The sequence below is a fragment of the Condylostylus longicornis genome, unplaced genomic scaffold (assembly GCF_029603195.1).
Source record: "Condylostylus longicornis isolate FDR11 unplaced genomic scaffold, ASM2960319v2 ptg000092l, whole genome shotgun sequence".
NCBI lineage: Eukaryota > Metazoa > Arthropoda > Insecta > Diptera > Dolichopodidae > Condylostylus > Condylostylus longicornis.
This window is the reverse complement of record NW_026578060.1, coordinates 2,112,743-2,256,921: the sequence shown is the minus strand read 5'-3', so window position 1 is coordinate 2,256,921 and position 144,179 is coordinate 2,112,743.

Here is a 144,179-nt window from a genome sequence, read left to right as displayed (position 1 = left end):
AAATATGTTCAGGTGGATTATAGTACTAGACGGATAGAAGTTTCGAAATTTTCTTTTTCTTAAATAAGTTCTTATCCAGTTTTAATGCACAATTTTAATCCAGTTTTAATAACAATAAAAATTTATTATATTTCAAAAATTTATATTTTTTATTTAAAATAATAAAAAAAAAATAAATTCGGCTCTTTAAGTTATTTCTTCTTTAGACGTCAGCGAAATTGAGTTAACCCTTAATGTTGAATGTAATTTATTTAATATAAACAACCGACATAGTTGTTTATATTGCACAACATAATAGTTCTATTAAAAGTAACAGAATAATACGTACGAAAAGAATATAAGCGGATTTCTAAGAGTGACTTTACTTTGGAGTACGAAGCTTCAAATAGGCATTTTACTGATTTTGCACTTTAAACTATTCGCATTAACGCTGTTTTATAACACTCAACACTATGAAATTACATTTAATCTCTTCTTCTTATCATCTTTTTTAAAAAATCAATTTCTTTAAAATTTTAACTAGTTTTATTTTACGGTTATAAGCGCAAATTTATAATCTGTTAATCGTTTATAACCCTCCCTGTAAGCGTGTTTTACGATATTATAAGTATGTATGTAAATATATTTCAAATTAATTCACAATGCCATTGAAAAAAAAATTATATTACATGCGTAGTAAATAAATATAAACAAGTAAAAACGTTTCAGTCGGCATAAACCGACCGAATGATACCCTGCGCCTGGGCAATCTCAGTATAAAATTTGATTTAGAAATACCAAGCTTTAATTGTTGTATACCAAGTACTCGAACCTGTCAAACCACTCTATAGAAACTGCCCGGATATCTCTGATTTATAATTGAACATATGACTGCCAAGGTTCATGAATCTAGCTTTATTATTTTTCCGAATATTTAAAATTAGCTTTTGGAGTTGGTTGTTTTGGAGTTTTTTGGAGAACGGGTTGGCTGCCCGAACCCGTTCGGAACATATGTAGGGTATAATTGGACACATCTTTGCAAAATTTGATATTAATATCATTGTTGGTGTTTGAAATATTTATAAAAAAAACAGTTTGTATTATATGGCAGCTTCAAGAACCCGTTCTCCGAATTGATCTAAGTAGCAGCCGTCCATGTCAGAAAAGAAACAAGTTGTAAAATTCGTTTACAAGTTATTCCCATTATTCGTCTTTGAGTTATCGTACGATCGGACTGACGAACAGACGGCTAAATCATCGCAGAATTTTACGCTGAGCGAGGATGTATATGCATGTCTATATTGGAGACAACTCCTTCAAGTGGTTACAAACTCCATAATAAATTGAATATACCCTGGTGCAGGGTATAAAAGTCTTTTCAAGGTAAGGCCTTTAAATAAAATTTTACACGTACATATTTACAAAAATATGGATTTCGTATGTTAATCAAGTAATAAAATATCATGATCATAAAATAGGTTTAAGTAAAAGGACATTTTTAAACAAAATTGTTTGCATATACATATATAAAAAAATACAATCCTATAATATAAATTATAAGGTGGCTCAGCCCGTTTCAAAGCATCTCAAAGTTCGGCTGAACCGATTTTGATTAAATTTTATATGTGTGTTTATTTTGACTATGGCCCGAATTGATCAACTTTTGGGATATATCAGACCTCGCAAACTGGACCTTTTTGGGGGCCAATTTAACATTTTTCCGCATATAAAGAGGAATAATTAACCAATTTCCTTGAAATTTAATATTTAAATTTGGGGTGTTAAAACAATTAACCATTGATTTTTTTTTTGAAAAAATCAAGGCTCGGAAATCGAAAGTAGTTCAAATTTACAATATTGTTACGATAATTACGATATTTTAATTTTATAATATTGTATATAACCAGTTTCTTAGTAAGTGTTTAAAAGGCATTTACATTGCGGTCGGTTATGTGCTGATCACAAAATAAACTATTTATTAGTGTCTAAAAGCTGCTAAAATTTCAGAGCTCTACAAGAAGAAGAAAAATGATATTAAAAATTAAAAAAACTGATTTTTCCCAGAGAAATAATTTTCTAGTAAAGATCTATTTTGCAAAAACTCAGCTTTCTCTTTTAAAGGAGCGGAAGTTCTGTGAAAAGACACATGAATAGACCGGCAGACAAAAGGAAACTGACAAACACTTGTTGTAAAAATGCTAAGCAAATAATCTGCAGTAGTTTCCGTTTCAGTTCACTTTTGTGTTTAAAAGAATATTTTCGGAATCACAATTTCTTGCACAATATTGCAATTTTTAGAGAATTTTCTTTATGTAACTGAAAATGGTCTGCCCTGTATAATAAAAAAAGTGATTGTGTAATAAATATAAAAAAGAGCTCTGTCGGATTTATTTGCAATTGACAAATATAAAATTAAAACAATTATTTTTAATGGGCTATAATTATATTGGCATTTCAAAGAGGAAAAATAACAAAAGCTTGAGAAGGAAAACAAGGACAATATAACAAATACACTTAATACAGGTAATAACTATATATTATATATATATTATGATGTGTGTATATACTTAAAATGCGTTGTGGTAAAAAGGCCATAGGCTTGAGGTTTCTACTTTTTTATTGAATTTGAGAATTTAATTAAATATTTATGTCGTACCTGAATAATAAACACGATAAAATTTTAAAACTGTGTATAAAATTATCAGAATGTGTTTTATATCTAGGACTTTTTTTATTGCATCATTATTATTTTTCACAATATTTCCATTAAATATTTAAAGAGGGTCATGCACCATACATCCAAACATGTCCACTTATTTAATCATTTATTATTTGAATAATTCAAGTTTTAATATTATTTGAAAAGTAAATATAGATTTTTAGGTATTTAATACAATGGCAATGGTATTACTATGTAAGTATATGATTGCGGTTATACCTCAACCAAAACCATGCATAAAAATTAAAATTATATTATTAAAATGGTATAAAAGTACGGAAATTTAATCGGGTGGTAACGAATTGTTTTATAAACTATTTAAATTCTATTTAAATAAAATATATTTTTTTTTCAAACATAAAACATTTAAGAGAATTGTGAGTGCAATTATTAAAAAATTTTATGTTAAGTTATAATTTTTTCTTAATCTCAAGTACTTTTTTATTATAAGAAATTGAATTCTCTGCATTTTGTTCCTTTTTTTGGTACAACACTTTAGTATAAGAAATATTTTGACTTATTTTACCTATTTGCGGGTATATATCTACTCTATATAAATTTCATTTTAATCTAATGATGAACTACATATTATTTTAATTTAATTAATGATAAATTTTATTTTTTTAAATTTTTTTGCAAAATGCTACTTTGCAATTCTGGAATGCAACTGAAAAAGTGGCCGTAGTAGGAGTCCTTGCAGCACAACAATTGTGAGCAGAGAAATGAAAATAAGCACCTCCCAACATATTCATATTTTTGTCTCAGACTTTTTTTGCTCGTATATCAAAATTATACGATCACAATTGCTAACTTTCATTATTGATGAAAATAGCTTGGATATTTTCATCAATAATGACGCTAAAGCTCCTATCGGAAATTCAACATTTTTGTACTACGTTCGTATTCTAAGAACAAAAGAAAATTACATGCAGGCTAATATGCCAGCGGTAGTTTAGTCCTTATCAGAAATGATGCTGAGATTTTCTTTAAATATTACATATTAAATCAAATGATTAAACACCATATCCGATTGCTTGAACTAGTAAGTGTAAAGAATTTCACAATATTATAGAGAATTAAATCAGAAATCTTCGCAGATGCTTAAATATTTACAATAAATTCAGAGCTATTAATAATATAAGTGCATACATATAATATGTAATACTAATGTAATTGATCTCAATGTTCTGAAATCTTTAACACAATTTTATTTTGTAAATTTTTTTTTGAACTTAATACCTTATTGCTAACGTATTTAAAAAAAAATAATTAATTTTACTTATTTAAATGTGTCTGTATTTTTTGGCACTTTAAATTTTAAATGTTGTTGTTTTACAACCCTATTAAATTCGAAGTAAACAGAATTCACGCTTTTTTATATTAATTTTAATATTTATTCATTAATCAAATCAATGTCTACCAAAATTTCACTCCTAATATTTCCAAAATTAACTTTCATTAATTTAAATTTCACATAATTAAATTATATACATATGTACAAAACATGTGTACGTATATAGTAGCTTTTCATTGTGCTTGTGATTTGCACAGGCGACAGAAAACTCTATATAAAAACTTTAAAATTACAACAAAAATAGAGGCAAAATCACAAATTCGAGAAATAAAAAAAATAAGAATCTAAAAGACGATTCATTCACGTTTTAAATGGTATATAATTAAATCTATTTACCTTCAGGCCTTGTTAAAATTCAAGTAATAATAAATCAGTAAGGATTAAAAAAATAAAAAGTAAGCAATCTTAATTGAAACAAAAAATAAATCTCATTTAAAATGCTAGATAAATCTGCAACTCAAAGATTTTTAAAAACATGAAATCTTAGCAAAAATTACTTATCAGAAATTAATTTTATAGCCTTATTTCTTTCTAAAATTCGTTATATGGCTAAAATACTTTCATTGTAATAAAACTAATCGAATCACAAATATTATTATTTAAGCAGCTTTTTATATCATTGATGGTTTATCTTTCCTTTATCTTTCGCCAGCGTAACTTTATTACTTATCAAAAAGTTCTTTTTAAATAAATTTACGAAAATTTTATGATAAATCTTTTTGAATATAAATCATAAGGTTGAAAGCAAGTCCTTTTATTAAATATTTAAGAATTGAACTTAATAACTTCCTGGGTCATTCATATACATACTTTAATATTTTCATATTTAAGTACATACAGTTTTACTTAAATAGTCTTACTAATTGACCTAAGAATGTTCAAAAACTTTAAGCATGAAAAAAGGTTTTTCTTAAAAGTTTTGATTTTTGTTTCATAAATTTTTGTAACCAATTTTTCAACATCTTTTGTAATATTACTTTTACTTCATTGCTATTTCAGAGCAAGTTCAAGTGTGAATGCATTTTTGGCGAAATATCAATTCGATAGTTTTTTTTTCTTATTTTTATTTTGGGTGCTCTATAAAAAAGTTGACAGATACCTAAAAATATTTTTTATGTAAAATTCATGTTGTTTCTTATAATCAAAATTATTTTCAAAAAAAGTTTGTATTGTCAATTTTTAAGTTTGCGCTTTGCATAATATGTGAATTGACAAGATTAATTTGACAATCGAAAAAAAATGTACCTACAGATGTCAAAATCGAAAATATTAATACGTTGCGTAAGCGTGTAGCTGATTCGGCTCACAGGTATAAGAACATTTTGACACAAGCACTTTCCGTTATGTGTTTATTTAGTCAGATGCCTTATTTTTTGTTTGATGTTAATGATAACGCCAAATTGCTGCGCTAAAGCTCTTCGTAATACTTTTTTTGAGACAAAATGCTACTGAAAAACAAGTTGAAAGTAACAACACTGATCTCTATATGAACAGAGAACTTTGTTTAAATATTCTTATTAGTACATTCATCAGTATGTATGTTTATATGTAGGAATATAATTTGTATATTTCATTTTAACAAAATGTTAATACGTTAAAATATTCATATATTTTATATCGTGTATGGTTGCCTTTCTATCGTATTTAAGCAAAAAAAACGTTAAAATGATTTATTGGACAGCACAATTGTGTAACGAATTTTCATAAATTAATAGATATGTAATATAAGTATATAAGTACATACATATGCATATACATATGTACGCACGTACATATTATGTATGGTCTTATGTTTGGATACTTATATAACATTATAACATGAACATACATATACACTTCTTGTATATACATGTTCTTATATGTTATATAAGAATATGTATTGAAAATTCAGTTAATTTTTTTTTTTCTTAATGAATTTTTTGTTGGAGTAAAAAAGTATTTGGCAACTTATGCCATTGCTAATTGCTGGGAATGAAAATATTTAATGAAAATATATTTTACATTATTCTAAAAGCAAGTGTAATTGCAAGCCGATAACAAGAAGCGATAAATGATGATAATAATAATTTGACTGCTGAAAAAAGTGATATGATACATAGACGTTGCTCTCTTCTTCTTGTTTCGATGTATAGATACCTTATAAGTAGTGACTTGAAAAAATTTTAAATTTTTTCAAATTATTCAGTTAACTTAAAACTCAACACACTTGGGACTTGTCATTGTTGATTACTGCTAGGCACTTTTTCACGTTTTAAAACCTCATAAACATCATAGTTAAGATATATAAAATACAATATATGTACCTATATAAAGTTGTCAAATATTAAGACTACGTTATTGATATCGAAAATATAGTATGTAGTATTTTCAGTTGAGTTCAGCTTAATTTTTGTTTAAATTCATCATAATTATATTATAACAATCTGTATAACAAATAAAAAATAACAATTTTAAAGGTAAACTCAAGAAAAAACTTTTAGTTAATTATATAAATTACAAAATAAACAATTCATTTTAGTTTTACATTCAAATTTCTTCCTTTTAAAATCAAGTAACTAATTCATTACCATATTATTCATTTAAATGTTTATTAATTAAGTAACAAAGTTTAATTTAACAAGTTATGTACCTAAACAGTGAATTTACAAAACATTGTTTTTGTTCAAAACAAAACATTGAATAAAATTATATGATGTATTCGATACAGTTTCATTATTGCAGTCGCGATTGCGGCTAAGCAACATAAACAAATAAAATTAGAGCAGGTTGACTCTATTGTAAATAAAATTAAAAATAAGATGATGATAAAATTAAAATTAATAAATATAAGTTGCATTAAAAGTTCGTATATTATAGAAAAATGAGAAACAAAATAATTTAAAGCACGAAAATGCAAAATTAAATCATATTTACGAACAAATTTTTAAGTAATAATGATTATAAGTTAAAAGTCATGGAACTGAAAGAAATGAATCCAAAACATACTGAAATCTATGAGACGGAACAAAAGCCAACCTTCTATTATTCATTCTGAGTTTATGAACTGAAGAATATCTGTAATTTAAAGTAACCCTAAAAAATTCCTTAAATACTTTAAAACAAAATAGCCTACCTCAATGGAAGTATTTTCAACCAACTAAATAAATTAAAACGACTAAATTTACAATTTTTATTTTAAACTAATCTAGTTACACATTTTTGTTGTCTCAGCAGTGGCTTTAGAAAACAATCTTGTGTTCCACCCCAATTCACGACTCCATATTGCAACTTCAAATAAAACAAAGCATAATAAATTGAACTCAAAAGTTTTTATGAATAAAATTTCAACAAAGCATCCTCAATGGAAAGCCCACTTCTAAACCACTAATATATTGCTAAAAAATTTACTCCGATCCAAAGAATGTAACATTTCTTTTTTTAATCATTTTTTCAAAAATTTTAGACAACGGTGAAAGCTTTGAAATTGGCCTATAATTCCCAATGTTTTATTTGTCACCCTTTTTATAAAGTGGAACAACCTCAGACATTTTTAATAAATCTGGAAATAAAGCATCATCTATACATTAGTTAAAAATAAAAGAAAGAGTGTCGACTAAGTTAAAAGTTACTCTCTTCCATAAAAAATTAGAGCTATAATTGTCCGACCCACCTATAACTCTATAAAGTTCATGTGATATTGAGATGATTGGCGCAAAGTAACAGCTATTAACCTGATGAACGTCATCAACCGAATCACAAATCTCAGTCAACTAAAATCACGCATAGCAAAACTATTCATATCAGAAAATTTATTATTAAATTCATTCGTAATTACCTTTATATCATTAACAATAACATCATTTAAATTCAATGAGATATGTATGTATGTACGTACATATGTACATATTAGAACATAAATTGGGAAACTTAAACCAAGTTTTGTGATTTTTACTCCATCCATTTTTATTTGAAATAAAAACATATCTTTAATACCTGTCTTAAATTCGTAACTAAATACATACATATGTACGTATACATATATTTGTATTTAGTACGTTTCATTGTATACGTATATTTGGAAAAAACAAGGCATCGTGATATCTTTAAAATAAGTACATACATATGCGTTTATAAATATACACACAGCCCATAACGCAAGTATAAATATCACCTGTTTTACCTGTAAAGCATTTATTTTTCTCTTTTTACTGTTGTTGTTTTCCTTCTATTTTGGAATTAATTTTTTTGTAGCAAAAGTAAATTGCGTAATAAGTGTAAGAACGATAAAAAAAATCTGATGTGATCAGCACATAAACGACCGCAATGTGTATTGTCTAGTTAAGTGCAAGTGTTACAGAATATTATAAAAATGTCTGTTAAATACTTCTTTCCAATTTTTAGGACATTAGTGAGCTTATAGTTAACATACCGAGAAAAATGTAAATTTGGCTCTTAGTAGAGTTTCGCTTTGTTTTACCCGAATTCCCTGAAATGCTCGCCAGTTAGTTTCGGTAACAACCAGAACTCAAATTTCATATTTCAAGAAATTCCATCAATTCGTTCCGTAGATATGGTGAAAAATGTAAAATCGGCACGCAGATCAGTTTTCTACATATAAATTTTTTTTAATAGATCTTTCCAAAAAATTTATATGTTCATTCTTTTAGTACGAAGAATTTAAATATTAAATTTCAATGAAATCGGTCGATTATTTCTCTTTATAAACGCAAAAATGTATATTTGGCCCGTAGTGAACGTCCAGTTGCTGATTTCTTTCAAAAGTTAGAAATTTTTCTCGAGGCCTGATATATCCCAAAAGTTGATCAATCCGTGTCATGGTGAAAATAAACTTACATATAAAATTTCATCAAAATCGGTTCAGCAGAACTTGTTAAAAATAGTTATTTACTTAAAAAATAGTTTATTTACACTTCCCTACTATGGAGAAGTGCATTCCCACCGAAAACTCGATATGCAAAATTTGTTACCATCACATAACCTACCTATTGTATACACAATACGGTCGGTAAAAATATGAGTAAAGAATATAAAAAAAACGATTCTAGTTTACATATACATATAAGATTTAATATGAAAAACCGGTTTGCAAATTTAGGTAAGAAGTTGTTATGTTATAATGTGATTTTGTTCTTGTTTAATTTTATTTTGCTTCTTATTTTTAAATCTTGTTTAACAGGGTAAGTTATAAATATACCAAAATAGACTATAAGTACGTACATATACTTATGTATATGGTTTTAATGTGGCCAGATATCTCGAATTTTTAATAAAATTGGAAACATTGATAACAGTGTTCCCACTCGGTAAAAACAAAATGTATCCAATTTCGAGACAAAAGTGTATCCAGCCTCTTGAAGTAGAATTATTATACTAACTCGTCTTATTTTATACAAAGAAACTCCTAAATAATATTAATTTGTTCTTCTTATTCAACACATGCAATTCACTTTATTCAACACATGCAATTTCAATTGCGTTTTAAAAGTTAAGGTCAGAAAATATACATTATGTTCTGTAGCTGTTGGACTATGCGGTAAAACCGATTCACCATAAAAACTCACAAATTTTATTTAGTCACGAAATAACTTTTGATAAAGAGATAAAGCTATTCGCGATTTAATATTGGTAGCACTTTAAAAGTTTTGTAACATTTATCATCCATATTTCAGCAAAATATTAAAATGTAGCCAATTTCGACGTTTTAGCAGATTTGAGTATCTTTGTATCCAAGCTAAATTTTTAAACAAAAATGTATCTAAATGGATACAATTGCACCCAAGTGGCAACGCTGATTCATAAACAATTAGTGAAAGTGAAATAGGAAAAGAGAGCGAAAGGAAAATACAAAGGTGTGTAAAAGGGTTTTAATAATAACGTACTATGCGCAATTGAAAAGAGTTCTGTAAAAATCAGGTTAAATGTTAAAAAAATATTTGTATAATTAATTGAGAATATTGAGAGATTGTTCTCTACAAAACTGACTAGATATGTGATTATAAATCAAGAAAGTCGATGTACTTCTCAAACTGGTAAAGTAAAAAGTAATTAAAAATAAACTTTTTTAAAATATTTTCGCAATAGACCACACGATGTCCATGAATAGGGTACGTGTTTCACTTATTACTATTTGCTATCTGGTCAGTTTATCAAAAATGGTGTGTGAGATTTTTTCGCATGAATAATGTGAATTCTAATGTGTTCATATCTACACATGTATGTATAGAAAGAGACTAATAATACCCACTCTTGAGGAGTACTCTGTTCACATTATAGCTGCTAGCTAACCTATCCTAAACTTGGATGTGGTATTTATTCGCGTTAAATGTGCATATTATGTATATATTATATTGTTTTTTTCTCTTATGTTTCTTGTTGGATTCTCAGCAGATTTATTGTTTTAATAATAGAAAGGAAATATCCATACATATATTGGTGGTGTAGATTTATAGGCTTGTTTACGATCCTTAATATCAAAAATATAAAGAAAATGAAAAAAAATTATAAAATATATAGGTATAAAACAAAAAAAAATATAAATAAATAAATAAAAGAATAAAATTGAAGGTGTAAATTATCTCAAAATCTTAAATAGAATATTTTTATTTTCAAGATACCTATAAAAAAATATCAACAATAGTAGTAACAATAACAATGCAAAAAAAAGAACTAACAAGAAAAAAAATAGAGTAAGCATCTTTGTTTAGCAGCCTAGAGTTTTCCGTAGTATAAGGACTTTATTTGTTTATTAAAGTCAAAAGGTTTTACAAGCTCTTTAATTTAAATTAATTAACAAACATACAAAACATATAGATTTGAAAAAGCACCATGCAACTGTAAAACAAAATTAAGAACTGGTTGTTAAGAGCCGCTTGTAGCTGCCTTAGCTGAATTTTAAATGACATAATGTGTAAGCTTAGTACTAAAATCTAATGTGTTAGATAAATTTTGTGTACACCTTCTTATAAAAATTGAAAAACGAGTTTTCTATTAAAATTGTAAAATTTTAAACTTTGCAAGTCAGTTTAAAAACAAGTCAATTGCAAGTCAATTTAAAAACGAAATGTCAAAAGTTATTCGTGCCATCAAATTCGTACCCATGTTTTATATGTTAAGTTATTTTGCTGTTTCAGTAAGTACATAATATACATTATGGGGGGGGGGGGAAACACTCCTTCTTCAGGAAGCCAAGGAGCTTCTGGAAGATTATGACCAGAAGTGATTTAAGAAAATGGGTAAGAGCCAGGTGAGAATCCTCACCGGCGTCTAGTCGGATCACTGCAGACTTCGACCTCAGTCGGCTAGGCCTAGGAGGTGAGGATGCTTGCAGATTTTGTGGGCGGATGAGGAGACCTCGGCGCACCTTCTGGTGGAGTGTGATCCTCTTGCTCATAAGAGAGGAGATGTGCTGAGGAGCTTTGCTCTTATGACGTCGGAGTTACGGTTTTCGGTCCTCACAAGTTGCTGGAGTTCATCAGGAGGGTGGGTCTCGAGCGGACATGCCCTTCAAGTAACAATTTTCAAGAGTAATGCCCTAAAAAATTGATCAAAACTATCATAAAACTCTCATACCACACTCTAATACTCTCATAGTTTTTTTTTCTTTTTTTGTTTTTATGTTTCAACTCTAAAAAAATTCTTATATTAGACTTAGCACTTGTAGTGTTAAAAATTCTGCTACTCACATAGCAAAACTACTTTCAGCAAGCCATAAAAAATTTTAATTCTCATAAAGTATTTTTTATAGGGATGTTCACTCTTATAGAATTTTGTTCTTAAAAGAATTTCTTTATACATAAGTCTAATTATTACTCACGGCCACTTTAGTATTGTCATTTTTCCTTATCTAAATTTTAACCCTAATGAGACTGAGAATTCTTTTTTTTGGAAAGAACTCCGAAAAATATGTATTGTATAGAAATTATTAAATTAAAGTTAATGAAATGCAAAATTATAGTTTTATTTGAATATAATAAAGCTTTAGTTGGAATTTATGCACATTAATATATCTATTTTTTACCTTATACGTGGTCGTGGTGCACTGTTGCCCAATTTACATTAATCTACAATGCCAAACGAAATTCTAAGATTCTACAAATTATTCTTTTAATTTTTGCTTTTGACAAAAACTTAGTTATCCTTTGTTAAAAGAAAAATAAATGAAATATCAGTACATATGTATGTATGTAGGCCTTACATGTTGATTTTGTTTTACCGATAAATCTAGTAGTTTTTGTTGGTTAATTACGTTAGAAGGGTCGATTACTGTTTTAAACTACGTACAAATCGGAGTGCAAACTCTTTTATTAAGCTGTTAATGAACTAAAAAAATTTTATGTAGTCACCGGTAAACCTAATAATAATTCAAATCTAAGCTAGAAAAGATTTAGTTAAATCTTTACTTAAGCATTGAATTAAATCTAATAAATAATTCAAATGAGACTATTAATATACGAGAAAAAAGCTAACGCAATATGAAAATAGAATGAAATTAGTCACTGTTCTGAAATAAATTTCAACGTAATCAATTTTTAATGCATGCTCTTGGAAAAATCAAATATGATACTTTTCTTTAAAGCCTAGGTATATTTTTTAATTTTTCTTCAATTGGTGATCGTTAAATATACGTACACTTACGTGTAATTTTTTAATCATGAAAAATTTGTTAAAGTAAATGGAGAACCATATCCAACCAATATAAATTAAATATTTTGGTTCGATAGTTTATAGTTACATTAATTTTTATCAATTAAAACGTGAAATTAACGGAACCATATTCCGTTTAATGAGTGGAATTTTGCTTTCCATTTAGTTTTGTTTTTTATTTTGGTGCTTGCATTTTATATTTTACTAATTTACTTTGTTGTACAATTTTGTTCGCTCTCCAAAATAGTTTAACCATCTCGCCCTTTTCCTGTATTGCAAAGACAATAAATTTCCCCTTGAAAATATTTCTGTCCTCACTCCTTTGTATGCTTTGAACGTTACAACAAGTCAATGAAAACAATCTAGACAATGAACACAATCTAGAGTAAAACTCATTATAAAAGTTCACATATATACACAAAGATTTTTCATCAGTTAAATTGCCTAGCTCTAATTTTATATCCTTAAATATGGCACAAGAAAAAGAAAAAAAAGATATAAAAATAAAATTTATCGTTTGAAAAAAGGATACACAAAAATTGTGTCCTATTTCTAGTAAAGCTAGAGCCAAAACTTTGAAATAACAAAAAGTATACAATTTTTTTGTTTACATCAGCATTATTACAATTATATAAAGGCTGACCAATCAAACCAACTCCAAACCATAAATTTCCTAAAATATAGTTCCGTAGTTCAAAATCATCAGTATTGAAGTTTAAGTGAGATGAAGAATAACAAACTAGAAAGAACTGAAGAAGAGTGTTTGATTTTCTTCTGTAAATAAAAAGATGTGCACACTTGAAGTAAAGAGAAAAAAACAAAGCATTAAAAGAAAGAATGAATTTAGAGAAAAAAATTGACAAAGAAAACAATTGAAAAGAAATGAACTATTTCTATACTTTTTAACAAAACCAAACAGCTGTCGAGTCAATACGGATTGCCACAGAGCGTAAGACTTAGAAATCTGAATTTTCCATTTTCTCATCAAAAGTTTATCTAGTTTCAAATTTTACACAACAAGTCTGAATTTATTCTGGACCTCCTCTACCATTGAGATTATTTAAATAATTTATCAGAAATGTACACATATATATATATATTTTTACATATACATATCTTCAAAAATATATATGTACTTATTTATGAAACAGCTTGGGAACGTTGAATTAATAATGTAAGCATTAGGTACATAAATATGGTAAGATCTAGAGATAAGTGGAGTTACTTCAATTTTTATTGCTTTACGTTCAGAATCATTTAACATTATAATTGAATCAAGGATGAATGAAAGGACAAAAGTAAAATTACTCATCCACAAATACATTCGCATGCAAATAGCATCAGAATTAACAGAAAAACCAACTATACAAAAATAATATGTATTGTATGAAAAGATAAATGGCTATTATATGCTGCGGCATTACCATTGATGATGATCATCTACATCATGATTATCATCACTATAATTGATATCCAAAATAAGAAAGTTTATATTGATGTCGCTGCTTTTACTTCATAAAGTGTTATCCTATTCCTATATACATATATAAAAATGTAATCAAAATGATGTGAAGTTGCCACACTTATGTAGGTATAGGTACATTATTATGTGTTCACATGTACTTGTATAGACAGACACACACATCTTTGTAGTTTTCAGGTCCTTGATTATAAACTTGTATTTTTAAATTGGTTTTTTTTTGCGTTTGTTCTGCCCGCACCGTGTTCATCATCGTAGAAAATAATTGTGTTATAAGAATGAGAGATGAACTAAAGAATAAAGATAAAATGAAATAAGATTTTCTTTCGCTTTCTATTTTTTTTTTACATTTTTTTCCAAACCCCTTAAGGCAATTTTCAACTTTTTCATTTCTAAAATTTAACAAAAAAAAAGATTTTTTTTTTCTTTATTCAAATTACCATTTGAATTTGAATACTGTAATATTTGTCAAGAATAAGCTTTTCTATATATTTTAACTTAATCCAATGTATTTTGTTTTTTAATATAAGTTTAACATTATTTGGCCTTTATACCTTTACATTGTAATGGAATTTATGTGAGTTTTTCGTAAAAATTAATAAAAAAAGTTGATAAGTAAAACTAACCTATGATGGGCACAGCATTAAACGATATTGTATAATAAAGAATTTTAATAAACTTAAATAAAATTACGGCATCTGTTTAGAATTATTATAAAAACTTAGAGAAAATTTTGTTTTTCCTCTAAATAAATGAAACTATCCTTATTTAGAAGAAAATTTCAGAATTTTAAGTCATAACAGTTCCTATACAATGAATAAAGCAAAGTTTTCAAAGTTAATGAAGAGAACTGAAAAACTTAATAACGATATAAATTTTAGGATAAATCTAATTCAGATTTGAATGTATAGGACAATAAATTTTCAGTACTTATGACGTAATTATGCATTTATAAAATGATTAAAACTTAAAAAGAATATAATAGGATGAAGTACTTTTATATCTAAATTACAAGGTGTTACATGAAATGCTTTACTTTAAAACCCAATGGAGAAATTCCTCCAAAATTTTTTAAATTTAACTGTAAATCTTGTAATTTTTTTCAAATTATTTCATTATAAATATAAAATAAGATAATAATAAAAATTAATTTGAAAACTTGAAATTAATCTCACATACAAATAGATCGAAATGCACAAATGAATTAAATCTAGGTATTTATTTTTTTAGTTTATAGTTCTTAAGTCAAATAAAAAAAGTGGATGTCAACATGAGAGTAATCCTTCTCAATTGTAACAAAATTTTAAAAATTCTAATAATAAAATGTTATTTTTCAGTTAACATGGTTTTACCTGATTTTACCTTATAAAATATTTTCTTCATTAATTATTTTTAGCATAATTTGTGTTGTAAATCTATGTATATTAAGCGAACTGCACACATTTCCTTATAATTCAGATTTCAAAAAGAATCTATAAACTTAAAAGTTTTTTAAAGAAATTAATGAATTTAAAATGTGCGGTTTACAAATTCTCAGTAACCGATAAACTAAACACAGAAGAAAATTGAACTTGCAAAAATTTTAAGAACAACTACTTTTTATAACTGTTTAACATATAAATATGTAGATATGAAGAAAAAGGAATCATCATGCTAACCTTAAAGTAAATATCTCATACTTTTTTTAAACTTCGATTTGCTTGCTAGTATGTATTTTTTCATGAATGAATGAATAAACCAGATCAAATCGTTTGGAATTATTTCAATTAACTACAAAAAAAAAACAAAAAAAAATTTAAGACTGTTATAAAAACTATCGTATCTAAAAGAAAAGAAAAAAGAGTAGCAATAATAATATGCAACTTAAGTTTTTCTAAGGTATGAATAAACATAGCAATAAGCATCATACCAAAAAAAAAGAAAAATTATCCGACTTCTCTCGGTTTTACCCTATCTCTACCGTTATCACATCTCCTTTCGTTTTTGACACTCATATATTTTTAGTGTTGTTGTTCTTCTTTAAATGTTTTTCGTAAAAACATTATATATTTTGTATCCGGATATTTTTCTTATTCACCTAAAGTGTTTTCATGTCATTTCGTAGCTCTTGATTTCGTTTTTTTGCTCTTGTCTTTTTTTTGTTTTTGCCATTTTTACCGGTATTCGTGCCCTGATACTATTTCTTAATAGATTCTTCAATGTTTCAAGTCAAATGCTAGTGAATTCACTTAACCTAAGGATTTTAATTTTCTTTTCTTATAATATGGTTGTTGTTATTGAGTTTAATTTTTTTTATATTTTTATTTATATAATGTATGTATATAAAAGAAATATGTGTTTGAGTTAACATAAACTACATAATACAGTATATGAATTTCGTCCTTCATTTTACTTCCCGTTTTGAAAATAATTTCTTCTATAAAATATAATATTCTTAGATATTGTGTGTAACAATATTAAGCAAAGATATAAATAAATTTTGTGTGTTCATCATCTTCATACATAAATGAAGAATAGAATATCATAACGTTAGAAAGAGATGGCTATAAATCAAAGAAGAAAAGTAGTATGTGAAGTTAGAGAAAAATTATGGAGTAGGGGTGAAAAAAGGAAGGGGAATAGTAATTTTAATCTATTTCCTTCTCAGCAATTTAACAAATTCCATCGACTAACATAATATGTACATTTCCATATACGAAAAATTACATGTATGTATGTATGTATTGTATTCGAAAATGAAAATTATTTACGTATACATATATATATAATATTATATTGTATATTATTTTGATGTTAGTTAACAAAAAGGTCCTTCATAAAATGCGAGAAAAGTCGTTCTGTTGTCGATTATAAATTTTCCTGTCAGGGTATGATATGGTAATTTCCGGAAAATTGGAGAAGATTGATGCTAAAACCGAACTGTTCTGATATTCTTTCATTTAAAAAAAAAATAAAAAAAAGAAACATTTTTTCTGTTCTTGTATAATAGTACGTAGATTTACGAAAGCATTAATATATGTGCACATACTACACGTATACATAATATTATATATGTATATAAAATGTTTTAGGATTATTTATGAATATATCATCAGCGTATGTCAACGAATATTTTTATCTATTCATCATTTAAATAACAACATTTTGTTGAAATGTACATCTTTTCTTGTACCTAAAATAAATCTTGTATGTCACAAAATACATAACTCTGTATTAATTCTTATACTGTATTATTGTGCTTTCAAAAAATATATACATATATACACGCATATATGAATATTATACATATATATAAGAAAATCTAATGTATCAGTTATGTCAGAAAATAACAGCCTAAAAGTTTCATATTTAAGGAAAACTTAATTTAATCCTCAAAAATCATATGCATAGAAAATGTCACTATAATTTTGAATATTAGTTTATCTAAGGAGTTTTGATATCATTTAAAAAATATAATATGTATTTTATTATAACATGGTCTAGGCTTAAACATACATAAATGTAGGTTGTATATTAAAAAGAAAGAGTGGTTTCTCAATCATATTACAAGCAAAGAAAATAAAAAATTCAATTCGAATTTAACATAAGAAAGAAATATTTTGTAATTCGACAGGGCATAAGTTTTTTTAAACGCAATTTTTATAGCGAAACATAAGAAAAACCTTTATATAATTACCAAAAATTGAATTGAAAACTTTTTTTTTCAAATATTTAGGGGAAAAATTTTTTTAGATCTATTTGGCCTTTATACCAACAAGGCAAAAAAATTTATATTTCTGTTTGCTATAAATGAGAAAAAAAATTGATTGCAAAAAAGAATTATTAAAGTTTGAAAAAAATATTTGTAGAAGATATTTGTAGTTGATTTGTACAAGCTCTGGCGAATTGTACACAATAAAATTCTGCGACTTAGAAAATTATATACTGATTCTGTACTGATTTAATTATTTAAAATAAGAAGAATACTTCAAGTGCTAAATAGCACAAATAGAAATGGCTAAAATTAAAACTTTATACCAACAAAGAAGTACATATGAAAACAAACTATAAAATGTTTGAACTGATAGCAAATATAAGACAAGAATAGAAACATTTTGCGAAATAAACAAGAAATAGTAAAGAGAAAATCGTTAGAGAAGCACTAATATTGCAAAAATGACTACTGAAGTTCCAAATGCGTCTATAGATAAACTGAACAACAAGAAAAGTGAAAATCACAATAACAAAAGAACCTCAGAATGACAGACTGATTTCTCATGCAGTAAAAGGATTTAATCGTACATCTATTTGTGTGCAGTATCAAACTCAATCATCAATAGAATATATTTTAAGCACAACAAACTGTTTAAAACAAAGGTACTCTCCAAGAATACCAAGCTAAGAATGTACAAGACACTAACCTACACTTACATTAAGATATGACTGGTAATCTGATATCTAAAACGAAAAGGCAGTCCTTACGGTGACATAATTTAATCCTTAATTAGGAAAAATTAGAAACTTAAATCTACTACGCATTTCCTCGAAAAAAATTATTGCATCAACTTTAAATACTTTTCAAAAACACATATAGAAATATAATATATAACAGAGATAAATATAATATATAATAAAAAAATACAGAGATTTTGATATTTAACAGAAACGGAAATGAATTCAATCAGAAAACTCAGGTTGTTTCCTTGTAACAACAGTAATTATCAAAAGATTTGATCAAAAGCATTACAAACTTAATATAAAATGTTATTTTATCTCAGCTCGCTGTTTTGTCTACTATTATAATTATTTTTATTTTTAGTGTATTTCCCACTATTTACGTTATGTTGAATTGAAAATGGGCTATTTTAGAAAATATTTGCGTTTGAAGAACAGAAATTTACTTTTAAATTTTTTCCCTAATTTCGCAGACCTTAAATTAGATCAAATTAAAAATATAAAAGTCATTGAAAAGAAAATGAAGAAGGAAATAAATTGAATATATACATTTTTAGTTTTAGAAATCAAATACAATAAAATTGGTTCTTATACGTTTATACATTACATTATATATTACACATTTGTATATATACGAATATAAACACAAAAATGAAATATATATACATACGTATATGCATAACAATTAACAAAAATTCGAACTCTATTTATTTCTTATGATTTGTTTTTATGTTTATTTTTTTTGTCCTTATTTTAATTGTAGGAATCCTTATTTTCTTATCAGCTTTATAAGGGGGAAGCGAAGTGATATAGGAGGTGTATACAAATAAATTGACACGCAAACAATTATCTTTAGTAAATGCCTCAATAATATAAAAGGAAATTGAAAAAGAAAGTGACAATGGCTATGCTTTATTTTAGATCATTCAAGGATAATTCAGAGTTTCAGTTTTATTATTGTTGCTTATTGATTATAATCTTTTCTTTAGTTGTGTATGTGTATACAATAGCAAGAAATGGTATTAATAAAACTAAAATAATGATCAAATCAGTTTAATTCAGAATAATATTCTTCAGTACTTGGCATAACTGAACAAAAAAAATTACTTGTATTATATTATACGAAAGAATTTGGGGCAATATAGGGATAAAAACTAAAAGGAAAATCGTAAACTTAGAGATACTTAATTTAAAATGACATTTGGAAAGGAAACAGTCATTCATTTGTTATGAAATTGAAATGATAATTTTATTTTTAGTTTGAAAGATTATATCAGATCGTTTTTGATTAAACGCGAAAACTTTGAAAGTTCTTAAAAACAATGAAAGGAAATGTAAAATTTAACTTCTACTGGCATATAGTAGGTATAGTATTTTACTTAATCCACAGCTACACAAACATATATTTCAAAGGTGTTATCTTAAAGTGAACATTAAATAAATAATATAAAGGGATTCTTTAGAAATTAATTATAATTGGAATTGAGTTATTTATGTAAATTTTCTTATGTATTTTTTGGTTTATTAAATTTTCTCTTCGTAAAAATGAGTTTGGCATCAAAAGTTATTTTTAGTAGAAACAAATGGTGTAATATTGAAATTAGAGTGTTTGTAAATGTTAATTCTATTCGAAAATTAAAGTTCGCTATCTTAAAAAAAGTTGTACATAATAGTAATATTAAGAATGAATTTAAGTTACTGTAGAAGCTAAAAGCGTGCTAGATTTTAAATACTTTATGCAATCCAAAACTATTTAAAAGTACACAATTAACATCTTTTTATGTTTTCATAAAATAAGCAAATTGTATCCTTAGGTTCTATTTATGCACATACATATATAAAAAAAACAAGAAATGTTTTGAATGAGAATATATTAGAGAAGAATTACAATGAGATTATAGTATACTTTACGCACAAAAAACATACTAAAGATTCTTCATATATAGAACAGCTCTGGATTTTTACCCCTGTAAGCATAGGAAAAATGCAAAGAAATGTAAAATCTAGCAATTTGAAGAAATATTTTTTTTGTTTTGACAAAAAGGAACTAAGAAAACGTTTGAACTTGACTATACATAATATTTAAAATGAATTTATTCCTCTTATTAGAAAAATCCTTATCTGTGCAATACGGTTTGGGGCACAAAAATCAACATTGCTTACAGTCAGTACAGTAAAACTCTTGTAAATTTCACATCTGCAATATTAAAATATTTTTAAACTCTTTTCAAATTCTTATGCTTTTATTTTTATTTATTTCAAATTACCTAGTTACACAATTCAGAAATAATATGAGCTGCACTGTATGAATTCATGGATGGAAATGGGTTTATTAATAAAACCAATATATGCAAAAAATGCAGTTTTGAATATATTGACCTAGCCCACCAATCTTTTTTATTCTCAATTAATATTGCGAAGAAATCTAAACTACTTACAACTAAAATGCAGGTCTTCACAAATAAATGCCTCCGCATCATATGCCGGGTATTCTAGCCCAACAGATTAAGAAACAGCGACCTATGGGACCTATGCAAACAGGACCCGATAGAAAACCAAATAAGAAAGAAAAAATATAGATGGGTAGGTCACATACTTAGGAGGCCAGAACAATCCATGGCAAAGCAGGCATTGGAACGGAATCCCCAGGGTAGGAGAGACATCGGCAGGCCTAAGAATACATGGCGAAGACAATAGAAAAAGAAATAACAGCTGCAGGCAAGACTTGGGCGCAAATAAGATCTATCGCCCAAAATAGAGAGAGATGGAGAGGTTTAATCGAAGCCCTATGCTCCTCAATAGGAGTTTGAAAGGAAAAAAAAATATTGCGAAGAAGGAAAAGTGCTCTTATAGTTGTTATACCATTGTAGACGTATTTTCCGATATATACATTCATATTATTCATTATGTACAATTTCATTCACATCTTTTATACGAGTAAGCTTAAACAAAAATTTATTTGATCAAACTAAGCGAATTTTCTTATTTGAAAGCGTACATTTATTGTGTTTGTACAAAAAAGTTTTATTTCTTTTCAATTAGAATTGTACTGCATTGGAAAGGCCAAAAATATTTTATAAGTATGTACATATATATACACATACGAGTACATATGTACATTTATTGCATGAAAATGTTTGAGCGATTACGATACCAATGAAAAGAAAAAACAAGTAAAAACATTTCAGTCGGTATAAACCGATTGAATTATACCCTGCACCTTTCGTTATTGTGTAGCAATTACTCGAACCTGTGAAATCATTCTATAGAAACTTCACGGATATGTCTGACCTATAATTGGACATCCGACTGCCAAGTTTCATGAATTTGACTTTATTATTTTTCCAAATATTTAAAGTTAGCTTTTTGAGTTGCATGGCAAGTACCTGAACCTGTCAAGCAATTCCACTAAAACTTCACAAATATATCTGATCTGATACTTGGACACACAACTGCCAAATTCATGAATCTGACTTTATTATTTTTCCAAATATTTATAATAAGCTTTTGGACTTGTATGGGAGCTGCTCGAACCTGTCAAGCAATTCCATCAAAACTTCAGAAATATGTGTGACATATAATTGGACACACGACTGCCAAGTCTCTTGAATCTGACTTTATTATTTTTCCAAATATTAAGAATAAGCTTTTAGACTTGTATGGGAGCTACTCATATATTTGACCTATAATTGGACACATGACTGCCAAGTTTCATGAATCTGACTTTATTATTTTGCTGAATATAAAAAATTTGCTGTTGGAGTTGTATGGCAGGCACCCGAACCGACGCAGCTATCCCATTATAATTTTTAGACCATATGTAGAATATAATTGGACACATGTAATAATTACATGAAATAATAATAATAATAATAATAATAATAATAATAATAATAATAATAATAATAATAATAATAATAATAATAATAATAATAATATTAATAATAATAATAATAAAAATAATAATAATAATGATTATATATTTTTTAATACCTGTTTTAAAAATCATCGAAAGACAAAGAAAGGCGTACCCAACTTGTCATCAGACCTATCAATAGTGGGAGAATTTAACTTAACCTCAAAGGCACCTAGATGGTCCTAATCTCTTAAAACTATAGTCAAACTCTATCGTCTTGTGTTTATATTCCGTGAAGGAAGGCACGGAAGTGCTGTCACAGCACTTTAAGCCAGTTCGAGAGGTCTCTTTCGCTTCAGTCTTTTTGTACAAACCCTCTCCCCTTTAAGTCGGGAGGCCTCGACATTAACATGCTGTTCCAAACACGCTCTATATTTCATGGCACTTCTTTATCTTCTCACTTACTTGGGGGTACCCTCATGGTACCCAGATTCCTATGAATATCACTATTTCGTACATACCAGGGAGCATCCACCATATTACGAAGGACCTTGCTCTGGAAAGTTTGCATTTGTATGATGCGTGTTTGCTTGGCACAACCACATAGAGGTTTTATCATTTGGTTATATATCAACATCTTATTGTATGTTGACTATCCAGACCCACTACCTAGGTTTTGGATTGATACTTTAGCATCACTCACACTCAATTTTGGTGGGTTCACTAAATTTTTGTTTGTGAAATTCACATGTACAGGTTTACTTTCATTTAGCTTTATTTTCCATTTACTTTCATTTAGCTTTATTTTCCATTTACTTTCATTTAGCTATATGTTTGTCCATTTACTTATATTGTTACTTGCTTCCTGTAATTTTTTTGTCGATTTTTCAATATTTGATCCCACTGTCGATATATCGTTGGCAAATGTAGCCAAAGTTACACCTTCTAAATCTCTCAAATCGCTTGTATAAAGCATGTATAATATAAGACCAAGAAAACTGCTTTGAGGCACACCGGCCCTAATTGTTTTAAGTACTCGTCGTCCTCTTCAATTCGGAAAAGCCTCTCAGATAATTGATTCAAGTAGCTCTGCGAATTGCAAAGATATCAATTTCTAAAGTTTAAATATTAAACCGCAGTACCAAACTTTATTGAACGCCTGGCCTACGTTCAGAAATATTGTCGAACATATTTGTCTTCCCTCTTACGGCTTTTCTACAATATTTTTTATTCTGTGTATTTGGTCAATTGTTGTATGCTTTGTTCTAAAACCACACTGATGGTTTGGAATCAGTTTCATATTTTCTATTATAAGCATCAGCCTTGTTAACAACAATTTTTCAAAAACTTGTGATATCATTGGTAGTAGAGAAATCGATCTATATGAGTCCAAGAGTTTCCTCGGTTTTCCTATCATAGTAACTTCCGCTACTTTTCAAGCACTAGGAACATACCTGAGGTTAACTGGCGTATTTATCAATTTTTTTTAAAATGGCACAGCCTTTCTCGTCAATTCTCTTTTTATCTCAACAGATAATAAACCTGGGGCCTTATTCGATTTCAGCAACCTTATCGCTTGGCAATTTTCTTTTTTATTAAAAAAAGTAATAGCATTTACAAAAGAAATCTTCTACAAAAGAAACACTATAATTTAGTTCATTTGGTTGAAAAATTCCAATTCTTCCAAGCGATCAGCAAATAGTTCAGCTTTATCCCTATCGCTTTTTGCCCATGGCCTATCTGCTTTTTACCTCAACGAATTGTTCGCTTCTTTAGTTGCCGATAAGACCCTTATATAATTCTCGTATGATACTGATTTAAAATTTTTTATTTTTCTTTAGAGTGTTTGAGAAACTCTATCCACAGTCATGTTGTCCTCTGGATGACGCGGATCTTGCCATTTACCTCAAGCCCTTTTTTTTGTACTAATCAATCAGTTATGTCGTTAGGATAATTACTTGATACAAATTTAAATTCTAAGAATTTTGTATTTTGCCAAACGGTTTTCTGTATCAATTTGATAAAACCTTCCATCTCCAAATCTGGTTGATCTCTAGTCTGCAGTTCAGCATTGAAATTTATATGTCTAATGACATCATTTTTGAAACCTATCCAATTTGTGATTTTGTTGATTAAAGTGGGTACGCTTCGTTTGTTAACTATTTTCTCAAATTCAAATCATCTTCCAAATTCAAAACTTTCCGATATTTTATTATGTATTTGGTGTGATCAAAGGACAACACAAAGAGGGTCAATTTTTTAATAGTATTTACATCACTTTCTTTTATTTTGTTAATTTTATTTATGACGTCCACGCCTATGAATCCCCTTTGGATAAGTTCACATTTAATATCCTGTGACTCACATAATGGATGTAGGTTTCTGACCATTACTTTAATTGGGCTCGTCAATTTATTTTCATAAATATGCCATTTCAATTTGGTCTTATTAACAGCTTTAGTTAATTGTCTATAGTCATTTTCATTTTCGACATTTATTTTTAGTTGGCCGTTGTTCAACATGTTTACCTTCACGTTAATACTTTGCTCTTTGAGGATCCTTATTAGCTGGAATTAAGAGTTACATTACTTGCTGTTACTGGCGGAGGTTTATGTTTTTTAAGTTGAGCATTCCTCAACGTTTCATACACGATTAAACCTTCTTTGTCTTTCTTGGTGTCATTTGAAATTGCATTCTGCTGTCCCAATAATCTTAAATTTTCTGCCTTAAGTTTGTAGATCTCTTCTTTTAGCTCCTTACACAGGGTCTTCGAGTCGCTTATACGCGAATCGAACATTGAACCTTGATGTAGTTGGCCTTTTACATTACCCTCAGAGGTTTTACTTTTATTGCCATCTTCAGTCGTTCTTTCTATTTAACCTTTCATGATTTTTTTTCTAACTTGCCCCATAGGAGAAGACCTTGCAACCCTTGAGCTTTTGCCAAACGGGTTCATTAATTTCGCTAAGTGATCGTTTTTTTCTCCTGGCGACTACTCTGAACGTCTTGAACAAACAATTAAGCCCCTGCCGACAGCCGTGGCCGCTAACAACACTTTGGTAGATATCCTATATTACATATTTCCTATAGAACATATTTACGTATGCTTTATAAGATTTTCAATATGTAACTACATTATGTACATAATATATACATATGTTACTTAAAAATAGTGTTAATTGCTAATTTCATCTTCTATATTTTGAATACAAAAAAAAACCCATTCAGCTTATAGTAAATTAGCTTTTAATACAATGCAAAGTGACATAATTTATAAATTTCTCTCAACCATACAGTATAATTCCCTAAAAAGCTTTGATACTCTACATATACATATGTATTATATACATACATAATAATGTATTATAAAAAAATCTGATGTGTCAGCACTTTAAGCCAGTTCGAGAGGTCTCTTTCGCTTCAGTCTTTTTGTACAAACCCTCTCCCCTTTAAGTCGGGAGGCCTCGACATTAACATGCTGTTCCAAACACGCTCTATATTTCATGGCACTTCTTTATCTTCTCACTTACTTGGGGGTACCCTCATGGTACCCAGATTCCTATGAATATCACTATGGGAGCATCCACCATATTACGAAGGACCTTGCTCTGGAAAGTTTGCATTTGTATGATGCGTGTTTGCTTGGCACAACCACATAGAGGTTTTATCATTTGGTTATATATCAACATCTTATTGTATGTTGACTATCCAGACCCACTACCTAGGTTTTGGATTGATACTTTAGCATCACTCACACTCAATTTTGGTGGGTTCACTAAATTTTTGTTTGTGAAATTCACATGTACAGGTTTACTTTCATTTAGCTTTATTTTCCATTTACTTTCATTTAGCTTTATTTTCCATTTACTTTCATTTAGCTATATGTTTGTCCATTTAGTTATATTGTTACTTGCTTCCTGTAATTTTTTTGTCGATTTTTCAATATTTGATCCCACTGTCGATATATCGTTGGCAAATGTAGCCAAAGTTACACCTTCTAAATCTCTCAAATCGCTTGTATAAAGCATGTATAATATAAGACAAGAAAACTGCTTTGAGGCACACCGGCCCTAATTGTTTTAAGCGTAGAGTACTCGTCGTCCTCTTCAATTCGGAAAAGCCTCTCAGATAATTGATTCAAGTAGCTCTGCGAATTGCAAATATATCAATTTCTAAAGTTTAAATATTAAACCGCAGTACCAAACTTTATTGAACGCCTGGCCTACGTTCAGAAATATTGTCGAACATATTTGTCTTCCCTCTTACGGCTTTTCTACAATATTTTTTATTCTGTGTATTTGGTCAATTGTTGTATGCTTTGTTCTAAAACCACACTGATGGTTTGGAATCAGTTTCATATTTTCTATTATAAGCATCAGCCTTGTTAACAACAATTTTTCAAAAACTTGTGATATCACTGGTAGTAGAGAAATCGATCTATATGAGTCCAAGAGTTTTCTCGGTTTTCCTATCATAGTAACTTCCGCTACTTTTCAAGCACTAGGAACATACCTGAGCTTTGATACTCTACACATACATATGTATTATATACATACATAATAATGTATTATAAAAAAATCTGATGTGTCATCTTCTTTCTAATTTTAAGTAAGTTGTTAAGGTTTTAGTTAACATACCTAGAACAGTTCAAATTCCAATTCACTGAAAATTTCACTAGTTAGTTTAAGTAACAATCAGAACTCTACCAATTGATGGAATTTCTTGAAATTTAATATTTGGGTTTTATTTTGTATCGAAAGTAATAACGAATTTTTCAGGAATTCGGGTGACAGAAAGTGTACCTTTGCTAAGAGCCAAAATTACATTTTACCTTGGTATATTAACTACCAACTTCCTAGCGTACTTAAAATTTGAAAGAAGTATTTAAAAGCATTTTCATAATCTTTGGCAACATTTTTGCTAACCTAAACAATACACCTTGCCGTCGGTTATGCGTTGAAAACACAGATTTATTGTTTTGAAAGTTAATACTGAACTTTTAAAATTTCACAATACTTAAATGAATCAAAGAACGGAACTTTCATTTTCAGATATTTTAAATTTTGTAAACACGGTACATGTGGCCTCGGTAGCCGAGTGGTCAAGCACTCGAGTGTAGATTGAATCAACCGAGGGAGCGTGGGTTCAAATCCTGCGACGGCCTGCACTAAATAGATGTGGAATTACTGAATAAGTAATTTCAATTCTCCCACAGCAGTCCACATATAACCTAAAAATTAATATCTAATATTAGTATAACCTTAATACAAAATAATTACCATATATTTTTAATATCCAATACTATAGCCCGCAAATACACAATACAATTAATAAACTGAAATAATTAATATAAAATATATCATCTGACGCATGACACTGACAACCCACCAAACATCTCAACTTACCGTCAGAAGAAGTTCAGGGCTGTACAGACCGCGGCGACATCTTGCAGAAAAAATTCTGACTCGTCCCTCTACAGGGCGATAAGATCAACTAGATTATGTAGATAGCTACGGTAGGCTAGTCACCCGCCTAGTGAATTCCTTTGACTCAAGAAACCGATACACGGCCTCGGATTAACACTGTTGATAACCTGGTAACGAACATTGGAACTCATACAAGGACTCGAATCGGACAATGGAATGTTAGAACTATGTTAGAACCGTCAAGATTGGCACAAATTGAACAAGAAATGAAGCGATACAGGGTAAAAATATTGGGAGTAAGCGAGACAAGATGGCCTGGTATGAACGAGCTAATAACAAATGAGGGTAACAAATTCATATACTCTGGTGGTACGGGCTAGATTCTATACCAAAATAAGAAAAATAACAATTATCCAATGCTACGCCCCAACCGAAACGTCAGGAAAGGGGGTCTGCGTGTACCAGAACTACAAATAGAAAGTACAAAGCGTCAATTTGTATCAAAAATGCAAGAATTGGCTACACGACAGCTGGATCCTAGCGATATACAATCAAGTATACGACAGATAGGTGAAGAAACAGTAGGAATTAAAGAGCCAGAGCGAAAAATATGGATCTCTGACAGTACATGGGCAAAGATAAGAATAAGAAGAGATCTGAGAAATAAGCTCTTAGCACGCCCTACACCTGAACTCAGAGCAGAATACAACAACATTGCGAAACAAGTTAAGAAATCTGCCAGAAGTGATAAGCGAAAATACTACAACAATATCGCGTCAGAAGCACAAGCAGCAGCCGAGCGTAATGATATGCGCACCCTGTACAATAAAATAAGATCGCTTACTAAGACCAACACGAAAACTAATCGGCCAATCTTAGACAAAAATGGAAATCTGCTGACGTCGAGAACTGAGCAGCTTCAGCGTTGGAGGGAGCACTTTGAAGAAACCTCACACCACTTAAATGTGCCAGAAGAATATGCAGCAATACAATCAAATCATGCCCTCCGAATAAATGCTTCCCCGCCCACACAACGAGAAACAGTGGAAGCTCTAAAGAGATTAAAGAAGAATAAGGCAGAAGGCATTGACGGCATCCCCGCAGAGCTTCTACAGGCTGACATTGGTAGTACTGCGGCAATACTACATCCAGTACTCCAAAGTGTGTGGCAGAACGAGAATGTCCCGGATTCATGGAAGCAGGGCCTTATAGTGAAGCTCCCAAAGAAGGGTGACCTCCGAGAATGCTCCAACTGGAGGGGAATCACCATACTAAACTCAGTAAACAAAGTGCTGGCCCTCATAGTCCTCGAAAGAATCGAAACGCAACTTGAGCATACTCTGCGAGAAGAACAGGCTGGGTTCAGAAAACAAAGAGGTTGCATCGATCACTCTAACACACTGAGATTAATAGTAGAACAATCAGTTGAATGGAGGTCCCCATTATACATAACATTCGTAGACTTTGAGAGAGCATTTGATACTATAAGACGTGAGCAGATTTGGAGGACGCTGGCCAGTAGGGGAGTACCAGAGAAAATAATAAACATTATACGGGCCCTATACAATAACTCAGAAATCAGAGTGCTGCACGGCAATGAATTAAGCGAGCCATTACAAATGAACAATGGTGTAAAGCAGGGTTGCCCACTCTCCCCCCTACTGTTCAACTTAGTTCTCGACGAAGTAATGCGTGGAGTAACAACAACCCCTAGAGGTATACAATGGTCCATTACGAACCGTCTAGAAGACTTGGAATACGCAGACGACATTGCCCTACTTTCCCACACGCATGCAGATATGCAAAATAAATTAAATGAGCTAAAGATAGCGGCAGAAAAAGTAGGTCTCAAAATTAACAATAACAAGACCAAATCGCTCCGAATAAACGCATCTAACTCAGCCCCGTTTAACATCGGTTCTATGCCAGTAGAAGATGTGGATCATTTCAACTACCTTGGAAGCATCATATCTACATCGGGAGGTGTTAAGGAAGACATGGATAATAGATTAAAACTGGCTAGAATGGCGTTTGGCAGACTGTGGGCGATTTGGCGATCCTCGTACATAACAAGAAAAACGAAACTTGCCATATTCAACGCATGTGTAAAGTCTGTGCTTCTATACGGCTCTGAAACTTGGCTGGTCCAGAAAAATGCAACAAACAAGCTCCAGGTCTTCGTAAACAGATGCTTGAGGGCCATCTGCAAAATATACTGGCCCCAACGTGTAAGCAACACAGACCTATGGGCGATAACTGGCCAAGAAAGAATTGCGATTGCAATAAAGCGTAGAAAGTGGGGTTGGATTGGCCATACCCTAAGGCGGCCACCCAGTGCGATTGCCAAGCAGGCTCTGGAGTGGAACCCTCAAGGAAGAAGGAGTGTTGGACGCCCTAGAAACACATGGCGCAGAACGATATACAAAGAAATAGAAGGTGCAAATACCACATGGACAGAAGCAAAAAGAATGGCCCACAACAGAGTACGATGGCGAAGCTTTGTAACGGCCCTATGCTCCCGCGTGGAGTAGAAAAGGCAAAAAAAAACAAAAAAAAAAAAAAACACGGTACAAAAATTAAATTTAATGTGCTAAACTTTTACTTTTATTATTCCTATTAATATTCAATAATATTCTTCCGTATGTTCTTTTAAGCACATATTTACGTGTACATGTATGAAAGTCAGGAACATACATACGCAAATAAGGCAAATAAGAAAGTTTACATTTAACTATGAATTATTTTTTTTTTATAAAAAACAATATGTATAGTGTTCTGTATAACGTTATAGAATAGTTTGTTTAAAAGTTTTCAAAGTTTGTATAAAATGCACCAAATTTCTGTCGGTTTAGTTTAAGGTATGTTTACTTAAATTCTGTTTACAGCCAGTTACAATTATTATTTTTGTGTAATATGAAGTAAATATATTTTAATAAAACTATCGTTTATGTTAAAAATATCTGTTATATTACTTAGAATATGTATAATACTGGGTAATGCACGTTCTATGTTTGTATAAGTAAAAAAAAAATTGTTTGCCTTATTTCTTGCCTTTAGAATTTAAGAATAAAAACAAAAGTAGCTACTCGTATATGCTTGAATAAATTAACATACATATGGACATGAGCAATATTTTTAAGATTTAAGGTAATGCTAAACCATAGAGAGTAACAAAAGACTATAATAAACGATTCAATGACTTTGAGCCCGAGCTCAGCCAAAAACCATACAAAAGGAAACAACCAAAAAAAGAAACTATAATGTTGAAGCAAAAAAAAAAAGAAGAACTTTAGGAAAACTTCCAACAAAATTTTATTAGGAAATTCGAAAAAAAAATTGTATTTTTGTTGAATTTCTTTTAAACTCTTTTTAGTGGGTTTTTGTTCAAATGGTTGGTTTTAGGACATATTGCATTCTATTGTCTTCATTTTTGCTTTTTTTTACAATCCATGAACAATGGTCATTTATTTATTATTTTATACACATATTGTTAAAAAACAGAAACTTATTACACTAAATGTTCAATAAAGTATGGGCAAGGCTGAATAATACGTTATTATGTATGGAAAATAATTATTTTAAATACCATTGTTATAAATTAACAAAAAGAGAATACATAGTATAATTTTCGAGTATAAAAAATTACAATGTTTTTAAATGAAGTTGAATAACGACTGAAAGGTAATATACAAGAGAAGGGAAAATGACAGAAAGGATTGCTCTATTGAAATTTTCTTTAATTGTTTTTATCCTTATAATTTTTGAGGTTTTATAAGCCTTTGATATACACATATTGTATACGAGATGAAGAAACCATAAAAACTTGTGAAATACATACATACATATACATATGTATGTATATATAATACGTTTGCATTTCTACATAATTGCAAAACTAGTCATGAATTTTGTAGTTTTTCAGTTTCTTTTATTTTAAATCTTTTAGGTAATGTCTTTACATATAACAAGTCGCAATCAGTGTTCGCACTCGCTAAAATGAAATGTATCCAATTTCTAGAAAAAAATGTATCCAAAATGTGTCCAACCTCTTAAAATAGAATTATTGTACTAAGTCGTCTTATTTTGTACAAATGAACCCATAATTAATATTAATTTGCTTTACTCCACAATATGAGTTTTGTTATTTATAGAAAATTCTTTAAAAAATCACATGCAACTCCTATTACATTTGAAATGTAAACGTAAAGGTCAGTAAATAGATATGTATATGTTTTGTTGTTGTTGAATTATGCGGTAAGGATGATTCACCATGATAATGGACAATTTTTAAAAAATATGTCAGTCAATACATTTTCCGTTACAATTAGCTTACACCAAAATATTTCAGACACGTTCTTGTCTAAATGTTCTAGATTTTAATACAGGAAGAGGTAGTACTCATTTGATAAAATATCTTTCTTGCTTTTTTCAAAAAAATTTGGAAACTTCATTAGAAAAGCCAGCAAATAACATCTTTTGAAGATAAATCAAATATTGATTAATTTAATATTAGCAGCATTTTAACTGTTTTGTAATATTTATTTAATGTTTGAGCAATAAAAGTATCCATATTTCAGCAAATTTTCGGCATTTTAGCAGATTTGAGTATCTTTGTAGCCAAGCTCAAATTTAAAGCAAAAATGTGTCCAAGTAGATACAATTGTATCCAATTGGGAACGCTGGTCCCAATACTCAATTTTATTTACGAAATATTACGAACTTTTGCCTTCGATTCTGTTTGTCGGCTAACAAAAATGTTAGTAAAAGTAATATAGGTTGACACATTTAAACAATTTGAATTATCTCATTTCAGTTATTTACACGTTACTTATAAAATTATTTCAAATAATTTCAGTTAGTTTTTAAGTTATTAAAAATAAATATGTATGTACCTACTTCCAATCAATTTTTTTTTAAATAATTATCTTAAAACTATTTCTGTTTTTCAATAATTATTGTTTAAAACTGTTTCTATTTCTGTAACTGTTTGAAAAAAAGATATCTGTTTTGTCTAAATACTTTTCTATAGTGTAGAATTTTGGCTGAGATTGAGTTTTTGGGAGATACAAGTATATTAAGTTATGATTAAAACAAATAGCATTTGATCTTATTTAATTAAATTTATCTTTACTTAAATCATGATTGTTACTATTTTATTAATTTCTATTTTAAATATGTAATATAACGTACCTATTATCAAATTCCACAACCGTCCCATAAAACAAAGAATCACATAATTCTTTTCCCTTTCAATTTTATGTAAGTGTTAATACGATTTGTTACTAATTTTATTTTTATACCAATTTAATAAAAAGAATAGGATAAATATGAAAATTATTTGTGAAACTACGATATATTGTGAATCATCCTTACATGTACACGTACTTATTTATTTATAATATACAGGTTCATTTTGAATTCATGAATGCCAATTCAGTCAGTCAGGCATTAAATCATTCATTCATTCCAACAACTAACGTCTGTACATAACGTAATATAATATGAGAAAGTATGCTAGATTCTTGATGTTTTTATTTTACCCTGACACGCTTAGGGTTCTATTCGAATGACTTTGGGAATTCGGACAACATGAATTCATATTCAATTGAAATTTGTCTATTTTGCCTTTTAAAGTAAGAACTGACATACATATAATTATTGTCAGAATTAAGAAAAAAAGTATAATAAGATGGAATAAATAAGTGAATTAAGAAAGAGTGAATAAAATTAAATTTGGGGCAAAACAATTCCGATAGACGCAATTTTTATTCTTTTGCTTTTTTTCTTGCTGCTCCTTTGAATTTATTTCAGTATGCATTTTGTTCATTATGATGATGGTTTCTACGAAAACACTGATGGGCATAATGATCTTGATATGCCAATATGTTGATTATTTTGTAGAGATTTTATGCGCATAATTATATCGAATTAATCGAGATTTATTTTTTATATTTTGTAAACATATTTATGTACTGGTAGTATGTGAGTATGTATGTATGAACATTAAAATTAAGCACATCTAATATGTATCTACATACATACAATAGTTGTTTTTGAAGTTCTTTTGTTCTCAGCATGATGTGAAAATCGAAATAAATATAAAACAAGTAAAAACGTTTCAGTCGGTATGAACCGATTGAATTATACCCTGCACCTTTCATTGTTGTATAGCAATTACTGAAACCTGTGAAACCATTCTATAGAAACTTCACGAATATGTCTGACCTATAACTGAACACACAACTACCAAGTTTCATGAATCTGACTTTATTGTTTTTCCAAATATTTAAAATTAGCTTTTGGAGTTGTATGACAGGTACCCGAACCTGCCCAGCAATTCCACTAAAACTTCGCTAATATATCTGATCTATAATTGGACACACAACTGCCAAGTTTTATGAATCTAACTTTATTACTTTTCCAAATATTTAAAATAAGCTTTTGGACTTGTATGGGAGCCACTCGAACCTGTCAAGCAATTCCACCAAAACTTCCGAAATATCTTTGACCTATAATTGGACACATGACTGCCAAGTTTCATGAATCTGACTTTATTATTTTGCCGAATATAAAAAATTTGCTTTTGGAGTTGTATGGCAGCCACCCGAACCGGTGCAGCTATCTCATTAAAATTTTTAGAGCATATGTAGAATATAATTGGACACATGTATACAAAATTTTATATTTGTACCTTTATTAGTTTTTGAAATAATTAAAATAAACTCTTTGAGTTGTATGGCAGCTACCCGAACCCGTTGTCCGAATTGGTCCAATAACAATAGGGTTCGTCCTTGGCACAAAAGAAGCAACTTGTGAAAGTTTGGTGTCGATTGCATTATTCGTTTTTGAGTTATCGTGCGATCGGACGGGCGGACGGACGGACGGACAGACGAACATGTCTAAATCAACGCAGAATTTTACGCTGAGCAAGAATATATATATATGTCCATACCGCAGATGACTCCTTCAAGTAGTTACAAACTCCATACCAAAGTTAATATACCCTTCACGAAGTGCAGGGTATAAAAAATAAAAATAAAATTATATACAACGATATACATATGTACATATATACCCTAATTTTGTAGAGTGATTGAATAGAGATTTATTTCTTAAGTAAGTCAGGAACATGGCCATGCTTTAAATATTCTGATGACGAAGTTTTGGGTTCTCTTCTTTTTGTTGGTATAAATTGACAGATTGAATTTCGTAAATGTATTTGACTCGTGTTGGAGCATAAAATTTACTTTTTCTAATAAAAATAAATAAATACATACACTTTTTACATACGATATATTTTTTTTAAATAAATATTATACAACTAGTATCATTATTTGTACCGATGTATATAAAAATATACATAAAAATTTAGAAAAAAAATAAAGGAATTATTGTGAATTTGTTATTTATTGCGGAATTATAATTTTTTTGTATTTATTATAAAAATTGCTCATCATTTCCTATTGCTAATATTTATGTCAATTTCATGTTGTCGTTCTGTCAAAATTATGCTTTCAAATTTTTCATGACGCCAAATTAAAACGACATACATATGTTCTTATAAAATATACAAATGTTTTTGTTTGTTCATACATAATATGTATGTATTTAACTACCTACAATTTTTGCGAATTACGTTTAATAAAAAATGACTGCAAATAAAATATGGCAAAAAAAATGTTTTAAAATACCAACTATCAAATTTTTAACTGAATTAATAAAAATCTGATGAGCCTAATACGTTAACGACCGCGTTGTTAAAGTGTTGCATAATTAAGACTATGAAAATTTTCATTAAACAATTATATCAAATTCTATAATTTCAGCTTATGAGCCTTGAAAAATGCAAATTTGGTTGACAGTTTGAGTTTATTTTCTATAAACCGATTTCCCTGAAAAGTTCTCCAGTTAATTTCGTTAATTAGAATATTAAACTGTAAGAAATTCCGTCAATCAATCCGTTATATGACTTTAGAGTCATATAAATTTCAGTCGAGTATGAGATAGGGGTGCAAAGACAGACTGACAGACAATTTTTATAAAGTTTATAACCACTAGTATGAAGAAATCAAATTTCGTATCACCATCATATTATACATCCAACTCATGACAGACGGAAAGCATCCTCTCGTTCTAACTGAGATGTCCTGCGCATCATGAGGGCTCAGTTAGCCTTTAGTCTTCCTCGTGTCTTCGCCAAAGAAGCTTGCTGTCAAATGCCACATACAAATATTTCGTTTTCTTTTGTATTCCTTCTATTGTTTCTGTTATACCTGTATTGTACGCAGACGCTCCAATTTTCCTTTCACTTGCAGATCCCCTCTGCATTATGTTACAAAGAGCCTCGTTCAACTTTCCCCTAGCGTTTCCGTAAACTTGGATGTCGACACCCTATCGGCCAAGTTCCTCAAAAACCCATCCAACAGCAGGCTCTAGGTTAGTGGAGAAAGAATCCTAATTTGTGGACATCTCCTAGTTGCGCAGATGCCTATCACACTCCGCACACAGTCACTGCTATCCTTGTAGACAACATCCTGAATATCCAGAGAGATGTCGTGGTATTCTGCTCCCCAACGACCTCTCTATACCTCTCTATCGCTTCGTGCGAGCTGTTATCGAAAGTTCCCTCGATGTTCAGAAACGCTCAAAGCGTTACCACCGCCTTATGTTCTGATTTCTTGTTAAAGATGTTCGTCAGATGATACACAGTGGTCTTTCAGCGGTCGCCCCAACAACATCGTAGCTCTGATATGATTATCAATTACCTTCTCCATTATCTTCAAAAAGAAATACGTGAAGCTGATTGGCCTGAACGACCTGCGAACTACGTTCCTTTTTCCATTCCTCTTGATAAAAACCCCCCTACTCATTCACCAGGACCCGGGAATGTTTCTGAGAGCCAATCTGCTTTTAAATATATTTATTAAGAAGGACAAGACCTCACCCAGATCACGCTAAAGAAGTGTTGAAGAAATCCCACCAATTTCCGGAGCTTTAAAAACTTGAAAACCGAAAATAATTCATCTCCCTCTCTGGCACATAATGACTTGTGCATTCGGGAAATCGTTTCACTTGAATCCCATTGTAATGCGAGCTCATCCCATTTCCCAGCACTGGCTCCTGTCATTATCATACCCGGTTAGAAATGTATGTCTTCAAACCGGAAGATTTTTTTATGGCCTTGAGATAATTGAGGGGCTATAGCCTCTTCTAAACGTTTTAAATCCTGCAGAGGTAACATCGTGCAGGAATATGAACTCGTCACAACACCTCTTTTGATAATTTTAGACTTTTGACAAATACTGAACATCTTGGGGTGTAAAGGAATCTTTTTTTCTTCCTGTGAGCTGGCGTCTTTTCCGGTTCTCCGCTGGTTTCGTGGCTTCGTGAAGGGATTTTCCCCGCTCAAAAAAACGAAGTTACAATCCGAGTCCTCGACGTTTGGAGTCATCTAGGCTCCAGGTAAGTAAGATTGGCCCCCTGCTTTAATGGTTTACATCTTCAAGAGCCTAGCTTCGCGCTATAATAAAGATGTAATAAACATGTTATTAAAAACCACGACAGAAAGCAAAAATACATTGGGAGTTTTCATTTTGAGATCATGACTAATGAATCAAGTCTTCCACTTACTCTAGAATAATAAGGTCATTCCAAAACAGATATGGCAATTGGAGAATTGGAGAAGTTATGTGATGGCACCAAATCTCCGATGTGAAGTTTTCGGTGGAAATGCACTTCTCCACAGTAGAGAAACGTAAAAAAACTATTGTTAGAGAGATTTCGGTCTGCCTGTCTGGTGGTCTGTCTGTTTGTTTGTCTGTCGGTGTGTATGTGCACGGGTGTTGCAACCGTCCCGAAGCGTAAATAAACTATTATTAGAAAAATCTCGGTCTGTCTATCGGTCTATCGGTGTTTACGAGTATGTCAAGTCCGACTGAACCGATTTCGATGAAATTTTTGGATATGCCAGGGAATGCGAATCTTTTCGCGGGCCAATTTTATAGTTTTGAGCATAAAAAGAGAAATAATCATCCAATGTTCTTGAAATTTAATATTTAAATTCGGATTTAAATTTAATATTTAAATTTAAAACAACGAACCTATAAATTTTTTAGAAAGATCAGGGTTCTAGACCGAATTAGGGACTGGTTTTATAATTATTACCGTATCTACGAAACTAATTGATGGAATATTATAGAATTGAATATTTCAGTTCTAGTTGTTACCAAAACTAACTGATGAACTTTTCAGGGAATATGGATGACATAAAGCGAAACTCTACTAAGAACTTACATATTTCAAAGAATGTTAACTAAAAGCTTACTAGTGTTCTTAATTTTGTAAAGAAGTGTTTAGAAAGCATTTTAAAAAACTTTTATATAACGACTCTGGCGGTCGGTTATATACTGATCACATCAAATTTTTCATAATTATTAACTTATATAATTAAGGCAACTGTATGATACTCGTATGTAAGATAACTCTGTAATAAAAGTAAATTACTCAAACTACTCGTAAATATCGTAATGTATAAGTATGTTGTTTGATTAAAAAATATAAGAAATTGAAAATTTTTCCGATTCAAGCTTTTTCCAAAAATTTAGTTTTCTTACACAAACATAAGTACATATACGAGTACATCTTCTTTTTACATATTATCTTACATACACATTATATTTATGTATATATAAAACTTCTTTTAAAAAGGGTAGAATAAAACTTTTTGCAAAAAATTTAAAAATCTAAAATTTGAATCAAACATTTGCAATGAATAAGGCAAGCTGGATGGATAAAAATACTATAGGTGTTGGTGGAATAACAAAATAGAAGCCAAAATATTTATTTATTTTTCGAGGTAAAAAAATTTTAAACTTCATAATTTTCAGCAGAGCAGAGTTTTACAATTTTAGTTTAGATGAATCCGTAAATACAAGCATCAAAATGAAAATCGAGAACGAATGTGAAGAGGTTTACCAATTCAAATGGTGAAAAATCACAAAAAAACGAATGTGTATGCGCTTAAATAAATTTGAGAAACATGTCGTGGGTTTGTAAAATCGCGTAACTGAATCATTTAAAAAAAAGAAAAGAAATAAAGATAAAAACAGAAAGTTATCGTACGTGTCCAATTTGCTTTCTGGATCCTTTCCTTTTTATTATTTTATAAGATTTACTTCGTTGTGCTTACATAGTGAACGTAAGGGAGAAGGTATCCTTTCTATTTTACTTGATGCTTTTTCTATTTTGTTTTTCATAACTTCTAGATCATTTGTTTGTTTTTGTTTCATATTTTCTTGTTTTGAAAGTTTTATTTCCACGAGAGCAAAAAATACTAAAATTTGTACATTACTTGCTTAAAATTTGAATACTTTTTTGTCTTATAACTTCAAAATTAACACAAGTACGCATGCACGTCTATATAAACTTACTGCTTCATATGGAGCTAACGTTTTTGGTGACAACTAATGTTGTAAGATGTATCTCTTCCAAATGAACAATGATTTTAAGTAAATAAAAGTACTTTTTAAATGGATCTTTTAAGATAAAAATTTTCTAAAAACTTAGATTAAACCGCAAATGGTTAATACATTTAAAATACATAATACATAGAAAAAAAATTTCTATACTTAATTCAAAAGTTGTTATTGGCACCACAATTGTTTTCGATTCTATCAAGTAACTTCTACGAGTATCATACTGATTTTAATAAAATATTTCGGATTCTTAAGTAAAAGAAAAAGGCTTTATGTCAATACATATACAGTTTCGTAGTCAAGTTAATTGTTTTTGAGAGGAATCGAAACTAATTTAAATATAAATTAAATTTTAGCTTCATTTCGTGTGTATTCGATAACTCATAAAATAACTGAACTAAATTTGCAAATTTTTTGCAAATGTTTTCTAATAATAAATGACAGAATTTTATTCAATGTGAAAAGGATGAGATGAGTATTAAAATTTATAGCACAAATATTTTATATTTTTATAATATGTATTTTAGCACAAATAAACGTAGTAACAGAATCATGATAAATTTACGCTGAAAGAAGTATATGTATATTGTAAGAGCCTTTGCAGTAGCTGTCATGCAATTTTGCCACATCTCCAAAACGGTTACCGCATTATCCGAAACATCTGATGCTTTAATATAGTATAAGTTTAAGGATGATTTAGAAATTTAAAAACTCTTCACATTATAATTATAGTGCGGATCTACATATATATGTGGATATGTACATATAATGTTGTTCTGAAATATACTTTTAGTATCACCGGTCAAGTAAACTGCATATAATTTCAGTTGATATTTATATTCAGCCTGTTATTAAAAGTTATTTTCAAAAGTTTTTAAATAAATAATTTTTATGACAAATTTTTTTCCAATATTAAATAGAAATTAACGAATTCACTATTTCAATCATCCTCTTCAATTCTTTCAGCAAAACTCATAATCTTCACTCACAATACTTTATTTTTTCTTTTGGGTTCTATCTATTGAAAGTTTCATCGGATTTAAATTGATCGGACCGTCATTAAAAAACGGAATCCCATGTTCAATCTCCAAAAATAAATCTTAAAATGTTAACAGCAGTAGAAAAATATTAATTTCTATCAAAATGTCAAAAAAATCAAATTTCTATTTACAAAAAAAAATAACAAAAAAAGAGGGAACCTTAAGAGAATAATTTTGTTCTGGAGTTCGACATTTTTAATTCAAAACATCACGTTCTAATGCTGTTTAAAAATATTTTAAAATTCTACTTATAATAAAAATATTATAGCCAAATCATACGCATATGCGAATTGTATAGATAAAGTTGCCATACTATAAGTACACAATATTAAAGAACTTCTTAGAAAAATAGTAACTATCTTGAGTATGGTGTAACTATAAATTTTAGAGTATTTTGCATGTAAACATTAGTAAGACGATATTTCATAAAAGTGTTGCAATTTCTTCGTTACCAAGAAATATAAACATAATGTATGTGTTATGTTTAAATCAGCATTTAACACATTTATTACTTACATTCTGGAATAACATTAATGAACAATTACTGTATATTATTGTATATTATTATTGTCTACATACATACATAATATTGTTTTCATAATTTGCTTTTTAAATATATTTTAATTGTATTTTATCATTTTATAAAACGTTTGGACGTAATATTTTTTTACTTCAGTAAAACGGCCAATAGTTAGCGAAATATTTATGTGATCTATTTATGAAAACAACGGCAACAATGAAAGAACTGATGATGATGATAATTTCAATAATGATTACAACCACGTTTATGATTAATTTATTTCTTCAAAGGATTTGTGTATTATATGTCATTCAAAAATTGACAACGATGTCAATTTTTTCATGCATCTCTTTTGAGTTAAAATTTTCGACTTTTCTTCCCCCTTTCTTAAACATCGTACATATTATTTCCTTTTCTATTTTCCTTTTGCATTCTTACAAGTGATATCCGAATCATGGCAAAAAAACACAAAACAAAAAAGCGTAAAGAAATCGCTTCACGTAACCGAATTATACTTTTGATATTATTTGACAACAAATTTTATTTTCGTGGAAGTATTAAAGGGAATTTTTGCCAAACAGAATTCACAAAAAAAATAAAAACACGAATTGCAAAGATAAGATGAAAGTAAAATCAAAAGATGAGATAAAAAAAAGAGAAAAACCAAGCATGGCACCACTCAAAGAAATAAAATTGAGGCAAAAATAAAAATTATTCGATATTTTTTCATGCATAGGTACATGTAAACATAAGTAGGTACATATGTATATTTATACATGTTCTATACAAATACGAGTAACACAACTCAAATTTAAAAGGATTTGAAATTATTATTGGAGTAAATAACAAAATTTATGGTCGGATTTTAAATACATCCATATACATACAAACACACATATTATGTTGTGCTTACAATGATGGGGTTGAAATAAATAAATTGAAATCATCCAAGGAGGATTGTAATTTGATTATTTGCATAATGTTGTATCTGCTAACACCAGTATAAGGGAAATATAAAAGGTAAGCTTATTAGATTATGCATTATATTTGCAGTATAATTTTGCCACACAGTTAAATCTTACTGAAATTTCAGGTATGTGTGTACATTTGATAACATAAATATATTAAATAGATTGCGTTTAACAACATTTAGGCGTTTGTATTTGCATATACATATACATATATTTGTATTTATAACAGATATTTCTTTGTTATCCAATAATACTCATTACTTGTAAAAAATGGATACTGTTAATATTATGTATTTACAAACATAGTTCATCTATTTTTAGAGTAGCCAGTCCAAGTCAAGATATATTTCTCTATTAAATATTAAAAATTTTAAAACAAATTTTATTTTAACAACCATATAGTTCCCTCAAATTATAAAATGCAAAGAAAATTCTGAAAATGAAAGAAAAATTTTTAAAATATTTTTCAAGATCAACATTTTTTGTTTATTTAACGAACAAAAAAAAACCTTATTTTTTACTCATGGAAACTTCAACAGATCAAAATTTCAAAAAAGCCTTACAATGGAAAATATTATTGATTTTCTTTTAAATTATATTGTCATTCCTTTCCAAATTTTTCAATTTTTTGCATAATTTTTTATTTACTTTTATTAACTCATAAATGTTTCCGAATGTACGTATGTACATATATGTAAATGTATTACTAAAAATATTTGATTTAGGTTGAAATGGTGTTTTATTTTTCATAAATCACAACGAGTTCATGAAATGTACTTTAAAATGTTCCTTTCGTAAAAAAATTCATCTTTTTTAAAAATATAAATTTTAAATTGTAAAAAAGTAAATATTTATGGGCTTGTTTAATACAGCAATATTAACATTTTAAAAGTGCCAACCGTTAGGAATATTAAGTAAACGGTAGTACATAAATGTTTTACTGTATAATAAATTTTTAAATAAATTGTTGTATGTATGTAAGTAAGTATGTATAAGTATCTGCCTACACGTTTTGTTTCATGAGGAAAATTTAGCATTCTTTATTATTAATGATAATAAATATTAGTATATGTATACATATATGTTTGAACATATTTTGTTTGAATATATTTTGGTCATTTGAAAGTAAATTTTCTTTGAAAATAAATTTAATTTTCACTATTTTATTAATGTCACAATTGAGCACAACAAAATGATTAGTATTATAATAAATAATTTTCATTATCAAAATAAATAAAGAAAGGTTAGAACAATTTTTAAATGTAGAAAATTTCAAATTTTATGTTTGGTTAATGATGTCAGTTTATGTGCTAATTTATTGAAATAAATGTTGGAAAAAGCAGCGGATTTATTTAAAAAGAAAGTAATAATACAGTCTAAGAATGGTTTACTCCTGAATTAATGCAACTTAACACAATAAAACGTGCTGCATTGATTAATGATGAAAATTATTGGAATATTTATAAAAAAATCAGGAACGATTATAATATGTCCATAAGAAAGGCCAAAAACACATTTATTGAATCAAAATTGCAAAACTGTGAAGGTGAAAGTTGTATATCTTCAATTACAAAACTATCTTAACGAAGCCGACATTTTGTGTGATGAGCAAAATGGTTTCCGTTGTCTACATTCATGCGAATCGGCATTAAACATAGTGGTATACGATTGGAAAAGAGCCAAAGAAAATAATCTAGTCATTTTAGCTGCTTTTTAGCACTTTTCCAAAAAATTTTTTGAAAAAAGTGCTTATTAGTTTCACTCTGTCCGTCCGTCCGCCCGTCCGTCCGTGGACACTTTTTTTGTTTACAAAACTTCTACACCTTTGAAGATAGAAAGCTGAAATTTAATATGTACATAGATCTTCACTAGAAACTTATTTCCGTAGAACAAAATTTTTACCTACCTCCCCCGCTCTAGAAGTTATACCCCGCCAAAACCCTAAAAATGGCTTTTTTTTAAATATTTGTTGCAATGAAACCATAAGCATTTTTGAAATTTTGCAAACGCAGCAAGGCAGTAGTTTGCTTCCCCTTGCGCGGTATACTATAGTTAAACTTTAGAAAAACAAAATGGCTGTTCAAATTTACCGTTATCTAAAGTCCTTTTTTTCCAAATTTTTGATCTCGTTTTTCTTCTAGACCCCATAATGTAGAACTTTGAAATTTTAGGAGATTTTAGACATTAACAAATAGTTCATTTCGTTAGAAGAACATTTTTTTCAATCTCCACCCCCTCTCAAGTTATCACCGCTTGAAATTCGTAAAATTTGAATTTTTGACACCTTATATTTCCGAAACCGCAAGCTTTTCCAAATTTTTATAAACGCAAAAAGCTAACGGTAAATTCCATGAAATTAAAAAATATAATTATTTTTCTTAACTCACACAATTAACCCTTAAAATCGAGCATTATGTTAACCCCTTTTTATATTAATTTTTGCTTTATTTCAAAGACTGCATATATGCGTCATCCTAAATATATGCAATCCTAGAAATAGTTTTGTATATGAATGAAAATAATTTTAATAGTGTGATAGGTATACATAGACTGTATTTAAAAGCAGAATTTTCACTTGTTGAAGGGAAAAGTGCTACAATACAAACCATTGGTTTGACCCAACTTTATTTAGATTTTAAGAGAGCATTTGAGACGGTAAATAGAGAAATATTACTTAGAAAATTGGAAATATATGGTATCTGTGATAATGAACTGAACTGGTTCAAAAGTTTTCTCGAAAACAGAAAGCAAAAAACTTCAATTAACTAAAACTATTCAGACAGTATTTTTATCAATGATGGAGTTCCACAAGGTACAATATTAGGTGTATTAAGTTTTTTGTTGTATATAAATGATATTAAATTGAGTGTCCAGTCTTGTAAAATAGTCCTGTTTGCCGATGAGATAGATAGAATAAGGAGTCAACTAACTCTAAAGTGTGCTGTAACAATTTATAATACAACAATTTTGCCTTGTTTGGATTTTTGTGCGTCTATTTTATTTTTAAGCAACGAGGGCAAAAAAGATAAGCTGCAAGTTATTTAGAATAAAGCAATGCGCGTAATTCTTAAATGCAACAGAAGAACGAATATTCAGTATATGTAAATTAAAATGGATGTCAGTTCGTCAAAGGTTGAATTTTAATGTTATTGTGTTTGTCTTCAAAATAAAAAACGATTTATTGCACAGTATCTGAAGAGATGTCTGAATTATGTTGGGGAAGCAACGGACTATAATTTAAGGTCATCCAGTATGTTTCGATTGCCTTTATTTAGAAGAAATAACACTCAAAATAATCTGTTTTACAAGGGTGTTCAGCTATTTAATAATCTACCATTAGACATTAGGAACAAAACAAGTCTGACTAATTTTAAAAGCTGTCTTGTAAAATTTTTATTACTTATCAAAATTTAATTTTTAAATTTTTTTTTTTTAACTTATTTTGAATTTTGTATTGAATTTTTTTGAATTTATTATTGAATTTATTTTGAATTTTCCATTTTTATCTTTAATATTCCAAAGCTATTGACATTTAATTAACTAAGAATGAACTTTTTAAATTTGTTATAATGAATCAAAAATGAATTATATGAATTTTGTACCTAGATCTAACTATAGTATTCATACTAATAAAGTTAATAAAAAAAAAGTTCACTTTCTTGAAGCGTCCACTTTATAAAAAGAACGATATGGGAGCCCCAATTTAAGTTTTTTTTTTAATTATGGAAATATATATGTACACACATATACATACTTATATACAATATAAATACATATATGCTATTTCGCAGCTAAACGTTTGTTTTTTCACTGTATTTGATTTTGTGTTGAAGTTTGACACCGTTCTGCTTGCAAACATAGAGAGCATTGATGGATTCGAGCATGTTAGAAAATTTTTTTATTTATAACTGCCCAATTCGTGCTTACTTATTATTTTTAACTTTATTATTTCGGTATAATACTATCGTCGAATAAACATCAATTTTTCGCGATTAATAAATTTGAATATTATTAATTTTTCACATTATTTTCATACATAACATTATTTCCATCAGTGAAAATTCAAAATTTTTTCTTCTATTTCTGTTCTTTTATTTCAATTCAAATATTTCGTGAAGACATGAAGTGAAGTGAACCTGCCATCGAGTTTCATTGTATTTTTAATATTCCTTCTTCGCAATGAACAAAAGAAAAAACTTGCTAAAAGCTATATCAAAGTTGAAGTTTAACATACAACATGTCCTTTGAATACCGAATTTAACTGAACCTTTATATAAGCGAGTTATTGGCATAAATGTATACAATAATTTTACTAATATTCTAAAATATCTCAACTTAATAGTTTATCGGCAACCGTAACAAAAGAAAAATATTTATTATATAATAAAAATATTTAAAGTTTATATTATGCACATTACAATTTCTGTGTAAGTCGTTAATAAGTTTAATTGCGGTTTATGTTTTTCTGAGATGAAATGGTATATAATAATTTCTGAGATAATTTTAGGAGTCGTATGGCAGCTATCGTAACTGTTTCAGCTATCGTAATTTCAGTTTTGTAAGTTGACAAGCAGTTACTGTAACAGTTTTTAAGATATATTCAAATAACTTTTAAAGTTGTACAGCACCAGAAGGAGTCAAAAAATGTCAACGGCTTTCATCAAACACAAAAACTCTAATAAAATATTCGCTTGTGCGAAATTTCATATGAATACAATAATTTTAAAAACAAATAAATGTATACAATAATTTTACTAATATTCTAAAATATTTCAACTTAATAGTTTATCGGCAACCGTAACAAAAGAAAAATATTTATTATATAATAAAAATATTTAAAGTTTATATTATGCACATTACAATGTCTGTGTAAGTCGCTAATAAGTTTAATTGCGGTTTATGTTTTTCTGAGATGAAATGGTATATAATAATTTCTGAGATAATTTTAGGAGTCGTATGGCAGCTATCGTAACTGTTTCAGCTATCGTAATTTCAGTTTTGTAAGTTGACAAGCAGTTACTGTAACAGTTTTTAAGATATATTCAAATAACTTTTGAAGTTGTACAGCACCAGAAGGAGTCAAAAAATGTCAACGGCTTTCATCAAACACAAAAACTCTAATAAAATATTCGCTTGTGCGAAATTTCAATACCATTGCTTCTATGATTTCTAAGATATAGTCAAATAAATTAAGTTGTATGGCAGTTATCCAAACCAGTGCCTTGATCATATCCAACATAAATAAGGTTCCGTTTTTTTAAAAAACATAAATAGGTTCCGGCAGTTACTACTATAAATCATTTGTGAAAATTTCATGAGCTTAGCTTAATTAGTTTTGGAGCTATCACTGGGCTGATCAAAAACATATACTTATATCTATGCCTCAGACCATTATTTTGTAACGCAAATGTAGTGCACACTTAAAAAATATTTCTAATGGGTATAATAACAACACTGATGTGTGGACATGTATGTACATATGTGTTTATCAGATTATTTAAGGAACTCGTTTGGCAACTATATACATAAATACATACATTGTAAAAGATTTCAACTTTTCTTAGACAACTAAAAATCAACAGATGAGATTTTCTTTTTGTTTTGAAAATTGTTTTGAGAATTGTTTGAAAATTTTAAAATAAAATTATATGTACATATGTACATATATTACTGTTAAATACATTATAATAAAAAGAATTTTTAAAGAGAAGCAAACTTATAAAATGTACCCAGATATATACATACATACATATATACAAAACTAACATTTTATATACGCTACATAGATAGTGGCCCTCACTAATCATAGCCATTTCTATTGCAGTGAAATACCTTCATACATACATAGGTAGTAGCTGAATTTTCTATGAAAAATTTTAAGATTTTCGGTAATAGAATTTAAAAAAAAACTTCGGCCAATATTTCCCATTACAATAAGTCAATGAAAGCTATTACATGACGCAAAATATCTAACTTGTAATTAGCATAAGAATTTTTAGCTAAAAGAAAAAATAACATTTAGATATGAGAAAAAATAAGTAATCGTCAACAAACTTTTGTTATGGAAAACATTCCAATTAGTACAAGCCCTTTTAAGTAATAAAGTTTCAAACAATAAAATCAACTAAAAAGAAATATATTTGAGACTCAGAAGACATACGTACATACACTAATGTTTATTTTGGTGTACAAGAAATAAAACTGGTTACGTTATTCAAAAGAACCTTAGAATGTACTTAGTATTATTTATACCCGCGCGAACATATGTTCGATGGGTATTCTAAATTTGCCTTACCGTTTGTAACGTTAAGAAATAATGCTCTGAGATATAGGCTCAAGTGTATGTTTGATTTATTTGATCAGCGTCGAATTCTGAGTTGATTTAGCTTTGTCTGTCTGTCCGTCCGTTCGTCCGTCCTAGCGATAACTCAAAAACTAATTGAGCTAAGTTCACCAAATTTTCAAAAATGATTTATTGTAGTAAGTGCCAGAACCCAATTTAAATTGGATATGATCGGGGTACTGGCTCGGATAGCTGCCATACAACTTCAAAATTTATTTGGCTATATCTATAGTAAATAAATTTTATTTACTGAACCAATTGAATACTAATATCGTAAGCGTCTTTAATTCGTTATTCTTTATTTGATTTAATTAATAATTTTATTGTTTTCTATGTCTTCATCAACAAAATATTATAATAACACTGTTTTGTTAAATATATTGTGAATAAACATGTGGTGACAAAGAAAGATGATATTGAATTTTACGTTTACTTTAAGCAGTAAACAAAAAAAAACTTCCAGTTATTAAAAAACACATATTTATTTTATTTTATAACACATATTCACATATTATATTTCTTGATAAATTTGTAAAATATATTTTTATACCCTGCACTTCGTGAAAGGTATTTAACTCTGGTATGGAGTTTGTAACTACTTGAAGGAGTCATCTGCGGTATGGGCATATATGTATATATTCTTGCTCAGCGAAAAATTCTGCGTCGATTTAGACATGTCCGACCGTCCGTCCGATCGCACGATAACTCAAAAACGAATAATGAAATTGACACCAAACTTTCACAAGTTTTTTTTTTTGTGCCGAGGACGAACCCTATTGTAATTGCACTGATTCGTAATCCGATACCCGAACCCTATTGTAATTGTACAACGGGTTCGGGTAGCTGCCGTACAACTCAAAGAGTTTGTTTTAAATATTTCAAAAACTATTAAAGCTACAAATATAAAATTTTGTATACTTGTGTCCAATTATATTCTACACATGCTTCAAATATTTTAATGGGATAGCGGCACCGGTTCGGGGGGCTGCCATACAACTCTAAAAGCAAATTTTTTATATTCGGAAAAATAATAAAGTTAGGTTATTATATTAAAAATAATAAAGTTAAAGCTAATTTTAAATATGGTAAAATATTGAAGTCAGATTCATGAAACTTGGCAGTTGTATGTCGACTTATAGTTCAGATTTATTTCTGAAGGTTTGGTGGAATTTCTTGACAGGTTCGAATAGCTCCCATACAAGTCCAAAAGCTTCTTCTAAATATTTGGAAAAATAATAAAGTCAGATTCATGAAACTTGGCAGTTGTGTGTCCTTGTGATTGCAACAAATTTTGCACATCTATTTTTCGGTGGGAACAGGCTTCATCATAGTAGGGAAACGTAAACAAATTATTTATAAAGAGGTGTCGCTTTGTCAGTCTGTCTGTCGTATTTTAAAGAGAAATAATCAACCAATTTCTTTGAAATTTGATATTTGAGTTTTGGTTGTTGCCAAAACTTACTAGCGAGCTTTTCAGATAATTCGGATGGCACAAAGCAAAACTCTTCTAAGAGCCAAATTTACATTTTTCTAGGTATGTTAACTAAATAGCTTACTAATGCCCTAAAAATGAGAGAAAAGTATTTAAACGGCATTTTGTTAAACTTCTGTAACATCTTCACTTAACTAGACAATACACATTGCGATCGGTTACGTGCTGATCACATCAGATTTTTATACCCGTACGAACGTATGTTCGAAGGGTATACTAAATTTGCCTTACCGTTTGTAACGCTAAGAAATAACGGTGCAAGATATAGACTCAAGTGTATGTTTTTGATCAGCGTCAAATTCTGAGTTGATTTAGCTTTGGCTGTCCGTCCATCCGCCGTCCGTCCCAGCGATAACTCAAAAACTAATTGAGCTAAATTCACCAAATTTTCACAAATGATTTATTGTAGTAAGTGCCAGAACCCTATTTAAATTGGACATGATCGGGGTACCGGTTCGGGTAGCTGCCATACAACTTCAAAATTTATTTGGCTATATCTCAGAAACTGTAAAAGTTGTGGTATTGAAATTTCACACAAACGAACATATTAGTAGGACCAATGTGTATGATAAAAGTCGTTGAAATTACTTGGCTCCTTCTGGTACCTGCCATACAACTTCAAAATTTATTTGGCTATATCTAAGAAACTATAAAAGCTATGGTATTGAAATTTCATACAAACGAACATATTAGTAGGACCAATGTGTCTCATAAAAGTCGTTGAAATTACTTGGCTCCATCTGGTACCTGCCATACAACTTAAATAGTAGTTTGACACACACAGTATTTTGAAAAACACACAGTACTGAAATTTTGCATAAATTGATGTGGTAATACGGCGACTTAAAGTCATAGTCTGTCCCATAGTCATTCATGGCATCTTTATTTGCACATAGGATAACAAATTCGTACGGGTATCACAGAGTTGACAAGGTCAACTCTATTTTTTTTTCTCGTTTTATTTTATTTTTAAACAAATTTGAAAGATATACATCAAGCTGAAAGATATTAAAATCCACCTATGGAAGAAATAAAACTGTAAATAAAACAAGCACACCGTCTGATCGAACATGGAAAATAAAATGACAATAACACATTAACCTTCAGTTCCTAGAATATTTATAAAAATGTTCCCCTTTTGGTTCACAATTATTTTTTGTTCTCTTTTTAAAAAGGAAAGTTGTCTGCTGAAAATCTTAGAATCTATTAAATTATATGTAAACGATAAATTTTTTATATTACTTAAAAAAGGCAACTTTGTGGGAATATTTTAGTTGTTTGAATAATCTTTATACTCTAAAAATAAACTTATATCTTTAAATTTTCAAATTCAAATTTTAAAAGAATTCTCTGAACGTCAAACTAAGAATTTGTTTCAACTTCTTGGAAAAACCCAAACAAGTTCATATAATCGTTTCAACAATTTAAATTAAATATTTCGTAATACTTATGAGATTGATAAAATATTCAAGTGTTAATAAACCTAATAATCAACGCTTTTTAATAAATTGTTGGTAACAAGGCTGATGCCGATTATTTGAAATAAAGAGTTGATTTCAAAACCATCAGCTTAGTTTAAGAATTAAGTATGCAGCAATTAACCAAGTACACAGAATAACAAATATTGCATAAAAAGCGTTTAAAAAAAAAAAAAATGTTTGACAATATTTTTGGACATGGGCCGGGCAAGAGATTGGTATCTTAAGAATTCGAGCAGTTACCTGAATCGTACGTCGTACTTTTACACCCTGCACTTCATGAAGGCTATATTCACTTTGGTATGGAGTCTGTAACCACTTAAAGGAGTCCTCTCCGGTATGGACATATGTATATATTCTTGCTCTGTTCAAAATTCTGCCTCGATTTAGAAATGTCCGTCCGTCCGTCCGATCGCACGCTAATTCAAAAACGAATAATGCAATCGACATCAAACTTTCACATGTTTTTCCTTTTGTGCAAACGACGGATGCTATTGTAATTTGACCAATTCGAACAACGAGTTCGGGTAGCTGCTATACAACTCAAAGAGGTTTTTTTAAACATTTCAAAAAGTAATAGAGATATTAATATCAAATTTTGCAAAGATGTGTCCAGTTACGCTTCACACATGTTCTGAAAATTTGAACTAAATGGCTCCACTGGTTCGGGTAGCTAGATTGAAACTCTGCAAACGTGTATTCAATTTCAGGTCAGATAGAATCCTGAAGTTTTGGTGAAATGACTTGACAGGTTCGGGTACCTGCCATACAACTCCAAAAGCTAATTTTAAATATTTGGAAAAATATAAAAAGCTAGATTAATGAAACTCGGCAGTTTTGTGTTTAATTTCAGACCAGATATATTTCTGAAGTTTTGGTGGAATTGCTTAACAGGTTCGGGTAAATGTCATACAACTCCGAGAGGTAATTCTAAATATTTGGAAAAATGTTAAAGCTAGATTCATGAAACTCTGCAAACGTGTGTTCAATTTCAGGTCAGATAGAATCCTGAACTTTTTAAAGTCAGATTGTCAAAGTGTAGGGTATTTTATTTATCGACGAAACGTTTTTACTTGTATAAATTAAATAGGATGAGAAATACATAGGTTACGGTTAGAAAATGTATACCAGTTATTCCTTCAAGCAGTATCCTGGATCCTGTATTGTCACTTCAACTATGACACGAATTGATCGTTTGGGATATATCAGGCCTAGAGAACTGGCCTTTTTAGCGGGCCTGTTTTAAACTTTTGATCATTTTAAAAAAAAAATATTCAACAGATTTACTTGAAATTTCATATATAAGCTTCATTCGACCGTACGCGAAATCTCCTAACTTTTGGAAGAAATATATACATTTTTGCGTATATAAAGAGAAATAATAAACCGATTGCATTGAAATTTAATATTTGAATTCGAGGTGTTAAAACAAAGTACCTATAATTTTTTTGGAAAGATCAGGACTCGGAAAATGATCTGGGGGCCGATTTTACATTTTTTACCATATCTACGGAACGAATTGATGGAATTTCTTGAAATTTAACATTTGAGCTCTGTGGTTACCAGAAAATGCTGACAAACTTTTCGTATAATTCGGACAGTACAAAATGAAACTCTACTATGAGCCAAATTCACATTTTTCTATTTTACCTCAAACCTTATTAGTGTCCTTAAACTTGCAAAGAAGTGTTTAAAACGCATTTTCATAATCTTTTGGAATACTTTTACTAATCTAGACGATATACATTGCGGTCGGTTATATGCTGACCATATCAGATTTTTTTTTCTTGTTTTTAGAAAAAAAAAACTTTAGAAAATAAGGAAAGAGACGAAGTCGCAGCAAATTATTTAGCGTAACGCTTAAAATAGGATATAAAGAAAATGAAAATCCTATTAGCAAATTTAAAGCAACAATGAAAGTAATGTACGGTTTTTCATAGCTACATTAATCTTGATTTATTGATGACATTGCTAGTAATTTCATAAACTTGTACAAATTATGAATGTATGTATGTACATTTTTGCAATAAAATATTTTTTTCTTAAAAACTTTATGCATATATAATTTTCCAATGAAGTTATTTAATTTTTCCTGTTATTTTATGTATTTGTTTTCAAAATACCTGTAGTTGTAAATTTTCTATAATTTATGGAAATATCTTAGCGTGTAAGATATGTGGAAAATGGTGCAATGTTGAGAGCTATATTTAAACTATAAAATGCAATTTAAATATGTAAAAACATTTTAGTCGTATTAAATCTGCAGAATTACGTTCTTCTAAATTAAACAAATTTAAAAAAAAAGTTTAATTTTAAGTAAAAAAATTATGTCGTACGAACTTAAATGACTGTGGGTTAGTAATACTTTTAACAGGTTTTGAAATACTTAAAATAATCTTCTTGAGCTATATTGCACCTACCTGTACCAATAAAGGTAGGTGCAGAGTATAAAAAATATATAACAGAAGTATTTACTTGAAACTAAGAATGCATCTAAAAGCCTTATTGTAATAAAAATGTATAGAATCCTCCAGAAAATTTATAACTGATTTGCAATAATATAATGGATTATATAATATTATTAATATTTAGACAAATTGGTATGATTTGTGGCATTATACAGGAAAAATTAGAAATAAAAGGGACGTTAATAAAATTTTATGAGAGTTGAAATATTTTTGAATTTAAATGCAATGGAAGAGGGGTTAGACGATTATTAGGTCATTAGCAACATCCTCACTCAGTACATAAAAATTTCAGGTTATTATATTAATTATTGCAAATCTCTCACTAAAGTAATAACTTAAATTATGAAATAATTCGAATTATTTTCGATTATATAATTACAAATTACTACGTTACTAGGTTTTTAAATTACATTGTTTTCATTTGCTGTGTTCTCCTTCAGTAATCATTTCCAATGTAATTTGTTAAAAAATTGAAATCAATTTTTTCTATAATTTTAATTTTTATTTCTTTCCTTTTCAGAATGTGATGTATCACCAGAGACAACATGAAAGAAGGACAATCTATTAGATGCCATATTTATGTACAAACATAAAGCTAAAATTAAAAAAAAAAAACAAAAATCACTACGAGTACTTAAATATTGCATTGCATCGTTTTGGCATATTTTTGTTTGTTTAAAAAAAAAGGCATAACAGCAAAACGTTCGTACCTAACAGAAATTAAATGTGACATTGATTAATCCTAACAATTTATAATATTAAAATCATTTTGCATATCATTGAGACCCAACCCTATAGCATATATTGTGCGGCAAATGTACGTACTCTTGCGAGAATCTTGTCATTGTTATTATATTTTTCTTTTTTCAATTCTCTTTACTGTTTTCTCTAGTGCTTATCTTATGAAATGATAATATAAATTTACTGCCATTGCAACCTTTTGCTGTTCATTGTAATAATAATATTATGTTATATACTATCGTTTAACTTTTCTACTAAAAGCATATAATATTTATATGCTGGTTGAACAGCACCAGATCACTATCATGCTTCAATGAGTTATCAACCAAACATAAAAAATCATTTCACATTTATTCAAATTCTTTGTTTTCTTATTTATGCATTTTATATTTTTATTCTTGTTTTTTGATTTGATGTTTGACTGACTGCCTCGATCTAGCGAGTACATTTACTGTTTATTGGTACGAGTGTGGTAAAAATTTAAATGCTTGAATTTCGTTATAACACATATGAACAGTACACTTATGTATGTTTTATGTAAGGAAAATTAGTTTTGAAAGAAAACCTGAAATTATTTTTATACCCGTACAAACGTATGTTCGGACGGTATACTAATTTTTACCTTACCATTTGTAACGTAAAGAAATAATGCTCTGAGATATAGACTCAACTGTATGTTTTTGATCATCGTCGAATTCTGAGTTGATTTAGCTTTGTCCGTCCGTTCGTCCGTCCTAGCTATAACTCAAAAATTAATGGAGCTAACTTCACCAAATTTTCACAAATGTGTCTGATAAAAGTCGTTGAAATTACTCAGCTGCTTGGGGTACCTGCCTACAACTTCAAAAGTTATTTGGTTATATCTCAGAAACTATTACAATTATGGTATAGAAATTTCACACAAACAAATATATTAGTAAGTCCAATGTGTTTGATAAAATTCGTTAAAATTGCTTGGCTCTTTCTGGTAGTTGCCATACAACTTCAATAGTAATTTGGCACACGCAGTATTTTGAAAAACACAGTACTGAAATTTTGCATAAATTAATATGGCAATACGGCAACTTAAAGTCATAGTCTGTCCTATGGTTAGTTATGGCATATTTATTCGCACATAGGATAACAACCCAACAAGAAATGTTCGTCACACTCGGGGTGCAGCGACGTTATGTTGTCAAAAAAAGATTCTAAATTGAAACATTGTTACGTGTATGCTACGTTTGAGGGTTTTCTATGTATTGAAAGTGGAGCAACGCATTTTGAGAATTGTGTTGGTAATGGATTTAATTAAGTTTCATTACAGGCATACAAAAGACAAAATTCCTGTTAAGGTGCTATTATTTTTAATGTCGAGTAGACACAATTTAGCCACAAATACGTTTGTTTTCAGAATGTATTTTACTAATACAAACTTAAAATTCATTTTTTTTATGTACACAAAATAAATTTATATTAATACACATTTGATAAAATTATTTATTTATAGACTTAAAAAATTTGGAAATGATGGATACATATAAGAAAAAAATGGTCATTGCAATTGAATAATACAATATTATAACTTTATTTTCAGGTGTAAAATAATTTTAAATTCACAAACGGACGAAGATTTTTCGACTAATTTTAAAAAATACTTCTTAAAAATACGCTCCTAGCTTTAAAACTTAAAATAATTTTTTTTTTTAATTTAAATTCGTATGGGTATTACGGAGTTGACAAGGTCAACCCTATTTTTTCTCGTTTTTTTTTAATTTGAAATTAAATATTAAGAAAAATGCTAACTGCCTTTCATTTGCAACAACGACGACTGTTAAAGCTTTCTTGTAAAGCAAGTGTTAAATGTTTAACTGTTTAAATTACATGGCATATTTTGCTAATATTCGATACGAAAGTTTTGCATTAAAATATTATAATTAGTTTTATTTGAGAGTAGATTACAGTAATATTTTACATAAATATTTTATGATTGTAAACTGCGATATCAATGTCTGCACATTACAATTGATCAAGGAACGCGATATAAAAAACAATAATTTTAATAATTGAAAATAGACAACGACTCTACATAATCTTTATGAATGTAAAAAACAAAAACTTTTTCAATTATCAGGATGTATCGATGATAGCCATTGCACTGTTACGTTGATTGGTATTTTATTTGGACGGTTAATTCCTAGTTCAACCATACACGTTCTTTATCATTTTGATCACTTTAATCTTAATAATTAAAAATAAGAGTCGATAACGATAAATTAGATTTCTGTTTAGAAGAAATGTAGTATTAATATGTATTTTTCTCTTTTAATACATCTACATAAACATTATATTTATGAAGAAATGTAATATTAATATGTAATTTTCTGTTTTAATACATCTACATAAACATTATATTTAAAATATGTGCAATTAGGAACATACATTTTAATATAATATGTGTAATATGTGAGAAACCCATGAGAATACACGGAATTTTAAATGTTTGATATTCGACATTTACTGATTGAAATTGTAATACTGATAATACATTAGAATACGCAAAGTGCATCAACTCCCAAATTAATTTTATATGAAAGCATTTTTCAAAATTTCAAGCTTCTACGTGCTGGGGTCTAGAAGAAAAACGACATAAAAAATTTGGAAAAAAAGGACTTTAGATAACGGTAAATTTGAACGGCCATTTTGTTTTTCTAAAGTTTAACTATAGTATACCGCGCCAGGGGAAGCAAGCCACTGCCTTTTTGCGTTTGCAAAATTTCAAAAATGCTTATGGTTTCATTGCAACAAATAGTTAATAAAGTTGGGTCAAACCAATGGTTTGTATTGTAGCACTTTTCCCTTCAACAAGTGAAAATTCTGCTTTTAAATACAGTCTATGTATACCTATCACACTATTAAAATTATTTTCATTCATATACAAAACTATTTATAGGATTGCATATATTTAGGATGACACATATATGCAGTCTTTGAAATGAAGCAAAAATTAATATAAAAAGGGGTTAACACAATGCTCGATTTTAAGGGTTAATTGTGTGAGTTAAGAAAAATAATTATATTTTTTAATTTCATGGAATTTACCGTTAGCTTTTTGCGTTTATAAAAATTTGGAAAAGCTTGCGGTTTCGGAAATATAAGGTGTCAAAAATTCAAATTTTACGAATTTCAAGAGGTGATAACTTGAGAGCGGGTGGAGATGGAAAAAAATTTTCTTCTAGCAAAATGAACTATTTGTTAATATCTAAAAGCTCCTAAAATTTCAAGCTTCTACAGTCTGGGGTCTAGAAGAAAAACAACATCAAAAATTTGGAAAAAAAGGACTTTAGATAACGGTAAATTTGAACGACCATTTTGTTTTTCTAAAGTTTAACTATAGCATACCGCGCAAGGGGAAGCAAGTCACTGCCTTTCCGCGTTTGCAAAATTTCAAAAATGCTTATGGTTTCATTGCAACAAATATTTAAAAAAGGCCATTTCTAGGGTTTTGGGGGGTATAACTTCTAGAGGGGGGGAGATAGGTAAAAATTTTGTTCTACGGAAATAAGTTTCTAGTGAAGATCTATGTAGGTATTAAATTTCAGCTTTCTATCTTCAAAGGTGTAGAAGTTTTGTAAACAAAAAAAGTGTCCACGGACGGACGGGCGGACGGACGGACAGAGTGAAACTAAAAAGCACTTTTTTCAAAAAAAATTTTGGAAAAGTGCTAAAAAAGGCCATTTTTAAGGTTTTGGGGGTTGTATAATTTCTAGAGGAGGGGAGATAGGTACAAATTTTGTTCTACAGAAATAAGTTTTTATTGAAGATCTATGTACGTATGAAATTTCAGCTTTCTATTTTCAAGGGTGTAGAATTTTTGTAAACAAAAAAAGTGTCCACGGACGGACGGACGGTCAGAGTGAAACTAATAAGCACTTTTTTCAAAAAAGTTTTTGGAAAGGTGCTAAAAAGCTATGCTTGGATTTATTTTAACTCACAATCTATTTTTAATGAAAAAATTGCCTGCAGAGTAAATATTTCAACATTTGCTTCCTGTCTTTTCATCCTCCCATTAAGTTTTCAATAAACGTTAGATTTTTAGTTATAAAATATTTGCTACAACGGTTGAAAATATAACGATGCATACTATTTTTAAACATGAACTTATAAATCTAAATACACAGACTGAAAGTAGAAGATAAATTTTTGATTACATACAAACATATTTTGGTATTTGATTTCTATTTTTTTTGTTATTTACTAACAGATCATCGAGATCTGTTCAACTTAATTGTTATAAAAAGCGGCTGGATTCGCCAAATCAAAAGCTTAAGTAGACCAATATTTTATACATACATGCATTTTGGTATGTACATATGTACATACATATGTATTATTTTGCATACTAGTACCATACGTAACTCAATATGGTTTTTCTATATTTTGTTATTAGTTTTTAAAAAAAAAAGTATAATTTCAACAATAGTCTTTAAATTTTGGATTTTTTTTTCGGGTCAATTAGCTTTTTTTGTTTTATTTTCAAATTTGTAACTTCATTCAAACAAAAGTCGTAAATAAATAAAAACGAGAAAAAAAATAGAGTTGACCTTGTCAACTCTGTGATACCCGTACGAATTTGTTATTGTATGTGCGAATAACTAATGTGCCATAACTAACTATAGGGCAGACTATGACTTTAAGTTGCCGTGTTACCATATTAATTTATACAAAATTTCAGTACTATGTGTTATTCAAAATACTAGTTGTGCCAAACTACTATTGATGTTGTATGGCACCTACCAGAAAGAGCCAAGAAATTTTAGCGAATTTTATCAAGCACATCGGCCCTACTAATATATTCACTTGTGTGAAATCTCAATACCACAGCTTTAATAGTTTCTGAAATATAGTCAAATAACTTTTGAAGTTGTATGGCAGGTACCAGAAGGAGCCAAGTAATTTCAACGACTTTTACGAGACACATCGGTCCTACTAATATATTCACTTGTGTGAAATCTCAATATCACAGCTTTTATGGTTTCTGAGATATAGCCAAATAACTTTTGAAGTTGTATGGCAGGTACCAGAAGGAGCCAAGTACTTTCAACGACTTTTATGTGACACATCGGCCCTACTAATATATTCGTTTGTGTGACATTTCAATACCATAGCTTTAATAGTTTCTGAAATATAGCCAAATAAATTTTGAAGTTGTATGGCAGCTAACCGAACCGGTACCCCGATCATGTCCAATTTAAATAGGGTTCTGGCACTTACTACAATAAATCATTTGTGAAAATTTGGTGAACTTAGCTCAACTAGTTTTTGAGTTATCGTTCGGACGGACGGACGCACGGACGGACAGACAAAGCTAAATCAACTCAGAATTTGACGCTGATCAAAAACATACACTTGAGTCTATATCTAACACCGTTATTTCTTAGCGTTACAAACGGTAAGGCAAATTTAGTATACCCTTCGAACATACGTTCGTACGGGTATAAAGAACAGTTGCAACTGTTGCTTATTACATATAAATGGACGCACATATGTACATTCGTACACACATATAAATGAGTACAACATTAAAAACAGTGCATACATGTATGGATATGTATGTACATATTTACTGTTGAAAGTTTATGTAAATTTACTGTGGAAAGTTATATATTAAATTGGGCACTACAACCAATATGTCCCATTCCATCTTAGATTAAAATACAAAACTGAAATAATAATTTATGCAGCAATTCAGAAAAAAGCAAAGTTAGACTTCTATATTGAAAAATTATTACATACTCGTATTCTGAATATAGTAGTACACGCAGACATACGTAAACATACATAAACATAACAATTATAGTTTGTAATTGTATGTTTTATGTTTGTTGGGGTTCCCAACAGTGTCGTTAAAAACGAGCAATATCATAAGAATGTAGCGTTGGTCTCGATCGAAAAATTGAATTAAAAAGAAAGCATTCACCAGCAACAACTAGGGAGTTTTAATAAAAAAATGAATTAGTTTTATATTTTAGTTTCAGCTCTCATAATAAATATATAAAAGTTACTCTTATTATTAATAAAAAAGTATAAATAACATTGTTGAATAAAAATACGATTCGTTTAAAATATTAAATAAAATTAGAAATAGTAAATTTTTATGTTCTTGACATAGTATTAAAAATTGTACTAATACACATACTTATTTTATCTAAATTGTTTGGAAGTTACTAGCTCTCCTTTCTTCAAATATGTACATATGTGTACATGTAGATAGATACTTATGTATGTTTCATGGTTTATCTTGACAACGAAGAAGTTTAAAAATGAAGTTATTCCACACTGGATTTTAGTTCTTGTTTTTAAACGCCTATTAATCTACAAACTCATTAAATACTACAAGAACCTTAATTAAACTAAACAACTAGAGTTCAATTTTTTATGTGCGCAAAAACCGAAAAGTATGCCAGGTATTTTTTAATATTTGATGCGCAAGCTTATTTTACACATAACATAAACATCAGGAATAAGCTACTTTTCATTCCAATATTGTTTTAAGGTTAATCAATTTCAATTTGTCCCAATGAAGTTTTCTTTCCTTGTGACTGGTTACTTTGTTTTAAGATTTAATAAAGTTATTAGTCACCTTTTCACAATTTATTTTTATCGCTTATCTAAACATAAAACAAAAAGAAAGCAATTTGTTGCCAAGTTTATTTATACTAGTAAAATATGTAAATCATATGTATGTAAAGAGGTATATATACATATATATATATGTGTATAAATGCTTCATACATATACATGTGTATATGAAGGTATTTTTATTAAAAATGCATTCGTATATTTTTACTCGTTTAACTAATTTATGCACATATGTTTGCATAGATCCGCGGTTCTCAATCAAGGTGCCGCGAGAGGCTTGATAATCTTCCATATGTAATATTAATACTGCAATAATTGAAATTAAACTATGTAAGTATGTCCGATAAAAATGTACTCTTTATTGATACATTGTGCACGTAAGTAGTATTCTGGAATAAATGTAATAATATTACGAATAAAAACTTTTATTGCATTAGACATTGTATATAAAAATGTTAAATGCCATCTTATTTTAAAGCGAACCACTACCAAGTGCCGCAACCTAAACAAATTTAGAGCCATTGGTATATGCAGATCAATAAAAATTAAAGCACATACTACAAAAAAAAATATGATAATTTATCAGTTCATACATAGTAAGACACAATCTAAAAAAATTAAAAATAAATAAACGACCAACTTGTGAATATTAACGAGGGCTCTGCATGTGGTCTATTTGGTAAATTATTAAAATTTCAATGATCAGAAAATAATGGAAGAACATCAAATCTTTTATTTTAAATTGGTCTTGTTTTAATGTCGCATTATTAAACACATATATTATGTATGTATATATGCATGTACATAGTACATTCATATATACATATGAATGTTTCGCTAGTAGGTATGAAATAAAATGACAATATCAACGTCAAAATTGTATAATTTAGTGAATAAAAGATTTTAAATAATATTTCGAAATCATTTTTATGAGATAGACACCATATAGAACAAAATTTTATGATTGGATGTATGTATGTATGTTCGTGTAGAAAAAATTTGTTTATTTTAAAATAAATGTTTTTTGTAGAATAAAAAATAAAGTTGAGTCAAATCAATGGTTTGTATTGTAGCACTTTTCCCTTAAACAAATGAAACTACTGCTTTTAAAAACAGTAGGTATACGTCCACCACACTATTAAAATTATTTTCATTCATTAACGAAACTATTTCTAGGATTGCATATATTTAAGATGAGCGATTTATGCAGTCTTTGAAAAAAAGCAAAAATTAATGCAAAGGGGGGTTAACATAAAGCTCGATTTTAAGGCTTAGTTACGTGAGTTAAGAAAAATAATTGTAATTTTTAATGTCATGGAATTTGCCGTTAACCTTTTGCGTTTATAGAAATTTGAAAAAAACTAGCGGTTTCGGAAATATAAGACGTCAAAAATTCAAGTTTTACAAATTTCTAGAGGCGATAACTTGAGAGGGGGTGGAGATGGAAGAAAATTTTCTTCTAACAAAATAAAGTATATATTAGTGTCTAAAAGCTGCTGAAATTTCAGGCTCCTACAACTTGGGGTCTAAAAGAAAAAAATCAGAAATTTGGGAAAAACGGATTCTAGATAACGGTAAATTTAAACGGCTATTTTGTTTTTTTAAAGTTTGACTATTGTATGCTGCGATAGGAGAAGCAAGTCGCTGCCTTTCCGAGTTTGCAAAATTTGAAAAATGCTTATGGTTTCATTACAATAAGTAGTTAAAAAATGACATTTTTACGGTTTTGGGAGGGTATAACTTCCAGAGGGGGGGAGATTGGTAAAAATTTTCTTCTACAGAAATAAGTTTTTAGTAATAATGTAATTTAGTACATGTAAAATTTCAGCTTTCTATCTTCAAGAGTGTAGAAGTTTTGTAAACAGACACACGGACAGACGGACGCACGGACGGACAGAGTGAAACTAATAAGCACTTTTTTTCAAAAATTTTTTGGAAAAGTGATAAAAAGCAATGGTTTTCTAAATGAAGCGAGCGCTTTGGAAAATTATCACAACTAATGTAAATTGGCTGCAAATTTTCCACAATAAGAAAAAATACTTTAAGATATTTTTTATGTGCCTTTTACTTTTTGTTTTTCTGTATCGACGTTTTGAATTATTTTTAAGAATTTCTTTGTGTTGCAATAAAAAAAAATCTGATGTGGTCAGCACATAACCGACCGCATTGTATATTGTCTAGTTAAGTGAAAGAGTTACAGAATATTATAAAAATGTCTTTTAAATACTTCTTTCAAATTTTTACGACATTAGTAAGCTTATAGTTAACATACCTAGAAAAATGTAAATTTGGCTCATAGTAGAGTTTCGCTTTGTGCTACCTGAATTCCCAGAAATGCTCGCCAGTTAACCAGAACTCAAATATTAAATTTCAAGGAATTCCATCAATTCGTTGCGTAGATATGGTGAAAAATGTAAAATCGGCCCGCAAATCAGTTTTCTAGCCCTGATCTTTCCAAAAAATTTATATGTTCATTGTTTTAATACGAGGAATTCAAGTGTTAAATTTCAATGAAATCGGTTAATTATTTCCCTTTATATACGCAAAAATGTATATTTGGCCCGTAGTAAACGTCCAGTTGCTGATGCCTGGAATTTTTGCGGACGGTCGAGAAAAGCTTATACTCGTATATGAAATTTCAAGTAAATCGGTTGAATATTTTCTTCAAAATGTTCAAAAATGTAAAACATCCCCGCTAAAAAGGGCAGTTCCCGAGGCCTGATGTATCCCAAAAGTTGATCAATCCGTGCCATGGTGGAAATAAACTTACATATAAAATTTCATCAAAATCGGTTCAGCAGAACTTGAGATACACTCGTGCACCGACAGACCGACAGGTTGCTAAAAATAGTTTACTTACACTTCCCTACTATGGAGAAGTGCATTTCCACCGAAAACTCGATATGCAAAATTTGTTGCCATCACATAACCTACCTATTGTTTACACAATACGGTCGGTAATAAGATGATTTAAGTATTTAACAAAGCCATAATAGCATGCTTATAAATTACATAGATTCGTGACAATATAATATATGAAATTAACAGGAAATTATGATAGTTCTGCGTAATAGTTGAAATTATAAAGTTACAAAGTCTAAAAAAATTATTATTATAGTTTGCATCTGGAAAGTTATTGCCAAGATTATTGTTAAAAAAAAATTATTTCTACTTTAAAAATTCAAAGAACTTTTAATTTTTAAAAAACATGCAAATTTCATCTATCTACATTTAGTATGTTAATATGTACCTCATGTACATATTAATCTATACATATGTCTGTATATCTACATATGGATGCATGCAACTATACTTATACTCATGTATATACATATGTATAAGTATAGTATATAATTAAATTTCTTATTATGAAATCGACTACTATAAATACTATAAATACCATCAAATTTCTTTGTCATCTAAGAAAAATCTGAATTTATTTTTAATACATTGTAAATCCTTAAACTGAAATAAATTTTGTATTTGAGACAAAAAAATATTTAGCAAATATTTAGCAAGAAAAAAAACGAAAATATTGAAAAACAAAATAATTTTGAATCCGATATAATCATTATTAAAATTAAAAAAAAAACCGACCGAATTTACCCTCCGTCTTTAAATCTGAGTGCTAAGACTTGTTTTTGAAATATTTTGATTTAGCTTTTACGTTTAACTGGCAGTTCCTCATTCCACAAATACATCATAGTTATCTGACTTATAATAGATTTGCTACTTTATCGAATATATAAAATTAGCTTCTGGAGTTCTACGGCAGCTCCCCTAATTAGAGTAGACATTTCCTTAAAATTTTTATATTTATATTTTCATCAGTTTTTGAAATGTTTAGAAAAATCTCTTTGCGTTGTATGGCAGTTACTCGAATCGATTGTCGGAATCGGCCCAATAACAATGAAGTTCTTGGCAAAAATAAGCAACCTGTGAAAGTTTGGTCGTATTTTGAGTTAAAGTAGGATAGGATAATAAGTCCTTCAAGAAGGTGTAGAATAAGAAACAGAAAATTCGGTATTTACGTTAATAATGGTACTCTTCATAACATTCGATATTCAATGAGATTATAATATGAACTGGCAAATTTTTAATATTTATTGTGAGAAATTTGATCTTTTAACGCATGTAGAATCAGCATTAAAATTAATAAATATTTTTTTGAGCTTGGAAACTCCTTAAAGTCTTAGGTTTTTATAAATAAAGTGCAACATCTGCAAAAATTTCCACTCTGTTTTGTTGCTTAGGGTTCGTTTTCTTTTGTGTTTTTTTTTTTTAAATTCCATGAGTTCTAATACTCGTAGAATAAAATTGAAAAAAACTATAAACATTGTAAATATATACGTACATACATACGTACATACATATCTGCTCATATAAAAAGATAGTTGTATGGAACGTAAATATGCATTTATAGACATCCTTGTATAAGAAAAATATAATTGTTCGTAAAATTAAACGTATTTCTTTTTGCATAGGGTATATTTATCCGATAGTACAGTGAACTTCTTTGAAAGAAAGTACATTTGAAAAGGCTGCTTGCGACGATTTTCCAGCCTGCGAAAAAAATTGTATGTGTTCATATTGACAAAACTACTAGCATATTCTTAGACAATCAGTTTGTAGTTCGAGTACTTGACTCACATCACAATCGGTCGAATGTTACAAAACTTTTATGCTGCAGTGACTTAGAATTAAGAATCTAACCTTTAATTGGTTTTGATTTACATTTTATATTGTACACATACACACATACATATGTATATTGTTGTAACCATGTATGTACATACATATATATGTGAAAAATAGTTGAAAATCATAGATTCAATGAAGACCAAAATCCACATACGTATGTATTACTTATTAGTACATATAAGAATATACAGTTAGAGTACATGGTATTTATGCATATGTATATGTATACATGCATTTGTGAGCCTGTATAAATGCATAAAAAGAGTCGAAAAAATTCAGTCTTTATTTCATTAGTTGCTACAAAGTGATGTAAGGTTTCTAAGGATTTAACATATCCCCGATATCTGAATTGTAGTATTGTTGGATACTTATAGGTACCACAGTATATTATGTGGTGATCAAATTTCAATTTCAATCTCAAATTCAAGAATAATTCATAAATTTTGTTTGGGAGAAAAGAAAGAGAATCATCCATTTTTTTCACAGACATAGAGAAGAAATAGATAACGTTCTTTTCTTTTTTCTTTCCTAAAATATATTATATTGTAATTTATTTATTTGTATTACACTGTATATAATGTCACATGCGTACAAACATATAAACGCATATTTTATTATTTGAAAAACTCCTTAGGCCGCCAATAATAAAAACCATAATGTTCAAAAAAAATTTTGAAGGAACAGAAGGGAGAAAATCAAAAAATAAAAACAAAAAATTACTAAAATGAATAGAACATCAGCATTCAGCATATAAAGAAAACTAATAAACCTGTCGAAAAAAATATTGAAAAATTTATGGGCTTGCCACTTGAATATATTTTTTGTGAATTCAAACAAAAAATCGACCAAGTAAAACAATATAATGCATCGCTACATAAATATCGATGTGTACATAAATATAAATACATACAGTATGGATTTATATATGAACATATATCATGTGCACAATCATATACAGTACGTACCTTTTTAAGAAAATAATCTTCGACTTTTTGGTCTTTTTTTTTTTGCTTTCAGTTTATGTACATACTTATTAGATTTTTGGCTGTTTGAAGCATCATTGAAAAGCATTTATTGTTGATAATCATGTGTGTATATTTTACGAGTCTTCGATGCTCCAAGTACATATTAAAGTTTTACGGACTCTATATTTTATCAAATTATATCTGAATATAATGGATTTCAAGATACATGCGTTTAATAAATAAAAGGACTATCAATTTTATTATACGAGTATATTGCGGCTTATTTCATAAAAATATTTTGGATTTTTTTGCTATTCATTTCATTTCAAAAACCTAAATAATATGTTTAAACAGAAAAATTATAATCAAATAATCTATAATCAATGAAGTTATTGGATTATTAAAGTATGTACAAGTGCGTATAATATATAGATACATACAAAAATAAATGTATATATGTAATATAAAATGATAAACGCAGTCCTTAAAAATAGTAGTTAGCATTATTTGTGTGAATGTTTCTATGCGAAAAGGAGAAGGTAAAAAACAAACTTATAGATTCTGCTTTTTTTTTAGAAACAAAAAAAATTTATAATAGTTCTCCATGAAAATCAAAAATTTTTGATTATACTTTATAGCTGTGTTTTAATATTTCCAAAATAAAAATACATATTTCAAATGTTGAAGCTTTCAACTTTTATATTGAAATATTTGAATAATGTCTTTATATCTAACTTAAAAAAAAGAATAAAATAATAAGAAATATGACACGATCAGTGGCATTTAATGAAAAAAACAGGAACGAAGCCAAAAATTCGTAATATTTCTTAAAAAAAATTGAGTATTGGGACTTGTTAGATGTAAAGACATTAATTTGAAGCTTGAAGGCTAAAGTTTAAGTATTGAAACAATTTTATACTTTTTTCTTATTTACGCAAATCCGTTCGGAAAAATTTTAATAATATAATATAGTTAAAAAAAATTATGCAGTTTTAATGTACATATATAATTTTATAATTTGTTTGCTTTTGACTTTGAACTAACAAGCGGTCCATGTCTGTTTTTAAACTTACTTTGCTAAAAAAACTGCTATTGTTTAAAAAAAATACTTATCCTAAAACCACTTATCACTCTGCTTAATAAGTATATCAATAATTCTCGTAAATGTATACATATGTACGAAAGTTTAAAAATTATATATTCTATTTATAGGTACATACATATACGCCCATATTTACAAATGCATTTCAATTATATTTTTGAACAGAACGTTTGAAACATATTAGATTTGCATTTGTAATACAATTTCTATAATACCATTTCTTTATACATATATGTATGTATTTTTATGTTTTACTTTTATATATGTACGTATTTTTATGTCTTTAATATGTTAAGGTTCCATTTAAATATATTTCTACAACAGTGTAATGTTCTTCGCCTTTAACACTAAATAATTCAAGACCACGTGCAGTTCACAATAATTTTTTTCTCGAAACAAATATAAAAACACCTTCTATGAATAATTAATTTCGCCATCTTCCCATCAACAATTCATTAATAAATAGAATTTTTGTTAAATATTTATGTATCTGAAAGTTGAAAAAATAGAAAATTAATAATTTAAGTTTATATATTGAAACAGAAATATCGCGCTTTTTACAAGAGTTATTACTAATTACTTAGTTATGTTAAATTTCGGAATGCAAATAATTTTTCTTCTATTATTTTCCTAGTATTTTGAGTTCCCATAGAACAATAAAATTACAGAAAAATGAAACAACAGTTTTATACTATACAACACTAAAACCTTCAAAATAAATAAAAAAAAATACTAAGGTACAAGCTTACATAAGTTGAACGCGTATACTTTTAAAAAAAATCCTTAAATTATTCAAAGACAAGAAGACATTTTTATGTCTTAAAAGTTGAGTCTAAATATTATAAGAATAACAAAAATATCGTATCGTAATTTCTATGATACATCAAGCATTATTCATTTTTTCTTCATTTTTAAAGACAACAGAACGAGTTTATACACAGAAAATATTTAAAAGAAAATAATATACTCTTTAAATTTAAGTCCAACGGTTTCTGTATGTGTATGTAATCATTACAACACGAGCAGTATAATGTTGTAAGCATCAGTATTGCTAAAAATACTGGTACACTTTACCTTAATGTGGTACACTAAACATCATTAATACTTAAAGCTCACGATAAATAAAAATGAAAAAGGAGGAACTGGAACATTTAATTTTAACTCGAAATACAAACATAAATACATATTTGTATAATACTCGTATGTGCATGTTGTATATGCGGCATACATATAAGTGTAAATAAACAATAGAAATAAACAAAGAAAAAGCTATGAAAATTTCTATCGTGTTAATCTAATGGCAAAATGATTCTGTTTAATTTTGTGTAAATTTTGTCCTTCAGAAAAGAACAAAACACGAAAATAAAATTAAGTAAAATAAGAAACAAGTAAAAACGTTTCAGTCAGTATAAGCCGATTGAATTATACCCTGCACTTTTCATTATTGTATAGCAATTAGTCGAACTTGTAAAACCATTCTATAGAAACATCACAGATATGCCTGACCTATAACTGCCAAGTTTAATGAATCCGACTTTATTCTTTTTCCAAATATTTGAAGTTAGTTTTTGGAGTTTTATGGCAGGTACCCGAGCCTGTCAAGCAATTTCACTAAAACTTCAAGAATATATCTGACCTAAAATTGGACACATGACTGCCAAGTTTCAAGAATCTGACTTTATTATTTTTCCGAATATAAAAAATTTGCTTTTTTAGTTGTATGGCAGGCATCCGAACCGCTGCCGTCATCCCATTAAAATTTTTAGAGCATATACAGAATGCAATTGAACACATGTATACAAAATTTCATATTTATACTTTTATTAGTTTTTGAAATATTAAATAACTCATAGAGTTTATTACCCGGCAGCTACCCAAACCCGCTGTCCGAATTAGTCCAATAACAATAGGGTTCGTCCTTGGCACAAAAGAAACAACTTGTGAAAGTTTGGTGTCGATTGCATAATTCGTTTTTGAGTTATCGTACGGACTGACGGACATGTCTAAATCAACGCAGAATTTTACGCTGAGTCAGAATATAATATATATGTATATGTCCATACCGCTGATGAGTCCTTCAAGTAGTTACAAACTTATCATACCAAAGTTAATATACTCTTTACGAAGTGCAGAGTATAAAAAAATGTGAAAATAAAGTATAATTGATTTGACATACTTTACAGTAACATACTTTTGCAAAAGTAGATTTTCTATTTACAAAGCATTAAAGTTAAAGCTATTTTCCTTTTTATTTAATTGGGCTTCATGAAGTTTCAATGTAGTCATAGACATTCTGGTGCTATCTGAATAAATTTTGATTGTAGCTTGAGTTTTCTTAAAGTTATTTGACTACACAAGTCACGGATTCAATATAGTAAAAAGTTCTTACCATTTCTTAAATTAAATAGCAGTTTTTTAATTTTCATTTTACGAGAACACTTTCGATACGATCGGATTGAAAGGAAAAGAAATAATACGAAGAACAACACAATGCTGAAAAATTTAAATTTATTTTCATAATACATAAGCATTTTCTCTCTCACAAAGAGAAATTTTCAAGCTTAATTCTCAAAGTAAAGTTTTTATAATAGTAATGTTAAATATTCTATTTTGTGTTTTAACTCTTACTATAAAAGAAACTTTGATAAATCTACATTCATGATTATACTCATAGATTATTATTCTGAACAAAAGGAAAATATAAAACAATCTGATATGGCACAAAACGGACCACAATGTGTTTTGCCTCTTTTAGTGAAAGTCTTACAGAATATTATGAAAATGCGTTTTGAGCACTTACTTTCAATTTTAAAGAAGTTAATAAGCTTTTAGTTAACATTCTTCGAAAAATGTTCACCAGTTAGTTTCGGTAGCAACCAGAACTCAAATATCAAATTTCAAAGAATTCCATCAATCCGTTCCGTGGATATAGTTAAAAATATAAAATCGACTCGTTAGTAAAAAATTTATGGGTTAGTTTTTTAACATCCCGAATTTAAATATTAATTTCAAGAAAGTTGGTTGAATTTTTCTTTTTATATACGCAAAAATGTTTAGTCGGCCCTAGATAAAACAAAAAATAATTACCTAGATAAAACAAAAAATAATGATAAACAAGCACAATATCAAGTTTATCCGTAATATATAATGTTGAATTGTCAATTTAACATTTTAATAGGCCTCTTTAACTATTTCCCGCCAACGTTATATCTTTGTACAAAAAAAAAGTTAGTAGCGAACATAAAATATGTACATTATTGTAGTTGGAGATGAAAATACACCTTGAGTAAGCCATAAAAATAAAAAATATATCTTATTCCGGTAATGACGCATATATATAAGTATGTATAAAATATGTACCATAATAATAGCAAAATAAACGGTAAGCACATAACTGAGCAGTATAAATGAGATACAAACAGTCTTTATGCTTTTCTAACTTACAAACGTAAATTATTTGGAATTAGACATGGAAAAAAGAGCACATTATTACCGATCGTATTGTGTATACAATAGGTAGGTTATGTGATGGCAACAAATTTTGCATATCGAGTTTTCGGTGGGAATGCACTTCTCCATAGTAGGGAAGTGTAAGTAAACTATTTTTAGCAACCTGTCGGTCTGTCGGTCTGTGTGTGCACGCGTGTATCTCAAGTTCTGCTGAACCCATTTTGATGAAATTTTATATGTAAGTTTATTTCCACCATGGCACGGATTGATCAACTTTTGGTATATATCAGGCCTCGGGAACTGCACTTTTTAGCGGGCCTGTTTTACATTTTTGACAATTTTAAAGAAACTATTCAACCGATTTGCTTGAAATTTAATATTTAAGCTTCGCTCGACCGTCCGCGAAACCTCCTAAATTTTGGAAAAAATCAGGTGTTAGCAACTAGACGTTTAGTACGGGCCAAATATACATTTTTGCGTATATAAAGAGAAATAATCAACCGATTTCATTGAAATTTAATATTTGAATTCTTCGCATTAAAAAAATGAATATATAAATTTTTTGGAAAGATCAGGGCTCGAAAACTGATCTGCGGGTCGATTTTACATTTTTCACCATATCTACGGAACGAATTGATGGAATTTCTTGAAATTTGATATTTGAGTCCTGGTTGTTACCGAAACTAACTGGCGAGTATTTCAGGGAATTCGGGTAGCACAAAACAAAATTCTGCTAAGAGCCAAATTTACATTTTTCTAGGTATGTTAACTATAAGCTTACTAATGTTCTAAAAATTGTAAAGAAGTATTTAACAGACATTTTTATAATATTCTGTAACATTTTCACTTAACTAGACAATACACATTGCGGTCGGTTATGTGCTGACAACATCAGATTTTTTTTTGTTTCGTTTTTCCTTTAGCTTTAGAACATTTGTTGTTACAAGTCTTTTAATGAAATACGCTCCGCACATGCATACATACACAAACGTATCTTTAGTTCACTTTTAAGGATTATTTAATAGTATTAGCCGCCAAAAACATGGCATTTGAATTGAATTTATGGTGCCAGAAAGAAGTTTATTAGGTTTACTAGTCGATGAATTATTTCATCACAACCCATTTGTTCTCTCGAATACTAAATTTCGATAGAAAAAATATTAAAGAGATTTTTTTACTAAAGCAACATAATGCACAAATATAATAAATACATCTTTAATTTTCAAATTTTAGGTACATTTGCACAGACGTATTCTTCAAATATTTTTTGATTTAGATTTTTAGCATGAGAGAAAAGCAACTGTCATTTATAACTCAAATAATGTATTTAAATACACAAGGTAGCCTTTCTTAATAAATTTTAAATCAACAAATAACTTGGCAATAGTGAAAAATTTTGCAACCTAATTCAGATTAATAAGCTACGGAATTTAACACAAATTTATGCCCTCTTCTATGCGTTATCGCCACAAATAAATATTTCAAATATTTATTAATACATACACACATACATAATATGCTTTAAAATACTTCGTAGTTAGGATTTAAACCGACGTTACTAACCTTACGCAAAGGAATGTCTTCTTTTCAACGTTCAAATGAAATGTGTCCATATTTTCTCCCTGAAATTCGAAATACCTTCGATGTCTTAGCATAGAACCCAGATAATTCTGTTGAGATAACTTGAAAAATTTGTTCATACTCACACACATATGTGTGTATATACGTACATATATTTATGAGTAAAATGTTTATGAATATTTAACTATGGAGTTTAAAAAAAATAATTTGATAAAATACGAAGAGATTAACGAAATAGTCTTTTTCTTTTGGACTTATAAAAAGCAGTTCTCTTTATTACTTTAAAATGCTGTATCATAGACTTTGACACATAAAAGTAACAGCTTAAGTAATTTTAGCTTTTCTAAATTTTTAAAACGCAAAAAATTATAGTACTATTACTATACCTTTTTCATACATACATAGGTATGTACCTTTATTAACAAAATAATTTTTGAAATATTGTGTCAGTTAAAAACCGTCTTGGATGTTTTTTATTTCTTTTTTTTTTCTTAAACACATTGAACTAAGAGAAGGTGTAATTGCATCGAATATCACATGTCAAATTTTATACGGAAAATTGCTAATAGATACCTCATCTCTGTCCGTTAGTATTGTCTCACCTTTTGTCTGTTAGTATGGATTTGAATTGCCGTATCTCAATTTTCACTAAACTAACCTATTTACGAAACGTAAAGTTGAACTCGGTCTGTTGACAAGAGTCTGGTAAAATGTCTATTAAATAGTAAAATCGCTGTACCCATTTCACTAATTTTACTATATCTAAAAATAAAATTAATTTTCTTATCGATACATTTACGATGGATCAATTTTAGAGCCAGAAAATTTAAAATAAGTTTACATAAGACGTTTTCATCCTTCGATCAGATCCTCCGATACGCTAATACAAATATATGTATTTATCAATATAGAAAATATCATTTCCAATACATTCAATGTACTTGATTATATGCTCTTGAACAATTTTTTTTATAATCCAAACAGAAAATTTATTCTATTTATTCTATTTGCGATTTGTTCTATTAAATTTTCACACATTCGCATGTACAATTGTAGAACCCGTTAACTAGGTTTTACAAACAAACACATGGAAGTCTAATTATTACGTTTATGCATGTACAATCGGCTTTTGCATTTTATTTGAATGAAGGGAGATTGAAAAACTATGTCAAGTGTTAAATTTGAAAAATATGAGACGGAAAGTGAAAATAATGGGAAATAAGATTGCGTTTGATAATTTTTTTATAGTATGTGTGAAAAGCAGAGCAAAATTATTAATGCTACTGTAGTTGATACTGCCTCTCTAGAAAAAAAATAAAGATTTTCAACTGAAAGCGTATAATAAAGTGATAAAAAGAAAAGCACCAAGTTCCATTGGGAAAAATATGGTGTGAGATTAGTGTCGAACAAAAAAGTACAAATTGTAGGCAAAAAATACATTATAGAGTAATTTACTGCTCTAAATGGCAAAACGAATTTAAATTTAAAAAAAAAACTTACTATACACATAAACATACGAACATGTGTATATACATGTCGAGCACGCACAGGCAAAACCAGAAATACGTATGAAAATTTATACACACATACATATATATTCATATTTTGTAAAATACATAAATATGTACATCTATGCACATATCAGTGATGTTGTTTAACCACTTGTCTACAGGAATTTTTTAATTCTTATTCGTTTAAAAAAATCTCACGATTTTTAACAACTTTTCTTCTAAGAAAATTTTTGGCAAAAGAAAATGCTATAGTAGATTTCTTTTAAAAGTGCTCATTTGTATGTTCTCATGTGAAATGACTTTTCTTTCTTTTAGTGCAAATCTAATTTTAAATTTTTAATTATTTTTTTTGATAATTATATTTTTTCCTTTTTCATGTTGTTACATAATTCATTAATTTCATGGTGTTTTCTTCAATCGTTTTTGCTTTATCTTTAAAATAATTAAATTTTATGTTATTTTTTTTAAATGATTTTGTTATTAGCTTTGAATTTTTGTTGAATTCTAGGGGATTTTCTATTCTAAAATTTTTATCAATTTTCAGAACTGTTCTTTTTTTTCTGTGACGGTAACACTGATTTTATGGTTTATTTTTTTTTTCTGGTCTCCATGGCTTTTGGAAATTTAATAACTTGAAAAGAGCTATGTACTTGCATACATATGTATGCAAATGTGAATGTACCGTATATACAAACCATACCACATTCATATACTAAATAGAAGAAAGCGGAAAGTCACTACCAAAGTACATCTATCCAAGTAATATTTCATAATAAAGTAGGTACATAGCAATATCAATATGATACACTTCTGATTTCTGATGATTTTATTTTAATAATTTTTCTTATAATTATTAAAATTACTTAAATAATTTTTGTAGAGTTAAAAAGAAAACATAAAGCTGCGTTTAGAGCTTTTAAAATTATACTGGGCTATTAATTATGTATTTCAGTTTCATTTGCAGAACAAAAAGTTCCATTAAGACTCTTTCCAAACCCATCGCACTAAAACCTATTTATATCTGTCAAAAATTTAGTGTTGTTAAGCCCACACAGATTAGTGTTGTTAAATAAACAATTTGAAGCAAATAAAAAATTTTAGAAATGTTTTAAGAACAGGTAAAGACGTTTCAGTCGGTATGAACCGATTGAATTATACCCTGCACCTTTCATTGTTGTATAGCAATTACTTAAACCTGTGAAACCATTTTATAGAAACTTCACGGATATGTCTGATCTATAACTGAACACACAAGTTTCGTGAATCTGACTTTATTATTTTTCCAAATATTTAAAATTAGTTTTTGGAGTTGTATGGCAAGTACCCGAACCTGCCAAGCAATTCCACTAAAACTTCGCTAATATATCTGATCTATAATTGGACACACAACTGCCAAGTTTCATGAATCTAACTTTATTACTTTTCCAAATATTTAAAATAAGCTTTTGGACTTGTATGGGAGCCACTCGAACCTGTCAAGCAATTCCACCAAAACTTCAAAAATATCTTTGACCTATAATTGGACACACAACTGCCAAGTTTCATGAATCTGTCTTTATTATTTTTCCAAATATTTAAAATTAGCTTTTGAAGTTGTATGGCAGGTACCCGAACCTGCCAAGCAATTCCACTAAAACTTCGCTAATATATCTGATCTATAATTGGACACACAACTGCCAAGTTTCATGAATTTGACTTTATTATTTTTCCAAATATTTAAAATTAGCTTTTGGAGTTGTATGGCAGGTACCCGAACCTGCCAAGCAATTCCACTAAAACTTTGCTAATATATCTGATCTATAATTGGACACACAACTGCCAAGTTTCAAGAATCTAACTTTATTACTTTTCCAAATATTTAAAATAAGCTTTTGGATTTGTATGGGAGCCACTCGAACCTGTCAAGCAATTCCACCAAAACTTCAGAAATATCTTTGACCTATAATTGGACACATAACTGCCAAGTTTCATGAATCTGACTTTATTATTTTTCCAAATATTTAAAATAAGCTTTTGGACTTGTATGGGAGCTGCTCGAACCTGTCAAGCAATTCCATCAAAACTTCAGAAATATCTTTGACCTATAATTGGACACACGACTGCCAAGTTTCATGAATCGGACTTTATTATTTTGCCGAATATAAAAAATTTGCTTTTGGAGTTGTATGGCAGCCACCCGAACCGGTGCAGCTATCTCATTAAAATTTTTAGAGCATATGTAGAATATAATTGGACACATGTATACAAAATTCTATATTTGTACCTTTATTAGTTTTTGAAATAATTAAAATAAACTCTTTGAGTTGTATGGCAGCTCCCCAAACCTGTTGTCCGAATTGGTCCAATAACAATAGGGTTCGTCCTTGGCACAAAAGAAACAACTTGTGAAAGTTTGGTGTCGATTGCATTATTCGTTTTTGAGTTATCGTGCGATCGGACGGACGGACGGACGGACGGACGGACAAACATGTCTTAATCAACGCAGAATTTTACGCTGAGCAAGAATATATATATATGTCCATACCGCAGATGACTCCTTCAAGTAGTTACAAACTCCATACCAAAGTTAATATACCCTTCACGAAGTGCAGGGTATAAAAAAGTGAATACGAGTAAAAAAAAAAAAGTGAGCAATTTAATAAATCATAATATAATACGAGTAAAAGAAATATTGTAACTAATATTATTCAAAATAATATTCGTGCATTGCCAGATGATTCTTAACAAATTAATGATATAGTAAGATTAATTTTTAACAAAGTTGTAATTTTAAGCTAATAAATACATAAATATTATGAGTTTTAACTTTATCCATTATACTTTGCAGAAAGAAAATTTTAACGAAATACTTATAACAAATGATACATTATCGGATATAATGAGGGGTGATGACAGAAAAAATATAAGACAATAACTTAAGAGTTGCTTATTCAACGCTTAGAAGATTAACATGCAAAGTAAATTCAAAAATTATGCTGTCGGTGCTATCGCAATAATTTTGACTTAAAAATGCTATTAAAATATGCACTGATGTAACGCTTATTCTATTCCAATAAATTTATTAACCATCACAAATTTTTAGTCCGGAAAATACTAAAGTGCGATAAATAGTGCATACTAAATAATGCATATTTTCAATATTCAAACAATTATATTCGTTAAAAGGCTTTTGAAACCGTCCTTCATTTCAAAAATGCGCTTACGACGTAAACTTTACAAAGTATCACATTCCAAAAAGTTTAATAAAAGCTTTTGACATTGTGCACATTTCCTAAATGCGTACTATACTTAGTGGGTACGTAAAATAAAAGTAAATCGGGTATCGAAAAAATCTATAAATACTATGTTTTTAATGAAGCGGTAATGTTTGTTAAAAATTAACATTTGCACAGAATTTTAAATTGAAATTTTCAAACAAGTATGCTTTATTATTGTAGAAATTGAATTCCATAATGTATCAAAAGCTTTAGCAGTTTCTTTTACAAAGTATAATCGTATTAATACCGTACTTAAACTTTTTATAAAGCATTATTGAAATCATGTATTTCTATGAGATAGAAATACATAAATACTGGTGCATAGTATAAAAGCCCATTTTATTGGTGGGTTCATTCGTAAAAGCCAAACAGGTACACATTTCACTATTCAAATTTCATGTTAACCGATTCTACATACACATGTACTTACATATATGCATGATATTTCTTTTAAGATGACAGATATATTGGATACTTCAATTGTTTTTTTTTTCAAATTTATTATAATATAAAAAGGTTGCAAATTATGTATGTATATGCATACATACTTAAAATGTCGTAAAATTTAGGCATGGGCCGGGATTTCAATATGTACATCATTAAAAACACTCCGAAAAATCTAATTTCGAATTTTTTGATTAAAACTGCATAATTTTCACCTTTGGATTTTTACATTTCTCTTTTGCATAATTCACACATGCTTAAAGAAAAAAATTTAGATTTGTAAATTTAGTTTCCTTTGATTTTTAGGTTTTAGTTTATTTTTGTTTACATAAGCTATTTCCATTCAACTGATTTATTAATATAGACAAATACTTAGTTTAATATCTATTTGAATGTTGCAATGTATGTATGTGTGTATCCATATTTTTATACCCGCACGAACGCTTCGAAGGATATACTAAATTTGCCTTACCGTTTGTAACGCTACGAAGTAATGGTCTGAGATATAGACTCAAGTATATGTTTATCAGCGTCGAATTCTGAGTTGATTTAATCATTTATGTCCACATGTCCGTCCGTCCCAACGATTGCTCAAAAAGTAATTGAGCTAAGTTCACCAAATTTAAACAAATGATTTTTTATAGTGAATGCCAATTTAAATGCTATTTAAATTGGTTATGATCGGGTACTGGTTCGGGTAACTTCCATACAACTTCAAAATTTATTTGGCTATATTTCAGAATTTATAAAAGCTGTGGCTACAAAAGTTATCTTAGAAATTATTGCAATTATAAAATAGAAATCTCGTGAAATTAAGTGTGTTATTAGGGCTGTTATGTCTGATAAAATTTGTTGAAATTTTTTGACACTTTGTGATAGCTGCCGCACAACTTAAATAGTACTTTGCCCATATCTTAGAAAATATTGAAAAGTACTGAAATTTTGTACACAAAAATTACACAGTATTGAAATTTTGCAACTTTTTTTCATAGTTTGTTCCATAGATAACAAATTTGTACGGGTATCACAGAGTTGACATGGTCAACTCTATTTTTACTAGTTTTTTTTTTTAAATTTTTTTGAGTTTTTGTGAATATTTCCATTTCGTGACTGGAAAATATTGTTTTATTTACAAATTGTATATTGTGTTCTTTGTGAAACAAGTAACAACCGCTTTACCTTTGGCTTTACCAAAGGTAATTTTTCAAGGCTTTTGAAGATTTTTGACTAAGTTATTATTGTTGTAATAATATTGTTATTATATGTATTTTTTTAGCAATTATATTTATGAATATGTACATATGTATGTACGTAAGTCGAAGAGTCATTTATTTTATATCAAAAGAATATAACAATAACGTAAAAAAAACAAAATGAAGGAAAACAAGTAAAAACGTTTCAGTCGGTATAAACCGATTGAATTATTATACCCTGCACCTTTCGTTGTTGTATAGCAATTACTCGAACCTGTTATACCATTCTATAGAAACTCCACGGATATGTCTGACCTATAATTGGACACACAACTGCCAAGTTTCATGAATCTGACTTTATAATTTTTCCAAATATTTAGAATAAGCTTTTAGACTTGTATGAGAGCTACTCGAACCTGTCAAGTAATTCCACCAAAAGTTCAGAAATATATCTGAACTATAAGTCGACATACAACTGCCAAGTTTCATGAATCTGACTTTATTATTTTTCAAATTATTTAAAATTAGCTTCTGGGGTTGTATGGCAGGTACCCGAAGCTGTCAAGCATTTCCACTAAAACTTCAGAAATATATTTGAGCTATAATCGGACACATGACTGTCAAGTTTCATGAACCTGACTTTATTATTTTTCCGAATATAAAAAATTTGCAGCTATCCTATTATAATTTTTAGAGCATGTGTAGAATATAATTGGACACATGTATACAAAATTTTATATTTATAGCTTTATAAGTTTTTGAAATATTTAAAACAAACTCTTTGAGTTGTATGGCAGCTAACCGAACTCGTTGTCCGAATTAGTCCAATAACAATAGGGTTCGTCCTTGGTACATAAGAAAAAACTTGTGAAAGTTTGGAGTCGATTGCATTATTCGTTTTTGAGTTACGTTGCGATCGGACGGACGGACATGTCTAAATCGACGCAGAATTTTACGCTGAGCAAGAATATATATATATGTCCATACCGCAGATGACTCCTTCGAGCAGTTACAAACTCCATACCAAAGTTAATATACCCTTCACAAAGTGCAGGGTATAATAAAGTGGAAACTAACAATGAAACTATCGGAGCAGCAACAAAAACATAACTGTGAACAGAGATGAAACAAGAAACTGTTCTCGAAGTAAACAATTTTTTGCTGTTCCAGTGTTATACTTTTTATTTTCCATGTGAAGTATAATTTAAACAAGTTGGAAAAGTTTGATAAATAAAATGTATGGAAAAAGTTAAAAAGAAAAAGCAAAATAAAAAAGTTATGATTTTGTTATTATCGTTTTTGGTGTTTTTATAAGAAATTTCTAAAGCAATTGAAATCTATACATACATAAAGCAATTGAAATGTATATACATTCATATATACATTTATGTATTTCTCCAGAACAAAATATTTATATTATACACATACGTATGTAACGTAACAAAATAGGTTTGTATAGGTACATATAACATCGTTCTAATAAAAAAAATGAAATTTTAAAATCTAAAGTCTACGTAATGTTTAAAGATTGCTTTTAAGGTATCAGGTGTTACCAAATTAATTAAATTTCAACCCACAAACTTGGGAGTAAAACAAAATTCAAAATAATTCTAAGTTGTTCAATTTTTTCTTAATCAAAATATAACCGGGAAAATTAAACTTCAATTTCATATGTTATAATAAATTTTAAATGGGGAAAAACACGTACAGAACTGAAAAAATCTATAAAACCCAGACATTTACGTATTAAAAAATTCTATTATGTATGCAAATAATATGTATATAAGATATTGAAACAAGTATATCTTCACTTCTAAAATGCAGTATGTATTTCAATATTATTACACTTTATTAAGCTGCAATTCAGCAATTCACACTATTCAGCAGAATTGTGTTTTGTCATATCTCTTTTTTTTTTTTCCCCTTTATTCACTCCTAGAAGGAGCATAGGGCTAGTGCATGATTTCTCATGCACTAGTTTCATAGCGTCATAGAGTTTAACTAGGAAGTTTAACTAGCCTGCCGTAGTTTTATTTACATTAATTATTAATATTTACTGTTTATTTTTCTTAGTTTTTTTTTAATATCGAATATTAGGAATATTTGAAAATTACTTGTATAATATTTATTAGTATTGTATATTAAGTTATAATAATATTGAATATAATTTTTATAGTGACCTGACCGGGGTTTGAACCCGAGACCCTTCGGTTAAAGGACAGGTGCCATAACCACTGCACCAATGTCATATCTATTACTGCATTTAAATTTCTTTAGAATTATGACTTTTTCATTAATGATTTTTACTATTCGAAATTTTTAATTGTATGACATACCAATTTACAAATATGCTGCTTACGAGTTGTAATTGCAGTTTGAAATATTATTTTCGTTTGTTATCAAAAACGAAACAGAAATGTATAGTGCAGATAAAACCTTCCGATTGGCGCATGTTATTTTCATTCGAGTTTGCCATTCGTTCCAAAAAAAAATATGCAGTAAGTTTGTATGTCGCATTTTAATAACATAATCATTCGTACATGTTATTTATAATATGTACGTATGTATGTAAATATGTGGGTTAATTTTTTTTGTTTATCTATAAAAAAGAAACCATATGGACTCCATACTCTAACCTTTAACTTTGGCGCATACATATAAATTTTAAAGAGCCCACTTTTAAATTCAAAAATAAGAAGAATGAAAACAAAAAAAAAGTTTCTTCTTTTATTAATAGATATTGAGTATTTCAAAATTTTCAGGGAAAAAGAAACTGTAACAACATAAAAAATGTACCATAAATTATGATTTTTATATGTTTCGTTTTTTTATTTTGAATTTTTTATCTCTTTACTTTTGATATTTTTTATTCACATTTGGTCTCTCTGAAGAAAAAAATTATAGAGTAATTATTTTTTAACTATTTCTAGCACTTTTCCAAAAAAATTTTGAAAAAAATGCTTATTAGTATCACTCTGCCCGTTCTCCTGTCCGTTATAAACTTATTTTTGTAGAACAAAATTCTTACCTATTTCCCTCCCCTCTAAAAGTTCCAACCCCTCAAAATCCAAAAATTCCATTTTTTAACTATTTATTGCAGCGGAACCATAAGAATTCGTCAAATTTTTATTTGACCATAAGCGTTTGTCAAATTTGACCAGTAGTGGCTGCCTTCTTCTAGCGCGGGATACCACATTTGTGCTTTAAAAAAACAAAATGCACATTAAAATTTACCGTTATCCAAAATCTGCTTTTTGAAAATTTTTGATGATGTTTTTCTTCTAGACTGCAGGTTGCAAAAATCTGAAATTTTAGCAGATTTTAAACACTAATAAATAATTTATTTTGTAACAAGCAAATTTTTTTCACCTCCACCCCTCCTCAAAATTAAGTCTATCATTCTCCTAATTCGAATTTTCGGCACCTTATATATTCGAAACTGCAGGATCTTCCAAAGTTCTATAAATGCAGAAACTTAACGGTAAAGATACTTTCATAAAAAATATAATTTTTTTTTAAATGTATGCAAATTTTGAACAACATGATTCGTACAAGAAAGTAAGTTTAGTAATCTAGTAAAGACCTCGCATTGCTAAATGATTTTTTTTCTACTTACGACTTCTCTTCAGTATTTGACTTTACTGATATTGAGTCTATGACGGGTAAGTTTTACGAAATCATTTTTGCTGCATTTAAATTGTTTATTCCAGTATTGAAAACTAAAGATACTGGCTCTGGCCCTCCATGGTTTTCACAAGAGTTGAGGGTACTTCGCAACAAAAAGAATAAGCTGTGGCGCAAATATCTCTCCACTAAAGGCGACAGGGACTATGATAATTTCCAATTGTCGTTTGATCAATTTAAATTAGCAGCAAAAGAACGTTACGACTACTATATCTATAAAACTTTGGAAAAGTGATAGTTATCCAAACTTCTTGAAATTAGGCGGGAATAAAATTATTTCCTAATTTTTTCGTAACTTTTTCGCCGAATCTTACTCTCTTTCATCTAATTTCATTTCAATTAAATGTCGACAACTTTCGGCACATTGATAACTATCCTAAAACTACCTTTACAAATTTTGTCACGAACTCTTTTGCGGTGGAAAAATATCTTTCTAATTTGGGTTCTAGTCCTTCTCCTGGACCAGATGGAGTTCCTAAGATTATTTTAAGCAGGTGCTGCTCTTCTCTCGCGCCCATCTTAACCGTAATTTTTAATAAGTTTAATTCTTCGGGTATTTTCCCGTCCGTGTGGAAGGAAGCTTTCATTAAGCCAATCCATAAGAAAAATAATAAAAATGACGTGTCAAACTATCGTCCTATAGCTAAACTGTCGGCAATTCCTAAGGTTTTTCAATTGATGGTATATAACAATATTTATTTCCATTGTATGCCATTCATGTCTTATAGCTAAACTGTCGGCAATTCCTAAGGTTTTTGAGTTGATGATATATAACAATATTTATTTCCATTGTATGCCATTCATTAGTGTGCGTCAACATGGCTTCTTGAAAAAGAAATCCACGGTGAATAATCTAGTAGAAAACTATACTTTGAATGGCCAAGCTCTTAGTCGAGTTGATTCAATAATGGACCTGAGTGTTTGCTTCGACAGCAAGTTATCATTTATAAACCACTATAATCATATCATATGCAGATCAAGCTCGATGTTAGGTTTCATTAAACGCTGGTCAAAGGAGTTCAATGATCCTTAAGTCTCAAAATCACTACACATGCCTGGTCCGTCCTCATCTTGAATATGCTTCACAAGTAAGGTCACTCTATTACGATACACATATTAATAGGATTGAGTCTATTCAAAAAATTTTTTTGAGGTTCGCATTGCGCCTTCTTCCTTGGGAGGACCCCATCATTCTTCCACCTTACGAGCACAGACTCAAATTAATTGACCTATCCACACTGGGTAAAAGACGTGACGTCGCGGATTTGTTATTCATTTTTCAGCTTATGAAAACTGACTTAATCTCCCCCGACATTTTAAATAAAATTGTGATTAATTCCAACCTTAGGTCTCGTTCGCCGGATCTTTTCATGGTTCCGTTTCATAGGACTAATTATGAGAAACACGAACCTGTCAGCAGAATGCTGCGTTTATGCAACAAACACAAACACAGACTTGACTTTTCACTGAAAAAAGACACGATGAAAAAGCGTCTATTTACTCTAGATAAGTATAACCCTTTGCTTTATTTTAACAAATTCTTATTTTAACAAATTTGTTTTCGAAAATTTGTTCTGTCTAAGAAATATGTATCTGTATATGCATTCTTTAATTTTAAGTTATGTAAAATGTTTGAGCTAAACATAAATAAATAAATAAAAAAATATGAACAAATACTTAGTAATCATGTGGATTACAGTATAAAGTAATTCGAAAAACATTTCGTCGGAAATTTCTTCATACCTCTGTAGCTCAGTTGATAGAGCGTCCGCCTAAAAAGCGGTAATTCACTGGTTCGAGTTCAGTTCGAGGAGAACATTTTTTTAATTTTTCTGCCTTTAACTCGTTCCTCTGATTATGTCATCCATCTGTTTTGTAGTTATATGACGAAATTTCCACAAGGTTAATATTATAAATGTAATAGGCAAATTATTTATAAATTAAAATTGAACTATATTAAAATTGAAGTATACTGAACTGTAATTTTCAAATGTGATATACCCATATACATATAAATGCAATTATATTAAGATATTTCGAAGCTTATCAATAAAAATTCGTATGTATTTTTTTTTTAAATTTTCATAAATTGAGAATAAAAATTATTATTAAGCCTATAACTTTGGAGTACACGTAATAAAAATTACCTTTAATCAAGTAATTTGTTTTTTAATATAAGGACTTTTCCTTTCATATCCTAAATATATGAAAAAAGTTAGTTGGCCTTGATAAAAGCATATTACTGTGCATAAATAGCCTTTATTGGCAACAGTCGGCCAACATAAAAACAAAACATGGCCTGACAAACAGCGTTGAAATCCAAAAAGGAGTGCAACAAGGGTGCATTTTATCACCTCTGCTGTTTAATTTGTACGAAAAAGCCATCTTCGAGGAAGCAGTTGAAAATGGAGATGTAGGTGTAAGAGTCAATTCCTCATTTATCAACAACATCAGGTACGCGAATGACACGGTACTTATTGCAGACAACCCACTTGATTTACAACACTTAATCAACAAGGTAAACAAACACAGCAAAATATTTAGACTAAAAATTAATGTGTCCAAAACAAAAGTTATGGTAGTTAGCAGAAGCCCAAATCCACACACAGCAGCTGTTTTTCAAGTTGGCGGTAGTCCAATTGAAAGGGTATTCTCCTTCAAATACCTAGGATGCTGATTGCATGAAGATTGGAATAGTGAAAAAGAAATTAAATGCCGGATTGAAATGGCAAGAAATGCATTCATGAAATTAAAACAAATATTCGGCTGTAGAGATATCAACATAAATCTTCGATTAAGATTCTCGAAATTCTATATGTGGTCTGTACTTCTATATGGCGCAGAAGCATGGACTATGAAAATAAGAGACATAAATAAACAAGAAGCTTTTTTTTGAAATGTGAACCTACCGAAAAATATTAAAAATATCGTGGGTAGATCACATTACGAAGGAAGAGGTTCTCCGAAGAGCAAATACAACAAGGGAACTTTTTACAAGGCAAACTAGAGGGACCAAGAAAGGCAGGAAGACAACAACTATCTACCTAGGAGACGACAACTATCTCGTAATTCTACAAGGGCTAGGTTGTAAGTTGCAGTGAAAAAGAGGAAAAAATTTTACCACTGCCTGAATTTTCATACCTTTTCAGTTGTTTTACTACCAACTTGTAAATTTCGATGTATTAATAATTTTAAGCAGTTTTCCAAAACAAAATTAAAAAGTGCTTATTAGTTTCACTCTGTCTGTCCGTCCGTCCGTGGACATGTTTACAAAAATTTACACCCTTGAAGATGAAATTTAATACGTACATAGATTTTTACTAGAAACTTATTTCCGTAGAAGAAAATTTTTACCAATCCCCCCTTCTAAAAGTTATGCCCCCATAATACCCTAAGAAAGCAATTTATCTTACTTTTTATTGCAGCGAAACCATAACCATTTTTAAATTTTTCAAACGCAGAAAAATAGTGGCTTGCTTTCTACTGTTGCATACTACATATAACGACCTGAACTTTAAAAAAACAAAATTGTCGTTAAAATTTACCGTTATCTAAAACACGTTTTTACAAATTTTTGATGTCGTTTTTTTTTAGATCGCAGGCTGTAGGAGTCCGAAATTTTAAACACTAATTAATTGCTCATTTAGTTAGAAAAAACTTTGTTCCACTTCCTCTCAAGTTATCGCCTTTCGAAATTTGTAGAATTTGAATTTTGGTACCTTATATTTCCGAAACTGTAAGCTTTTCCAAATTTCTATAAATAGAGAAAGCTAACGGTAAATGCCATGCCATTAAAAAGTGTAATTATTTCTCCTAACTCATGCAATTAACCCTTAAATTCGAGCATTGTGTTAACGCCTTTTTCAATATTTTTTCGGTTTATTTTAAATACTGAATACATTTCTTATCCTTAAGGTATGTATTTACTGAAATATATTCGTATATGTATGAAGTAATTTTAATAATGTAGTACATCACTAAGTTATTTTTAAAAGCAATATTTTTGATTTCAAATTCAAAATTCAAAATTTTTAATATTTAAAGTGTGCGACAAAAAGCAAATTACTATTTTTAAAAGTCTGTTTTTGGGTATACACAAACTATTTGATTTACAAAATAAACAAAGTACAGAAATAGGAAAATACAAAACTATTTGAGGTCTAATTTTAAATTATAAAAATTTGTTTGCACTACAATTTTTTTAGAATCGCTTTTTTGATAAGAAAAACAAATAAACACAAACACCTTATTTGTTGACTTAAGTTTTAGGTACATATAATATAAATTTTGATAACAATAATAATTATAATCTTTCCGTATTTGTTACTCGCGCATATATCACAACAGAGATTATTAAATAAGCAACTATTTTTTCTTATATAAGCGATTAAAGAATAAACCAAATTTATATCATATTTAATGTAACGTGCTTTCCCAAATGAACATCTTACGTACAGAAATGTCAGATGTTCCATTATATACAAAAAGTATTGAAAAATTTAGTTTAAATCTTTTACTATTTTCCAACCGTATTGTGTATACAATAGGTAGGTTATGTGATGGCAACAAATTTTGCATATCGAGTTTTCGGTGGGAATGCACTTCTCCATAGTAGGGGAGTGTAAGTAAACTAAAGTAACAGACAGTAAACAGACCTGTCGGTCTGTCGGTCTGTGTGTCCACGCGTGTATCTCAAGTTTGGCTGAACCGATTTTGATGAAATTTTATATGTAAGTTTATTTCCATCATGGCACAGATTGATCAATTTGGTATATATCAGGCCTCGGGAACTACACTTTTTAGTGGGCCTGTTTTACATTTTTGAACATTTTGAAGAAAGTTTTCAACCGAATTACTTGAAATTTTATATACAAGCTCAGCTCGACCGTCCGCGAGACCTCCTAACTTTTGGAAGAAATCAGGCATCAGCAACTGAACGTTTACTATGGGCCAAATATAAATTTTTGCGTATATAAAGAGAAATAATCGACCGATTTCATTGAAATTTAATATTTAAATTCTTCGTACTAAAACAATGAACATATAAATTTTTTGGAAAGATCAGGGATCGAAAACTGATCCGCGGGTCGATATTACATTTTTCACCATATCTACTGAACCAATTGATGGAATTTCTTGAAATTTGAGTTCTGGTTGTTACCAAAACTAACTGACGAGCATTTCAGAGAATTCGGGTAGCACAATTTGAAATTCTAGTTAGAGCCAAATTGAAATTCTAGTAATAAGGTATGTTAACTATAAGCTTACTAATGTTCTGAAAAATGGAAAGAAGTATTTAACAGATATTTTTATATTATTCTTAACTAGACAATACACATTGCGGTCGGTTATGTACTGACCACATGAGATTTTTTTTTAATATACAAATACATAGATGTGGTATGATCTCATGTTTGGCTTAATTATTTATGTGCAGACAAAATATTTATAAAAATGTATTTATGAATGTATAAATATTTATTTAAACTTCTATTGAACTAAATATTTTACATTAATTTAAGAGGACAGGCCTTCAGAGACGTATTTGTGCTATATGTACATAAAAATAAACGCTAATATAATATGTAAACAAATTTATACACATATGTACATAAGAATGTTTAATATAAAATTGTTAATTATCAGTATCATTAGACTGAAATAAATATCTGACTGAAGATTAAAATATCTGTAACTTTAGAAAATAAATTATTTTTGTTTCCATGTTTTTCTAGTTGGCACGGATAACAGTATAATTCGTTGCTGTGCAGCAATGTTGCCGAAAAGTTTGAAGAAACATGTTTTAATTTTAATCTTCTATCTAAAAAATATTGACGATTCTTTATCAGTTTGTAAGAAATTATGCGAAGAGTTTTCGCTCTTTAAATGTTGAATATTTTTATTGTTACGTAAACAACATGGAAACATTTGTAGACTTTAACTGAGGTTAAATCGTATTCTATCACTATTCGACTGAAAAAAAGACATTTGTAGACTGATGTACTGGACGTTTATTATGGTCTAAGTATACAAAAGTGTACATACACAATTACCGAACCCTTAATAACTTCTTCAAAATTCAAAAACTTTTCACTGCAATTCTAACATATTCTGACAATTTTCAAACCGACCATAATGGCACGAAAATGAATTTTTAGAATTCTTACTATTTCAGTAACACATGATGACATTAAAAAAATTTATTACAATGCGTGAATATCATATCTACATACATACATACATACATATGTAAAATTCAAATGAGGTAGAGTGCCGTATATTACAAACGTTAAAGTAATAAAAAAATAAGTGAGATTCTGTAGTTTTAAGAAAACACTAGTTTGAAAATATTCAAAAGCATTATGTCTTTATAGTTTTTATAGTCTCACAATGCCATACGAGTATGTTAAACCTCGTAGAATTTCCAACCTCCGAAAAAAAAATAATTAAAAATTATAGAAAAAATAACGATTTCAAGCATTCCATTGTAATATGAACATACATACTGAGAGAACTAAAAAAAATCATTTAAAGAGTGACAATTAAAGAAATAAAATTAAATTTAAACAAAGCAAAATAATTTAGAGAAGAAAATAAACAACAAAAATCCGAATCATCCAATAAAATATGACATCATAACCCAAAAGAAGCAGCACATGCTATTTTTTTATAACAAAATTTAAAGTGAGTTACTAATTGCGAACAAAGCGTCGAAATAAAGCAATCTGTCAGAGTGAACATTTTTCAAAAAACAAAAGTGGAGAAGAAAGAAAACTAAATAAAATTAAGAATACCAAATTGTAATAGACAAAAAAAAGCAAAAAAAAAACTACGGAGAAAAAAATTTAAAAAAAAAGTTCAATAGAAACAGATGAATTTAAGTAAGTAAATTGAATTTTAGTAGAAAAAATGTAAACACAATTTCACGTTTTAGTTTATCTAATTAAAATAGATGGCAGACGCGAACTGGCCGATCCTCTCATAATTGTAAACAATTAGTAATAAAATATTATTGCTATTTGCATAGTGTTATGGCGGATTTTTTTGTCTTTTAATGTTCTGTCATTGTAATTTCATTTGTATTTTAATTCAATATACTATTTATTTATCACTATTTTAAGAAGTATCACTATTTTTGGAAGAAAAAGATAACTCGCTCAACAATTTCAATAACAAAGATTTTATATTAGCTTACCTGGCAGACTTTTTTAACCACATGAACGATATAAATACTTCAATTCAGGGGCTTGATACAACAATTATGGATGCCACTGAAAAACTACAAGCATTTTTATCGAAAATGTCCGTTTGGAAAATTAGAATTCAAAATGGGATATTTGCAAACTTTCAAATGTCGGACGAATTCATTTTTGAAAATGAATCTCGGCAAGATAGTTTGTTATTGAATAACTTGAAGGATGCAATCTGTGAGCACCTGGAAGTACTTCAAGTTTCATTTGAAAAATATTTCAATTTGGATGAGATAACTAAAAAAGATGTGTTGTGAATTCGTAATCCTTTTCTTTGTGATATTGACTGTATCGACGACATGGACCTTGCCAAAAACGAGTTAATTGATTTGAAAACAAAGTCCTTGTTAAAAATGGATTTCGATTCAAAAACTCTTGGAGAGTTTTGGTCTTCTTTAAGAGAAGCCTACCCATTGCTAGTAAAACGATCTATGACAGCCATTATACCATTTGCTACGACATATCTTTGCGAATCAGGATTTTCCACACTCGTAGCAATAAAAACAAAACATCGAAATCGACTGAATGTCGAAAATGATATGCGCGTTGCCTTGTCGAAAACCATCCCTCAATTCAATCTCCTAATCAAGGAAAAGCAGCAACAGCCTTCACATTGAAAATTTTATTTTCTTCAATTACAATTATTATTTTATATCCAGGAACATAAAGATATCTGTCAACAGTTATATTATTGAAATAAAAATATTTAAATAATAAAATAGAATATATTTTATAATAATTGACGCTTAAACAATTTTTTTTCGCAGAGGGGTCCGTGACATATTTAAAATTTTTAAAGGGGTCCATTGCACCAAAAAGATTAAGAAACCCTGATGTATATGTATGTATATGAATATATCTGCATCATGTAATGTCTTTAATAAAGATCCTCTGATGGTTTCTCTACCTATTAAAGTTGCTCACGTTAATTGAGTAACTTTGTTGTATAAATTATACAGTATTGCATACTTGCTTTTTTATCATCCAAATATGAAATAACTTTTGTTTAACTAAACAGTATATAGAAAAAAAAATAAAACTAATGTTAAATTATAGAAAGGTAAAAAAACCGAAGAAAGGAAGTGTTTTAATAATTATAATAAATAAAGAAAATAATTTTGCACACATTTTTTGGGTTGATTATAAAAATTCGGCGACTTGTTAGAATTTTACTTTGATATAATACATATGTGTGCATAAGATATTTTTCCCCTTCAACTTTCTCATGTCATATTTAAATTTTCTCGTTTATTCAAAATTTATATATCTTTATATAAAATTTTGTATGGTTTTTGTCTGTAAGCAATCAGTTTTGTTTTTATGTGTATATGTATTTAAAATGTGATTGACTTTATCAACTGTATTACAGATTCAAAATAAAAATCAGCGATTCGCAAAAGTTGATAACACGGAGAAAGCACGTCGAATGTTTTTGTTTCTGCGACAATGCGATAAACCTTATAACATAAAGTTTGAAATTTGTCGTGAGAGTTACCCAAATGCAGACGATATTTCCCGGAGAATCTAAGAATTTTTTGGTATGATCAGGGCTCGGAGAATGATTTGGGGGCCGATTTTACATTTTTTACCAATATTTACGGAACGGATTGATGGAATTTCTTGAAATTTAATATATGAGTTTTGGTTGTTATCAGAAAGTACTGGCGAGCTTTGGTATAATTCGAACGGCACAAAATTAAACTCTACTAAATGTCAAATTCACATTTTCTAGGTATGTCAATTAAAACATAAATAAAATTATTGTTCTGTACGACTCAGTATTTACTATATTTTAATGAAATAAAATTAAATTAAAAATGTTACAAGGTTAATAGATAACAATGCATGGATGATATATGCCATGTTTACACCCATACGAACGTATGTTCGAAACACAGCACTGAAATTTTGCATAAATTAATATGATAATACGGCAACTTAAATTCATAGTCTGTCCCATAGTCAGTTATGGCATATTTATTCGCACATAGGATAACAAATTCGTACGGGTATCACAGAGGTGACAAGGTCAACCTTATTTTTTCTTATTTTATATAATATCGATACGTGATAACGGGTAACATATTAAAGATAATGTATAAATTCGTACTTAACTTTGTCGTAATGATTAATAAATTTTTAATTGTAAATATGTTATATACATATCTGTACATTATATTGTCATGTCATATTCCTCATCAACTAACACATTGAAAACAAAAGAGAAAATTAAGTTTATTTTCAAATTCCAAAAATTTTTAATTTTTTCTTAATGGGCTTTTCACTATATTGTTTAATTATTTATTTATTATACTTTGTTTGTAGTTTTTTGTATACACATTATGCTAAGCTATGTAAGTGTTTACATGCTTATGTAAAATAAAAATAATAATATAATTATTTCCCCCAGATAAACTTTGCATTGTATACCTACTGATTTTATCATATTTAAATTGTTATGCGTGTAAAATCTGCTGTTGATCTAGCTTACTACATAAAATGAAAATTAAATACTATTCAAGATTATTTAAACAGCGAAAACTTCCTTAAAAATTAATTTTCAGTTCTTTTTTCATTTTTTTTTTTCAATCGTTACAAGTTCTGAAGCACCAAATTTTTTTACGCGGTGGCATCTGTTTGCGATATTTACGAAAAATTAAACTATGCGATTAAGTTGATATATGTATGTTACAAATATTTACGACATTAGCAGTACCCATTCTTTGTACAACTTTTTAATGGAACTACAAGTAATTTTTCTTTTGCCGTCAGAAAAGACAAAAACAAAATATTTAAGCCTTCTTGTTATGGGAAGCCTTTTTAATGACGTTTTCATTCTTTTAGCTCACTAAAAATTAAAACAAAAATAAAAAGGAAATAAAACAAAACTGTTTTATAAATAATACGGGCATGCTATTAAATATTTTGTGTACAAGCTGCCTTAATAATGAATATGTTTAATAATTTGAGAGAGATAATAATATATAGTAAAGAGATGGTTTAACTTAGATGAGAGTGGATGTTCCAAATTTTACTTGTTTCAATGGCACAAATATATCTAGAAAATTTTAAAGACTTAACCTAAAATTAAAAAGTCTGCCATTATTGTTATGTTCGTACAAACGAATGTTTGAAGGGAATAATAAATTTGTCTTGCCGTTTGTAACGTAACGAAATAATGGTGGGAGATATAGACATAAGTGAGTGTTCTTGATCAGCATCGAATTGTGAGTATATTTGTCCAAATGCTCACCAAATTTTCACAAAGCAGTGCTAAGTTTCAGAACCCTATTTAAATTGGATGTGATCGAAGCAGTGATTCGGGTAGCTACGTTGTATGGCAGCTGCGTTCAGAAACCATTTGGCTATTTTTCAGAAATGATTTAAGCTATAATATTCAAATTATGTGAGATAAAAATTGGTTAATTATTTGGACTGCTTGTGACAGCCGCGACACAATTTCAAAAATTGCTTGGTCGGAAGAACTTCGAAGTTGTTGAAACTGCAGTACTAAAATTTCCCAAAAACAACTACGGTAAAATGACCATTATTTTCAGTAGGAGCAGTTAGGATAATTGCAGGGTTCTTATATTTAAGATAACTAGCTGAAATTTTTTTCATTCGTACGGGTTTCGCAAAATTGACAATGGTCAATGGAGAAGTTTCCTTGAACGAAAAGTATATTGGTGTTTATGTCTGCAACATTTCAACTTTCCAAGAAAACTATTTGTTGAATTAGTAATGTGCTTGTCGTAAAGGAAAACAGTTTTTCCTATACCTTCGGATTTTATATACCCTACTCTCTTCTATACAACATAATATCTGCTTTTACCTACAAAACCATTGCCACAATCCGCTTTAGTAAGGGCAATGCTTTCGTAGATTACTCTGTATATGAAAATTTGTATTGCTGTAGAGGGATGAAAAGGATATATGAAAAACAATGCTATACTTATTTAAAAACTTTTTTCGCTCTTATTTTCATTTTTTCGTGGATTTTGACATGTGTCTATCCATTAAATTTTATCCTTGTCCTGAACAAGAATAGAATGTATTCTTTCTTATATGGCAAATAATTTGTTCTATTAGATTCAATTTAAGCCACAGAAAGAAGAAAGAGAATAAAATTTATCCAATCATTTTTATAGAAAATGAAAAACTAAAAGAAATAAATAAAGTAAAAGTCAAAACGATACTGTGTTTTATAAAATACAAGAAAATTTAAGATTTTTTATTCCTTAATCTAATAAACAGTGGAAAAAGTGTAAAAGGCATTGCTATAATATCATTAACATTGTATTTTTGCCAAAGAAAGCATAACCTTTATGCTAGCCAAAATAATTTTTAATAAATTTTAATGTTTCATTAAAATTCATTAAATTTCAAAGAAAAAATTTTAGCCAGAAAGTTGAAGTTCTATGCCACATTCTTATATTTTTTTTTTAAATAAACTTCAAAGAACATATTATGTAACATTATATACAACGTACTTTCATACATATAATATATGTATATTATGTTTTTTATTTTTTATACATGTATGATAATGTACATACACATTTTTCAAAATATACATATGTGATTTTTTATTTTTATGTTATAAATAAAAAAATTTAATTGTAATAATAACAATTTTATATATGAAACACGCCAATCCAATATAAAAAAGCGTGCAAACATAAATAAAAAAATCATAACCGATTTACATTTAAACAAACATATGTATGTCGGTAAAGATAATGGTTTATAAGCACATAATATAAAATAAACAGTTTGAAATACATAATAAAAACGTTATGGAAAAATTATTTATAGCCATATTTGTTGTATTAACTCCTGTCAAAAAATTGCGAAAATTCTTTCAATTCTATTTTACACATTCATAACATGATTTTACATATGTTTGTTTATAAATGTGCCACATGAACGTTTATTGCATGCAATATTTAAATAAATAAATAAACATAAAACTGAAAATACTAAACACAGTAAGATCCCTGCAAATTAAACTTTTTTTACTCGGCTTTTTCTTTGAATCGGAATTAATGAGTAGCAAGGCTGTTTTCGAAAGTATCGCCTTAGCACTTACCGAAAATACTTGAGTATGCAACATTTGTACTACAATTAAGTACTATTGAAAAGGTCAAAAAAGACTTTTTGAATAGAATAATCAGTGCGTATTTTTAAAGCATTTTTAAGTAAAAATTATTGCGACAGCGCCACAAAATATTTTATTTAGGCATTATTTGTGTAGCGACATTGGATAAATATTGTTATACTTCATACGTCATACTCATATTGTTTTTCAAAATAACCAAATTCATATGAAGAAAAGATTTAATTTGAGAATAAAATTGGAATACAGGATATTCGGATGAAATTATAAATTCGGATAAAGTTAAGTTCAACAAAATCCACAAAAAACATCTTAATAAACAATAAATAACACCAAACTGCACTATTTTAAAAATATGTATTTCAAAACCTCTTTAACTTTAACTATGAACATCTTTTTGTTAGTAAGGCATTTCCATCTCTAACAGTAACTCTAATTTCGATTCGAGTGTAATATAATATAAACGTATAAAGAATTTAGTACCTATATTATAAAAATTCAAATTATTTACATGGGTATGTGTGTATGTAGTTTCATTTCTTATTTTTGAACGTTATTATATAATTCAGCAACACGTGTGATCATATTTTGTGTTGCTTTCCATTTATATTTTGATTTTAAATTTAATATTTTTCAAATTCTTTGTTTTTCGCTCACTCCATAGTTTCAATGTTACTTTTTGTCAGCTCAATAATCAGAATTTTAATGTTTGTAGCGGGGACTCTAAAAGGTTTAACAATATCCCGGGTATTTAAGAGTTTAATTTTAATGTTTAATATTAAATTGGAATTTTAGTGACATTTTCACAACAGTGTAGCTGAAATTTACAATTCGTATTTTCAAACATCGAGGAACATTTTTTTAACATATTTGAACATTTTTTTGAATAGGTTTCTATAAACACATAAGTATATTAATAATAAAAATTAAAATCTAAAATAGGAAAGTTTTAAAAATGTATTCGAGTTTTTCTAAAGTGTAAAGTAAATAGTTATTTTAATTTTACTTTACTAAAACAATTGCGTTGAACGATACTTTAATTAATAATAAAACGCATATTTAATTAATAATTTAATCTATAATTTTTTCTACCTAGTCTAATTAAAATAGACTTACCCTATTGTCTTGCGATTCTGCAATTGGTGAAATATGTAATTTTTATTATGTGCCATTTTATATAAAAAGTCGTGAAGTTTTGAAGTGAAATATGATTGTAATAAGAAATTCACAATGGTTTACTGAATTTCGATTTCCTTATTTTATTTTCTACCTATTGAGTGTTTTTCTTAGAATATCTTACAAAATTTTGATTACTTATTGCAAAGTTGAAATCTTTAAAGAAACCAAGGAAAATAAAAAATAATAAAATACAAAAATGAATTTACTTTTTGTGTTAAAAAAAAAACCATTTGAATTTCTACAGCAGTTGTCTTTTTCCTCTTAACACACTTTTTCTTATTTTTTGTTTAACCCTTGGAAAGAAAAAAGGTGTTTAAAAAACTGTATAGAATTTGTTCTTGATAAAAAATTGTACGAAAATGTTTAAAAAATTGTAAGAAAATGTCTGCTTTTTTTTCTTTTGTTTGTTAGTTATGGCAGTCATGTCTTGTTTTTTAATACATCAAATTCAAATTGCAGCAATTCATAACAATATCTTTCGCAAATCACATTCCACATTTCCATACAATTCTCTGAGTATGGAATTTGATTAACAATTTCAATTTGATTTAATTTCAAATCAAATCCCTGCCCTTAAAACTTTTATGAAAAAATAGAATATGTACCAAAAAAATTTAATTCCTGTGAAATGGTTAAAATGTAATTTATCAGATATCTTGAAAGTTTGAGTCTTTTACAACAGATAGGTGATTTTTTTTTTCTACTTTGTTTATGCAAAATTAAATTTTTTTTATTCTTTGCTATTTTGTCTCTCCTTTCGTATAAATTGAGCTGTTCATAGTTAAAATGATAAATTGTCATAACAATAAATGTTCGACTAAATATAAAAATACAGCTACATAGTATGTTTTAAAAAAATATTATATACTTTGCGCGTGGCTTTTCCTTTATTGTTTGTTGTTTAAATTTTCCTCGAATTTTCATATGTATATAAAATAAAGAAAAATTCTATTTTGTCGTTGAATAAAATTTTTTTAGATAGCTATTTGTGTTTATTTTCTTTCGCAATTTCTTTTATAATTTTCTCATGTTATTTAAAAATGAAAAAGTCATAAATTTACGTACATACGTATAAAGACTTGGAGTTGTTACAAATATGATAGGGTATTACCAAAGACATTAAAAATGTCTTTAAAACTTTCGGTATAACTTACATATATAAGCATATGTACAAGTATATATAAAGCACAATTCAATGATCAGACTAATTGCCAATAATCGCCTTGAAAAAAATTGGGGTGTTTTTGAAACTGTGGTAAAATTATTTTTTTATATTGGGTATTACTTTTAGTAACAAATGTTTTTAATTGTTTTGAAAACAGTTATATTTGTGACTGGCGTGCAATATTTTACCTCATACAATTTCAATTTTAGCGGACTGCAATTTTGAAGTATTTATGATTCTACAAGAATAATTTCTAAGACTACTTATGGTTTTCGAAAAAAAAAAACACTGTATGGCCTTTATCCTTTAAACGTTGCAATACATTTTTTTAATGCAGAGAAATGCCGACAGCTGTGTGTTAGTAAAACTAATACATATTATTTTGATATGAAAATTAGAACAAAGTAAATGTATATTTATACATATTTCTAATTATTTAGTCAATAAAAATGACAATAATTATAATACTTACTAGATTCAATTATTATGTATATCAATGTGTATAGTATACTATATGTATGTTTAATATATGACAATTTTATTTGGAAAATTATAAAAGCTATAAATACATAAAATAATAGACTTAAGATTGTCAAAATTTTTTATTTTGTTAGATTTGAAGTGCAAAAACCCCCTCAATATCGTAAACAAAAGTATAAAATGTTATATACGCTTTTGATGGCTTTCTTGTGGAAACTTTCCAAAAAAATTTTATTTCGTTTCGAAAATTTCACTAAAAATGTTCAGCATAAAAACAAAAATATTTACTTCATTTGCGATTTTCTAAAATCAAGGAACATGCATACGTACGTATGTATGTATGTACAGTAATAGATTAAAAAAAATTTATTCTATTTATTTCCTGCTTATTTTCGATAAACTTGCCAAGAAATTTTTATTTGTTTTTCATTATTTCAAGGCAAAGGTGATTTATATTATATACATATGTATGTGCATACGGTGTCGTGACTAAAAAAACTTTCTGTGATTTCTCTTTATTCACAACAAAATAAAACGTCATATCTAATCTGTAATTAGAAAAACAAAATTTTGGTATATCAACGGCACTCGTCTATTACAATCAATAAGCAATCGAATAATTTCGATTCTGTTGAGTACTTTAAATATTTTACTATAAATATTCCTCTTAAGTGCTTTAAGTTTACCGTTAAATCCTTGAAAATTTAATGAATTAATTGTTATATTGTCATAAATAACGATTTAGTTTTTACCAATTTTAAATTCTTGTTAAAATTTTTATAAAAAATTCTTAAAGTTAACTATAATTATTTTAATTATCACTAGCAATTCAACACTTTTTGCTTTTTGTACAAATTTATGTCTAATAGAACAATCTTTTTTTAATTAAGTTTTTGTTTTTTCAAACAAAATTTTATGACTTTAAATGGGCGATAAATTTTTCGTTAAAATTAGAAACGCGAAAAGTAATTAAATTTAATTATATTTAATGTTTTATTTATATGTAAGTATATAAAAAGTAATAGCAAAGAATTTACTGAATACAAAATAATTTCTTAAAATATTTTATTACCATCTTATTCATTTCTCTATACATGTATACATTCTATTCTATATAGATATACATATGTATACATAGATTCTACATGTATGCATATATATATATATATATACATATATATATGTGTACATGTGGAATTAGCTTTTATTACTTCCTCTTATTGTACTGTTAAGAGGCGACTAAAATAAATAATATTGCACTTTTCTATCATATACACATTTGGGATTTTATTGGTTGTTTGTTAATTTTTGAACGTGGTTTATAAGTGAAAATCACGAAAACTAACATAAAAATAAGCTATATAAAATATAAAATTAGGATAATAATTTATGTATATTTTGATTTTTATTCTTAATTAAATTGAGCTAATTATTAAATTATTTGAAATTTTATGTTGCTCGAAATAACACTAAACTGTAAGAAGACTGTATACAAAACTGTAACTATACTGTGAGTTTGGATACTACGCATATACTATATCTTCTCAAAATATGTAAATTATTGTAAAATTCGCTTTACATGAAGTTAATTTTGCTTTTTTGATATTTAGCAGTTCTTTAAATTGAGTTTTTTCTAATTGTATAAATTAGGTTCAATTGGGTCTTAATCATTTTTCTGTAATTATAAATTTGTAATGACTTTGTTTTTCATTCTTTTGGAAAATATTTTTAAAATAGTAAATGATTCTATACACTATTTTAAAAATCGTTAAAAACAACCTACCACACTATTAAAATTATTTTCATTTATATAAGAAACTATTTCATTAAGGATTGCATACATTCTGGATGAACGATCTATGCAGTTTTTGAAATAAAGCAAAAATTAATTTAAAGAGGGGGTTAACATAATGCTCGATTTTCAGGATTGCGTGTGTTAAGAAAAATAATTATATATTTGGAATGGAATTTACCGTTAGCTTTCTGCGTTTATAGAAATTTGAAAAAGCTTGCGATTTTGCTAATATAAGGTGGCAAATACTCAAATTTTACAAATTTCGAGAGGAGATAACTTGAGGGAAAAATTTTCCTTTAACGAAATGAACTATTTATTAATGTCTGAAAGCTGTTAAAATTTCAGACTTTTACGAGCTGGGGTTTAGGAGAAAGACGACATCAAAAATTTGGAAAAATGGATTTTATATAACGGTCAATTTTAACGACCATTTTGTTTTTTTAATGAAAAATGCGTATAGTTTTACCAGAATAAAACTATTTATGGCATTTTTAGGGTTTTAGGAGTATAACTTTTAGAGCGGGGGGGAGGGGGATGGGGATAGATAGGTAAAAATTATGTGTTACGAAGATTAGTTTCTATAGTAAAGATCTATTTACATATAAAATTTCAGGTTTCTATCTTCAAAGGTGTAGAAATTTTGTAAACAGACACACGAAAATACGGACGGACGAAAGCACAGAATGAGACTAATAAGCACTATTTTCAAAAATTTTTTGGAAAAATGCTAAAAAGGGGCACAATCATTCATCTAGTATTGTAGTCGGCAGATTAAAATATGTATTCTTAGAAAATAAGTAGAGTAAATTGTATACTAACAAATTACTTACATATATGTACATATTATATGTACTATTGTAAGTATACACAAACAAAATAACAAATAAGTAAAAAAATCATGATGTGGTCAGCACATAACCGACTGCAATGTGTAATTCCTAGTTTAGTGAAAGTGTTACAGAAAAATTTAAAAATGCGTTTTAAACAGTTCTTTACAATTTTAAGGACACTAGTAAGCTTTTCGTTAACATACCGGGTAAAGTGTAAATTTGGCGCCTAGTAGGATTTCCCTTTGCGCCACCTGAATTCCCTGAAAAGTTCAGCAACCAGAACTCAAATATCAAATTTCAAGATACAGTTCCGTCATACCGCTGCGTAGATATGTTAAAATATGTAAAATTACCCCCAGTTCAGTTTTCGAGCCATGATCTTTCCAAAAAATTTATAGATTTATTGTTTTAACACTCCGAATTTAAATATTAAATTTCACAGAAATTGCAAAAAGGTCCAGTTTCCGAGATCTGATATATTGATGAATCCGTGCCAAAATAAACTCACATATAAAATTTCATTAAAATCGGTTCAGCCGAACTTGAGATACACAATTGCACGCATAGACCGTTAGACTGACATCTCTCTAAAAGTTTATTTACCCTACTAAGGAGAAGTGCATTTCCGCCGAAAACTCGACATCCACAACTTGATGCCATTACATGACCTACCTCATTGTATATGATGCGGTCGGTAAAAAGATTGAAAAAAAATCTACTTATCTAATGAAAATAAACAATAAGAGGTTTACAAATTATGAAACACATAAAAAACAAAAAGAAGTTTAAGAATAAAGTAAGAGCAAAAATGTCTTAAGTTTTATGATGACTTTGAGACGAAAAATGTTTTCCAAAAAATTAACTAGGTAGACCAAATGTATCAAGAAAAAAACTTGACTTGAATTGTTTTCTAAAAAAATCGGTTCGTCTGAAAATTCATAAATATAAAATAAAAATGGAAAATAATTGCAAATCAGCAGACTAGAAAAATGAGTACCTACTTTTTATACCTGTTATTAATTCAATTTATTCTTTCCTTCACTTTTTTCGCGTAAAGCTTTCTTATTTTTTAAGGTCTTTTTTTGTACTTATTGTTTCTGTTGCTTTTGTATTTGTGGTTTTTCATTGTAATTTTTTTTTAATTCGTAATCATTTTCTTGTGATATTTGTCGGCTTATAAAATAAAAAAAATCTTATGTTTGGGACCTGATATATGTATATATAAATACCGCAATCTATATTGTCTAGTTTAGTGTAAGTGTTGCGGACAATTATGAAAATGAGTTTCAAACACTTCTTTGCAATTTTAAGGACACTAACAAGCTTTTAGTTAACATACCTGAAAAACTGTAAATTTGGCTCTTAGACAAATTTCGCTTTATGCCACCGAAATTCTCTGAAAAGTTCACTAGTTAGTTTCGATAGCAACCAGAACTTAAATATCATATTTCAAGAAACTCCATCAGTTCGTTCCGTAAAAATGGTAAAAAATGTGAATTCGGTCCCAAGTAAAAAGGTTTAGTTCCCGAGGCCTGACATATCCAAAAAGTTGATCAATTCTTGTTTTTATTATTTTAAAATAGCAACAAGAATTGATCAACTTTTTTGTTGTTTTTATTTTAAAATAATAACAACAATAAAAGAAATGTAAATAAAATAATCCAAAATGGTCATTGTCATGATCAAGGCCCGGAAACCGAACTGGGGGCCGAGTTTACATTTTTTATCATATCTATGGAACTAATTGATGGAATTTCTTTTAATTTGATATTTTTTCTTTTAATTTGTTCTGGTTATTAACGGAGCTAACTGGCGAGCATTTTAGAAAGTTCGGATGACACAAAGGGAAACTGTACTAAGAACCAAATTTACATTTGTCTAGGTATGTTAACTAAAGCTTACTAACGCCCTAAATATTGGTAAGAAGTATTTAAAAGACAATTTTATAATATTCTGTAACACTTTCATTTAACTAGACAATACACAATGCGGTCGGTTATGTGCTGATCACATCAGATTTTTTTCTTTTGTTACAATCTTTTATCCATAGACTATATAACATTTTTTTTTCAGATTGACTGCTTGAAAGCATCTTTATTTTTTCTAAACCACAAAAAAATATATAAAAAAAATAATGTGAAAGAAATACTCGACATTCTATGAAATAATGAAGAAATTCCTTTTTTTCCACAATAGTGTATGTTTATCATGTTAATATGCTTGAATATACTTTAAATACATAATTTTTAATTTGCAGATTTAAGACAGGTAGATAAGCTAAACATTAAAAAATCGAATAGATAGGTACATTTATTTTGCGAATAACACATTCCACTTAAGATGAGTTTGGAAACTGTGGTTTAGTAAGCATAGTTATGGTAAGTTTTGGTAGTAGATTAAAAAAGTATTAAACAAAGTACCGAACAACAAAATGATATTTATAATTATAAAATTTACATAATGTGTGTACATATGTACTAGCCAAGAAAACATGCATAACCTTAAATCTACGATATATAGCAATGGAAGTAGCTTCATTTTTAAATCTAATATCCTCAGTCACTCCAATATTGTCAATTTAATCAAGGTATTTTAAATTTTTTTACAAAAGCTGAAAAAGAATTTCTCATTTATGTAATATAATTCCTTATACTGTAGCCAATTTTGAGAAACCTTATGCTTGTACAACTACTAATTAAAGTTTATGATCAGCAAAAAAAATCAGGGACTAGTGTGTCGTTTATCAACTTTCGTATACAATGCACACACATGTAAACAAACATTTTTTTGTTATATAAACAGCTATCAATTTTCTACTACCGTCTTGATATAAGCAGTTTAATTTCTTTTGGTGTAAATTACGACATTCATGTGTTTTACATATATGTATATTTACACCCGTACGAATGTATATTCGAAGGGTATACTAAATTTGCTTTACCGGTACTGGTTCGGGTACCTGCCATAAAACTTCAAAATTTATTTAGATATATCTCAGAAACTATGAAAGCTATGGTATTGAAATTTTACACAAGTGAATATATTAGTAGGGCCAATGTGTTTAATAAAAGCCGTTGAAATTGCTTGGCTTCTTTTGGTAGTTGTCGTACAACTTCAAAAGTTATTTGGCACACACAGTATTTTAAAAAACGCAGTACTATGAAATTTTGCATAAATTGATACGGTACTCGTAATACGGCATCTTAAAGTCAAAGTCTGTCTTCAAAGTCAGTTATGGCATAATCATTCGCACATAGGATAACAAATTCGTACGGGTATCACAGAGTTACAGAGTAAGGGTACTACAAGGTCAACTCTCTTTCTTCTGGTTTTTAAATATTTGTTATGTTAATAAAAAAAGTGCACTAAAGTGCTCTGGTATAAAATATAACAATTTTTGTTTACCCGGCATTTTAAATTCAAATTTCTTTTCACAGTACCTCTATAAAAGAGAATATTGTAGAAAAACGCACTTATTCTAATTTTTTGTTTTCCTTTAATTCATTTATTAACTTTTAACAGAACCATAAACAAGACAATGAAGCATGGTTTTAATGAAATCTGAAGTTAAGTTCTTCTACAAATAGAAACAGTAACAAACTTTAAGTGTTTCCAAAACTTAATTATTTTCTAAATCAGTATTTTCTAAACGTTGAAACGTCTGCCTAAATAACAGACAAATCAATAAGAACGTTGTCTGTTATTTTAAACATTCTGTCTCGTGAAATAGTTTTTTTTTTAAATTAATTTAAAGCTTTGCAAGAAAATTTTTTTTATTTAGCATTTTCGCAACTGGTAAGAGTGATTTGCTATGTGATTAGCGAATATCATATTAAAAGTGTTATTGCTTATCCAATATATTTTGCATTGTTGTTAGTGTCGCTGGAATTCGCTACCCAACATAAATATAAAAAGTTAAAAATATTTGTTAATCTTGAAATGTACATAATAGTTAGACATCTAAGGTGTTAGGTAAAAATAATCACCAACCAGAAAATTTTTGCACTCCTATGTTATACAAATTTATAGCATCAGCTTTATCGATTTCATAAACATTTTTCTCATTTTAAACACTTGTTTATTTAACTTTTTAATTATGTATTATTATTTTCATATTCTTTCAACATATCCCGCGATTAAGTTTATAAAATTTGAACTTTGTGTGGCTTCTTATTCAAAAAATAATTTTCCCAATAAAGTTATAGAAAATAAGAATTCTATGTAAGTTTTTCAAATTATTTTATGTTAATTCATTATGTATTTAATTGAGCGCTTAAGAGTTTTATAATAACCTTTTTTTTTTATTTTATTGAGAATATCTTTCTGAGACATAGTGTCTTTATTTTTCTGAACATAATACCCATGAACTTACTTACATATTATATTATGTATGCATGTACATCTACATAACATTTAAATAAAATAATGATTACTCAACAAAATTGTAAATAATCTCATGGCAACAAATTCAAACGTAATTCATGACAACAACTTATTTAATTAATTATAGCTAAAAAAAGCTCCGATAAAATATAATATTTTTACACAAAAAACACCTACACATTTAACTAAGCGAATGAAAACTAAAACAAGTAAAAACGTTTCAGTCGGTATAAACCGATAGAATTATACCCTGCACCTTTCGTTATTGTGTAGCAATTACTCGAACCTGTGAAATCATTCTATAGAAAATTCACGGACATGTCTGACCTATAATTGGACATTCGACTGCCAAGTTTCATGAATCTGACTTTATAATTTTTCCAAATATTTAAAATTAGCTTTTGGAGTTGTATGGTAAGTATCTGAACCTGTCAAGCAATTCCATCAAAACTTCACAAATATATCTGATCTATAATCGGACACTCAACTGCCAAGTTTCATGAATCTGAATCTATAATTTTTCCAAATATTAAGAATAAGCTTTTAGACTTATAATTGGACATTCGACTGCCAAGTTTCATGAATCTGACTTTATAATTTTTCCAAATATTTAAAATTAGCTTTTGGAGTTGTGTGGCAAGTATCTGAACCTGTCAAGCAATTCCATCAAAACTTCACAAATATATCTGATCTATAATCGGACACTCAACTGCTAAGTTTCATGAATCTGATTCTATAATTTTTCCAAATATTAAGAATAAGCTTTTAGACTTGTATGGATCTACTCGAACCTGTTAAGCAATTCCACCAAAACTTCAGAAATATATGTGACCTATAACTCGACATACAACTACCAAGTTCCATGAATCTGACTTTATTATTTTTTCAAATATCTAAAATAAGCTTTGGAGTTGTATGGCAAGTACCCGAACCTGTCAAGCAATTCCACTAAAACTTCACAAATATATTTGACCTATAATTGGACACATGACTGCCAAGTTTCATGAATCTGACTTTATTATTTTGCCGAATATAAAAAATTTGCTGTTGGAGTTGTATAGGAGCCACCCGAACCGGTACAGCTATTCCATTATAATTTTTAGAGCATGCGTAGAATATAATTGGACACATGTATACAAAATTTCATATGCATAGCTTTATTAGTTTTTGAAATATTTAAAATAAACTCTTTGAGTTGTATGGCAGCTACCCGAACCCGTTGTCCGAATTAGTCCAATAACAATAGGGTTCATCCTTGGCACAAAAGAAAAAACTTGTGAAAGTTTGGTGTCGATTGCATTATTTGTTTTTGAGTTATCGTGCGATCGGACGGACGGACGGACGGACATGTCTAAATCGACGCAGAATTTTACGCTGAGCAAGAATATATATATATGTCCATACCGCAGATGATTCCTTCAAGTAGTTACAAACTCCATACCAAAGTTAATATACCCTTCACGAAGTGCAGGGTATAAAAAAACATGCACATATACAAATAAAAATTGAGTCAGAAATCAAAATTTAACGAAAATATGAAATTTTAATTCCACCCTTCTACCACCCGTCATTGTAATCAATGTCATTTAAACTAATATCAAGCAATTAATTCTTCTAAAAATTGAATAATTAAAGCCCGAAAGGCTGCTATGCTCATTTTGAATTTCTTTCTTTGTTCTTCAGTATTTATTTCTATATTTATTTTGTTCTTAGCACACCTTAACTCACCACCCAAAAGCGAAACTTATAGAGCATTTAACATGAAAATTTAAAAGAAAACCAGAAAAAATAGAGTTGATCTTGTCAACTCTGTGATACTCGTACGAATTTGTTATCCTATGTGCGAATAAATATGCCATAATTGACTATGGAACAGAGTATGACTTTAAGTTGCCGTATTACCATATTAATAAATCGCTGATCAAATAAATCGAACATACACTTGAGTCTATATCTCAGAGCATTATTTCTTAAAGTTACAAACGGTAAGGCAATATGCAAAATTTCATTACTGTGTTTTTCAAAATACTGCATGGGCCAAATAACTTTTGAAGTTGTATGGCAGCTACCAGAAGGAGTCGAGCAATTTCAACGACTTTTATCAAACACATTGGCCCTACTAATACCTTATATTATTCGTTTATGTGAAATTTCAATACCATAGCTTTAAATTTTCTGAGATATAGTCAAATAATTTTTGAAGTTGTATGGCAGCTGCCCGAACCGGTACCCCGATCAAGTCCAATTTAAATAGGGTTCTGGCACTTACTACAATAAATCATTGGTGAATTTAGCTCAAGTAGTTTTTGAGTTATCTCTGGGATGGACGAACGGACGGACGGACAGACGAACAAAGCTAAATCTACTCAGAATTCGACGCTGATCAAATAAATCGAACATACACTTGAGTCTATATCTCAGAGCATTATTTCTTAACGTTACAAACGGTAAGGCAAATTTAGTATACCCTTCGAACATACATTCGTACGGGTATAAACAGATTTTTTTAGATACAGTCAACTTCCGAAAACGTACAAATTTTTTTGTTCTGTAATTGCACTAAGCGAAAAAAAAATATTTTACAAAAGTTGTTTTGATATGAAAGATAGTGATACGCTTTCGAAAAGTAAAGAATCATTCGGTGAACATGCAGCTTTATTTTATGTTATATTTTCCATATTTAACTCCAATGAAATGAAATAATTTTACTTCTTGTTACATGCAAATTGTAATATTTGCGCTGCACTATGCTTTGTTTGAAGAACTTGGCTCTTAAAACATTATTATTCGATCCATAGTAAAAATGTTTATTGGGCGTAAAAAAACGGAATTTCTGAAAATCTATACCGTTAATAAAACTTAATATCCAAGAATGTTAGTAAGAGTTTACATATACTAAACGCTTTAAAAGTTTTTAAAATTTAAAATTTTCGGAATTTCATAGTAGATTTTTAGAAATTGTATGCTACTGTAACATGATTGTTGTTAAAAATGTATGTATATAGGAACGTTTTATTTTAACGTTGTGCTGCCAATATGTCTGCTATTTTTCATTTATTCGTAGAGTACATATGTACATTGTATCGTACAAACAGCTGTTTACTATGATGGCAAGTATGTATCTAGTTTTCTGCTGGTACAGAATAAGCGCTGTGTATTTAAGTTTATAAAATCTATTATGTCAAAAAAAAATTCAAGTAGAAAAAAGCAATTAAAGTGATTGTTATTCAGATTTATTTTTATAAATTTTTTTCGTTTTCCACTGTGTCATTTTTGAAAAAAAAAAGCTTTTTTAAATTACAATAAAAAAATTTTTTGCTTGTTGAACCTTAGGGCAATTCAAACTTTAAAAATTGCTAATATACTGTCATTAATTACGATAAACTGTTGATTTTGAAGATCAATTTATCTACAAAATAACATAATCGTTATAATTCAAAAAAAATAATTTTAATTACAAATACTAACATGTATTAGTTCTATTTTAACATAAAACATTGGCTTCAATCCTAAAAGCCATTTTGTTTATTATTTTCGAATTTTCTTATTTTCAATCCACATATATTATGTAAAATTAAGCTATAAAAAAATTTAAATTTTTTTTTTATTTATAACGCAGACTTTTCAATGACATAAAATTCTTTTAGTCTAGGCTATAAGACAATTTTTAAAATATTTAAATTTTTTCGATCAAACCTCTATATCTATAATAACTAAAACTATTGAAATCAAAGATCCATATTGAGTTCTACAGCATAATTTAAGCTGAGTTCTACAACATAATCGAAATATTCAATTTTTGTTTTCAACCAACTAACCAATAACCATTGTAAAACCTGATGATTACCCAAAAAAATAAATGTACATATGTATGTACATTCTATTATATGTACATATTATTCAAATACATGTTATATTTATGTAATGAAATGTAAACTATTACGCCAATACAATGAATAAATGACAAGTAGTTGAACCGCAAAGAAGTTTAACTAGTTGTTTTTTTTTTATTTCTGTGTGCTAGCTGGGCAAATTTATTTATATATACGAATATTATATTCTCTGTTGTATTGTGCACTAAAATTCAATGTCACCTTACATTTTTCACGAAATAATTTTACACCAATTAAACTGAGTTTTAAGATTATAAAAACAAAAAACAATTTGAAAAGTGGAATAAAAATAAGCATTCTTTGTATTAATGTTTTTAATATTTTTTAGTCGATTGAGATTCACCTAGGTACAGTAATTACAGCCATTACAGGTTAAAATCTTTATTCTACGAGAAAATATTACTGATTAGATTTAGATAAAATCACTATTTTAGTTAAAAAAAAAGAATTTTTTTTGAGATTTTTCATTTGCAAAATTAAATTTAATGCAAGGTGAAACAATGACAAACTGAAAAAAAACTCAACAATAAGTTTTAAATGAGAGAACAAAGAAAATTAAGCTTAGAAATTTGGTTTTGTTAAGTAACATTACAAACAAAAAGCAATTTCCAAACCGGCTTTTGCCATATAAAAAGTGAAAATAAAGCTTTAATCATATATAGATATGTACATACAACTTATGTATGTATGTATGTACTCGTATGTCAACGTTGTACATGAAATCTGACAGAAATTTAATTGAACTAAGTAACAATACATAATTGTTAGAAGTCATGAATTGAATTTTCTGTTTTATTACAGTTTTTAATATTTCTAAGTAAAATACTTTAAAGATCATTTTATCAATAAATGTTTATGTAGATGTCGTAACAATACTAAGTTATCTCTTTTAGTTAGAAAATTTTCGAGCTAGCAGTTTTTTGGTTACATTTTTAATATAAAGAAGTTGGTGGTAGAAAGGGACGTTTATTAGTGAGGACCGGTCACACAAAATGTTGGTTTAATTTATAGGGTATGAGAACAAAATGTGAAAAGTTTATTTATTCTGTATTCAACGTTAAGCACAAGTAAGCACATTGCCGATAGAAAATAAACTTTAGTACGTCACAAATATTTTTAGTAGCTTAATAAATATTCATAATTGAATTTAATTGTGAACTTTCAGCTCTAATTTAATCTTAAAATTAAACTCATAGAAACCTACAGCTTTTTGCCATTATCGTTATATTTAGTTGTTATTTTTACATATGTATATGTGACATTGTTTAAATAGTAACATCCCTTATCTTCTTATAATTAACCAAATTCTTATAATATCTTTCTACAAAGGCACACTTGACAATCGGTGAATTTAACACCAGAAGAGCTTTTAAAGGTTAGATCTCAGAGTTTTACCGACCGTATTGCGTAAACAATAGGTAGGTTATGTGATGGCAACAAATTTTGCATATCGAGTTTTCAGTGGGAACGTACTTCTCCATAGTAGGGAAGTGTAAATAAACTATTTTTAGCAACCTGTCGGTCTGTCGGTCTGTCGGTCTGTCCGTCTGTCGGTCTGTCGGTCTGTCGGTCTGTGTGTGCGCGTGTATCTCAAGTTTGGCTGAACCGATTTTGATGAAATTTTATATGTAAGTTTGTTTCCACCATGGCACGGATCGATCAACTTTTGGTATATATCAGGCCTCGGGAACTGCACTTTCTAGCGGGCCTGTTTTACATTTTTGAACATTTTGAAGAAAATATTCAACCAATTTACTTGAAATTTTATATATAAGCTCAGCTAGACCGTCCGCAAAAATTCGTATGTTTTGGAAGAAATCAGGCATCGGCAACTAGACGTTTACTACGGGCTAAATATAAATTTTTGTGTATATAAAGAGAAATAATCAACCGATTTCATTGAAATTTAATATTAAGGTTCTTCGTATTAAAACAATGAACATGTAAATTTTTTGGAAAGATCAGGGCTCGAAAACTGATCTCGGGCCGATTTTACATATTTCACCATATCTACGGAACGAATTGATGGAATTTCTTGAAATTTGATATTTGAGTCCTGATTGTTACCGAAACTAACTGGCGAGCATTTCAGGGAATTCGGGTAGCACAAAGCGAAACTGTACTAAGAGCCAAATTTACATTTTTCTAAGTATGTTAACTATAAGCTTACTAATGTCCTAAAAATGTGAAAGAAGTATTTAACAGACATTTTTATAATATTCTGTAACACTTTCATTTAACTAGACAATATACAATGCGGTCGGTTATGTGCTGATCACATCAGATTTTTTTCTAAATAAAATAATGAAATAATGCTTGTAGTTAAGTACATACATACGTACATAAGTATATATGCTTTTTTTCAATTTGAGTACTTACATATATACATACATATACATATGTATGTAGTGTCGTATAAAGATTATTGACGTTTCTTCCTACGCTTTGTTTTCCATTTGTTTTTTGGCAATAGACTAACAAATTTTCGTTAATTTAAGAAAATAGAGCGTCATTTCCAAATATTTTTCATTTAACTTGTCTGTGCTGTTTTGATTAAAAATTTAAAAATTCTTACAAATGACACATTTAGTAAATCATTTGAAATAAATTTAAACACAACAAAAGAATGTGTAAGTAGATGTTAAATATCTTTATAATAAGATACATAATTATATTTGATTGATTTCGCTTAGTAGTAAATAATGCAATTTTGAAGGCGAACTAAAAAAATATAGAACATGGAAAATTTAAAAAAGTATAAAATATATTAAACATATATATACATACATACCTACTCAAAATTCTTTAAATAAGAAAGAAATGAAAAAAACCTTTGGTTTTTGTTTTTAATTAAGAGGTTCATGTCAATAAACAATAAATCTAAAAATTGGTGAGCGCTGCTGAGTTGGAATACTGACTTTATTGTTTTACCTTCCATGTTCATTAAATCACAAGACGATGACAATTACATGAAACGTGGAGGAATCATTTACCCATAAATAAAAACATAGAATTTATTTTAAGTGTCGCTATACTGTTACATACCTGAATATAAAAAAATATATGTATACTGTTAATCATAATACAAACATATATGTATGTATATATCACGTAATAAGTACGTTTTTATGAAATAATTTTATTGCCCCCGAAAAGCATCGCATGATAACAACCAGTTTATTTCACCATACACAATACACAGTCATGTACACAGAAGCAGTACTAATATTTTTTAGCTAATATTCCGATACATTGTTGCAAACGAAACTCAAAATAAAGAACAAAAAAAAGGGAAGAAATAAAAAAATTATTTATGAATTAAAATTGAAATGTAAAATTATTTTCCAAAAATTAGGTACAACCTCACATTATGACTTTACGATATATTGCACTTGCATATTGCAATTGAATCGTGTTGCTGTAGTATTTGCAGTTGCAAATAAACTTTACATGGTTCATAAACTTTACATATCCTTTCTGCTATTCTCTGTTATTTGTTATAATTTTGGAAATTATAACAAATAAATGTGTTATAAGTAATATAACAAATAATTTGTATTTGTGGCCAAAAGTGTTGTTGATTTTCCAAAGCATAATTACTTTTGCTAAATAACCAGAATTCACTTTTAGAATTATTAAGAATTTGTATTTAAACCATTAAGCAGTAATAATAAGTAAGTAATTCGAAGCAATAACACCTAAAACAAATTACATTACTTTTTCATATGAATAAATACATGTATGTATGTACATATACATATATGTACATAGTTGCTAAGGGCATTACGGAATAAAAAAACAGACTGGATAAAAAATCTAGTAGAACTCCTAAAATTGAAATAGAAAATAAATATTAAATTTACATACCTTAATTCAACCAGAAATTTATTTAAAATTAAATAATTTTCATACATAGCTCTTTCATTTTTCAAATTACAACTAAAATAAAAATTTCTTTCAATACAAATTTTCTTAAATATATTGTTTATTTAGTAATTTAAGTAGACTTCAGCACAAAAATTTACCAGCTAAAATGCAAAGGGTCAACGAAATTTGCATTTTGGTTAGTTTTGAATTACTTTTGGGCATGTTTAATATTATAAATATTTTTCCAAATAGCTAGTTCATTATAATACTCGTACAGATATGTAACGCTTACTTTGAAAATTATTTGTTAACCTTATATCACAAAAGCACTTTTACAATTAATGCTCTTTAGAAAGTGGGCCAAGATATTTTCACATGCACTTTTAATTATGAAATGTGTGTGTATAGTACAGAAGTATTATATTTATTATATGACAGAGTCTTTGATAGCTGTTATATCATAAACAGTGTCAAGATCTACCTTTAAATAAACTAAAACTAAAATAAATTGCTTATTAAAAGTAAATGGTCGAACATATTACACAAAAAGATCTGATGTTTGTGAATTTATAGTAACAATGATCGTCTCGACATTAAATTACTTACATTCTGCAATTATTTCTTTTTGCATTTTTTCTTTACTATTATAATAACTTTCGCATCGTAGATATAATTCGCAATTATCGTTGCAATATGCAATTTTTGAAAGTCAACCACATCAACAGGAACATACTAACAATATTGTAAAAAAAAGTAAAAAAATATTATCTTACTTTTTTGCTTTTGCGCTTAGTTTGTTGGTTTGCTTGTTTTTAGACTATTGCAAAATACAACATTATCCAATAATATAGACTTACAAACAACATGATCAGAAATACTGTTTTTGTTGTTGCTTGTTGTTTTGTTAGTCTTATTTTGTTGGATTGATTTTATTTTATACTAAGCTAGGATTGTTAGCTATAAAAAAGTATTTCAACATCAAATCTTTTATAGTATTAGACATTTTCTTTTGTTGCTGTGCTATGCTAAAAGCATAATAACAAACATTGTTGATGTATCGCGCAAATCTTACATTAATTTTTTTCTTTTGATGTTTTTTTCAGGTTCTAAATCAAAGGTGTATGATTAACTTGTATAGGTAATGTACCCATTTTTTTTGTATTCTTTATCATTTTCCTCTTCTTTATTTGCTCACGAACATTTTCTACAATTATTGCAACGAAATCTAAAAAATAATGATAATATTGCCTTATGTTTGTCATGACTCTTTTCATAGTTTCTCTTTTTGAATCTGATCGAATGATAACTGTTTTTTTTTGTTCCCTTCGTTTTTATCAGGTAAAACAAGCAAAGGTGTAATAATATTTTTTTGAGAAAATTATTTATTAAGCTTTTTTCACATAAGTTAGTGATTTAGTCTGTCATTTCAATCTTTCGAACATATACATACATAGATAGGCTTACGTTACGTTACTGCATTTTGATAACTTTTCTAATGCAGAATTGCAAATACTATCGGCGACTATCACAGCAATAAAAGGAAGGTCTCTGTTTAACAACTACGAATTAGTGAAAAATTTTTAAAATATAACCTCGTCACTATCAAAGAAACGTTTGACAGACAAATGTATGCTTGTTGCGTTACCAAAAAAAAGAGGTTTATCTAGTGATCAAAGGTTATTTTAAAAACAAGCTTAGTATTTAAAGTTTCTTCAAAATTTTAAAAATAATAATTTAAAATATAATGTATTTTAGAGGAATTTAAATTAATTTTTTACAAACCTCAATTCAATAACCAATTTGTTTATTATTTTTAATAGAAATTTTTTTTGACCTTTTACTTCGGCAAAAAGCGTCGAAGTAAATACACGAGTATAGGTTGCAGAAGTTTTGAAACTGTTGTAATAAAATATGTCGATATTTTAAATCTCTACAAATCTCTGTAAATGCTGAAAGTCTATATTATTTAAGTTTTCGTTCAAAACATATTTGTATTTTAACAATAAGAAACTTTCTAATTTATAAAATTTTTGAAGATAATTTTTATGGAGCATTGTTCTAAGATTTTATAATCAAGTGGAGAAATAAAATTACTTTTTCTTATAAGATAGTTAACTCAATATAAATTTTCTTTCTTCTGCAGTGTTAAATAAACAAGTTTTCATTAGAAATTCATGTCAAAGAAAAAAATAAAAAAAAACAAAACGCATTGCGGATACATAATAAAGTTGAAATACTTGCGATGGTTATATGTAAATTATAGTTATAGTAAATATATGTAAGCAATGCATGTATAGGTGTTTTTCTTGTACAAAGATACGAAAAATGTAAAATCACATACCTAATATCATAATAAATGCATCAATATGAAATTAAAATACATTACTGTGCTAAAAATTTATAATTTCAATAAAGGCATTTGAAAAAGATATATTAATTAAACATTAAAACCAAATATTTTCTGCCATTTCACGCATATCAATTACTAATAACAAAAAATTTTTATCTATAACTAAAGTATTCCAAATAGGAAGTTAAACAATCGAGGATGACGAGATTGTGCTCTTATTAAATTGAAAATATATAATTAAATCATATTGGCCAAATATAACAATTAATTTTCTTTTATTTTTTATTTGCTGTATTACGCTTATAATTTTAAAGTTTTTGAAGTTTTCGCGGCTAAGAATTTCAAACTTTTTGTCTCTTCTATTATGTAATAGGGTTAACACTGCCAAGCTTATTTTATACAGCTAAGTTTAATAAATATTAAATATGTAAATACAGCTAAGTTTATAAACTTCAGTTTCCGTTACCTTACTGCGAATTCCGCAATTTTGTAGGCAAATCAAACTATTAAGTTTATTCTAAAACGAGGAAAAAAATAGAGTTGACCTTGTCAACTCTGTGATACCCGTACGAATTTGTTATCCTATGTGCGAATAACTAATGTGCCATAACTAACTATGGGACAGACTATGTCTTTAAGTTGCCGTATTAACATATTAATTTATGCAAAATTTCAGTACTATGTGTTATTCAAAATACTGGTTGTGCCAAACTACTATTGATGTTGTATGGCAGCTACCAGAACATCGACCCTACTAATATATTCACTTGTGTGAAATCTCAATATCACAGCTTTTATAGTTTCTGAGATATAGTCAAAAAACTTTTGAAGTTGTATGGCAGGTACCAGAAGGAGCCAAGTAATTTCAACGACTTTTATGTGGCACATTGGCCCTACTAATATATTCGTTTGTGTGAAATTTCAATACCATAGCTTTAATAGTTTCTGAAATATAGCCAAATAATTTTTGAAGTTGTATGGCAGGTACCAGAAGGAGCCAAGTAATTTCAACGACTTTTATGTGGCATATTGGCCCTACTTATATATTCGTTTATGTGAAATTTCAATACCATAACTTTTATACTCGTAGTTTCTGAGATATAGCCAAATAAATTTTGAAGTTGTATGGCAGTTACCCGAACCGGTACCCCGAGCATGTCCAATTTAAATAGGGTTCTGGCACTTACTACAATGTATCATTTGTGAAAATTTGGTGAACTTAGCTCAATTAGTTTTTGAGTTATCGTTCGGACGGACGGACGGACGGACAGACAAAGCTAAATCAACTCAGAATTTGACGCTGATCAAAAACATACACTTGAGTCTATATCTAACACCGTTATTTCTTAGCGTTACAAACGGTAAGGCAAATTTAGTATACCCTTCGAACATACGTTCGTACGGGTATAATGACTTTAAGCCAGCAATTGACAAAAGTTCAAGAGAACATTAAAAATCGATGTAATCTGTACATATACTATTGCGCTTTAGATATCGGCAATCTAATCTCATAAGACAAACATTTGGTATGGACTTTGATAAATTTTATCAAAACCCTATTTTAGAACTTGATCAATATAATTTGCTTATGTAAAAAAAAATAAATTAAAGATAAAAATGATTTTATTAAACAATAACTATAGCCGTTTAAAATATTAAAATTGATACTTTTCCCAATATAATATTGTAATATTATTAAACAACGATTAATAAATTTTTATTTTTTAAAATATATTACATTTGCAATGATATTAATTATAATTATTGTTGAAACTTGAAAACATTTTTAAACTTAAATGAGTCTTATATATCAGATAATATATGTACAGATATGCATACATACTCGTAATAATATGTACAACAATATTCTATTTATAGTTAGCTCATGGAACGATATTACAAGAAACACTAATAATAAACCAGTTTGAAAGGTAAAAAAACTTATTCTTGTTACAAACCAATAATACGAGTAATAATAAAGAAAACCTAAAAGAAAACGATAGAAATTTCTTTAAGATAAAATAAAATAACTTTTTAAATTGAGGAGAGCCAATAAATATGTATGTCGGCTCAGTAATATATTCAGCATCTATTATATGAAATAAAGACTGGAAGCCAAAAACTCATGTTATCCGTATGCAATTTTTTCTTGATTTTTTGTTTAATTTGTTTTTTCTCTTGATACGCCTTTGTTTGATCTTTTTTTGTTTTCTCTTTTTCCTCTTCAACCTACATATGTATAGTGGAACTCCGATATAAGAAATGTTTCTAGTTCATCTTAAAAGCTAAAGTCAACCTTCATTGTTTTAAATCCTGTTCGTTTACTTTTTCAACTTAGTATTTGGTTTTTTTAATCGCTGATTTTTACAATATCTACTCGTATGATGCAAAAATTGGCTTAAAATAAAAGTACAAAACCAAATCCCAATTTTTTATTCAATAAAAAAAACCTATCTTTAAATATATCATAATTTTTGAAGAAGAAACCAATAATACCAGATGAAAAATATTGTAAGTGTTCACTTCGCCTAACGACTTATCTGTCTAGCAAAATAAATATTCATCTTAATTTTAAAAAACTCGTTTTACATACCTTATTTGTCTCTGGGGAAAATTTGATGGTAGGATTCGGAAGCTTCTTCATAAAGTAGATATTATATTATGTTGCGATCCATTCACATAAAAGTGAAATATATTGTACTTGTCATTCTTTCCAAGCAATTTTTTAGATTCATTGTTCTCATTACTCCGGGTCTTGGTATGATTAATTCATAAACTCCCCTTACCCATACTTACGGCATGCGAAAAGCCATTTTTTAATATCCATCTGAACTTAATTCAGCAATGCTGAATTATAAAATTCTCAATGTCGCTTTGTTAATCTGATCCGTCACATAGAAATATAATTGCACACATCTCTTCCTTCGTTGTTGGTTTTTTATGTTTGTTTTCACTTTTTGTGTCTTCACTTACAGAATTGCCATAAAAACCCTGCCACAATACTATGCTGTTATATATGTATTTGCAACTCGCAGACACTCATAATGTAAACAGGTTTGAATAGTGATCGGAGTAGCATAGCAAACCCAAATATCTACTCCACTAAACGCGACTCGTGTGGTACCGACAACTAGAATTTAGTATATTACTTTTCTCTTGTCACCGTTACTTTTTTCTTGTCAAAATACTCTCAAAATTTTCAAACATAATCTTTTACCACGACCAAATAATTCAACCTAAGAGACATACCAAAATCGAATTTAGGTTAACCAATTGGACGTTTCACTTAAGTGACTTCGCCATATTCAGTAGAAGTAATTTAATAAAATGTACCAGAATTGGAAAAAATTTCATATTATTTGATCTCTTTGTGACTGAAAACGAAAGAATAAGAAGTTCATCATGCGCCGTGATGCTAATGCTCATCACATAGTTTACGGACTCTAAAAGTGAGTGCCTTTTTGATTTCCTTTTAGGACATAATTTAAATATCGATAATAAGGGTAACGAATAGACTTTTATAAATGCAAAACGTAGGGAGATTTAGTTCTAACAACATGTAGTTTCCTTATGATCATTTAATTAAAAATTGGCATGTGTCGGAGAGGGTTTCCCTTTCAAAAATCACAGAGCTCTCGCAAAATACCACAAAAAGATCCGCAGGTCTAAAAGAAAGACGTGGCAAACTTTTCATTAGGACATTTAGGAGGCTAACAAACCTTTCATGTTAGGGGCGGTTTCTACAGGTCATGCGAACGGTATTGGTATGTTCAGAAAGAAAGATGGTTCTTTTACTGACAATGCGAACAAACCGCAATGCTTTTTCTTCGAACACATTTTCCTAGGAACTGTTAACTCAACTCAGAGACCGGATGTCAAGGTCTTTCGAGGATGTAATCAATTCGCCATGTTGCAGATAAGCTTGGAGGATCTAATAGCTTTTGCTACAACAATATTCCATAAAGTTGAAGAAAGGTGCTGGTGATATTCATACCGAAGGGAAATCGCCATAATACTCAGTCAAGGTCATATCGACCAATAAGCCTGATACGTCTTTTGAAGGCGATGAAGAAGATGCTAGTAGAGCATGATAGAGCCATATTCGAATGGGACTCACCTCTGCATCGATAGCAGTTCGCGTATCAGGAGGGAACGCTTACCGAAATTGTTCTGCATGTCCTTACTCAAGAGATAGAGAAGACATTGGAAGTCAAACATATAGATCTAAGAGCCTTCCTTGATGTAGAATAAACCTTAAACAATGATAAACCTCGTTTGAGTCGAGAGAAAAAACAGCTGCAAAGAAACAAGCTTAGGCGCCAACTCTACCGTTCATCAGGCTATGCTAGGCTTCCGAATCATCACGGTCAATGTGGGGAGCGTCAGCATTACAATTCAAATTATGCGGGGCTGTGAGCAATGATCTGCAAAAGTCGTGCCTTCTTTCCTTTGATGCATGATGATGGATGATCTACTGCACAAGCTGCCCAAAGCAGCATTAATGTAAAAGATTGCGCTGATGATTTAGTCGTTGCTGTGAGGGGTTAGAATGATGACGTCGTAGTTGACTGAATGCAAGGGGCACTAAGCATCAACGCGGAGAACCTCGGTATTAACCCTGGCAAGTCAGTGATTTTTACATTTATTCGACGACGGAAGTTTGCCCTCCAAGGAAGTGAAGTATCTGAGAGTAATCCTAGATCAAGAACTGAACTGGAGCCCTCGTCTGTAGAGCCATTCGAGCTCAATGGGCTTTGACTCTATGGAACGACATGGGGCCTTCGACCTAAAATGGCCACTGCACCTAAAATACCATAGTCCGACCAATAGTAACATATTCTTTCAATTATAACACTTAAATGGAGCGTTGCGAATAAGCAATACAGGTAGCCTGGTGACCTTATAACCAGCTGGTAATGTGAAAGAGATCAGCATCTTTCAGAACATGGGTTGCCGTTGAATTTTGAAGCTGAAAAATATGGTAAGACGTTAGTTTCTGAATCTGCTTGAAAGACAGTTCTTTGTGGGGAGCCTCATCTGGGTTCTGGATCCGGGATTTTCTGCACAGATGGTTCCAAAACCAATGGGGGGGTGGACAGGAGTATGTACGGTGGGGGCGTTAATAGCACAAGGGCTCCCGGACGCTATCCATCAATATTTCAGGCTGAAAAATATGTTATTGAATTATGCGCTCTGGAGTGTATCAGAAGGAACCTCAGGGGCAGCAGGATCTTTATTATGTCAGATCTTTATTTTGATCTCAGAAGGGGTAGGATTTTTTTTATGTTATTTGAAGAGTAGTTTTTTAGTAGTGGGATGCAAGCTAATATGTTGATGAACTTAAGTCAACTATTTTTTGAATTATCACTTAAATGTACAAACGGGCGGACAGTGATGGCTATGTGTATGCATACATTCATATATACTTGCCTATCACCATGAAGCACAATGGCACTAGAACCTTTACCCTTAGTTTTTACAAATCAAAATTGTTTTAGAACATGCATTTTATGTTTTCCACCATATTTTATTAATATTTAAAAATTAGAGCATATTTTTCCTTTGGGTTTTAAACATCTACAGAATGGTAAATATAGGCACATATAAAAGAAAGCAAAATAAATTTAAGTAGACAAAAAGAGAGCAAAATCATGTAGATTATATGCATACCAAACGATCAAAAGATGAACTCGAAACAAAGAGATTGATAATGTAAAATCAAATTAATGCAATTTTAACTTTTAAAAATTGACGAAAAAAGACATTAAAGATTAATTAACGAAAACTTACGTCCGTATAAGATTCAGAATACGATAACACAATTTTTTAAATAACAAAATATGTACAATGTTCACTTTTACGAGTGTATTAACTTGAATGTAATATAAGCAAATAATATATTACAAACTACTGGAAATAAAAAAAAAATCGGATGTGGTTAGCACATAATGACCGCATTATATATTGTCTAGTTAAGTAAAAGTGTTACAGAATATTATAAAAATGTCTGTACTATAAAAATACTTCTTTCCAATTTTTAGGACATTAGTAAGCTTTTAGTTAACATACCAACAAAAATGTAGATTTGGCTCTTAGTACAGTTTCGTTTTGTGCTACCCGAATTCCCTGAAATGCCCGCCTGTTAGTTTCGGTAACAACCAAAACTCAAATATCAAATTTCAAGAAATTCCATCAATTCGTTCCGTAGTAAACGTTCAGTTGCTGACGCCTGATTTCTTCCAAAAGTTAGGAGGTTTCGCAGACGGTCCAGCTAAGCAAAAATGTAAAACAGGCCCGCTAAAAAGTGCAGTTCCCGAAGCCTGATATAACCCAAAAGTTGATCATGCCATGGTCGCACCTACACACACAGACCGACACACCAAAAGATCGACAGGTAGCTAAAAATAGTTTATTTATACTTCCCTATTATGGAGAAGTGCATTCCCACCGAAAACTCGATATGCAAAATTTGTTGCCATCGCATTAACCTATAAAGTTAATTCAATAAAGTTAATTCAATACAGGATTTTTTTTGGTAAGCTTATTTGCATTTCCCTTTTCTATGTATTTATGTGCATGTTATATTGTTATTCACATAAATACACATATAAAAATTAACGATATTCAAAACGAAACTGCAACATAAACAAATAAATCTCCATTTTAAAATTTTTCAAACCTCGTTTTATGTTGCATTAGTTGGTACAGAATTAAAGATTTCAATTTTATTTTTAAAGTTAAAAACTTTTTAAACTTTACACAAACGTAACTCGTAAGTAAATTCAAGTTAACATTTTACATTAACTGCAATCGAATTATAAAGGTGTGTACAAAACAACTCGTCAAACTTGTTTTTAGCATCATTTCTTGTGGTCTTTTTGCTTACTTTTTGTTTTATTTATTTTTTCTATTATCTTGTTAGATTTTTAAAACAACAGTTTTGCGAAATATGATGTTTTCGTTGATGCTGACTTGACAAAATTATTTTTATGAAGCAATTATTACAAATAACAATTTTTGTGAAATCTGTAATGTTGATAAAGATTCTAATTTTTACACATTAGAAGTACATAGTGGTTATGCTTGAAAAAATATACATGTTGTGTATATACACATGTATGTAAGTACATATGAATATGAGAAAAACGCACATATGTCCACACATGGACATAATATATACATACATTTATGTAACGTTACGTTAATAGACTTTACATAGTACATAATTTTTACAGTGCGAAAATTTTGTAAAAGTTTAAAGTAAAAGAACAATGATAAGCGGACAGAAACTAAAGTTAAAAAAAAAATTTTGTTTGATTTTATACGAAACGTGCTTTAAGCAAAAATTAAAGTTACATAAGAAAAACAAAATATGTTCATTCGATTTTCTGCATGTCGACATTACGTAAATTGGCCAATAATGCATACATATGTATGTATCCGTAAGTACATACTAAATTTTATGGATGAATGTATTGCATGCATAATTTGAAGACATAAACAGTGTTAACTTATGGTTTGAGCTGGGGCTAAGATTCTAAGATTGGTTTGTTTTACATTAGTATATAGTGATGTACATTACTTATGTATGTACCTGCATATACATACGTATGTATACAACTTTTGCTATGGTTTTTGATCTAATTAACGTGCAAATTATGTACATACATATGTATGCGCATACGTGCATGCGTTTGATTGTTTGTTCATGGAAATCAAAGAGAGAAAGTATAAAAATACTCGATATTCGAAAGCATTTTCTAAATTCAAGTAAGATCTAATTTACGCCAAATTACACAAAATTGTAACATAGTACTTGCTATTCGCTTCAAGGACAAAACATATTATTTTCAACGTTTTAGTGGCTTAACCAAGATTGAAGTTCGTATTCCTCGAAAGAAAATACATAAATAAAAAATACATACATATGTATGTATATCACGTTTGAGCAGTCATACATACATATATCTATGTATGTATGTATTAAGGTATTCAATTTATTCAAATTTCTAAGAATTCGGCATAGGTTTTCAATTAAAAAATTAAAAAATAATATGAAATTATATTTTACAAACAGTATATATATGTTTATACAAACGTACATATGTACATGTATATTAAATGTTTTTCATTAGCTGTTTTTGATATGTAAAAATATAGTTTTCACTTATTATAATTGTACATACATATGTTGTGTATGCGGCCCAATCGTACAAAATATTCAAAATCCAGTATAAATCAAACTTACATTCATATAAACATAAGTAAGTGTGTACATAATTTACATATGTATATTATAATGTATGTATGTGGGGGCTCCTGTATTATGTACTTACTATATGAGTAAGTACATAATACAGGAGTATATATTAAGTATATAAAATGTTCGATCACTACTTATAAAAGCCTCTAAATAGCTACATATGTATATGTTATATTCATAGATATATAGTTTGTATTTTGTCGTTTATTTTGGCGTAGTCTTTGGATCATATGTTTTCTTATTCCACAACGATCCGTAATATTCAATTTAATATGAAAACCGGTATTTGTACAATATTATGTTTATTTGCATGCGGTTTTGAAAAGAAAAGAAAAAAGGAAAGAAACATTAAAACTTTCTTATGCTATGCAGATCCAAAAGTAATGTAGATTATTACTTTTTGTTCAAGAGGTTGTTGAGGTTGATGGGGTTATAACATGACACTCTTATAATATTTTTGCAGTGGTTTTTGTTTTTTTATTATTATTCCATTATAGTAGGCAATTGTTTTTTTTATTTCAATTATTTTTAATTTCGTTTTTACAGAAACGGATTAATTCACTAATCTTAACATAATTCACTAATCAACTTTTACATAATAAAAATGACGAATAAATGACGAATAATAAAAAGTGATCTTTACGTCATACTTTATAAATGACGAATAATAAAAAGTAATCGCCACGTCATAGAAAAATTGCGGTGCACCGTAAAAAAGAAATTTAAATTCGCTTTGAAATAGTTCCGATAAAAACGCAACACAGCTTCTGAAAAAGAGTTCCCATAATAGGAATCAGCACATTTTTATGTAAAACCTGCATAAGAACTTGGCTAACCAAATTAATCAAAAGTCCCTCTTCTTATTTCCTTCCTTTTTGTTGCCCCCCAATACAACCCTGACTACTATTTTGATTTTCGAAGGAAAAGATCTTTGTATGAACTTGTGTATGTACATATATAATTTTTGTATTTTTGGTTTTTATCTGGTTTCTTTCTTTGTCCGACTTTTTCCACTTCTTTTTTAAAGATTTTTTATACAATTTTTTATTACTTTTCTATTTGAAACGCAATTTATTATTATTATTATTATAATTTTTTATCATTATTTTTCTTTTCTTCAACATTTGCAATTATTATGCAGTAGGAGTGATTTTAGCAGGAGACCTAAAACGATAAATGATGTTCAGTCGTTTTTTATGACGTTTTTTATTGTTATTGCAATTTTTAGTGATTTTTTATTTTATTTTACTGTTTTATTATAAAAAATAAAAAAATATCTGGTCTTTTGCAGTCGCGTATTTGTACTTAAGTATATTCAGTTGGGTATAATGAATACAGGTGTGTGTATGCACGTTGTAAATGTATATAATGTAGATGCACATCGCACGATCGTTTCTTAATAACTTTTATGTGCACATAATATAGGAATATGTATGTATGTAGCTACATATAGTGGATATATTATATATCAGCAAATGTGTAGCTTGTTACGTACATATGTATATTAAAAAACATGTAGTAGGTATTTATAAGTATTATCGAACTGTAGTAGGTATTTCTCGAACTAAGGGAGTACAAAGTTAAACAAATTTTTTTTTTTCAAATCGTGGACTTGCAAAATGCAAGGAAAGATTACAAATTAAGGAAATTTCTTTTTTAATCCTTAATTCAGGGTTGACAAACTACTTTAAAAATGATCTGAAAATGAGTATGTCTGTTGCAAATATTAATAAAATGCGTTATTAATACGTACCGACAAAGATTTGTTTGGACAGACCTTTAAAATGTTATTTTTAAATAAGATTTTGTGAAAAAATATGTAAAAACATTTTGGGCAAAACTTTTGGTTTGCTGGTCGGTTCACGTGGCCAGTGCAGAAGATCCACCGCACCTCAAGTAGCACAGATGTACCGTTTTGCCACTACCTATCTAAGCCACGCGGTTCTCTTCAAGAATCTATATAAGTCCTTGACGCTAATCTTCGATATCTAGTTCAACCCGCCACACTTGTTTTGTCGCACGAGGCCAGTCTTTCCTCACCCGGAGCTGTACACTCTTATATATAGTGAAAAATAGTCTCTTGTTGGTTGTCCTGCAGTTGTGATGAAGAGCAGACCTAACTTAGCCACTGGCTCCTCTAACGGCGAGTGTCCGGAAACATTACTGGGAGGTTATCCGATTTCTTAAGGTCGTATTTTGGCCAAATTTTTCTCGCCATCCCGTATTTGGACAGGCTTATCACATGTCACACATTCGGCGCTTAATAAATAACTTAAATTGTACAAATTTTATATAAAAATTTAAATTTCTCGCAGGTTTTTAATTAAATTTATTGCAGGTAAATGTATACATGGGCATATACATACATACTTATATTGCTGCTAAAGCAATTAACTTCTGACAAAAAAAAAACGATTTCGACTTCTAACAATAAAACTTTTTAATAGATATAAAAATTACATTTTGGGCAAAACTCTTGGTTTGCCGGTCGGAAAAAAAAAACTAATTTTAAAATCATGAAATCAATTTTTGAAAAGAAATTAAGAAATAAGTACATATGTATATGTATCTATACATGTAGGATGCGTATTTTGATTTAAAGATATTACAAAATCAAATTTGATTTAAACTTAAAATTTATTTATATATTTTTCTACCGCTCAGGCCATACAAACGCTCAGTATTTATATTATCAAATCAGGATTAGATAAGATTAACTTGACTAAGTACATAACGCTTTTAAATCGTGAAAATTTAAGAATATGTATATAAAGATATTTAAATGCATAAGTTTCAAATATACACAATACAAAAGACTATCATGTAATATAACCGTTACCTTAAAAACTCGCAGTAGTACAACATTATTGCAATAAAAAACTCTCTTGCACTGCACCCATTTTATTTTACTAACTTTTGGAGTGTTAGATAGATACGAGTACATTACATAGTATTTAAACATATTAAAAATTGTATGTACGTATATTGAATATACAAAACATTATATTTCAAATTTTGCAAAACAAATAATCCAAATGAATCGTCACGACATGCACGGAACTTTAGTTTCTTTAAGAAAGGAAGAAAACTGGAACAAACATAATGCAAAGTTTGGTAAAATAAAGATTAAATTCGAACAAAAAATATTGGTTGCTTTTCTTTTTTTTTATTGACTGTTACATGTACATATGTATAAATAATACATGTACATAGTATGTACAACATTATCATTAATGCTTCATTAATATATTATTGTTTTTTAATATAGGGTTTCTATTCATGCGATATAGAAACCTTTTTTCCCTTAACAAAATAAAACTTACGGAAAGGTATAATTAAGACTTTTTATTAAATTATTTATTAATACTACGGAAATTGCATGTTAACATGATCCAAATAAAATGTTTTCGAAAATGAAGGCGTTCATATTAAATTATATAGGTGAAAGCAATAAATTTAGTTACGCCATAGTTACTCTAAAATTGAAAAGTTTTAAAATTAAAAGAAATAAAGTTTACCGCGTCAACTCTGTGATACCGGTACGAATAAATTGTTTTAAATGTCGGAGAAAAATAACATACAATTTCATACAATCTCCTGCTTTTTATATGTCTTTATTTTATACATATATGGTAATTATTACATAAATCCATAAAATCTAAAAGAGTTTTACTGAAAATCATGGCCACATCACAAAATTTCAGTCGAGAAATTTCAAAGACCTTTATCAAGCACAATAGCCCTAATAATATGTTCGGTTGTGCAAAATTTAAATACAAAAGCTTCCATAACTTTTGAAATATAGACAAGTAAGTTTTGAAGTTGTATGGCAGCTACCCGAACCAGTGATAATCTAAATAAGGCTCCGGCATTTGCTAGTACAAATCATTTTTGCAGCCGGGACAAACGGACAAACATAGTGAAATCGAATCAGAATTCGACGCTGATCAAAAACATACACTTAAGTATTACTATATTTTAGACCCTTATTTCTTATCGTTACAAATGGTAAAGCTAATTTTGTATATCCTTCGAACATGCATACGTTCGAGCAGGTATAAAAATTTGGGAAAACCTATAAATTGATAACTATGCGTGCACATACATATGCAAGTATGTACAAATTCATATACATACGTTATGTGTTTTAACGTACTAAGTTTTTATGCAACTTTCATTATCAAAAATCACTACATAATATACATATATGTACATAATCTAATCTATGGTATCATTAATTTTTAACATTTAAGGTGAATTCATTGTTTCATCGGTTTTGAACTGAACTATTTCAAGCTGGATTCATTGGTTCGTCAGTTAAACGACGAGATAATGTATTTTACATGAAAATTTGGATTTTTGGCATTCTTTTTATTTTTAGTACAGCTTTTTTTCTCTTTCACAAAAAGTTGAATCAACTTCAACTTTATTGCGGACGTTTTTTTAAAACGTCAAATTTTAATAGATTCTATATTATCATATAGCAGATATCTATATTTAGACGTTTCAAATGAGGTGGTAAAATTAACAGGGGGTTTATAAATTATTTTTAGGATATTCGTTCGCTCAAATATGTGTGTTAATATTAATGCTCATACCCATTCAAGTACAAAAAATGATCATACCTGCACATATTCATACGTATATACATATTTGTAGGGCTATTAGAAAATAATAAAAACGTGTTCTGTTTAAGTAATTTAGTGAATAATAAAGCAGTTAATTAATACACGCATAAATAGAAGATTAATATTCTAGTGATTGCTCTCCTTCTTTTCTATTCAAAGCAAACCTTCATTTCATCATAACAAATTAGTAGATACATACAAAATTTTATTATAACAAGTAAAAACGTTTCACTCGGTATAAACCGATTGAATTATACCCTGCAACTTTCGTTATTGTATAGCAATTACTCGAACCTGTGAAATCAGTCTATAGAAACTTCACGAATATGTCTGACCTATAATTAGACATCCGACTACCAAGTTTCATGAATCTGACTTTATAATTTTTTCAAATATTTAAAATTAGCCTTTGGAGTTGTATGGCACGTACCTGAACCTCTCATGCATTATTATTTTTCCAAATATTTAAAATAAGCTTTTGGAGTTGTATGGCAAGTACCCGAACCTGTCAAGCAATTCCATTAAGACTTCAGAAATATGCCTGACCTATAATTGGACAGACGACTGCCAAAGCTCATGAATCTGACTTTATTATTTTTCCAAATATTTAAAATAAGCTTTTAAACTTGTATGGGAGCTACTCGAACCTGTCAAGCAATTCCACCAAAACTTCAGAAATATACCTGGCCTATAACTCGACACACAACTGCCAAGTTTCATGTTTCTGACTATATTATTTTCCCAATATTTAAAATTAGCTTCTGGAATTGTATGGCAGGTACCCGAACAGCAAGCAATTCCTCTAAAACTTCAGAAATATATTTGACCTATAATTGGACACATGACTGCCAAGTTTCATGAATTTGACTTTATTATTTTTCCGAATATAAGAAATTTGCTGTTGGAGTTGTATGGCAGCCACCCGAACCGGTACAGCTATCTCATTATAATTTTTAGAGCATGTGTAGAATATAATTGGACACATGTATACAAAATTTTATATTTATAGCTTTATTAGTTTTTGAAATATTTAAAATGAACTCTTTGAGTTGTATGGCAGCTACCCGAACCCGTTGTCCGAATTAGTCAAATAACAATAGGGCTCGTCCTTGGCACAAAAGAAATAACTTGTGAAAGTTTGGTGTCGATTGCATTATTCGTTTTTGAGTTATCATGCGATCGGACGGACGGACTGACGGACAGACGGACATATCTAAATCGACGCAGAATTTCACGCTGAGCAAGAATATATATATATGTCCATACCGCAGATGACTCCTTCAAGTAGTTACAAACTCCATACCAAAGTTAATATACCCTTCACGAAGTGCAGGGTATAAAAATCATATTAACCATAATTGAAAAAGAAAAGCATGAGTTGCAGAAGTATATGTATGTAAAAGTTGCAATAAATGTTTCAACATACATACGTACTTAATACTTACAATAAATACAGTATTATATGCATGCATTTATTCATAGACTCCTATAATGTACATATATATAAAGATGTCTGTGATTTATTTCAATCAATTAGTTTTAGTTGTTTATGGATTTATCTTATTCAATTTAAATACATGTGTATATACATACTCGTATCTACGTATTAAGAAATACGCGAGTATAAATTCTTAGTATCGCAATCGAAATAACCAAAACAAAAGTTGGCATGGGTCCTAGTCAGTCTCACATTTTCCTAACATATGAAGCTGAAAATGCTAGGAAATGCCCTCTGAAAACATCACCTCTGCCAACAAATCCTACTCTCACCTCCTAGAAGGTAGGTAACATAGTTATCTGCCGGGTGTCTCCTGGGCAACTTACTTAGTAAGGCTGACGAGAGCGGGTGAAATCGAGTACTCGGCGCTTAATCCGGGTTTCGTTGGTTAGGAAGCGCGCGGGCGGTAAATCCAGAAGCGTCTGACCTAGATTAGGCGGCTTCCTGGTCTGCGTCTGATCCCTGAGGGACGCCAGTTTTTGAATCCTGGCAGTAGGTATAAAATGCAGGATTTAATCATTTGTGCAATGGACAAAACAAAAGGATTTAGTAACCCAGGTGGTAATTCAACTACGTTGGAGAATCCACCCTCTTCGGATGTCGGCTCTACGGATTCTGGGGAGAGCCATTTATTGCATTTGATTGATCCGTTCAGGAGGAACGCGGAAACCCGGCGTTCACCACCTACATCTGATGTGCGGATTTTAGAAAAGGCTAAAAATATAGAAGGTGGACTACCAAACATTCAAGCTCCACAGACCAATAAAGATATAAACATGAGTAAAGCTCAAGCCAAAAAAAGTGATGATCAGAATGCTGATATACATAAAAAGATTAGCCAACTAGAACAGCTCTGTGTGGCTTTAAAAAAACTAGGTTCTTCAACTGAGGGCTGCGAATGAGAAGCTAAAGAAAGAGAAACATGGGCAAATTACAAACAATATGTCTAATTGGAGTAGTCATAAAGAAAAAAACGCTGCACCACAAGCAAAGCAGGTGAGGTCAATCTTAGACGCCTACTCAACAGATGAGGAAGAACTCGCCAGAGAAACAGATTGGATCCTAAAGCAAAAGAGGACCAGTAAAAAACGAATAGCGGAATCATCCCCGGAAGTGGATCAGGTGACGGTCAACGCTGAGAAAGCGGATGTGCCTGATTCTAAAAGTCGAGGCGATGTCACGAAAAACTCTATGCCGCCTCCAGTAGTCATAAGTAATGTGGTTGACTATAATCAAATAGAGTCAGCATTGAAAAATAAGGACATCAATTATAAGGTTAAAATGATGAATAACAATCAATTTAAGCTTATTGTAAATTTCGAAATAGACTACAGGAATCTTATCAGAACCATGAATGGATCTGGACTAGAATGGCATACCTATGAAAACAAGCAGGCCAGACCAATAAAAGTCATGGTGAGAGGTCTTCACCCCAGTTGTAAACCGGAAGATATAAAGGAAGACCTTAGCTCTAGGGGTTACAAGATCTTAGATGTAACCAATAAAATTAAAAAAATAAAAGAATATGGGAAAAACATTATGGTGCCTCTACCGCTGTTTATGTTAACATTCTCAAATGAAGAAGAGATGAAAAAAATTTATGAAATCGATTACATAAACAGGATGAAAGTTAGGATAGAGGCACTTCGAAAGGATAGGACCATTCCTCAGTGTAAAAGGTGTCAAAGGTATGGGCATACACAAAAATTTTGCCAGAAAGGACCGAATTGTGTTAAATGTGCAGGCAGGCACTTAACATCAGATTGTAGTAAGCCAAAGAGTACTGCAGCAAAGTGTTCCAATTGCTTGGAGGGGATGCCCTGTAGCTAAGGAACTGCAAAAACGTAGAAATAAGAACAGCAACAACAACTTGAAGAAATCTGAACGACCACCGAGGCAATTCACCTCGAGAATAGTCTCAAAAGATGTAACATACAGGGACGTTTTCCAAACGAAAACTGATGATGGTGGCACGAGCAATAAAACAAGGGCCAGTGACGTGAATGTTTTGTATAAAATGCAAAATATGATGCAGAACATGCTAGATATGATGGACAAAATCTCTCAGAGATTGAGCATTTTAGAGAACGAAGGGAAAAAATCGAATACCAAAAGACCTGGTAAATGATAGCACGAGGTAATTTTAAAATAGCAACATGGAATTGCAATGGTATTGCAAATAAAAAGGATATGCTTGAAGTTTTTCTGCATACACAGAATATAGACGTGTGCCTCGTAAATTAAACACATATGACCTCAAGAAGCAGGATTCGGTTTCCAGGTTATAGAATTTACAACTCCAACCATCCTGGAAATATAGCGAAGGGCGGAACGGCGATAATAATAAAAGAAAGTGTGGTGCATTGCGATCTGCACCAGATGCAAACCGAGGGAATGCAAATGACAGCGGTTCAGATCACTTCGACTAAGCAAAAATTTAGAGTGGCTGCATTATATTGTCACCCCAGATTTAAAATTACGGCAGAAATGTTTCAAGACGTTCTGACAGACCTAGGCGATAGATTTATATTGGGGGGTCACTTTAACGCCAAGCACACTGATTGGGGTTCAAGGCATACTTCAACTAGAGGAAGAGAACTTAGGACAGCAATTGGCGGCGCGGGGTGCCTTTTTCACTCTACTGCGAAGCCAACGTATTGGCCAACCGATGTTAATAAGTGTCCAGATTTAATAGATTTCTTCATAACGAAACGGATTGCGAAAAATTTCATCGAGGTACATGATAACTACGATCTTGACTCCGATCATTCGGTGGTTACTCTTGTACTTAAGGAAAATATAGTTATGAAAAGAGCGAAACCTGCGCTGACAAATGGAACTACGGATTGGTCAAGATTTCACTTAGAGATTGAACGACAAATAGATCTAAGGAAAAGAATAAGAACGACCCAGCACATAGATGAGGAGGCCGAAAACTTTACTAAAATTATTCAAAATGCGGCTTGGAGTAGTTCCAAAATTAATGTTATTAGGAGGGGGGGCATTAACTATCCCACCCACATTACTATCCGACACTAGCAAAAGTAAAACGAAGCAGGCGGGCGAGAAAAAGGTGGCAGCAAACGCGTGATCCTACTGATGAAACCAGATATAATCGTGAATCGCAGCAACTAAGACGCTGTATTAGAAAATACAAAGAGAATTCGGTTGTTGATTATGTTCAAAATTTGACGGCATGTAAGAAAACCAATTACTCACTGTGGAGGGCAACAAAGAAAATGAAGCAACCTATCAAACATCTCGCTCCTATTAAAAACAAAGATGGAACGTGAGCAAAAACTAACAAGGACGAGGCAAATGCGTTTGCGGATCATTTGGCCGATATATTCTGCCCGCATGACAGCCGGGGCGTGTATGAAAATGAGGAATCTGATTTTGTGTGTGATAGCGTGACTATTCCAATTGTCAGGGAAAAAGATATTATAGAAGAAATCAGGACTCTTAAACCTAGGAAGGCCCCAGGATTTGACCTAATAGCGGCCGATATTTTAAAAGAATTACCCAAAAGGGGTATAACGATGCTTACGCGCCTAATAAATGCGTGTATAAGGTTCAATTACGTGCCTGAAATTTGGAAAGTTGCAGAGATAATCATGCTGCACAAGTCTGGCAAACCTATAGACAGGGCGACTTCTTATAGACCAATCTCATTGTTGCCAATGATTTCAAAACTACTAGAGAAACTTTTATTGAGAAGACTCCAGCCTATAATTGAAAGTAAAAGGTTAATCCCGAATCATCAATTTGGTTTTCGCCGGAACTATTCAACCATACATCAGATTCATAGAATAACTGACCTAATAGAAAATTCACTGAAAGAAAAAGCAGTATGTTCTATCATATTTTTGGACGTAGCCCAGGCTTTTGATAAGGTTTGGCTTTGTGGATTAATAAAAAAACTTAGGCGATTACTACCAAGGCAGTATGTTGACCTGCTCGAATCTTACCTGACTAATAGGGTATTTCGAGTTAAACAGGAAGAGGAGTACTCTTCGCTTAGGGATATCAAGTTGGGGGTACCACAGGGGAGTATATTGGGCCCGATATTATACTTGCTATACACGTGTGATATTCCTGAATCGGAAGGAGTGACAACAGCTACATTTGCTGATGATACAGCAGTTATCGCAATTGGACGAAATGAAAATGAATCTACACTGAAATTGCAAAGCAACATGGACTAGAACATCTCAGAATGGACTAGAAGGTGGAATATTAAACTTAACGAGGTGAAATCAGTACATGTAAATTTCACTAATAGGAAAATTGACAATTCATTTTCGATTCAAATAAATGGCGTCTTGATTCCGTCCGCAAACACGGCGAAGTATTTGGGAATGACGTTGGACGCGAAGCTCAGATGGAAGGAGCACATAAAGAAAAAGAGATCTCAACTAGAGGAGGAATACAGAAAGTTTTGATGGCTTTTGGGGAGGCGTTCTAAATTTACAATATACAACAAAGTTTTGATATATAATCAAATATTTAAGCCTGTCTGGGCATACGGTATTCAGTTATGGGGCTGCGCTGCGCAGATCAAAAGCTTGTAAATAATCAAAAAATTTAGAGCAAAATTAATGGTTAGTCGTTTCCGACTAGTTTTATAGTTTATTTTAAGGAGGGTGTTTTTTAGTGGATTAAAGTTCCACACTACTGCTTTTCGTCTGGCAGTGTCTTTCGAGATTTTTCACCCTTCCTCTCGGTAAAAAAAAAAAAAAAAATCGAAATAAGCCTATAAGTACCTATAAAATGGGTAAAGTAGAAATATGCGATTTTTACATTACTATAATTATGTACCTAGATTTGTAATGATTTAAAGCATTTCGGCTTATGACAATGGTGCTTAGAACATTAAAATGTTACACATTTCAGAAATTACAACTCACAAGTCGAATTGTGTATTAATACTCGCATCTTATTACTACAACTGTGAAGTCGGAAGTTGTAAACTTCTAACTTTTATCCGATTTAATGACTATATATTATGTACATATACATATTCATATGCAATATGAGTAATGTATGTATGCGCATGTATACACAGAACAGGTACGTATGTACGTATTTATGTATTTATATACAATTTCCTGTACCACAAAATAAAGAAATGATTTAGAATCTTAATATTTAACCAATTTTTTGTTATTTTACATGTTTATACATTATGTACTTAGGTGATGAAACTGTTTTAACCAAAATAGAATCATTATTGGTTTATAATGTAGATGCACATATATAAGTATGTATAAACAAACATTTTTATATTTGGGTTACTGCATCAATTTGCTTTTAAATTATAAAAAATATAAAAAATTCACTTACTCATATGTATTATATGTGCATATATATGTTTATGTACACATATTATGGGAACTTATGTGTGTATATAAATGTGCGTATCAACTATGGCAAGAAAAAAAGATTACAGTATTTATTTTAGCACAGCATGTTTGAAAATTTGTACATTTTGTATTCACATTAGTTTAGTGATCCCCAAAAATTTCTGCAAAATGAGTTTTATGTAGTCAGTTTCTTTTTAATTGGATTATTCATACCCACAATGTATTTATTCAAATTTTTTTGTGTCTTATTTCGAAAATGAAATTTAAATGTACATACATATATGTACATATGTATTTAGTTTTTCGGAAATTTATTAAACGTTTTTCCGCGTTCTCGTACCTAATTAACAAGCCTACAAGGCTCAGCTTTCTTAAATTATTTTTATCGAAACATTTCTTCTAATTTGTTAGCATGCATACATATGTACATATGTACATACATTTATAAAATTATTTTGTTTTTGTCATACCTACATATGAAGATACGAAAAAAATGAAATAATGTTATTTGATTAAGTATAAAGTGTGTATTTGAAATTTCAATATTATGGAATCCTTTTTGGCTTATGTACGGTCGTGAACTTTTAAAAGGTATTTCAACTAAATTTTAGTGTAAAAATAATATTATAGACATTGAAAGAATTTATTTTGCTTTACCTTGCTATACCGAAATATAAATGAGAGCCACTGTACAAGCAACTACATACATAAATCGAAATTCATCTGAAATTCTCTTTTAATAATACAACTTTAATCGCAATTGGTTATGATCCGTTAAGCATAACAAACAATTGTTCCTACTTTACATTATTTGAATATGAATATAAACACATATGCACTTACGAATATGGAACAGTGTATGCATGCAAATATGGAAGAGTGTCCCTACATATGAATGAACCATATCTACGTACGAACGTACATTATGTTTGCTAATATAAAACTTTATGCAATTTATTCAAATAACTTATAGAAATTTATTGTATTTCTACTTTATTACCGACCGTATTGTGTAAACAATAGGTAGGTTATGTGATGGCAACAAATTTTGCATATCGAGTTTTCGCTAGGAACGTACTTCTCCATAATAGGGAAGTATAAATAAACTATTTTTAGCAACCTGTCGGTCTGTCGGTCTGTGTGTGCACGCGTGTATCTCAAGTTCGGCTGAACCGCTTTTGATGAAATTTTATATGTAAGTTTGTTTCCACCATGGCACGGATCGATCAACTTTTGGGATATATCAGGCCTCGGGAACTGCACTTTTTAGCGGGCCTGTTTTACATTTTTGAACATTTTGAAGAAAATATTCAACCGATTTACTTGAAATTTTATATATAAGCTCAGCTCGACCGTCCGCAAAAATTCGTATATTTTGGAAGAAATCAGGCATCGGCAACTAGACGTTTACTACGGGCCAAATATACATTTTTGTGTATATAAAGAGAAATAATCAACCGATTTCATTGAAATTTAATATATGAATTCCTCATGTTAAAGCAATGAACATATTTGGAAAGATCAGGGCTCGAGAACTAATTTGCGGGCCGATTTTACATTTTTCACCATATCCACAGAACAAATTGATGGAATTTCTTGAAATATGATATTTGAGTTCCGGTTGTTACCGAAACTAACTGGCGAGCATTTCAGGGAATTCGGGTAGCACAAAGCGAAACTCTACTAAGAGCCAAATTTACATTTTTCTAAGTATTTTAACTATAAGCTTACTAATGTCCTAAAAATTGGAAAGAAGTATTTAACAGACATTTTTATAATATTCTGTAACACTTTCATTTAACTAGACAATACACAATGCGGTCGGTTATGTGCTGACCACATCAGATTTTTTTTTATTGTATTTTATTTTAAGGCATGATATTTTTTAGCTACTTCCTTCTCAATTTTTGTAGCTGAAATTTTAAAAATTTCTCTAGATAATAGCCACAAAGTAACTTAAATGGCATCAGTGCTTTTTTCCGCCAGCCATTGTAAATAACAAATAACATACGTTTACTTATTTTACGAGTATAAGTATGTTTATAACTTCATTCATACATACATATGTACATCCATATGTACTCATGAAGTCGTATGTATGCTTGCCTAAATATGTATACATATTTTATATGAATGTGTGCACGAAGATCTTATTTTTATGAGCAATTTTTTTTATTCTGCCAAACGTAAAATCAACAAACAAAATTATCATGTTGATTTTTTTTCTATTATGTACGTATGTATGTATACAAAGTATAATGTATTATTTATATGATATTTCATAAAAAATATTTTGTTGTACAATTAAAAATAATAATATACATATGTATGTACATATGTAAGCAAATATGTATTGATGTACCTACAAATGTACACATTTAAATATGTACATATGTAAATACATAGTATACCTATGAACTATTTTAGTATTTCGATATAATTTAATACGATTATACCAAATTATACATAATTTATTCCAAATCATTTATTTTTACAAAATGTCGACAAATTATGTAAATAAAAATTGCCATTTTGTTTTTTTTTTCGTATATGTACATCGTGCATACTAATCTAAATATTGCAATTGCAGGTTAATGCATAGTAATTCTTACTTATGTATTCATACAACTATATACTTACATAGTTGTCCAGTGAATAATCAAAAATGCCCTCATATTAGCATGTGTGCAGTAAATTATTGAGTTAAGAAAAATAAAAGTAAATAAGGCAACAAAAGCTAAAAACTTTAAAAGGAATTGATAGTGATATTGCTATGAAAATCTAAACGAGGGTGTTCAACCCATGAGGAGAGAGATTAAGTGTACTTTGTTATACATTACGTATAAATATAATATGGAACTGTAAAGAAGTAATACATATTCATATGCATGTATATGTACATAGTATTTGTAAGTACATACATACATATATGTATGTATTTATATTTTTGGCATGATACCTGGCTTTATCAAATTTTAAGAAACTTTTCAAAAACATGTGTTTACCAATTTTACTAGGTCGGTTTACTTAGTTAATATGTATTCATGTATGGTTAAAATTTTCATCGTTATCGAAAAATTAAATTTTTGTACCAAAATTTTTGTTTTTTTTTAACTCTTTTGTTTTGTTGTTTTCTCAATTTGTTACTTTAAAAGTATAAAAATAAATGCATACACAGTGTACATGCATTATATTGTATAGTGAATTCTGAAATTATTAATTATTAATACCATTATTACTAAAATTATTATTGCATAGATAAGCATTGATAAGTATATGTGCATATATGTATATGTATGTATCAATAGGTTAAATGTACTTACCTACGCATAATATGTTATATATTTGCATTACAGTTACATATGATCATTTGCATATACATATGTATATGTATAATCATATACATATACTTCTTTTATTAAAGTTTATTATTTGGTAACCTTATAACATTGAGTAACATTTCCTATGCACAGCATTCACATACATATGTATGTCATAATATAAAAAGAGAAAGTACCTACATATATATGTATGTACATACATAGAGATGTATGTATGTACATTGCCTATAATCAGTAAGAAAACAAAAGAAATTTAAATTTGAAAAATTAAAAACTATTTTCTTTTTTATGTACATCCATACATAGTATGCTATAAAGTATAATATACACACAATATGTACATATATATATATATATATGTATATATATATATATATATATATATGCATGCCTACAACAAGTAGTTACATATATAAATACTTATAGAAATATATGTATGTACATACATACATACGTAAGTATATATGTACATATGTATATGTTACACAATTCGTTTTATAAACTAGAACGCGCTACAAATTAATAAAATACATTTTTATTAGCACACATATGTAAGTATAACTATGTACATATGTAGCTGTTATACCTTTTAAAAATACTTTAATTTTTTTTTTTTAATTTAAAAATAAAAAATTTATCAATAATAATTTTCATGATACAAAAAATGTAAACAAAATAAACTTTAAATAACAATATGTACGTGAGTATAAACATGAACGTTCATGTTTTATAACAATATTTACGTTAGTCAAAAAAAAGTTGTTTTCGCATTCAGTGTGTATATAAATGCAAACATATCTGTATGTGTACATTCACAAGTACATATGTAAGTATGTTTATAAGTGTAAGCGAGATATTTTTCATTGAAAAAATAAAATCTTTATGCAGGTAAGAAAGTTTTACATACAGAGGGATGTATGTACATAGGTATGTAGCATGTGAGCATCTTATATATAATGTGTACACATGAATATGTATTCGCATAATGCAACATGCATACGTAGATAAATATGCATGCTTCTAAGCAGCGTTCTCACTTAGATACAATTGTACCCATTTGGATACATTTGTGCTTCAAATTTAGCTTGGATACAAAGATACTCAAATCTGTCAAAATACCGAAATTGGTTACATTTGAAAATTTTGCTGAAATATGGATACATTTATTTATCAGACATTAAATAAATATTATAAAACTGTTAAAATGCTGCGAATATTGCTTTATCTTCAAAAAATGTAGTTTGCTGGCTTTTCTAAGCAGATTTTCGAATTTATAAAAAGAAAGACACCTTATTAAATGAGTACTGTCTCTTCATGTATTCAAATCTACAACATTTACACAAAAACGTACCAGAAATATTTTGGTGTAAGCCAGGTATAATAGAAAATGTATGTAATTTATTTTTTAAAATTTGTCCATTAACAACCATAAAACATACTCGTATGTACATATATTGTTTATTTTCTGACCTTAACTTTTATATTCAAAATGTAATAGAAGTTGTATGTGATTTGTTAAAGAATTTTCTATAAATAACAAAACTCAGAGTATTGAATTAAGCAAATCAGTATTAGTTATGGGTTAATATATACAAAATAAGACAACTTAGGATAGTAGGTAATTCTTCTTTAAGAGGTTGGACACATTTTTTTCGAAATTGGATACATTTTGTTTTTACCGAGTGGGAACACTCGATGTAAGTCTCCTAATGGAAACTAAATGAAAAAAAGTAATAAAGTATATTTGAATTGATATGAATGTAAGTTTATGAATTATAACATACATAAGTATGTACATATGTACATATGTAAATATTCATTTACAGACTATCTGTGTATAAAACATCGTACAACGCCTCATTATTTCTTTAATATTAAGCAATTTGACTCTTTGCTTTTTATAGTACATATGTATGTATGTATGTACATATAATGTACATAATATATGCTCATACTCAAACTAACTTGCATTATTATAAGAACCATTTAAACTTACATACTTATAGGAATAATATTGTACATTTGTAGCTAAGTATGAAACATGAGTTTTAAGGACATGTACACACTTTTGTACATATTTACATGCTTTTATGCAGAGGAATAAGTTCATATGCAATGCATTACTCTTTATCTCATACACAAATATGGTCTTTAATTCGCAGTGCCTTTATTGCCTACTGGACAATATTATTTTATTCTTGAATGAGTAGATACATACATATATACATATGTATGTACACACATACATATGTTGCACTTAAAAAATGATGAATAAATTTTTTTTTATTCGTGAATAGATACATATGTATGTAAATACTTAAATACAATGTCCCAAGAGTTTTTCATGCATATCATCACATCACATGTTCCAACCCAATACAAAATACAATGCAGTATTAATGTTACCTAAAAATAGAAGCTGAATTATTAACACATTTTCACAAAAAAGTGCATTATAAAACATATGATACATTCAAATAACTTTTCGTTTTCAAAAAAGTTAAAGCATACATACATACATATGTATATACGTATGCGTACGTTTATACATATGTATTTATGCTCCCACATTCAATAGTACGAAAAAAGATCATTTGAATTTAAAACAATAAATATGTATGTATAAACATACATATATATAAATATGTGTACAATATGTACATTTAGGTACGTGAAAAACATGCTTATACACAGATGCATATGTAGATTATATATACATACATATATCACTCATATAAGAATATATTTTTCAAGTTATAACGTCATATACATACAGACATCACCGAAACTAGTTTATATGCATATATGCTTGCTTATATCCATACATGTACTTATACAGTTATGGAAAAATACTTAAGTTGAAAAACAAGTTTTGAATTTTGGTAAATAAAAACAAGGTAAAGAAAAATCAAGTGAAATAAACTACTACACTATAAAAAGTACATGTATATAAAATACATGTATGGATAGTGCCATAAACTCCTAATATAGTGAGAATAAAGATGGCTGTGGCCAAATCCATATGATAGTTTTGAAATAAAAACATATGTATGTATGAATCTATGTACTTATATATTCATTAATCACAAAAGTTAAAAACCTGTTTATTACCATACCCGCATACATATTTACGTTATGTTCTGTGTATGTACGATACAATTTCATTTTGATAATTTATTATATTGAAAGCGTTCCTCAATATTTGACTACATTTATATCTACTATGTTCGAATAGATATGTATATTTACATGTATTAACTAAAAATAAATGAAGAGAAATAAATGGTATTAATTATTATATTTATACATGAATAATGTAAAATCAGTGTATAAAATACACTAATATGTATTCTTTAATTTTGCAAAACTCGCAAAACGTACTGTAGCACAGGTTATATGAAGAAGAGGACCAAAGATGAAAGAGATGGATATATTATAGTGTGAATAGACATTATTTACTAATTCCATTTAATTCTAAGGTAAAATGTTTATATTGTATTTGTATATAAAGAACACAAATCCATATGCAAAACAAAAGAGAAATCAATTCACGATCATCGATCTTGTTTTCTATAATTTTCTTTTTCACTCTTGAACATTAAATAATTTCCCCTTCTGGTGAGTGCTTTGACTTTGTTGTATTTGTATACCATGTTTTTGCTTTTCTTCACATCGTCATTCGCTAAATCAGCTTTAAAAAAAATTATTTATTTATGTGTCAGTATAGGAATTAGGAGACTTCGTTCGAACAAAAATTGAGTTAGGAAGAGATCCAGTTTATTTTTTAGGCAAAAAATACAATTACACATGAGAAACATAGACAACATGAGAGGACGGATTTTGTAATAACGTAAATATATATACAGTCTCTCTTAGTTTCATATTCTCTCTAAACACAAGAATTTTTTTATTTTTATCTTTTCTCCATTTGCTCTCATCTGTTTATATTTCGTAGAACTATTAGCCAAAGTTCATCTAAGTTTGGGAACATATACATACATACCCATTTATATGGAATGAACATAGAAATTTATAATTATATATAAGTAAAATTAAGATGAAGGTAAATAAGTTTAGTAAATAACAAATTAATATATAATAAATAAGTTTAATAAATAACGTGATATAAGTGATTTGTTTTATTATAAATTTTGTGGTATAAACGATAATTTAATGTAACAGAAGAGAATTCATGAATGGGTGAGAAATAAAAGATCAACTGTGAAAACATATGATAAATCAGCTGGGGCATATTTTTTTCTCACATATTGAGAAGAATGTTTAGACTATATATATATGAATGTTTAGTCTCGTTTAGTATACGGGCTAAACCTATACCATACGCATATTTTTACACGTACATATGTATGCATATTTCAATTTCATTTACTTCATTTATAGTAGTGTTATGCCTAAACATTTCCACAATGGACATTTTAGGATTCCAAAAGCACGGACGTTGGGAGAAAAAAGAGAAAGAAATTAAAATAAAGTAAAATACAGTTTTTCTTCTAAGTGCGTTAGACTAAATTTATGTTTTTTAATTTTTTTAATATGGCAATTGAAATACATATATTACATAAAATGTATGTATGTATGTATGTATTTTCAATATTTAAAAAAATATAATTTTTTTAGGGTACCAATAAGAATGAGCTGATTGGTAAAAATCGTTAAATGTACCTCCAAATCAGTATATTTTGCAACGCTTATTTGTAAAAAAAGAGTTGGGTGATTATTTCTTTAATTGATATTGTAAAAATTACTTTTTAAATCGCCCAGAATATCTTTTACACTTTATTTTAACATATATGACCAATTACATACGTATATTATATAATACGATCTTTTACGTACATACATATGTACATGCTTCTGTATGTGTTCCAATTTTCTTAACATTATTTAAACGTTTGACAATTTGTCTTAAAGCTTATTGAATTTATGACTGAAAATACAAATTGGATCAAATACACTATTAACATGACTTATAAAACTGCATTCTGCAAATTTTTAACAAGAACATTTTTTTGAGGCGCTCTCTGCTTTTAAACAACAGATTTTCAACAATATTAGATAGAATGCTTCGTCAAAGTATTGTAAAAACAAAATGGAAAGCGGTACTCAGCCAAAATAAATATAGATTTTGCAATAGGAAAAGCTTTTGCATACAATTGCACAATATATACTAAAGAAAATTTAGACTTAATTTTAAATTTTGTGAAGGAATAAAATTTGTTTACGACTCATATCATAAAAATTCAGTTAATATCTGTAATTTTTTTAGTCCGGGTAATCTGTAATTATTAACTCAGCTTACATAAACGTTTTAAACAGATATTATTAGTAAAATATGAAGACATGCTATATGCCTTCTAAGCACATATTTTGGCATATGTGCTTAGTACATCTAAAGATAATAATGCAATAAGATTGAGTACCTATATTGCAAAAATTTAAACTTTTTCGATTGCTTGTCTGATCACTTTTTAAGATATTAAAGCTGCAGATACCAAATAATTAAATTTTCTTTAAAAAAAAAATTAAATACTTAAAATGAAAACTCCTTAGTTGAAAATGCAAGTACAATATTGTACGTATGTATGTACATATAAAATTAACGCTTAACATTACGTATATATGCCTATACACATATGTACATACATATATAATTTTATGAACAGTATTCAAAAATACAAAATTGTAAAATGTTTTAATTTTTTCATATAGCTACTTATGTACATATGTATGTACCTAGATCTGTTCTATTCTTGCACCACTGTTGGTCAGTTTCACAGCAGACTAAATTTAGAAATTAAAATGATCATATTAAATGACAATCTTTCAGATACTT